The sequence below is a fragment of the Bombina bombina genome, chromosome 2 (assembly GCF_027579735.1).
Source record: "Bombina bombina isolate aBomBom1 chromosome 2, aBomBom1.pri, whole genome shotgun sequence".
NCBI lineage: Eukaryota > Metazoa > Chordata > Amphibia > Anura > Bombinatoridae > Bombina > Bombina bombina.
This window is the reverse complement of record NC_069500.1, coordinates 1,255,577,052-1,255,721,230: the sequence shown is the minus strand read 5'-3', so window position 1 is coordinate 1,255,721,230 and position 144,179 is coordinate 1,255,577,052.

The following is a 144,179-nucleotide window of genomic DNA, read 5'->3' as shown; positions in this document are numbered from 1 at the left end:
AGAATACAACCAGAAAACACAGGATATTTTATGCAGTATTAAAAAACAGACACAAATCTGAAAAAAAACTTGCTTTTATAGGCTAAAGTTGCAAGTATTTAGTGTGACCTCCCCTTACACTTGAGCAATAGCAGGAACATGGCTCTCTTAAACCTAAATTGAAGCCTAATTAATGTCATTGCTAACACCTGTATTTATATTTCATGTCAAAATGACTGGTGTGAAAAAGTCTATTACACCAGATATATGTGAACATTACATACACATGTAGCATGATTTAAATTCATTGGAAGCTTGCTAATAAGACCAACTTTCAATCACAACATTCCATTCAAAATGTCAAAGTTCACAGAATTTAAAAGACATAAAATCATACTTTTTGCATCAGCAAGGCCACTCTCAAAGGGAAAACAGCAAACAAACTGGATTCTCAAGATGTGGTATACAAGCTGTTATAAAGAAATTTGAATAATCAGGAGAGGTCATGGACAAAAAAAAGGACAGGAAGGCCAAGAAAACTTTCCAGATCTGATGAAAAGTTTCTCAGATATTCTTCTTTGAGAGACTGGAAGAAGTCCAGCAAGGACCTGGCTCAGCATCTGGCAGCTTCATCGGGATGCCAACTTGACCCTTCTACAGTCCGAAGAAGCTAAAGTTTACAAAAACAAGATTTTTTGGGGGGTCCAATCATCAACAATATGTGAGAAGAAGAGTTGGAGAGAGATGGAAGAATGAGTGCTTGCAGCCTTCAGTGAAACATGGTGGAGGGTCTGTCCTCATTTGGGGCTGCATTTCTGCCAGTGGTGTTAGCAATATTGTCCAAATAGATGGGATCATGAATGCTGAAAAGTACAAACAGGTTTTAATTGCTTATGCCATTCCTTCTGGAAAGCAGCTTGTCAGTATATGACTAGGTTACAAAATGATTATTTATTATTATCTTAACAGTAACCTTCAATAAAATGTTGTATATATTATCTCAGCAGTTGCCAACCAATAAAATGTATATACGTTTCAATATATTTATTAAAATCAATATTTATTACTTAATTCTAGATTACTTACCTTTATAGACACCTTGCATTATATTTATGTAGAAATTAGATTATGAACCAATTATATGTCTTTGCTGTTACAATATTCTTTACAAAGCAAACCAAAATATATCTCTAAAATTAACCTTACTCACAATGAATTGCATTAAAATAACCCAAATGATAATACCAGAATAGTTTATAATTAGCCAATAACTCTAATGCTGAACTTATAACCATCAGAGAAATTGTATATTATTAGCACAATAACCAATTTATATGCAATTTCTAAGAGATTTCACAATAAGCAAGATTGACTTATAAATATAAAAGTATGAATTATTTTCAAGCAAATAAAATTATTTAGCATTAATATGACTAGTTCTAAACTACACCAAGCTATGGAATATATATTTAAAATACAAAGTACCTCTTTAAAGTGTCGGCTTCAATTAAACTATAGCTTTAGAATACCTTGATTTAAATATTAAAAATATAGAGCAACCATATACATTACCAAATAACTAGATGAGTGTTCAGCTTCCAGAGTTTATTGTGGGTCATATAAAAGAATTAAGTCCACTATTGCAAAGATACAGGCCTTAAATTGTTATCTTTCTTATTCCAAGAAAGTGTCCCAAAAATTGCAGAGAAGATATTTAGCACAAATCTGTGTGTTTCTCTCTCAGTCCAAGTGATTCTCCCTGTTTGAGTCTGTCCTTGTCTAGTGTGTGTGGCAAAATGTATCCAATCATAAACCACTCCTTCTTTTCTTTAATCATTCCCACAAGAATGGGATAGGCCCTTACCGAAGCTGTTTTTCCATTGGCCCTCGAAGCTGAAAATTTCATTGGCTTACTGGGAATGTATGGGTTTTAACAGTCAAGCCGTTTGGCTGTAATTCTGGCATACACCATTAGAGGGCAGCAGACAACCAGAAATGCAGTCTCACCACCAATACTGCTAACAGTTTAATATCTAACTTTTTAAGTGTTTATTAAATACACTTTAATTTCCAGTATCATCCAACAATGTGTCCAATATGTATGGGATTATTTTATACTATTTAATCTGATTATTTTCATACTAAACATGAGTATTTGAAGAAACTGCATTTAAAAATCAAATTTTCATGAATGGACTAGTAGTATGAATCAATAAAATATATATGTTTATCTGACTTATTTTTTATATCAGTTCATTTGATATACTGGTACATATTTCATTTCCTAGTTACTATCTCATTTCATATATAGATGAGCATTATAGTTAGTTATTAATACATGTCTCAACAGTGTTTAAGACATGGACTCAAAATATATGATGCATTTATATGTTAACTAATGGTATGTTATTTAGAAACCTCATCTTCACATCAGGTTCCTCCCTGTAAGGCTTATTAGATTTCTGGAAAACAACGAAAATGTATTTATTTTGAAATAATTTAGAACATTCCAAATTCACCATAGATACTTACTCATATCCATTTATTTATACATATTATTTGGACAGTCTGAGGCACATATTGAATATTTGAAAACCACGTAATTCATTTTATATGAAGTTCTAAATTCCCCTTTAGAAATCAAGATTTAGATTTCCAGTTTGTCTAGGGGAAGTTGTGTACTGTAGGTAAGATTAAAGGAATGATTAGCATTCAAGTGTAATGTTTACCTTCCCTGTAGAGCTTTGGGCTTCAAAGGTTGGTCTCAGACTGGGCGGCTGTTGTTCTTGCATGGGATCATTATCTATTTGGACATTTATTAGGGCAATACTTTAAATCATAGATTTTGATCTGAGCAAAGGTATTGAAAATAGACTCTTTGCAGTTTGGGACAAAATGTTTTTTTCTTTAGAAGTCCTGTTTAATGTGCAGTTAAACTTATAGTAATAACTTGATACCATTAGCTTCATATATGATATCTATTTCAATAAATATATATATATATATATATATATATATATATATATATATTTGTGCACATAGCTTCCAATGATATCTCACCTTTTGCATGACATAATTCCCCCTTTCAATTTTCAATATATGTAGAATACATGTATTGGAAATTGACTAAAAACCCATGTAATTGGTGAGGGTATTATGAAGAGAGTCCGTCATTCCCCCTCTATGGCTTGTAGTTGGGATTTAGGATGGCACGCTCACAATTGGTTAATATTGACTCATTTATCCATAAAGGTATCATTTTTAAAGATCCTAATTTTATAGGCAACTGGAGATATTTTGTCAGTAATGACAAAAGGACCCTTCCACGATGGAAGAAATTTATTTTCCTTAAAGGGACAGTCAACCATAGAATTGTTATTGTTTTAAAAGATAGATAATCCCTTTATTACTCATTCCCCAGTTTTGCATAACCAACACAGTTATATTAATGTACTTTTTACCTTTGTGATTACCTTGTATCTAGGAACCTTCTTCCAGCCCCCTGATCACATGACTGTGACTGTTTATTATCTATTGTCTTAAATTTAGCATTGTATTGTGCTAGATTTTAAATAACTTTCTGTGCCTGAACACAGTGTTATCTATATAGCCCACGTGTACTTTCTGTCTCTTTGTGTTGAAAAGAGATTTAAAAAGCATGTGATAAGAGGCAGCCCTCAAAGGCTTAGAAATTAGCATATGAGCCTACCTATGTTTAGTTCAAACTAAGAATACCAAGAGAAAATGTCAGCCGTTTAGGAATCAGTCCGGGGTGCAACCCAACTGCTAGCGTGAATAGTAAAACACACGCTAGCACACTGAGAAATAACCAGGACATGACCCACTCAGGAAACAGACAAGATTGGTTTACAAAAATAAAAATTGTTCCAATACGCTGGAAAGCCACAAAAGTGAAAACGTCCCTTTAAGCAGGTTTGTAATATATAAAGATAATGCTCTTATTTGCAGCTTGTAAAAGTAAATGTCCCTTGAAGCAGACTTGTATTAAACAAAAAGACAAAGTTCTCTTTTGCAGTTTGTGAAAGTAAATGTCCCTTTAAGCAGGCTTGTAACAAACAAAAAGACAAAGTTCTCTTTTGCAGCTTGTAAAAGTAAATGTCCCTTTAAGCAGGCTTGTAACAAACAAAAATACAAAGTTCTCTTTTGCAGCTTGTAAAAGTAAATGTCCCTTTAAGCAGGCTTGTAACAAACAAAAAGACAAAGTTCTCTTTTGCAGCTTGTAAAAGTAAATGTCCCTTTAAGCAGGCTTGTAACAAACAAAAAGACAAAGTTCTCTTTTGCAGCTTGTAAAAGTAAATGTCCCTTTAAGCAGGCTTGTAACAAACAAAAAGACAAAGTTCTTTTTTGCAGCTTGTAAAAGTAAATGTCCCTTTAAGCAGGCAGTAAATAGGAAATTATATCCAAGAGTTAGATTGAAGGATAAGGCATAAGCTAGGTCAGGCAGGCAGTAGTCGGTATCCAGAAATCAGTAGCAAGGATAAGGCAAAAGCTAGGTCAGGCAGGCAGAAGTCGGTATCCAGAAATCTGTAGCAGGGATAAGGCAAAAGCTAGGTCAGGCAGGCAGAAGTCGGTACACAAGTCTAGATACAGGGAAAGTACTAACAAACGCCAGGAAAATCAAACGGGCCCCGAGTAAGATCTCCCGCCGTGGTTTAAAGGCAGGAGCGGCGACGTCATCAGAGGGGTGTGTCAGAGGATGCGTCACGTTGCTAAGCAACGTGACGTCATTCACACTGAGAAGATCCGGGAGCCGCGGTGACACGGAGATGAATGGAAAAATCATGACAGCACCCCCCTCCTCAAGGACCCCTCCGGGGGACAGGACCAGGCCTAGCAGGATGAGACTTGTGGAAGGCCTTTATTAAAGTAGGAGCATTTACTTGATGAGCCGGCTCCCAGGATCGTTCCGTGACTGGATAACCTTTCCAATGAATGAGATAATACAATTTCTTGCCACGGAGTTTGGAATCCAGAATATGGCTGATCTCAAACTCAGGATGTCCATGGACAAAAAGAGGTGGAGGTTTAGAAATAGGCTTAGAATACCTGTTAGACAGCATAGGTTTTAGAAGAGAAACGTGGAATACCGGATGGACTTTGAGAGTCTTGGGTAAAGCTACCCGGTAAGCAGTGGAACACACTTGACCCAGTATTCGGAAAGGACCCACGTATCGTGGTCCCAGTTTGGTAGAAGGTTGTTTCAGGCGAAGAAAACGAGAGGAAATCCAAACTTTATCACCAGGACGATACTTGGGAGCCTTCTTCCGTCGAAGATCTGAAAAGAACTTGTAACGTTTAGAAGCTACAGAAAGGATACGATGTATTCTCCGCCAATGTCGAGTTAATCTTCGGGCAGAAAGATCAGAGGCAGGATTCTCTGTGGAAGAAGTATGCAAAGGAAATGTTCTGGGCTGATATCCGTAAGCCGCATGAAAAGGAGAGGTCTGAAGGGAGGAATTATACCGGGCATTATGAGCCAATTCAGCTAATGGAAGGTAAGAAGTCCAGTTAGAGTGAAAATGATCCACATAATGTCTAAGATATGTTTCAAGACACTGGTTTACCCTTTCAGTCTGGCCGTTAGATTGTGGATGATGAGAAGTAGACAGAGATATTGTAGTTCCAAAGTGTTTACAAAGTGATCTCCAAAATCGGGAAACAAACTGTACCCCTCTATCTGAAACAATATCCAGAGGAAATCCATGGATTCTTACAATATGCAAAATAAAAAGTTCAGAAAGTCTTTTGGCAGACGGTAATCCAGGTAAGGGAACAAAATGAGCAGTCTTAGTGAACCTGTCGACCACCACCCAAATAGTGTTGTTTCCAGCTGACAAAGGAAGATCGGTAATAAATTCCATGGATACATGAGTCCAAGGCTGATGAGGTATGGGCAACGGTTGGAGCAGCCCTGAAGGAAGTTGGCGAGGAGTCTTGTTTATGGCACATTGTGTGCATACTGAGACGTAATCTTTAACATCTTGAGAGAGAGTAGGCCACCAGACATGCTGTTTGAGATTTCGAGCGGTGATACTGATGCCAGGATGTCCAGAAAGGGGACTATCATGAGCCCAAAATAGAATTTTGGTACGAAGGCGTTCAGGAACAAAGAGTAAACCATCAGGAGGTTTACAGGACAAAGGAAGATTCCTTTGAGCAGACTGTAAATCTTGTAACCAGGAAGTTGTTAGCTGGGCTATGACTTCATGAGGTTGGAGAATGGTACCAGACTCAGGAATTGGGGTATCTTGAAATTGTCTGGAAAGGGCGTCTGCTTTAATATTTTTTGAACCAGGTATATAAGACAAATTATAGTGAAACCGGGAGAAGAATAACGACCAGCGTGCTTGCCTGGAATTCAATTGTTTGGCCGTTTGGAGATAAAGAAGGTTTTTATGATCAGTGAGTATGGTAAACGGCAAAGAAGTACCCTCCAGCCAATGCCTCCATTCGTCCAAGGCCATTTTAATGGCAAGCAACTCTTTATTGCCTACGTCATAGTTAAATTCAGAAGGAGTGAATCTTTAAGAGAAAAATCAAACAGGATGAATCTTTCCAGTCTCCGGTATTCGTTGAGAAAGAACAGCTCCAGCAGCAACAGAGGAAGCATCAAGTTCTAGGATGAACTGAAAATCTGGATTTGGGTGACGGAGAATAGGTGCAGAAGAAAAAGCTTCTTTGAGAGACTCAAAAGCCTCAATAGCCTCAGGAGGCCATTTTTTACAATTTTGCCCCTTTCTAGTGAGAGAAGTAAGGGGAGAAGTAATAGTAGCAAAATCCTTGATGAACTTCCTGTAATAGTTGGCGAAGCCCAGAAAACGTTGCAAAGCCTTCAGAGAATCAGGTCTAGGCCAATCCAAGATGGCAGAAAGTTTAGTAGGATCCATTTCAAATCCAGATGCCGATATTACATAACCCAGAAAGGGTATGGATTTTTGATGGAAAGAACATTTCTCCAGTTTAGCAAACAGATGGTAATCTCTTAAACGTTGAAGTACTTTCCTGACGTGGTGCACATGATCTTGGTGGTTTTGAGAAAAAATCAAGATATCATCAAGGTATATGATGACAAAGATATTCAAAAAATCACGAAAGATCTCGTTTACAAAATGTTGAAAAACCGCCGGAGCATTGCATAGCCCAAAAGGCATGACCAGATATTCGTAATGCCCAAATCGAGTGTTAAAAGCAGTCTTCCATTCATCTCCTTTGCGTATACGAATAAGATTGTATGCACCACGTAGATCAAGTTTAGTAAATATGGTGACTCCCTGAAGATAAGTAAAAAGTTCAGGAATAAGGGGTAGAGGATAACTGTTCTTGATGGTAATCTGATTTAGTCCTCTGTAATCAATACAGGGTCGTAATGCGCCATCCTTCTTTCCTACAAAAAAGAAACCAGCCCCTACAGGGGAAGAGGAGGGTCGGATAAATCCTCTAGCCAGATTGTCTTTAATATATTCTTCCAAAGCCACGTTTTCAGGTTTAGAAAGTGGATATGTCTTGCCTCGAGGATAGGTAGCCCCAGGAAGGAGATCAATGGGGCAATCGAAAGGACGGTGAGGAGGAAGACGTTCAGCTTCCTTTTTGGAGAAGACATCCACAAAGTCATGATAAGGCATAGGTAGAGAGTCCGGAGTTTCGATTGTGAGAGCAATAGTGAGTGGTAACTTGGTGATCTTTTGAAGACATTTAGTCTGGCATGTAGATCCCCAGGAGGTGAGTTCGCCAAAAGTCCAAGAAAAAGTAGGATTATGTACTTGGAGCCAGGGTAGTCCCAAGACAATGGGAAATTGAGGAGTGGGAATGACATCAAAACAAATTGTCTCAGAATGAAGTATTCCAACAGTGAGAAGTAAAGGTTTAGTAGCAAACTGAATGTATCCGGAACCCAAAGGATCTCCACTGACCGTAGAGACTGAAATTGAATACTCTTTCTTTAGTAAGGGTATAGAGTGAGTAGAAACGAATATGGAGTCAATGAACACTCCTCCAGCACCAGAGTCGATAAGAGCTTGGGTATGAATCTTACTATGTCCAATTTGAAGGGTTACTGGAACAAAGAGTTTCTTGTATAGGGAATGACTACTTTTTTGGCTTAACTCAGTTCCCTGGACTAGAGTTAAGCCCTGGCTTTTACTGGCCTGGTAGGACACTCCCTTAATAAATGCCCTTTAAGGCCACAGTACAAACACAAGCCAAGAGAACGTCTTCTCAAGCGTTCAGTCTCTGTTAATTTTATACTTCCCACTTCCATGGGTTCAGCCTGATCAGGAGTAGGAGAGGCAGGAGTAACTGGATTAGAAAAACGAGGAGCCAAACGAAAAGGAGTTCGAGTTGATGACCTCTGTGTTCTATCCCTTTCTTGTTGGCGTTCACGAAATCTGGCGTCGAGACTGATACAAAGATTTATTAAGGCTTCCAAGGATTCTGGAAGTTCCCGATACACCAATTCATCCTTGAGACGCTCAGAAAGTCCTTTACGAAAAGCGGCTCTAAGTGCTCCCTGATTCCAAGTAGTTTCAGAGGCAAGGGTGCGGAACTCAATAGCGTATTGAGAAACTGGTTGACTACCTTGTCGTAAATCCAAGAGAGTAGCTTCAGCAGCGGATGACCTTCCAGGTTTATCAAATACATTTGAAAACACAGAGAGAAATGTATCTACATCCAAAAGTATAGGGTCATTCTTTTCAAGCAAAGGTGATACCCAAGCCAAAGCTTTTCCTTTCATTAAGGAAATAAGAAATGTGATTCTAGAAGAGGGAGTAGCAAAAAGAGTAGGGCTATTTCGGAAATGGAGACGGCACTGATTCAGAAAACCCCTACATTCTTCAGGATTCCCATCATATTTATCCGGAAGAGGTATCCTGGGACTCAGTTGTACTTGAGACTGGTTGTTTGGAATCGAAGGAGGTAATGCCTCATTAGGATTAGGATTGGGATTGGGATTGGGAGGTGTAGTAGCAACCACATTTTGTAATAAAGCAGTTATTTGATCAAGTTTAGTGTCCAGGGATTGCAAGTGGGTGGCATGAGATCCCAGTAGTTGTCCCTGGTGAGCCACGGCCATGGATAATTCAGTGGGGTCCATTTAGGGCCCGTTTGTAATGTGAATAGTAAAACACACGCTAGCACACTGAGAAATAACCAGGATGTGACCCACTCAGGAAACAGACAAGATTGGTTTACAAAAATAAAAATTGTTCCAATACGCTGGAAAGCCACAAAAGTGAAAACGTCCCTTTAAGCAGGTTTGTAATATATAAAGATAATGCTCTTATTTGCAGCTTGTAAAAGTAAATGTCCCTTGAAGCAGACTTGTATTAAACAAAAAGACAAAGTTCTCTTTTGCAGTTTGTGAAAGTAAATGTCCCTTTAAGCAGGATTGTAACAAACAAAAATACAAAGTTCTCTTTTGCAGCTTGTAAAAGTAAATGTCCCTTTAAGCAGGCTTGTAACAAACAAAAAGACAAAGTTCTCTTTTGCAGCTTGTAAAAGTAAATGTCCCTTTAAGCAGGCTTGTAACAAACAAAAAGACAAAGTTCTCTTTTGCAGCTTGTAAAAGTAAATGTCCCTTTAAGCAGGCTTGTAACAAACAAAAAGACAAAGTTCTCTTTTGCAGCTTGTAAAAGTAAATGTCCCTTTAAGCAGGCTTGTAACAAACAAAAAGACAAAGTTCTTTTTTGCAGCTTGTAAAAGTAAATGTCCCTTTAAGCAGGCAGTAAATAGGAAATTATATCCAAGAGTTAGATTGAAGGATAAGGCATAAGCTAGGTTAGGCAGGCAGTAGTCGGTATCCAGAAATCAGTAGCAAGGATAAGGCAAAAGCTAGGTCAGGCAGGCAGAAGTCGGTATCCAGAAATCAGTAGCAGGGATAAGGCAAAAGCTAGGTCAGGCAGGCAGAAGTCGGTACACAAGTCTAGATACAGGGAAAGTACTCACAAACGCCAGGAAAATCAAACAAACGGGCCCCGAGTAAGATCTCCTGCCGTGGTTTAAAGGCAGGAGCGGCGACGTCATCAGAGGGGTGTGTCAGAGGATGCGTCACGTTGCTAAGCAACGTGACGTCATTCACACTGAGAAGATCCGGGAGCCGCGGTGACACGGCGATGAACGGAAAAATCATGACAGAAAAAAGCAAATTTGATGATAAAAGTAAATTGGAAAGTCAATTAAAATTAAAAGTCCTATCTGAATAATGAAAGTTTAATTTATACTTGACTGTCCCTTTAACCCGATTTCTTCCAAAAATATAAAGATAAACTTTATCATTAATTTCATATTCCTTTTTGGAAGTTTTGAGATCATAATAGGTTTTAGCAGCAGTTGCGGGTTTGTTTGTGTTCCTTTGAGCAAATGCAAAGGCATATTGCAGATGCTTCCTTAAGTTCTCCACATATTGATGTGTAGTAGTGGCATTTATTACGTTTTTGTTCTGATGTATGGTACAATAGATGTTGAGGTAGAACCATTCTTCTACCAGTCATCAATTTGAAAGGTGACATCTTAGTAGCACTACTTGGAGTGGCTCTTAATGCCATTAGGAAGTAGTTTTACATCCCAGTCTTTACCTGTTTCACTCAAAAACTTTTTGAGGATTTTCACAATGGACTGGTTGTAATGCTCTACACCACCACTAGAGGCAGCTCTATAAGCAATATGGAGCTTTCTTTTAACCCCTAGTGTTTTCTGCATCTTGGTCATCACTTGGCTAGTGAAGTGGGTCCCCTGATTGGATTCGATTCTCTGGGGTAAACTAAATCTGGAAAACAGCTGGTTGATAAGCAATGCTGTGCATGTTTCAGCATTATTAGGTGCACTGATGCACTCTACCTACTTAGTGAACAAGCATGTTACTGTTAACATGTATCTGTTACATTTGATGACCCATTTACTGGACCAATAAAATCAATTTGGATATCTGACCATGGCATCACCATCCCCCTTTTCTGCAATGGCGCTCTATTCGTTGGTGCAGTGGGTTGGAACTATTGACAGATTAAACACCCTTTACAGTAGGTTTGATAATCTTTCAACATGTGCGGCCAAAAGGTGTAGTCACGCAATATTTCATACATTTATTTGGCATCACGATGTCCTGATGTGGGAGCATCATGGGTATGTTGAAGCATGAGACCTCTGAAATTTGTAGGTACCACCCATTGTTGGATTCCAGTTTTGAAGGTTCTAATTAACAAACCATCCTGCAACTTGAATTGGGATTTGGATTTCATTAAGATGAATCTGCAAGATCATTGCCTTCCTTATCCGGACCTAGAATCCTGGAATGACCCTTGGTTTTTTTCCAGTGTATGGTTAAACCATTGGACACCATTAATTCATCAATCTTGCAGAGCAACTTGCCATGTTTGACTGGTTTGTTGTTAGTTTTCTGCATGCCATTTCTTTTCCAAGTTGGCAGGTATTCAACAAAACTGTCACGCACATAATTTGAGTGAGTAATGACCACAAATTTATGAATACCTTGTTCAATAGCATCTCAATGGTTTTTAGAACAACAGCTAGTTCTGTAACTTTACTGGATCTTGGTCCAATGTTGAAACCTACAGAAATATTTGGGAATTCATTCACCCAAACTATACCAATGCCAGCGACTAATCTGCACTCATTTTCAATAGTGGCATCAACATATACTCAAGGTAATGTTTAACAATGGTCCTCATTGTTTATTTTATATGGGGAAAGCAATTGATCCTCCAGGAAATCATCTTCTAATAACTTTTCCCCATGATCCTTATCAGTACAATCACGGAGCTCAGCAAGCCCTTGTGTGACTAGATTCTTTTTATTTTGCTTGTAGTGAATGTCTAAAGGCAAGCCTTGTAAGGAAAGAGTCCAAGCTGTTATGCGGCTATTGGACAGGTTCCCATCTCTTAATCTCTCACTTTGCAGATATAGCAAAGGCTGGTGCCGTATCTACAATAATTTTCTCGCCCTGTATGTAGCTGCGAACATTTTGTAATGTCCATACAGTAGATAAGAGGGTTTTATTTCTACTGGGGATAAAGTTTTGCTCGCATAAGCAATGACTTTGCTTAAATTATCATACTTTTGGTATAAAACAGCACTCATGTTTATATCTGTGTAACCTGTCTCTAAGTAGAAAGGTTTACCCCCTTCAGGGTATGCTAAGCAAGGTGCTTGAGTGATTTTTCTCTTCAGCTCTCTGAGGGCTGTCTCTTGAGCCTCACTCCAGTGCCATTTCACATCCTTCTTTGGAAGAAGTAGCAGTGATTTAGTTAATTCTGCATAATTATCAATAAATTTTCGAGAAAAATTTGTCATACCCAGGAATGATCTTAATTCCTTTAAGTTAGTTGGGTTCTTTTTTTAAAATTTATTATAGCTTCCACCTTTTTCTTCTGAGGATTTAAGCCTTCAGAAGTAACTTCATGTCCCAAGAAGTTTACACAAGTACGGCACCATTGGGCTTTTTGTAGGGATAATTTGACACCTGCCCTTTAATTTGGCTGAGGATGTGTTTAAGTTCTGTGATGTGTTTTTCAAAGTCTGTTCTTTTGATTAACACATCATCAACATAAGATAAGGTTCCTCTTTCCAGTGTATCAGGCATAGCCTTATGCATGAATACAGCAAATGTATGTCCTGAATTCATGTATCCAAACAGGAGCCTTCGGAATGCATACTGGACCTTTTGGAAGGAAAACACAAGCTTATACTGACCTCCTTGTGTACATTTATGGTTCAATAACCCTGTGCACAATCAATGACATTGAATATTTTGGATCCCTGCATCTGCGCTAGGCACTGGTCAATATATGGCAAAGGCCAGCCAGACATGTACACTCGTTTGTTTAGCTGTCTTAAGTCAGCACAATAATGCCATTGTCCATTGGACTTAAGAATACCTAGAATAGGATTGTTATAAGAGCTCTGCACCTGTCTGATGATACCCCTTTCTTCTAGATTCCTTATTATTTCTGCAAGTGAATCTTATGAGGCTAAATGAAGTCTGTATTGTTTAACAAAGACAGGGGGTGCATTGGGATCTGTTTGGATTCTTGCAATGTGCAGGTCTGTATTCCCAAATTAATTAGAATCCCTAGCAAAAATATACTTGTACTCCATCAGGAGTTCTCGTAGCTGTTGGCATTTATCATTACTGGAATAGCCATTAGCTAAGGAGATTTGCTCATTGACTATTTGCTGAAATCCTGGAAAGATTTCAGACTTTCCTATCTCATAGGCTTCTTCCAACCTAGAAATGAGATCCCCTTGATTATAATTTACATTGCCCCCATGATTCTGGGTATTGAGGTGAGGTATTCTTGCTCTTTGATCAGCTGATCAAATACTAGGGAGGCTTCTTCAATTTTACAGATGCCTTCCTCTGAGCTGAAGCGATAAATAGACTGAATTGTAAACAATCCTTCTGGCATAGATGCAAAGGATTGTTCTATTAATTGTTCTTCAGTTAAGTATCCTTCAGGTACTAGCCCAATTATATTATTGTGGAATATGAAAGTATAATGACTGGATTCTAGAGCATATCTTAGGGTAGTTCCCTTGGACAAGGTGATATCCTGTGGGGTCATGTTATGCACAATAACATGTATTGGAATAGTTCCAATATTTACCATAGGAGTATGGATCATTGTTATACCAATATTTTGCATTCTATGGGAGATGTATATTAGTGTTTCAGAAGTTTTTAATTTCTGACCTCTTTTTACCTGTAAGGATAAGAGGAATTTATCAGCCCCAGCAGGGATTACAACATTGTTAGACACCTACATATTCACAGCATATGGCATTTTCTGGTTTGATTTCAGGGCTGCATTTTCATCCTGAAATATTTCAGGGTCCCCCTTTAACCTGCTAGAGAGGCAAAGGTTAATCAAATCTACTTGTATGGCATATCTATGTAAGAGATCATTGCCAATGTATATTTTATTATGGGGATTATTTAAAACTAAAAACAGGGGCTTCGCTGATTTATTACCTATGGAGATAGATAATTGTCACACTCTTCATGGGAGCAGGTTCAGGTGTTGGAAGCTGTTGTGCAGAGGTGTCAGGTTCTTGGGTTAAAGATGTGTTTTGTCTGTGTGAGTCTTTCTTTTTTGGCATAATTAAACAGGTACAAGGGTTTTAGGAAATTAAGTGAAGGTTTTATTGATAGGTTAATTAGCAATGCAGAGTGATGCAAACTAGATAAAAGGCAAAGTCTCTGTGTAGGCAAGAATACAAAGTAACTTGGATTAGACAGTCATAAAGCAGGCAAACATGTAAATAAACTGTAGACAAAAAACTTGGCAATAGCAAGCAGGATACGTAGATATGCTGTAGACCAAAACTTAGCAGTAACAGGCAGGATATTAAGAGATGCTGTAATCAGGTAACTTTGTAATAACAGGAAGGATACTTGCATAGGCTGTAGACTGGAACTCTGTAGTAACAGGTAGTAATGCAGATATGCTCTAGACAAGTAATTTTGTAACAGCAGACAGGTGTGAGGATAGGCTGTAGACTGGTAACTTTGTAGTAACATGCAGAAATGCAGATCTTTGTAATAACAGGCAGAATACTTGTATACGCTGTAGACTGGAACTCTGTAGTAACAGGCAGGAATGGAGATTTGCTCTGAGACAGTCCTTAGGAAATATCAGAAAATTAGCCAAGGTCAGTTGCCAGGAAATAAGTCCAGAAATGAAACACAGTGCCAATTGAAAATCCAGAAGAGTAATCTCAAAATGAAGCAGTAATCAGGCACCAGGAAATCCAACAAATCTGTATTCAAACAGGAATCAGGATCAGGGGCTCTGTTAGAGTGCAACACTCCATGTCAAGGCCCAGAACGGAAAGTAAACCTGCCTAATATAGCAGGCTGCTAATTAAATGATTTGTTAAAGCTGGTAGGCAGGTGGAGCCAGAGAGCCAAAGTTGCAGCAAATGGAAAACCAATATTCTCAGCCTGTGACCATGCCATCTTGTGGCGAAGAGGTAAGTCAGCAGGCTGGGAAAGAACAGCAGCAGAAATTGAAACAGGTCCAAGGTTCAATTCTAGGCTGGATCATGACAAAAATAAACATTTTATAGTTTTCAGACTTGGCATCTAGGTCATGGACCCAGTGGTCTTGGGGAGAGAGATATTTAATCACCTTGGGTTCAGCAATCTGCGCTAATAAGCCTTCGCTTATATAGCTAGCTTCCTGTTTTAAGTTCAATTTGGCATACTTGGTTTTTCCAAGGACATACACCTGTATAGGGATAAATAGATCATCTTTAACTTTCTCAATTTCTCTGAGGAATTGAAAGTGATCTCCCCCTTTAGGGAACTTAGGGTCCTCCTTGTGGAGAGATTTGGTTAATACATTGCCATCTAGGGAAATATTGGCTATCTTTCCAGGCAAAATTTTAATGATATTACCATCATAACCACTTAAGGGAGTTTGATCATCTATTTGAAGGACCGTTATCTCAGGTGCAGAGCTATTTCCAAAATGAATCTCCACAGCATCTGGCTTCTCTTCCATCACGTGACAGTTATGTCTGGTGTGAGTTATGCTGGACCGCTCATATTTAATAGGCCTTTTTACGTGACCAAATTGCATTATTTATGCAATCAATTATGATGCTTAATTGCTTCAGTAGATCAATACCAATGATTAAACGATCAGTTGGCAGATCCACTATAATGACGGGGTGCATTATTAACCTGTTACCCAACTTTAGCTTTAATCATGCAGTACCATAGAATTTGAGTGAGTCACCCCCAACACCTTTTAGTGAACCATCAAATTGCCTGAGTTTAGGCTTGTGGGGCGTTAGCTCATTTAGCTGTGTGCAGTACCTGTGGGATAAAATAGTTGCCTGAGATCCAGTAACAATTTCTCCCATGATAGGGTTAATGACTGAGTCCTGGAGTTCAGCTAATACATAATAGCTCCCTGCGGTTTCTACCATTTTACCCATAAAATTAGCATGATTACACATCTGTGGGCTTTTCCACGAGTTATCTGAATCCGCCACGTTACCTGATGCAGAAGCATTTTCACTCTCACCATTCATTTCATCTATAATAGGGCTGATTGGGTTCCTGTGTACTGCATCTTTGGGAATAAGGTTAGGGGACAACTGCAAAAGAAGAGGTTTGCTTGAGCTTCCAGTCTGAGGCTGCCCGTCATCACCGCTAAATCATCTGTTTCTGGCCTGTAGGGAGAGAACATGATTAGTACCATTATTAAGATTTATCATTTCATTTTTTATATCTCTCCCCTCTCTCTCAGGTAATACTGGAGTATTTATGATTGTGCCTGTGGCCCATTGCTGACCACTGGCTGTACCCCTAAAAAAAAGGATTATTAGGGTGCTGAGCCGTCAAAGCTTGACTCATATTAGTAAATAGTGTACATAATTGTTTTAACTGCATACTGAGTTGTCCCACTTGATTATACAAGCTATTTCTACCCCATGGTCTATCTTTTGAGGCCTCAGAATAGTAATTCCTGGACCGCCTGAAACCCTCAGAATCATAGATATCATTTCTATTTTGAGATGTCTTTGGGGTTCAACTTGTTCAGCATTAATATCTTGGGGAGCACTATTTACTTGGGGTGTCTGGTTACCCTGAGAGTATTTTTGCCACTTTCTGTATTTATTTTTATGGGGATACTGATCACCTTGTGGGTGTTCATCTCTTTGGGGATAACTATATATTCTCTCTGCACCTCAGGCCTTGTTGGGGGAGGGGCAGAGTTAAAACTTTGTGGGGAAGGCCTGTTTTCTTGGGCCACTTCCGCATAAGTTTTCTTTTTGGACTCTAAGTTTAGGGGGCTATGTGACACCCTAGTTTCTGTCACAATTTTGGGGCTGGGCCTTGGTTCCCTTTAAACCCCCTGTTCACCGGACTGCTGAATAAAGTATAACTATGTACTCTCTTTGATCAGCCAGTCCAATGAACAGTTCTCTTCAAAATCTGTAGCCAAATTAAGTTTGATGTGCACGGGCAATGCTTCGTAAAACAGATTTAAAAATTCTGAGCTTTCAAATATGGGGTAGTCTTCGGCCATATTGTACGCACTTTTTAGTGCAGAAATAAATTTTCTATAGGGCTTTGATTGGCACCACATTTCAACCTGTATAGGGCTATTTTAGTGGCTATTTTTGTGTGATATTGCCCTAACTCCTTTTTGCCCTGTTGCTTTGTTTCACTCCAGGAATGAATATTCATGTCCTTTAGTGAAGCAAAGAACTTGTGATGTTTACCCTCAAATACCCAGGGCAGAAATTTATTTTTTGACTACTCACTAGTAACATTCATTATGGATAAAGCATTTTCATTGGTCTCTAATTTGTCAATTATAGAATTGGTTCCCTTATTGAAAAATGTAGGTACTGCACCACTTAAGAAAGTAGTTGTTTTAGGGGTGTCATATACCTTATTAGACGTACCTTGGGTCTTCCTATGGACCTTATGTTTGGGGTTGTTCATTCCCAGGTTGAGTGCTTCTCTCTTTTTATTTATGCACCTTATGTTTGGGGTTGGAGCACCCTCTATCTGCCCTACTTTTACTATGGGGAGACCCCTTATGTACATTAGTAATATATGGGTTATCTGGGTAGTTGGCTCCACCCCCTGACTCACTATTAGAGCTGCCCTCCTCATCTGAATTATAGCAGATCCCTGAATTTAAAACATGAGGTCACTTTCTATGTGGGAAGTTTAACTCTGACCCAATAGGGGTCCTTTATTTAAATTCTTCCTTGATACTCTGCAGTTCATTTCTCATAAATTCTTTTAGAGTTTCCATAATTTCATTATTTTCATTGCTAAAAGAGGGGGTTCCATTATGGCAATATTGTCTTTTTAATTCACTTAATTCTCTCTGGCTCGGTACGAGTTGTTTTTTCAAATCTTGTATTTGGGCCACTAAATTTTGGTTATACTTTTGTAAGGTGGCCATGTACTGGGCAAGGGCATTCATTTTATCCTGGACTTGCTCCACCTCCTCTTCACCTAGTCTTAAAGAATAATTTTCACCCCTCAGTTGCTCCAATTGTGAGTTCTGTACTTTAATCTTATTGCACATTTCATTGTTCACATATAGGAGCAGACCCCAAGTTTTGAAAATTACAGTGGGGAAAAAAAGTATTTAGTCAGCCACCAAATGTGCAAGTTCTCCCACTTAAGAAGATGAGAGAGGCCTGTAATTTTCATCATAGGTATACCTCAACTATGAAAGACAAAATGTGGAAACAAATCCAGACAATCACATTGTCTGATTTGGAAAGAATGTATTTGCAAATTATGGTAGAAAATAAGTATTTGGTCAATATCAAAAGTTCATCTCAATACTTTGTTATATATCCTTTGTTGCCAATGACAGAGGTCAAACATTTTCTGTAAGTCTTCACAAGGTTGTCACACACTGTTGCTGGTATGTTGGCCCATTCCTGCATGCAGATCTCCTCTAGAGCAGTGATGTTTTGGAGCTGTCGCTGGGCAACACAGACTTTCAACTCCCTCCAAAGGTTTTCTATGGGGTTGAGATCTGGAGACTGGCTAGGCCACTCCAGGACCTTGAAATACTTCTTACGAAGCCACTCCTTCATTGCCCGGGCAGTGTGTTTGGGATCATTGTCATGCTGAAAGACCCAGCCACGTTTCATATTCAATGCCCTTGCTGATGGAAGGTTTGCACTCAAAATCTCACGATACATGGCCCCATTCATTATTTCATGTACACGGATCAGTCGTCCTGTTCCCTTTGCAGAGAAACAGCCCCAAAGCATGATGTTGCCACCGCCATGCTTCACAGTAGGTATGGTGTTCTCTCTCCTCCAAACACGACAAGTTGTGTTTCTACCAAACAGTTCTACTTTGGTTTCATCTGACCATATGACATTCTCCCAATCTGCTTCTGGATCATCCAAATGCTCTCTAGCATACTTCAGATGGGCCCGGACATGTACTGGCTTAAGCAGGGGGACACATCTGGCACTGCAGGATCTGAGTCCCTGGCGGCGTAGTGTGTTATTGATGGTAACTTTTGTTACGTTGGTCCCAACTCTCTGCAGGTCATTCACTAGGTCCCCCGTGTGGTTCTGGGATGTTTGCTCACTGTTCTTGTGAACATTTTGACCCCACGGGGTGAGATCTTGCGTGGAGCCCCAGATCGAGGGAGCTTATCAGTAGTCTTGTATGTCTTCTATTTTCTAATTATTGCTCCCACAGTTGATTTCTTCACACCAAGCCTCTTGCCTATTGCAGATTCAGTCTTCCCAGCCTGGTGCAGGTCTACAATTTTGTTTCTGGTGTCCTTTGACAGCTCTTTGGTCTTCACAATAGTGGAGTTTGGAGTGTGACAGTTTGAGGTTGTGGACAGGTGTCTTTTATACTGATAACAAGTTCAAACAGGTGCCATTAATACAGGTAATGAGTGGAGGACAGAGGAGCCTCTTAAATAAGAAGATACTTATTTTCCACCATAATTTGCAAATAAATTCTTTCCAAATCAGACAATGTGATTGTCTTGATTTGTTTCCACATTTTGTCTCTCATAGTTGAGGTATACCTATGATGAAAATTACAGGCCTCTCTCATCTTCTTAAGTGGGAGAACTTGCACAATTGGTGGCTGACTAAATACTTTTTTGCCCCACTGTATTTCATCGCACTTTCTTGGTTTCTGAGGGTGGACACATTTTAACAGCCTTTGAAATATTTCACTTTCACCACGCCATATATTATTTGCAATATTTTTGGCCTTAGTCTTAAGCATCTTAATGTAAGTGTCTAATTCTCCCTTAATCTATTTTTAAGGTGAGTAATGGCTTCTGTTTTAAGCATTTCTGCCTGACTAATGGGTGATTTTGGGGAACATATTTCAATACTATGTATCAATTCAATTAATTCACTTCTAGTAACAGACATTATTATTCTGGCTTAGTAGTTGGTTAACTTAAAATGCTAATACACTTTTGACCAATGGAAAAAAAAAATTAAAATATTAATATTCATTTTTTCTAGATAATAATTTTTTAATTTACTACAAAATATATTATTATATCAATGTGATAAAGATAATATTCTTCTGCAGTGACTCCAAATTATTTGGTAGTATATGACTAGGTTACAAAATTATTATTTATTATCTTAGCGGTAACCTCCAATAAAATGTTGTATATATTATCTCAGCAGTTGCCAACCAATAAAATGTATATGCATAACAAAATGTTTATTAAAATCAATATTTATGCCTTAATTCTAGATTAGTTACCTTTATAGAAACCTTGAATTATATTTATGTTAAAATTAGATTATGAACCAATTATATCTCTTTGCTGTTACAATATTCTTTACAAAGCAAACCAAAATATATCTCTAAAATTAACCTTACTCACAATGAATCACATTAAAATACGCCAAATGATAATACCAGAATAGTCTATAATTAGCCAATAACTTGAATGCTTAACTTAAAACCATCAGAGAAATTGTATATCATTAACACAATAACTAATTTATATGCAATTTCTAAGAGATTTCACAATAAGTAATTTTGACTTATAAATGTAAAAGTAGGAATTATTTTCTAGCAAATAAAATTATTTAACATTAATATGACTAGTTCTAAACTACACCAGGCTATGGAACATAGATTTAAAATACAAATTACCTCTTTAAAGTGCTGGCTTCAAATAAACTATAGCTTTAGAATACCTTGATTTAAATATTAAAATTATAGAGCAACCATATACATTACCACATAAACAGATGAGTGTTCAGCTTCCAGAGTTTATTGTGGGTCATATTTAGTCCACTATTGCAAATATACGGGCCTTAAATTGTTATCTTTCTTATTCCAAGAAAGTGTCCCACAAATTGCAGAGAAGATATTTAGCACAAATCTGTGTGTTTCTCTCTCAGTCCAAATGATTCTCCCTGCTTGAGTCTGTCCTTGTCTAGTGTGTATGGCAAAATGTATCCAATCATAAACCACTCATTTTCTTTAATCATTCCCACAATAATTGGATAGGCCCTTACCGAAGCTGTCTTGCCATTGGCCCTCAAAGCTGAACATTTCATTGGCTTACTGGGAATGTATGGGTTTTAACAGTCAACCCGTTTGGCTGTAATTCTGGCATAAACCACTAGAGGGCAGCAGACAACCAGAAATGCAGTCTCACCACCAATACTGCTAACAGTTTAATATCTAACTTTTAAAGTGTTTATTAAATATACTTTAATTTCCAGTATCATCAAACAATGTGTCCAATATGTATGGGATTATTTTATTCTATTTAATCTGAGTATTTTCATACTAAACATGAGGTATTTGAAGAAACTGCATTTAAAAATCACATTGTCATGAGTGGACTAGTAGTATGAATCAATAAAATATATATGTTTTTCTGACTTAATTTTTATAGCAGTTCATTTGATATACTGGTACATAATTTAATTTCCTAGTCACCATCTTATATCATATATAGATGAGCATTATAGTTATTTATTAATACATGTCTCAACAGTGTTTAAGACTCTGGCTCAAAATCTATGATGCATTTATATGTTAACTTATGGTATCTTATTTAGAAACCTCATCTTCACATCAGGTTCTTTCCTGTAAGGCTTATTAGATTTCTGGAAAAGAAAAGAAAGAATTTTGTTTTATTTATTGTGAAATAATTTAGAACATTCCAAATTCACCATAGATACTTATCCACTATAATATATTTACCAAAAGCAATCTCATATCCATTTATTTATGCATATTATTTGGACAGTCTGAGGCACATATTGAATATTTGAAAACTACACAATTCATTTTATATGAATTTTTAATTTCCCATTTAGAAATCAAGATTTACATTTCCAGTTTGTCTGGGGGAAGTTGTGTACTGTATGTAACATTCAAGGAATGATTAGCATTCAAGTGTAATGTTTAACTTCCCTGTAGAGCTTTGAGCTTCAAAGGTTGGTCTCAGACTGGGCGGCTGTTGTTTTTGCATGGGGTCATTATCTATTTGGACTTTTATTAGGGCAATAATTTAAATAATAGATTTTGACCTGAGCAAAGGTATTGAATATATACTCTTTGTAGTTTGGGACAAATGTTTGTTCTTTAGAAGTCCTGTTTAATGAAACTCTGAACAGCAGGAGGTCTGAGTAAACATTTTTTTTTGTGCAGTGATACTTACAGTAATAACTTGATACCATTAGCTTCATATATATTTGTGCACATAGCTTCCAATGATATCTCACATTTTACATGACAAGCTGATTGTAATAGTTTTATTTTTCAGCATGATAGCAATTCTAAGCACACTGCGAATGCAATGAAATAATATTTGGAGAGAAAAACAGCTAATAAAACACTGTCAGTCATGGACTGGCTTCCACCTGACCTGAATATCAGTAAGGCAGTAAGATCACCTGGAGAGAGAAAGAAATAATAGACAACCTTAATCTAAATAAGAACTTTGGGAAGTGCTGAAAGAAGCCTTGTATAATATAATAGAAGATTACTTCATAAAACATCAGGACAATCTTCCCAAAAGAGTTTAAGGTGTACTTAGTGCCAAGGGAGGTCACACTAAATATTGACTTGTGTTCTATTAATGTTTTGTGTACATACTTCCTGTATTTTCTTTTTGTATCTTAATAAAGAACCCGAAAAATAAATATGGATGGTCATTATAACATTAAAACTTTACTAAAAAAAGAAATCTAATGGCGGCTAAGACTTTTGAACAGTACTGTATTTTTTTTTCTTTCTGTAGTGTAGTGATCCCCACACTTCCTCCCTCCGGCGATCATTAGTTAGGGCCCCCCATGCTTATTCCACCTTTTGATCTGTAGTATAGCTCTCCATCCCTCCCTCTCACTTCATCTTTTTTTCCGTCAGTGTAGATCCCACCCTACTTCCTCCTCCTCCATCTTCACTCCCCTCTCTACTTCTGGGCAGCCAAGAAGCTTCCCACTTTCCTTCCCACACCTACAGCCAGCACCAGCAGATGATCATTACAGAGCATCTGCCTTCATATGGAACTGGAGCACCAATCGGGCTAAGGTTCTATATGCAGACAGATGACTGGAGTTCAGGAACTCCAGCTGCCGGCTGTAACTTTACAGCCGAGGCTGCTGGTGATTCCTGCAGCTCAGACTTATATATACGTTATGCGGTATGAGGAGCTTTGCACCACATGACATATATATATATATACATCAGATTGGGTCAAGCTATAGGAGCTGTTGGGATGTGGGTATATAATATAAATTTATACAATGTTTTATTTATATGTATTTTATTGTATTTAGCTATAATATACATTTAAAGTATTGTGGTGATTTTAATAATTGTGTTTCATGCTTTTGGCTTGTTTTCTTTTCTTAGGATATTAATACTTCACAGAAAACCACACATTTATTTTGATCATAAAAGTCCCCTAAGATATAAGGCCTTAAAACTCTCTGACACTGGGGTGCATACCAATACATTAATAGAACCTGAAAACATTAATTCTGTTTGAAATTAAGTTTAAAGTAATACTATAGTATTGATACTACAGTATTGTACTTCCTACAAATTAACACTGATAGGGACAAGTGTCACTACTTTACTGTTGGAGAAGGACAAACTTGTGCAAGTTTGACATGAAATTGTTAGTTTATTAATAGTGGGAACTTGAGTTTATCAAATAATTACATTTGTGATTCACAAAATGTTAATTATAAATATAAATTAAAGGGACAGTCAAGTCCAAAATAAACTTTCATTATTCAAATAGGGCATGCCATTTTAAACAACTTTCCAATGTACTTTTATCACCAATTTTGCTTTCTCTTTGTTCTCTTAGTATTATTAGTTAAAGGCTAAACCTAGGTAGGCTCATATGCTTATTTCTTAGACCTTGAAAGCAGCCTGTTATGTGCATTTTGACAGTTTTTTGCCACTAGGGGGGGGTTAGTTCATGTGTTTCATATAGATAACATTGAGCTCACGCAAGTGAAGTTACCTAGGAGTAAGCACTAATTGGCTAAAATGCAAGTCTGTCAAAAAACTGGAATAAGGGGGCAGTTTGAAGAGGCTTAGATATAAGATAATCACAGAGGTAAAATGTATATTATTATAACTGTGTTGGTTATGCAAAACTGAGGAATGGGTAATAAAGGGATTATCTATCTTTTTAAACAACAAAAATTCTGTTGTTGACTGTCCCTTTAAATAGTGGAAAATTATACAAAACTATTACTTGCATACATTTTATATTGTTATTATTAATTAAGTTAAAAACAACAACTTTACTTACTCAAACAATTAACCACCATGCTTTATTGTTGCATTGACCTTGCATGGGAATAAATAAAACACTAGCACCCTTTTCACTCTCTGCTCTATATAAAAACCTGGGAAATGAATGTTTCTTAGCTACTTGCTATAAGCAATTTGCTAGTACATGTGTATTGTAAAAATGTTTCTATTCAAAACTAAAATGAACTAAAATGAACATTGTGAACCCAGATCACTTCCTTGTTCTAGGGGCGTATCTGAAGCCTCTGATTGGTTCATCTGCATGTAAGCTTTTCTGGCAGCAGGAGAGAGAAAAGTTCATTTTTTTACTTTGTATGTTCCTTAAAGGGACATAAAACCCAAATGTTTTCTTTTATGATTCAGATAGAACATACAGTTTTAAAGGGACATGAAACCTAAAATATTTCTTTCACGATTCAGATAGAGAATACAAATGTAAACATCATTCCAAATTACTTCTATTATCTAATTTGCTTCATTTTTTAGATATCATTTGTTGAAGAAATAGGAATGCAAATGGGTGTGCCAATTACATTAGGCATCTATGCGCAGCCACCAATCAGCAGCTAGAAAGTTTGGGTTTCATGTCTCTTTTAACAGCTTTCCAATTTACTTCTATTATCATTTTTTTTTCTTGTTATACTTTGTTGAAAAGCATGGACATAGGCTCAGGACTGTGTACGTGTCTGCAGCACTATACAGCAGCAGTTTTGCAACAATGTTATACATTAGCAAGAACACTAGCAGCAAAACTTCCTCTTATGAAGTGTTTTATGCATGTGCACGCTGCCTACCTAGGTATCTCTTCAACAAAGAATAGCATGAGAATTAAGCAAATTTGATAATAGAAGTAAATTGGAAACTTTTTTTAAATTGTGTCTTCCACCTGAATAATGAAATACATATTTTGGATTTCTTTTCCTTTAATTTTAAATTAAAGTGTGATTTAAGCCTTTTTGTGTTGCAGAAAAAATAAAGCACTTCTGGATCTTAAAAGATCATTAGCTTCAATCCCATCCAGAATCAATTCAAAGGATAGTTTTTAAAATTGTAAAATTGTACATGCTCCTAAAAAGCAAGTCTGGTTACCAGTCAGTTGTCCCTGCATATAATATACATTATATCATGATTTCTAAAAAAAAGAATAGATCAGTTAATTTGCGAGAAATATAGCTAGGATATTTTTACTAGTAACACATGATTTGTCCTCTTAATATTACATTTAGTAATGTAGTTTTGTGCTATGTCCTATTCATATTTTAAGTATTTGACTTGAATTATATATAATAATATAGTTCAGAGATGACATGTGGCCTCTAAAGCTCGGAGCACAAATTAGCTGAATTAGATGCACTTCTGCTTGTACGTTTCATAGAGCCTAGAGCATGCACTGTGTTCTCACCGCATTGCTTATCTGTGCATGCAGCTGCAAACATAACATTAATATCCTCTGCCTCACAGACATTTATCATGCAGGTTATAGAAAATATATGCACAAGACCTCTAATATATATAAATGAAAAATATTTTCTATCAGACATGATGTGCAAATACATACATCTATATACTGCATTTTAAATATAAACATACATATAGATACTGTGTTTTAAAATAGTCATTTTCTATATACTTTATTATAAAGTAGTCAATTACAATATTTTTTTATTTACTGGTTTGCATTTATTTTAAATCTACAACTATCTATGGCTTGCATTATTATAATTCGAATTAAAAACTATAAATATATCACTGAGCCATAAATGTATTGCTTTCCATTTAAAATCAACATTTGCTCCACGTGTATTGTTTCATAAAGTAAAAATAACAAATTAAGTTCAAATTCATATTGTATATTACTATTTGGAAGTTGTTTGTTATATGCTGTGATATATTGCACACAGTGTTCATGGTAAACATTTTTTCCTATATAAAAAATTTTACAATCACATCTATAAAACCTGTTCCCAACCGCTACAAATGCTTCCTCGGTCTTGTTAAAACTTTAAATGCCTAAATGCCATTAAGTAGAATAGGTCAGTCAAGACTCAATGGAACTTTACAGAAACATTAATCATTTCCATCCATCAAGTATTTATAACATTCCTCATTTTAAAAGCACAGCATACTCAGGCAAGTTTCTGTCAAGTCCATTGTATTCAAAGCACCTGCAGGGACACCTTTTTAAATGGGGTATACGTGTCATCTCTAGTCTGTAGGATCCTTTAAACTGCAATATTTGTGGTTTTCCTTTGTTGAGCAAATGAGAGTCATCTGTAATCTGCATCTGTAACTTGGTTTTGATTTCTGAAATGGATAATTATGACACAATAAAAAACTTAGCAATATATTTATTTTGCCCTTTTTGTGTAATTTAATGAAAAATATGTTTTTATACTTACTACATGCTGGAGGCTTAACCGCATATTTCAGAAGCATGACCATACATTATACACTGTGATTGCTTTAGCGTTGAAGTAGATTATTTATGGCTGTTCCTAGTTCACCACAATAGAAGATTAACAGGAGATAAACATGATCTGGATGGAGGTCAGCTGTTATTTTCTAATACGTATCTGCATCATGCTTATAAAGTCAAATTGAATTGTAATCAACATTTTTAAATTATATTTTAAGTTGATTGCATAAAATGGTGGCCATTATAGGACTCTTTACTCTGTTCTCCAAACACCATCCTTTCTTCTCCTTCCCGTTAAGCCATTCTTCCCTATACATCAGAAGTCAGATAATAGGCATCAGACATTGGGTGTCAGGAACTAGGCATCCAAAGAGAAAAGGCTAGAACGGCTCATTGTACACCACTTTATTCACGTAATTAAAGTAATAACCAACATGGGCTGTACAGCATACAAAAAATCAATTAAAAACAAGAAAAATGGAGAGCGACACACATCCCAGCAAAGGACGTGTTTCGGGATTGCCCACAAGTAACTGGGAGAGGACGCTCACTTCCTATTTATTAGCAAAAACAGCACACCTCATTTTAGATCAATAGCACCTGAGACCTATGAGGAACAAAATTAAAGCACAATACTCATTATCAACGCTTAGCAACATAATCTCTTGGTATATTAATCTATTGACAGATCGATAAATATCAATACAGCTATAGATGGTTAATAGAACTGATACTTAATATCATATGTCAAAATAGCTGTATATCTATACATGAGAGAAATGTATCTTTTGACAGCATTTACAAAATAGTAGAAGCATCGCATATTAGTTAAGGAAAATCATACTGACAAGTATATAAGCAAAACTGTCATATTCAAAATGTTAAAAGAATGAATACAGGCTTGAATAAGTAAATACATATATATAAAAAAAGACATTATACATAATATCTACGCTATACCTACTCCTACATATTTATACTTATTAACACTTAAACAGATAGTGAGGATACTTTACTATCAGGAATTACGCATCAGGTGTCAGGAATTAGGCAAAAGATGTCAGGGATTAGGCATCAGGTGTCAGGGATTAGGCATCAAGTGTCAGGAACTAGTCACCAAGTATCAGAAATTAGGCACAATGTGTTAGTTAAAAGTAATTAGGCATCAGAAATAAGGAGTAAGGAATTAGGCTCCACGAAGTCAGACATAACCAAGTACTCATCACAAAACCAAACCAGACGGTAGGCATCACAAGTCATGATTTAACACTTTTAAATAAAATTCTAAAAACAACTTTATACCCAGGTAATAGATCTGTTACACTTGTATTGATACAGTAATGAAAATTATATAAAAGAAATAGGGGTCATTGTTTTTTTTCCATTGAGTAAAGCAAATTTGGGGTTTTTATGTACCTTGAAGTATTTAACCCCTTGAGGACTGATGATGGTCCTGAACCATCATGACTTAAAACGAGCAGCGGGAGCGATTAGAGATCGCTTCCGCCGAAATACCGCTGTTACTATCTGCCAGGCATGTGAGGCAAATAGTAACAGCCAATTATTATGTTTGTGACAGTGTTACAATGTTTCTATTGATACATTTTAAAAATATATATTTTGAAACAGCAATGTCCTACTTGTACTTATAGCCATATAACTTGCAAAAAAAGCATGTAAACACTGGGTGTTTTTAAACTCAGGACAAAATTTTGAATCTATTTAGCAGTTTTTTTTCATTAGCTTTTGTAGATGAATAAAAGATTTTTCAAGTAAAAGTAAAAAAACATGTTTTTTTAATTTTTCCCCATATTTTATTATTTTTTTTAAAGTAAATTATATGACATGATACAAATAATGGTATGTAAAGAAAGCCCTTTTTGTCCTGAAAAATATATATATATAATTTGTATGGGAACAGTAAATAAGAGAGAGGAAAATTACACACAATTTTTTTTTTAACAAAAAAGTGTTAAAACAACCCTGGTCCTTAAGGGGTTAATAACTTTCAATATACTAATTGTATTTACAAGTATATTATATGTTTGAATTTTACTTTTAGATGTTTATCCTTGTTCCCACAATCTGATCATTTGTCTTTATGCCAGTTGATTTCTTATTTCATAGACATAAATATTCAGTTTTACTATGCACTGTACATTTGTACAGTCAATTCTATTTTTGATAATTATCTATCAGTATATAAATATTGCACAAAGATGGCCACATATTGGACTGTGATCCCAGCATTATTTGGCATATATGGATGTATTGTTTTTCAAAAGCTTCATGTATTTCTTTAAAATAATCATATTTGTAGAGTATACAGCATTCCTACATTGTAAAGAACAATCACTGCTGCAAGGACTACTGTTCAACCAATTTTAGAATCAATTGGGTTAAATCTCTTCTGATTATCCTGTTTTTGTTCCAGGTATTAATGAGATTCACACCTGTTGTGCCTGGGGAGAGACAATTATATGCATGTGCACTGAAAAAAAGTGGACAACACTGAAATGCTTTGAAAAAATATCAGTTTATTGTAAAATTATACTAAACAAAATAATGATTAGATGTGCATCAATCATTTGCTTCAATCAGTAGAATACAATGGTTTTCTGGTAGATTCCACAAAAACAATAACAAACTGAAGTTGGCAGACACTTTGCGGAAAAGCTCCACAGTAACTAACACGCAAAACTTCTGTCCACAAAACTCCAGAAATGTCTCTCTTGATGTCCCCCAAAGAATTCTCCTTACAACTTTAGCAGGCTGTCCCTTCCTTCACTTTGTAATAAATAGGTCATTATTTTTGTTAGAACAAAATATTATTTATCATAAACCATCATTCTATTTAGATGCGCTTCATTGGAGGCTACTACACTACTACACTACACTACACTACTACACTACAGATACCGCAGAAGGGTGACGCTCTGAGTCCTTTGTTGTGGATTCATACTACTATTCTTTGACTGCTTGTCCTTTTACACAGGATTATATTGGGACATACACCCCTATTTTTGTTCTCTAAGATATACCGTCAGAGAACTTAGGGGTCAATTTGTGAACACTTTGCTATTTGTGTATTTTAATTATATGTTTTCAAAGACAAACTCTCAGTGCCCAGAACAAGGAATAGATGAATTAAACATTTCTACTGGAAACAAGAAAACAAGCATTATTATGTATTTATGATTTAACTGTTGGGAATTACTAATCTGTTTGTGGAATCATAAATTTGATATGCCTTAAAACATCACCAAACAAAAGTCTTGAGTTTTGGGGATTTTATTTTACTTCTGCCTATTTAATATTTAAGTAAGACTTTCTTTTAAATATGACTACTAGCCACTTTTCCAAATAAAGGGCTATTGGAACTTTAAAACCTATTTTCAAAGAAGCTCAATTTGTTGTTTAATAAAGTATAATGTGCTGTGGAAGCAATTGCTATTCTCCAGAAAGCCTATTGAGGAAAATGTTGTGCCAAGATTCACTTTGTTGAAGCTTACTATTTCTTCTGTTTTTTTTTTTTTTTATGCATTTCATTATTTGAATAATTTGTTGTTTTTTTTTGTTTTGGTTTATTTTTGTTTGTAATTTTGACAGTTATTATTTGAAACTCTTGGATGCCAATCACTTTTCTTCTCTGAGGAGGACTTGTTTGGGAACACGAGACATGCAGAGGAAATTTGTGGATAGCAAATGCACTCTTCTTGTGTTTACATCACTCAATAAAGGACAACAAATGCATGCAGCAAGATTTCATTGTAATCTGAATATTCTGTGATATCTAGGAAGGTACAGGTTGGTAACAAAGGACTTGAGAGGAACATCTTGTAGATGAGGTCATTTTGTTATTGTGCTGATTTCAGCTGGAAAACTATTTTTTTTAAATATTTCCAATGTTAGATTTCCTACCATTGACACATATCAAGTTGAATGTGGATCACTATATTTCTTGCCTTCCTTTTGTTTTTAGTCCTCTTTATCAAATGGTCAAATACTTGACATTTTAGAATTTGTAATATATGTGTACAGCTAACTTTTTTGTAGTTTCTGATGGAGAAGAACATGCAGGTTTATCAAGATATGTGGGTTTACATCAACAATAATTACCCTATAAGTTTAAGGGCACACACAAAACTGTCCAGGAACCCATTAATTAAAATACTTCCTTTTGCTTTATAATTTGCATTTTTTTGCATTCTCTGTTATGTTTTACCACTCATTACAGTAGAACCATTCACCTATCCCTTTATGTTATGTCTGCTTTTGAAGTACTTGTATCCCAATAATAGCTCAGGGACCAAGGATAATCCTATATTGCTTATTTAGTGTGTGTCCCCTTCTTCCTTGTCAGCAGTCTGTACTCATAGTATGACTGATGAATGTTTCTACAGTCATTTTTCTATTATTTATCCAAATATTTTACCAGCCTTTATTGTTGCTTTATTGCAAGTTTTTAATACCTTGAAACGTATATGTGTCATGTTCCTCTGATACCAAATATCTACATCATTTTTACATATTTTGTATTGTGACCAAAAACACAATTTCCTTTTATTTTTTAAAACATCAAAAACTTAGCTCAAATATTTGTTAATTTCTACAATTATGGATTTGAGTTTCAAGCAGCAAACGTTGCAAAATAGCTTCACACATATAATTATGAAAATGTAGGTGCCGGTCTAATATGTACTGATTCCTTGGAAGTAGACATTTTGGGCTAGATTACAAGTGGAATGCTATTTATTGCTCCCACTCGCGCACTAAATGTGCACGACCAGCTTTTTGCGTGCGTCATATGCAAGCATATTACAAGTTGAAAATAAAATGTTTTCACTCATGAACTAACTCGATATGTGCAAAAATCTGAACCTACAATATCTCGACTGCGTTAAAATATTCTCCCATAGACTTCAATGGAATAAGAATAGTGGAAAAAACAAAAAATTGCGTAAACCCGATAGCATTTAGCCAAAGTGTGCTAACCTGATATAAAATATGAATATTTTACATTCAAATGTTCTTCACATAGCAGAATATGTTCTATTTATTCATAAATACTTATTTATATACTGTATACACTATATATATATATATATATATATATATATATATATATATATATATATATATATATGATGGCTTTTGGTAATATATTTATAGGAATATCTATTTAAAAATACTTAGAACATATTACCTTATGTTAAGAGCACTGGAATGGGAAATATTTACAGTAAATATACTGTATAACACTTTATTAAATATGAATATCCTATAAATATTATTTTTCATGTTTTCAGCTATGTGACTGCAAAGGGTTACAATACACTTACAGTATATATTGTTTATATGTGTATTTAGGTCTGTAAGTACATATATACACATAACAATACCTATATATATATATATATATATATATATATATACATGATTAAATATAGGTATAGATGTATACAGATAAATATAGGAATATCTATTTATAAATACAAAGAACATATTCTGCTATGTGTAGAACATTGGAATGTGAAATATTTACAGTAAATACATACGTAAAACTTTTAATAAAAATAAATATTGCATTAATATGTTTTTGCATGTTTTCATCTACTTCACAGCAAGGGTTCCAATGCGTTTATATAAAGATTCCTATATGTGTGCACATACCGTATGTATTTATACTTGTAAATATATTTTTAATAAGTTTTATTAGATGGTATTATTGTGAGTTTAACTGTACTTTGTAATGTATTTTTGATGTATTTTGTGACATTTTTTAGCTTTGCTGTTATTGCTGTAATCATTCTAGAATAAATTGCGATTGCGCTCAAGCGATTGTGTTTACTTTCAACTTGTAATATCTGCAGTAAGCCCAATGAGAGCAAATCACCGCAATAAATTCCTTATCTCTCACGCGCAAACGTTTGCGCTCCACTCAAAATATGGCCCTTAATAGGATAACACCATTTTTGTTTACTGCATTACAAATATTTGCCATTCATCACATTTGACACATCACACTATATAAATAGTTATTAATAAATATTTGCATGTTTATTTATGTCTACTTGTGACACTCTCATATCAGCTTTAATGCTGATATAATTAATGATTGATTACCCTTTTATGTATATAAACACATCCTCTATATGTAAAACACATATCAATTGCATGTTTTGTTTAATCGTTTTTTACATTGACTATGACTAACAGACTCACAGTAAGATCTAATATAAAGTGCTAAAATACTTTAATTGAATTACTAAAGTGTTTAAAACAAATTTAGATAGATATACAGATCAGGTATATTGTGTATAGTTTCCAAATAATAAAATGTATGAGACAATTTCCAGATAAAATAATTTAAATTAATATTTCACCACTGTTAATGGAATTGGCTTTTAGAAACATCTTGCTTTACCTGCTCATGTCACTTGGAATTAGGATTATAGTTGAAAGCTAAAATGTATTTTGTTATTAATATAGGGCAGTTGCATAGTTGCAAGATTATAACCATGTTTGTTTTTAGTATATTCAAGGATGAGAGAATAGCACAAACTAAAACACTGTGATGGAATGCAAATTAAACATATGAATTAACAATTGTAAATTGTGAAATATAAACTATGAGAGGCCATATGAGCTCTGACAAACTATAAAATATTTCTACTTACAATAAGAGCCTTGTATAAAAGGGTTGAGCTAAAAAAATGTTACTGTAAATAAATATATACAGTGTATGTATATATATATATATATATATATATATATATATATATATACATACATATATAAAACTGTACAATATCAGTTATATATAGAAATTTATATTTGATAATAGAAATTTTAATTTTCTATGTGAAGAATATTGGAATGTAAAATTCTTCTGGTTTCACAATGAAGGTCTAACACAGTGTTGGGTTAACACACATGAAGAATTTGTTATCTTAACCCCTTAGTGACCAGAGCACTTTTCCATTTGTTGACCGTTTGGGACCAAGGCTATTTTTACATTTCTGCGGTGTTTGTGTTTAGCTGTAATTTCCCTCTTACTCATTTACTGTACCCACACATATTATATACTGTTTTTCTCGCCATTAAATGGACTTTCTAAAGATACCATTATTTTCATCATATCTTATAATTTACTATTAAAAAAATTATAAAATATGAGGAAAAAATGGAAAAAAAAACAATTTTTTCAAACTTTGACCCCCAAAATCTGTTGCACATCTACAACCACCAAAAAACACCCATGCTAAATAGTTTCTAAATTTTGTCCTGAGTTTAGAAATACCCAATGTTTACACGTTCTTTGCTTTTTTTGCAAGTTATAGGGCACTAAATAAAAGTAGCACTTTGCTATTTCCAAACCACTTTTTTTCAAAATTAGCGCTAGTTACATTGGAACACTGATATCTGTCAGGAATCCCTGAATATCCATTGACATGTATATATTTTTAGTAGACATCCCAAAGTATTGATCTAGGCCCATTTTGGTATATTTCATGCCACCATTTCACCGCCAAATGCGATCAAATAAAAAAAATTGTTCACTTTTTCACAATTTGTTTCACAAACTTTAGGTTTCTCACTGAAATTATTTACAAACAGCTTGTGCAATTATTGCACAAATGGTTTTAAATGCTTCTCTGGGATCCCCTTTGTTCAGAAATAGCAGACATATATGGCTTTTACGTTGCTTTTTGGTAATTAGAAGGCCGCTAAATGCCACTGCGCACCACACGTGTATTATGAGCAGCAGTGAAGGGGTTAATTAGGGAGCATGTAGGGAGCTTGTAGGGTTAATTTTAGCTTTAGTGTAGTGTAGTAAACAACCCCAAGTATTGATCTAGGCCCATTTTGGTATATTTCATGCCACCATTTCACCACCAAATGCGATCAAATTAAAAAAACCTTTAAATATTTCACAATTTTAGGTTTCTCACTGAAATTATTTACAAACAGCTTGTGCAATTATGGCACAAATTGTTGTAAATACTTCTCTGGGATCCCCTTTGTTCAGAAATAGCAGACATATATGGCTTTGGCGTTGCTTTTTGGTAGTTAGAAGGTCGCTAAATGCCGCTGCGCATCACACGTATATTATGTCTAGCAGTGGAGTTAATTAGGTAGATTGTAGGGAGCTTGCAGGGTTCATTTTAGCTTTAGAGTAGAGATCAGCCTCCCACCTGACACATCCCACCCCCTGATACCTCCCAAACAGCTCCCTTCCCTCCCCACCCCACAATTGTCCCCGCCATCTTAAGTACTGGCAGAAAGTCTGCCAGTACTAAAATAAAAGTTTTTGGGGGGGGTTTTAGTTTTTTTTTGTTTTTTTTTAAATAATTCTTCTGCTGTGTAGGACCCCCCTTAGCCCCCAACCTCCCTGATCCCCCCCCAAACAGCTATTTAACCCCCCCCCCCCCCTGCCTTTATTGTGCACCATATTGGGTACTGGCAGCTGTCTGCCAGTACCCAGTTTGAAAAATAATAATGTATTTTAATTTTTTAATTTTATTAAATATTTTCTTTATTTCTGTAGTGTAGCTGCCCCCCCCTCAACATCCAACCCTCCACCCTCTCCCAGATGCCTTCATTTTAAAATCCCACCCTCCCCAGTCCTCTCTCCCACCCTCCAGATCTACAGCATATTGATGCTGTTTTCATAGATCACGCACCCACACAAGATCCCTCCCCCCTCCTCCACCAATGACTGCCCACCCGCCTCCCTGGATGAGCTCCCACCCACCAACGATAATGGCCATTGATAGCCGATGCAGAGAGGGCCACAGAGTGGCTCTCTCTGCATCGGATGGCTAAAAACAGTTATTGCAGGATGCCTCAATATTGAGGCATCACTGCAATAACATGAAAGCAGCTGGAAGCGATCAGGATCGCTTCCACTGCTTTCAAAGACCAACGACGTATGGGGTACGTCCTTGGTCGTTAACTGCATTTTTTTGCAGGACGTACCCCATACGTTGTTGGTCGTTAAGGGGTTAAGGTGCATTCTATGGAATGTTTAGAGTTATATAGTAGAACTATAATAACTCTTTATATTATTTATTAATAGTCTTCAATATTTTAGATTTAATAAATACATAACGCACCTTAAAGGGACAGTCAAGTCCAAAAAAAACTTTCATGATTTAAATAGGGAATGCAATTTTAAACAACTTCCCAATTTACTTTTATCACCAATTTTGCTTTGTTCTCTTGGTATTCTTAGTTGAAAGCTAAACCTAGGAGGTTCATATGCTAATTTCTTAGACCTTGAAGACTGCCTCAAATCTGAATACATTTTGTCCACTAGAGGACATTAGTTCACATGTTTCATATAGATAACATTGCGCTCATGCACGTAAAGTGACCTAGGAGTGAGCACTGATTGGCTAAACTGTATGTCTGTCAAAAGAACTGAAATAAGGGGGCAGTCAGCAGAGGCTTAGATACAAGATAATTACAGAGGTAAAACGTGTATTTTTATAACTGTGTTGGATATGCAAAACTGGGGAATGGGTAATAAAGGGATTATCTTTCTTTTTAAACAACAAATATTCTGGTGTTGACAGTCCCTTTAAGATACCTCATTTCAGGTTAGTGTACATGAAGAATAAATGTTGTCCTATAAGGTTATAAATAGCGCACCACTTTTAATCTAGCCCAAAACAGGTATATGTATACATTGGCTGAATGAACTACTGCTGATGTGAATCCGAACTGAAGTGTAGATTTAATTATTTGATCAGAACTGAGGTATGAATACCAGTGGTCATTTCTCATAATATAAAGCTTCCTATTTATAGGCTTTTATGCATGCAAGTAACATTACAATTATACTATACTGAAGCTAATTAACTGTTAGCAGGATCATGTTCAAGCTATTAACAAAATTGAATCTAGAATTGAGTTTGTTTGTTAAAGGTGGGTCTGTTGATAAACAAAGGACTAAATTTCAAGTGGAGCCTTAATCTATTGCGTGCCCGCAAATGAGCAAATTTTCCCGTTTGCGGGTGCGCTATAAATTACCAGCCATTACAAGTGGCTGGTTATTGCTACCGCAAGCTTGTGGCAGCAATTAGCACTTATAAATTAGCCAGAGATCAGATCTCTGGTTAATTTTATAAATGGTCACCAAATTTCCCCAAAATACAGTGTAATATATTTTATTAAAAATAAAGATTGTAGCATCTTTATTTTATAATAAAATAACTGCAAAAAGTCACATGGGGTTAAAAGGGGCAGGTGTGGGGTGTTAAAAAAAAATGGCACTGAAAAGTGCCTTTACATAGCGGTCAATTGCTCAACTTGTAAAACCAGTGCACATTAGCGTGCACTGGTATTGCTCAGTGGAGTGCTAATATCACTTTTGCAATAGCAATATTTAGTGCTCCACTTGTAATCTGGCCCAAAATGTATAATGCCTCACTATCTGGGCTCAAGACTGGAGATAGTTTTCCGATGTATTAGATAGTGCCATTCAAATACAGTTCTTCTAATTGCACTTGGTCAAAAATAAAAAAATAGACACCTGAGTTGAAAGGCTTAAACAATTAAATTAAATTAAACAGACTCAGAATACATTTTCTTAGACTTGAGGTTCTTTTATTTCTTTTATTCTCTGAGTCACCCTAGACATAACTATGTCACTTTATATAACACCTCTGATTTATTTGTCATAATGCTAAGACACTCCAAGGACACCATTACATAGCAATGAAGTATCTGAACTAAGAAATATTTATGTGCAATATTTCACAGTATGTGTCACTAAAAACAGCTCAACATTAGATTTTATGATTAAAGAATTACATCATGTTGGAATCTTGTGATTTTCGACGCACTTCTGTAAGTTACTTTCTGCTGAGAGGTCTGACGCCCTGGTAGAGAATTACAGGTTTAAACTGAAGCACAATCACAAAATACAGTTTTTCCCTTGAACAAAATATTTCACAATTAGATAAAAATGACAAGTATATCTAATTCCAAGTTCCTCTTAGCATAAAATATTGAACAATATTAGTATGATTGAATTACAGTACTTTAAATTGAGAATTTTCTAAATAGAACTCAGGTTTAATTTTTCAAATTTATTACATTATGTCTGTGTCATTAGAAGCAGGTCATTCCTAGCTTGTACCCTTTTATCAATCTTTGTCAGAACTTGAAATGGCATATTAATTTAGTTGTAATAATAAGCATGCAAATGTTTAGGTACAACAATCTAAAGGATTGCACTTACATCACACACACGCACATATATATATATTTATATGTGTGTGTGTATATACAGTATGTGTACATGTGTGTGTATATATATATATATATATATATATATATATATATATAAATATGTGGGATGTATGTGAGTGTGTGTGTATAATGAATTCAGAAAGTATTCAGACCCCTTATTTTTTACATTTTATTATGTTGCAGCCTTATGCTAAAATGGTTTGAAAACATTTTTTGCACTTCAAACTACACTCTATACCCAATAATGACAAAGCAAAAACCAGATTTTTTTTATATCTTCAAATGTATTACGAAGAAAAAAAATGAAATATCCCATTAACATAAGTATTCAGACCCTAAGGAAAAAGGAAAGATGTGCCACATTGTTTGTGAGCACTGTGTCCTGTGTATGGACCAGGCAAATGAATGCAAAGCATCAAAATAGGTTCCTATGGCAGAATGACAATATGCACCAATATCAAAAAGAATAAGAAATGAAGATTTGAGGCTCTGCAAAATGATAATGTGTATGCCACCATCTAACCACATATATGCTCAGGCTTGAAGCATTCTGGGAATTGTAGTTGCTATGTGCACCCTAGAGGAGGTGCAGTAGGCTGCAGAGTGACTGCCAGACAATAAATGGACTGCAGGCATTTGAGTTTCTGAGTTTCTAAAGTCCTGCTGTAATCCATTAGCATTATTTCCATTGCTCTGATATGAGTACATTTATGTTGCTGAAAACCCATCTACAATTAGTAAAATGCATTAAAAAAAAACTATTATAGTTCTGAAATAAATATATATTGTATTATAATGATAGACAATAGTAAATCTAAAGTTTAAAAGGTCATGAAAGCATCATTAAAAGTACTCTGATACCCCTTACCACCATAGACTACCTCCATCAGGTCGACCAGGATGCCGGGAATAAGTATCAGGGTGAAGATATAGCATTACTCACCGTGGATGCGGAAAAGGCTTTTGACTCAATTATTTAGGATCATCTAATAAACTCGCTGAGAAAGTTTGGTTTTTCCGGCGCCCTGGTCGACCTGATCGGGTTAGTATATAATAAACCTAGATCCCAACTTTTTATTAATGGGGAGTTATCACAGAATATTATTCTGGGCAAAGGAACACGTCAGGGGTGCCCCCTATCACCATTACTCTTTGATATTGCACTGGAACCATTAGCTATATATCTAAGAAGGACCCTTCCACCGGTCTTGCTGGGGAAACAGAAGGTATCTATATCATTATATGCAGATGATCTACTAATATTTTTACAACATACGAGACAGAGTATACCATGTTTTATGAAGATATTAAGTACATTCAGTTCATTTTCTGGGTACAAAATTAATATTAGCAAATCAGAAATTTTATGGATCATAAAAAACAGAAATAGTTATTCTGATATGTTCAAAGAAGTGCAAAGTATTAATTACTTAGGAATTAAGATCAGCAAGAATCCGGCACATTGGTATCAGCTCAACTTTAAAGAGTTATTTCAGAATCTACATCATGATCTAGCAAAATGGAATTTATATTATCTATCTATCTCGGCTCGTATAAACGTTATAAAAACCATTATATTCCCAAAATTTTTATTCTTACTACAGAATCTACCCTTGTTATTGCAAGTAAGATATCAATAGTTATAATAAGGCATGTGCTTTTTTATTTGGGGGAAAAGGACTTCACGTATTGCATTTAGTAAGCTGGCTCAGGAAAAGCAGTTTGGGGGTTTCTCGTGTCCCAACATAAAATATTACAACATAGTCTCCTTGGTCAAATTTGGGGTAGACTGGCTCAGTAGAACAGATTATGTTACATATTATGATCATGAAACGGAATTAATCAGACCATCCAATCTGCAGGCTGTGCTCCACCATCCATATAAACAATTACCAAGTAATATAAGTAGACTAATTACAATCGCAAACATAGTGTTTGCGTGGCAGAAATTTTGTAAATTACTGGGGACAGAATACCAGATTTCCAGATTGCTTCCGATCTGCAGTAGCCCAGCTTTTTTACCAGGATATAGCAATAAGTTATTTTATGTATGGAAAAGCAAAGGGCTGATATATGTATCACAACTGAAAGAATCACAAACAGGGCCAATCAGATAGTTTGCAAATTTGGCAAGCGATTATAATTTGCCATCCCAACATTTCTACGCATATTTGCAGGTTCGCCATCTTATAAATGATTATGAAAAAAGGTTTGGTGAGAACTGGGCACAAACAAACATTGAGGCAGGTATCACTCTATATAAAGCAGGTATCCGATCAATATCAATTTGGTATCAGTACATTATGACTCAGGAAGGAGAATTACATATTAATCAGATTAAACAGAAATATGCAATTCACTTTCCACAAGTGCAAGATAATGACATAACGGATAGCTTAAAAAGAACACTGGAGGCAACGGATATAATTAATTTAAGAGAGTCCCAATATAAGGTAATGAACAATTTCTATCTAACCCCAGCCAGAATTGCTAAATGGTCTCAACTTCAGGTGGTCTGTCCTAAATGTCATAAGGTGAATGCGGATCTGTTGCACTACTTTTGGATTTGCCCAAAGATTGCGCAATTTTGGAGTAAAATCCAATATTGGATAAATAGAAAAGTAGGAGACACGATAGAACTGGAGGCAGAACATATATTTTTTCTGTATCCAACGCAAAATATAGGAGACAGATTATTTATAAACATAGCGATTTTGATCGCAAGAAACCATATATGTAAAATGTGGAAGCATAGAAATTCCCCCTCTATAACTGAATTTGTAAACCACATGAGAAGTCAGATCATGGTAGAGATAATAGGACTGGATAAAGGGGTAGATAAACAGGTTATTACTTTTTTCAAGAAGTGGAAAAAGTATATCTACGGAGAACCTATAACAGTCCAATATCATATCCTATCCCCTTTCCAAGATTCTATACCCTTCCTAGAATTAACTTTAGACGGATCAGTACCTTCAAACTGGATACATAGCTAATAAGGTATGAATATTAATAGGAGTGATAGTAAGAAGGAACTTATTGGCGGTTTGACAGGTTTTTTTTGTTTTTTTTCCCTTCCCCCCCCCCCTGGGTAGTATTATTATTTTTAATATTTTTCGAGTTTTCTTGGGTGAATCCTGAGTATAATTAAATATATGATGGGATGGCTACAAGTAGCATCCATATAGGAATTTGAGTGGATCTAGATAAAGATAAAGCAGGAGAACTCAAGATTTTGGTTAAGGAACAGATTAAATAATTTCAGGTGTAAGAGATTGTAAATAAGTGTTCCTATAAAGAGCGTAAGAGAATAGATAAATGGCATTGGTGGGAGAAGCTAAGATATTCTAGCAAATTTGATTTGTAATACTTGGAAAGATATGTAAAGTCCAAGTAAACCAGAAATGTGTTTTTTTGTTTTTTTTTCCTTTTTCTGTAGTATTTCAGTTGTAATTTCATTTCGATTGTATAAGAATCAGAGGTATTATATGTATTCTTCTGGAATGAAATGTATTTTTTTTTTCTTTCTGTAGCTTCACCCCCAATAAAAAGAATTTATAAAAAAAAAAAGTACTCTGATACCATCACATTTATGTATGTCAGCAATGTATGAGAATAGAAGAGAGATATAAAAATACACATTAAAATATGTTATTTTACTTCTGATGGAATAAATATATCCTATTATAATAGATAGCAAATAATGCAGCCACGGAAGCAACACCTGCAGTACAGATATAAGATGTATTGTATGAATGTTAAAAAAATGCAAGTAGCGTTTTAGTGTAATATTAGAATAAACTGACCTTTTATTCAGGTGAAAGGTCCCATTGCTCACTAGTTTTTTTTATTCTGAGGCTCAGGACCATGCAACCAATTGGCTGACAGGTCAGTTTTACTCTTTTGGTAAGGGCTTCCATTTGTTTTCTATATTCTTTAAGCCAAAAAATATTCTTCTAAGAATGCAGCACAAGCCCATTCTGGTCCAGATTACAAGTGGATCGTTAACTCCGCTAGAAGTATTACAAGTTAAAAAAAAAACAGTTTTCGCTCACCCGCTTACCCGATCCGCATATAAAGCCGAATAGCGTGCGTGCAATAACGTATTCCCATATTCTCAAGGGCGCTATCCCAACATATCTATACAGATATATATATATAGGAATATGTATTTAAAAATACTTAGAAAATATTCCTTTATGTGCAGAACATTGGAATGACAAATATTTACAGTGAATACACAGTTAAACACTCTATTACTTTATTACTTTTTACAGTGAATTTTCTACCGGCTTGACTGTTGTTTTAAATATGCTGTTTTACTTTCACCTATTGGATATAATAATCTCTCAGATATAGGACTAGAGGTCGCACTGAATATATGTGGGATTGTTTGTGTATATAAATCTCTGATTGCCAATTGTTAATGATCAGTCCAATGATTGTACATTATGAGGTCTGGTTCTACCTTCTGATGATGGTATGGCACAGTGAATTTGCCACTGTCTTGCCTATTATTTGTCAGATTAAGTAAGCCTTTTTATCGTCACATGTTGGATATAATAATCTCTTATATAAAAGACTATTGTCTGTACTAAATGCGTGCAAGATGGTATATGTATACATGTATGATTAGCGTTATGAATATTGACCCTAGATATGATTAAGCACATATTAGGTCCCAGCATGGTTACCTGCAAGACTGAACAATCCCTGATACATATGACCATCATCAACATTTTGTGCATATGTATAGACATTGATATTCTGTACAGATATAGTGACTAGGCGTATTTTAGAACCTATTAAGTACTCAGCCATTTTTTATTTTGAACTTTTGTGTTACTATGGGGCATGGTTAGCCCTGAGAACTACCTATATGCTATACCTTCACTATATAGGAATAATCTGCCATAGAAAAACCTTAAACATGCCACACATGCTCTGACTCCTATTTTGGGAATAGAAGATGCGGTGAGACCCTGATACACTACTTGACTGTAACTTGACACATAACTTAGAACACATACTTAAAACATATGCCTCTATCTGCAGAACATTGGAATGACAAATATTTACAGTGAATGCACAGTTAAACACTTTTTTTAAATCTGAATATTGCATAAATATACTTTTTCATGTTTTCATATACTTGACTGCAAAGGGCTCCAACTTATATATATGTCCATATGTGTGTACATATGTATTTATGTGTTTATATGTGTATATATGTGTATATATGTCTGTAAATACCTATATAAACATATAAATACACACATACATCTTTAGACTTGTATTGGTATGTATGTCAATGTTAAAGCCCTTTGAATGTCTTTTTTTCTAACACCTTTTATCTTTGAACTCTTATAAAAAAATTGTGCATTTTTAAAAAAAATATTTTTTATTAGATAGTGTTATTATGTATGTAACTGTACTTTTCAATGTATTTTTAATGTGTTTTGTGACACTTTTTTGTTTCACGAAACAGTTAACCAGAGCTCTGAGGATGTGATAATCATTCTAGCATAAATCACGTTTACTTTCAACTTGTCATACGAGCTGTAAACCCGATGAGAGTAAACACCCGCGATAAACCCCTTTTCACTCGCGCGTAACTGTTAGCCCGCCACTCGTAATCTGGTCTTCTGCGCTTTAACACATTAACAGTAGCACTACTCTATGAAGCCTTTCCCTAACAATCAGGACTTAAAGGGACAGTATACTGTAAAATAGTTTTTCCCTTAATGTGTTTACAATTGCTTTTTTTACCAACTGCAAAGTAAAAAATGTATGAAAATTAGCTTTTTAAGGTTTATTTCTGTATATTAAAGCTCTGATTTTGTGTTTTGAAGCCACAGCCTAATAAAATAGGTTGAGCTTGTAGGTATAATCAAATCTCATTACTGTATCACATTGTGCACATATACCTGCTTCTTTATCTTATATCTGTCCTTAAAACAATCACCAATACTTTGAGAGAACAATGGAAAATCAACATTTTATTACCTTATCTCTGCTATATCGCACTGGGAGTGTAATTTCTTCTGCTGGCTGTGTTTACAAAGCTTATCTATAGCTGGTACGCGCGGCCACAAACTTTCAGAATAGGTGGGGATACCACATGCTAAATTAACAATTTCAAATGCCAATATAAGGGTAAAGGAGCTACTTGTAAACAATTTAATACACTCCAGCAGGTAAAGTGGATCATTGGGAACAAATTAAAGGGGAGAAATTTTTTGAGTAAACTGTCCCTTTAATAGTATGAGAACAAAAAAGAAAAATGCTTAGGTAATATTACAGTAAACCTTCAATAAAACAATTGGTGCACGTAGGGCATCTGATTTTAATTTTAATAAAACTAGTTGATTGCTAAGGTTAATGATTATGCTGCATATAACAGAGAGAAAAACCTTACCTTAATAAAAGCTCAGCAAATTATATATATTACTTAAAGGGACAGTAAAGTACATTTTAATCAACTCTTAATTTTACGTCTATTATCTAATTTGTTATTTTTCCCTTTTTACCAATTGTTGAAAAGTATGCCTAGGTAGCCTTAAAGGGACAGTTCACCCGAAAAATGTCTCTCCTTTAAATTGTTCCCAATAATTCATTTTACCTGCTGGAGTGTTTTAAATTGTTTACATGTAGCTCCTTTATGCCTATTTTGGCATTTGAAATAACTGATTTAGCCTGTGGTATCCCAACCTATACTGAAAGTTACTATACTGGAGTGTATTATATTGAATAGCCTAAGTAAACACAGCCAGCAGAAGAAATTAAACTCACAGTAGGGTGCAGGATAGTTAAGTAATAAAATGATAATTTTCCATTGTTCTCTCTAAGTATTGAACTTTAGCTTTCTAGACAAATATAAGATAAGGGAGCAAGTCTGTTTACATAAAAGTGATAACATAATGAGATCTGATATTACCTGAAGCGCAACCCATTGTAATAGGCTGTGGTTTACAAGCACACAACCAGCTACTTCATATACACAAATAAACCTGAAAATTTAATTTCTCATAAATTTTATGCTCTGCAGCTGGTATAACAAGTCATTGAAAATACATTCATATAAAAACAATTTTACAGTGTAAAGTCCCTTTAAGGAGCACCAATGCACTGCTGCAAGCTAGCTGCTGATTGGTGGCTGTACATATGTATAAATAAAAAGAGAGAAGCGCTCAACCTGGGAACGAACAATAGCATAATAGCTTGTTCTATGGCTAGTTACCACCCTAGAAGCAGCCTCTTTTTGCTCAATATGTGCCTTTCACAGAGAACTTTCCTGTAGCATATCAGTCTGATCCTGACTTCGCAGTACAGTCCAGCCCCGAAATACCAGGCAATCCCTCTCTGAACAAGAGAAACAGCAAAACCCCAGACGTACGTTTCGGCCTATTGTGGGCCTCATCAGTGAGGTGCAGCCATATCCCTCTAGGCACACTGAGCAACGGGTCCACGTCTGGATTCCCGCATCACACTTAGGGAGACTTCCCTAAGTGTCATAATTTGCATAAATAAAAAGAGAGAAGCGCTCAACCTGGGAACGAACAATAGCATAATAGCTTGTTCTATGGCTAGTTACCACCCTAGAAGCAGCCTCTTTTTGCTCAATATGTGCCTTTCACAGAGAACTTTCCTGTAGCATATCAGTCTGATCCTGACTTCACAGTACAGTCCAGCCCCGAAATACCAGGCAATCCCTCTCTGAACAAGAGAAACAGCAAAACCCCAGACGTACGTTTTGGCCTATTGTGGGCCTCGTCAGTGAGGTGCAGCCATATCCCTCTAGGCACACTGAGCAAGGGGTCCACGTCTGGATTCCCGCATCACACTTAGGGAGACTTCCCTAAGTGTCATAATTTGCATAAATTGTATGTGCCTCTTCTTTTTGGCTTACCCAATGTGTTCATTTAGCTCCTAGCAGTGCAATGCTTCTTCAACAAAGGATACATAGAGAATGAAGTAAATTTGAAAATACAAGTACATTGGAAATATGTTAACAATTTTATATTCTATCTACATCATGAAAGAAAAAAATGACATTTCATGTCCTTTTAAGAAAAACATAGGCCTAGATTTAGAGTTTGGCGTTAGCCGTGAAAACCAGCGTTAGAGGCTCCTATCAGCCAATCGGAATTCGAGGGACGCCATCTTGGATGACGTAATTTAAAGGAACCGTCATTCGTCGTTCAGTCGTCGGCCAGGATGGATGTTCCGCGTCGGAGGTATTCAGGATCCTGCCGCTCCGCTCCGGATGGATGACCATAGAAGATCCCGCTTGGATGAAGACTTCAATCGGATGGAAGACCTCTTCTGCCCCGCTTGGATGAAGACTTCAGCCGGATCATGGACCTCTTCAGCCCCCCGCTTGGGCTTGGATCAGGACATCGGAGGAGCTCTTCTGGATCGATCGGTGAACCTGGTATGGTGAAGATAAGGTAGGAAGATCTTCAGGGGCTTAGTGTTAGGTTTATTTAAGGGGGGTTTGGGTTAGATTAAGGGTATGTGGGTGGTGGGTTGTAATGTTGGGGGGGGTATTGTATGTTTTTTTTTACAGGCAAAAGAGCTGAACTTCTTGGGGCATGCCCCGCAAAGGGCCCTGTTCAGGGCTGGTAAGGTAAAAGAGCTTTGAACTTTAGTAATTTAGAATAGGGTAGGGCATTTTTTTATTTTGGGGGGCTTTGTTATTTTATTAGGGGGCTTAGAGTAGGTGTAATTAGTTTAAAATTGTTGTAATATTTTTCTTATGTTTGTAAATATTTTTTTATTTTTTGTAACTTAGTTCTTTTTTATTTTTTGTACTTTAGATAGTTTATTTCATTGTAGTTATTTGTAGGTATTGTATTTAATTTATTTATTGATAGTGTAGTGTTAGGTTTAATTGTAGATAATTATAGGTATTTTATTTAATTAATTTATTGATAGTGTAGTGTTAGGTTTAATTGTAACTTAGGTTAGGATTTATTTTACAGGTAATTTTGTAATTATTTTAACTATTTTAGCTATTAAATAGTTCTTGACTATTTAATAGCTATTGTACCTGGTTAAAATAAATACAAGGTTACCTGTAAAATAAATATTAATCCTAAAATAGCTATAATATAATTATAATTTATATTGTAGCTATATTAGGATTTATTTTACAGGTAAGTATTTAGATTTAAATAGGAATAATTTATTTAATAAGAGTTAATTAATTTCGTTAGATTAAAATTATATTAAACTTAGGGGGGTGTTAGTGTTAGGGTTAGACTTAGCTTTAGGGGTTAATACATTTATTAGAATATCGGTGAGCTCCAGTCGGCAGATTAGGGGTTAATAATTGAAGTTAAGTGTCGGCGATGTTAGGGAGGGCAGATTAGGGTTAATACTATTTATTATAGGGTTAGTGAGGCGGATTAGGGGTTAATAACTTTATTATAGTAGCGCTCAGGTCCGCTCGGCAGATTAGGGGTTAATAAGTGTAGGCAGGTGGAGGCGACGTTGTGGGGGGCAGATTAGGGGTTAATACATATAATATAGGGTTCGGCGATGTTAGGGCAGCAGATTAGGGGTACATAGGGATAATGTAAGTAGCGGCGGTTTACTGAGCGGCAGATTAGGGGTTAATAATAATATGCAGGGGTCAGCGATAGCGGGGGCGGCAGATTAGAGGTTAATAAGTGTAAGGTTAGGGGTGTTTAGACTCGGGGTACATGTTAGAGTGTTAGGTGCAGACGTAGGAAGTGTTTTCGCATAGCAAACAATGGGGCTGCGTTAGGAGCTGAACGCGGCTTTTTTGCAGGTGTTAGTTTTTTTTTCAGCTCAAACAGCCCCATTGTTTTCTATGGGGGAATCGTGCACGAGCACGTTTTTGAGGCTGGCCGCTTGTGTAAGCAACTCTGGTTTCGAGAGTTGAAGCTGCGTTAAATATGCTCTACGCTCCTTTTTTGGAGCCTAACGCAGCCTTTATGTGGACTCTCAATACCAGAGTTATTTTTATGGTGCGGCCAGAAAAAAGCCGGCGTTAGCTACGCGGGTCCTTACCGACAAAACTCTAAATCTAGCCGATAGACACTATATCAACCAGGGATAGATAATGCATAAATAAGCAATACGAACCATTATGTAAAGTTTTATTTTATAGATCATAAAATATGGTTGAAAGAATATCAGTTTGTTGTTACTGGTGTAGGAAATTATAAGTATAAATACATTTTATATCCATCGCTGGACATTTCTTTAAGCTTTTCTCAGATAAAATAAATGCTGGCTTTAGGGTTTTCATAAGTGCCATATTGCAGGAATTGAAGCTAATATCACGGTTGGAGACTCTCAAATCGAACATTATCCTTCAAAATCCCTTTTATTAGCCGAAACAAAAAAGCATCATTTAAACATATTATATAGTTTGAAACACAGTATGAGGGATGTTCTTGGGAGACTGAGCAGGAATTAGACGAGCACACGTTGGCGATTGAAAAAACGTAAAATATATCCAGCAATTCCATTCGATTCACTTTATTAACTTGTTCTTGATTGTCACTGTTTATTTCTGGTAAAGCATATTGAAGGTAAAGTTACATGGATATATACGAAACAAAGCTTATCCGGGTCAAGTATGTCTAACTGAAAACAGATATATAAAGTATAGTAATTTATTGTATTTTATGGTTGTTCTTGTGTTAATTAAAATAGACATTTTAAAGAAATAAGACGCCGGATTTTCAAAACAACTTGCCTAGAAATTATTTTGATCTTACATTTTATTGAAGCTTTTCAATCTGAAACGTAAAGAAAAACTATACTCTAATTTGTCACCCATATAAAAGCACAGAATTTAAACAAGAAGATGTTTTCATATCAAATGTAACTAATATACTGATATCAGTTATGCACTATGAATGCTAATTAGATTTTAACTACTTTCCCACTATTGCTCAGTGGGCATTAGAAGGAAGTACTTATCAACCAATAAGCAATAACATGAAGTAACTATTAGCCAATCAGCATTTAGTAGGAAGTACACACATGATATAGTTTTAGTTGTTTTAATTTTAATTCAAACTAATTTTACTTTACATTTTTCATGCAAAATTGCATTTAAGATGTACTGCAATTTTATTTGTATGACAGAATTGTTTGAGTACCGTGTCCCTTTAAATGAATTTGGAATATATATGTTTTGTGTAATTAATAAGGAAATTTAGAGCATAATAACTAATTCTAGATATTTAAACATGCTCCTAATTGGTTGTAGGGATATTTGCCCTAGAAAAATACTCTTGTTTGCTATTTTGGGGTCCTGTAATTCTGGTTGGCTGCATGCTATGGCATTATGTACCTCATTACTTAAAGGAAGATTAACCACTAAGGGCTAAATTAGAAGTGAATTTCTAAATTAATTAAATTAATTAGCCATTACAAGTGGCTGGTTATTGTTACCAATAGCTTGCGGTAGCAATTAGCGCTTATAAAATTAAACAGAAATCAGATCTCTGGTTAATTTTATAAATGTACCCCAAATGCCTTCAAAATACAGTGTAGTGTATTTTATTAAAAAATAAATATAGCAGCATCTTTATTTTTTAATAAAAGAACTGCACTAGGCAGTATTTTGGGGTTAAAGTTGGTGGGAGTGCCTTTACATTGCGGTCTATGGGAACTGTGTGTTCCCAGTAAATATATGTATATACTTATATTAATATATATATTTATGTAATTTGTGTATATACACATAATAACAGAGGCATATATATGTATATACTTATATAAATATATATATATTTATGTAATTTGTGTATATACACATAATAACACAGGCATATATATGTATATACTTATATAAATATATATATTTATGTAATTTGTGTATATACACATAATAACACAGGCATATATATGTATATACTTTTATATATATATATATTTATATATATATATATATGTGTGTGTGTGTGTAATTTGTGTATATACACATAATAACACATACATATATATGTATATAAGAATATAAATATATACATATTTATGTAGTTTGTGTATATACACATAATAACACATAAATATATATGTATATATTTATATAAATATATATATTTATGTAATGTGTGTATATACACATAATAACACATAAATATATATGTATATACTTATATAAATATATATATATATATATATATATATATATATATATATATATATGTAATGTGTGTATATACACATAGTAACACATTAATATTAGGCTTACCATACGTCCCGTTTTTACCGGGATTGTCCCTGTTTTGTGCCCCTGTCCCAGTGTCCCACCCGTTTTTACATTTTGTCCCGGCCGCCGGTGTTCTACACTCATCCAGCGTTTTGCGCATGCGCTGCCTTTTACAGCTGTCTCACTCTGCTCTCACTCAGTCTCTGCTGCCTGTCGGAATGTGCGACCGTGACGTCACCACAACAGACGGGTCGCAGAATCCGACAGATAGCTTGTGTTCCACTGCTCCGCCTCTTCTTCATCCTACGTTTTAGGCGCCAGTTCTAAAAAAGCATTGTGCGGCTGCACACTGTGACTAGACTGTCAGACTGCCTGTGTGTGCAGCGGTAGAAAAAAAAAAAGAACATTTTTGTTTTTGAATCTGATTCTTGCCGATCTTCTTGAGCCTGGTAAGTAAGGTAACATGAGGATAATAAGTTAAATAACATAAGTATATCATATGTGTCGTTTTTTACTACTTACTAAGTCTATACCAGTGGCAGTTACTAAGGCCTAGATTTGGAGTTTGGCGTTACCCGTGAAAACCAGCGTTAGAGGCTCCTAACGCTGGTTTTGGCCGCCCGCTGGTATTTGGAGTCAGTGATTAAAGGGTCTAACGCTCACTTTTCAGCCGCGACTTTTCCATACCGCAGATCCCCTTACGTCAATTGCGTATCCTATCTTTTCAATGGGATCTTCCTAACGCCGGTATTTAGAGTCGTTTCTGAAGTGAGGGTTAGAGCTCTAACGCCGGTTCATAAAGCTCTTAACTACTGTACCCTAAAGTACACTAACACCCATAAACTACCTATGTACCCCTAAACCGAGCTCCCCCCACTCGATTAAATTTTTTTAACCCCTAATCTGCCGACCGCCACCTACGTTATACTTATGTACCCCTAATCTGCTCCCCCTAACACCGCCGACCCCTGTATTACATTTATTAACCCCTAACCTGCCCCCCACAACGTCGCCGCCAGCTACTTAAAATAATTAACCCCTAAAATCTTCCGACCGCAAAGCGCCGCCACCTACGTTATCCCTATGTACCCCTAATCTGCTGCCCCTAACACCGCCGACCCCTATATTATATTTATTAACCCCTAATCTGCCCCCCTCAACGTCGCCGACACCTGCCTACACTTATTAACCCCTAATCTGCCGAGCGGACCTGAGCGCTACTATAATAAATGTATTAACCCCTAATCCGCCTCACTAACCCTATAATAAATAGTATTAACCCCTAATCTGCCCTCCCTAACATCGTCGACACCTAACTTCAATTATTAACCCCTAATCTGACGACCGGAGCTCACCGCTACTATAATAAATGGATTAACCCCTAAAGCTAAGTCTAACCCTAACTCTAACACCCCCCTAAGTTAAATATAATTTAAATCTAACGAAATAAATTAACTCTTATTAAATAAATTATTCCTATTTAAAGCTAAATACTTACCTGTAAAATACATCCTAATATAGCTACAATGTAAATTATAATTATATTATAGCTATTTAAGGATTTATATTTATTTTACAGGCAACTTGGTAATTATTTTAACCAGGTACAATAGCTATTTAATAGTTACCTAGTTAAAATAACAACAAATTTACCTGTAAAATAAATCCTAACCTAAGATATAATTAAACCTAACACTACCCTATCAATAAATTAATTAAATAAACTACCTACAATTACCTACAATTAACCTAACACTACACTATCAATAAATTAATTAAACACAATTGCTACAAATAAATACAATTACATAAACTAGCTAAAGTACAAAAAATAAAAAAGAACTAAGTTACAAAAAATAAAAAAATATTTACAAACATAAGAAAAATATTACAACAATTTTAAACTAATTACACCTACTCTAAGCCCCCTAATAAAATAACAAAGCCCCCCAAAATAAAAAATTCCCTACCCTATTCTAAATTAAAAAAGGTAAAAGCTCTTTTACCTTACCAGCCCTGAACAGGGCCCTTTGCGGGGCATGCCCCAAGAATTTCAGCTCTTTTGCCTGTAAAAAAAAACATACAATACCCCCCCCCCAACATTACAACCCACCACCCACATACCCCTAATCTAACCCAAACCCCCCTTAAATAAACCTAACACTAAGCCCCTGAAGATCTTCCTACCTTGTCTTCACCATCCAGGTTCACCGATCCGTCCTGAAGAGCTCCTCCGATGTCCTGATCCAAGCCCAAGCGGGGGGCTGAAGAGGTCCATGATCCGGTCAAAGTCTTCATCCAAGCGGGGCAGAAGAGGATCTTCCATCCGATTGAAGTCTTCATCCAAGCAGCATCCATCCGGAGCGAAGCGGCAGGATCCTGAAGACCTCCAGCGCGGAACATCCATCCGGCCCGACGACTGAACGACGAATGACTGTTCCTTTAAGGGACGTCATCCAAGATGGCGTCCCTCGAATTCCGATTGGCTGATAGGATTCTATCAGCCAATCGGAATTAAGGTAGGAATTTTCTGATTGGCTGATGGAATCAGCCAATCAGAATCAAGTTCAATCCGATTGGCTGATCCGATCAGCCAATCAGATTGAGCTCGCATTCTATTGGCTGATCGGAACAGCCAATAGAATGCGAGCTCAATCTGATTGGCTGATTGGATCCTATCAGCCAATCGGAATTCGAGGGACGCCATCTTGGATGACTTCCCTTAAAGGAACAGTCATTCGTCGTTCAGTCGTCGGGCCGGATGGATGTTCCGCGCTGGAGGTCTTCAGGATCCTGCCGCTTCGCTCCGGATGGATGCTGCTTGGATGAAGACTTCAATCGGATGGAAGATCCTCTTCTGCCCCGCTTGGATGAAGACTTTGACCGGATCATGGACCTCTTCAGCCCCCCGCTTAGGCTTGGATCAGGACATAGGAGGAGCTCTTCAGGATGGATCGGTGAACCTGGATGGTGAAGACAAGGTAGGAAGATCTTCAGGGGCTTAGTGTTAGGTTTATTTAAGGGGGGTTTGGGTTAGATTAGGGGTATGTGGGTGGTGGGTTGTAATGTTGGGGGGGGTATTGTATGTTTTTTTTTACAGGCAAAAGAGCTGAAATTCTTGGGGCATGCCCCGCAAAGGGCCCTGTTCAGGGCTGGTAAGGTAAAAGAGCTTTTACCTTTTTTAATTTAGAATAGGGTAGGGAATTTTTTATTTTGGGGGGCTTTGTTATTTTATTAGGGGGCTTAGAGTAGGTGTAATTAGTTTAAAATTGTTGTAATATTTTTCTTATGTTTGTAAATATTTTTTTATTTTTTGTAACTTAGTTCTTTTTTATTTTTTGTACTTTAGCTAGTTTATGTAATTGTATTTATTTGTAGCAATTGTGTTTAATTAATTTATTGATAGTGTAGTGTTAGGTTAATTGTAGGTAATTGTAGGTAGTTTATTTAATTAATTTATTGATAGGGTAGTGTTAGGTTTAATTATATCTTAGGTTAGGATTTATTTTACAGGTAAATTTGTTATTATTTTAACTAGGTAACTATTAAATAGCTATTGTACCTGATTAAAATAATTACCAAGTTGCCTGTAAAATAAATATAAATCCTAAAATAGCTATAATATAATTATAATTTATATTGTAGCTATATTAGGGTTTATTTTACAGGTAAGTATTTAGCTTTAAATAGGAATAATTTATTTAATAAGAGTTAATTTATTTCGTTAGATTTAAATTATATTTAACTTAGGGGGGTGTTAGTGTTAGGGTTAGACTTAGCTTTAGGGGTTAATCCATTTATTATAGTAGCGGTGAGCTCCGGTCGTCAGATTAGGGGTTAATAATTGAAGTTAGGTGTCGGCGATGTTAGGGAGGGCAGATTAGGGGTTAATACTATTTATGATAGGGTTAGTGAGGCGGATTAGGGGTTAATACATTTATTATAGTAGCGCTCAGGTCCGCTCGGCAGATTAGGGGTTAATAAGTGTAGGCAGGTGTCGGCGACGTTTTGGGGGGCAGATTAGGGGTTAATAAATATAATATAGGGGTCGGCGATGTTAGGGCAGCAGATTAGGGGTACATAGGGATAACGTAGGTTGCGACGGTTTACGGAGCGGCAGATTAGGGGTTAAAAATAATATGCAGGGGTCAGCGATAGCGGGGGCGGCAGATTAGGGGTTAATAAGTGTAAGGTTAGGGGTGTTTAGACTCGGGGTACATGTTAGAGTGTTAGGTGCAGACGTAGGAAGTGTTTCCCCATAGGAAACAATGGGGCTGCGTTAGGAGCTGAACGCTGCTTTTTTGCAGGTGTTAGGTTTTTTTTCAGCTCAAACTGCCCCATTGTTTCCTATGGGGATATCGTGCACGAGCACGTTTTTGAGGCTGGCCGCGTCCGAAAGCAACTCTGGTATCGAGAGTTGCATTTGCGGTAAAAATGCTCTACGCTCCTTTTTTGGAGCCTAACGCAGCATTTGTTTGAACTCTCGATACCAGAGTTAAATTTATGGTGCGGCCAGAAAAAAGCCCGCGGAGCGTTAACAGCCCTTCTACCGCCGAACTCCAAATCTAGGCCTAAGTTAGTAACTGCCACTGGTATAGACTTAGTTACTAACAGCTAGGCTATGTGTTGATTGTAATATGTACATTAAAGTCAAGTTATATTATTTTATTTATATATTTATATTATGATATATGATAGATATTTGCTGTGTAATTTATATAATAATTGCTGCTGGGGTCACTGATCAATCATCATTAATTATAATTTATGGTGATATTGTGCTGCTGGTCATTAATTATGTTAATATAAAATTGTGCTGCTGGGGTCATCATCATTAAATTAATGATGATGACCCCAGCAGCACAATTATATTAACATAATTAATGATGATGATTAATTAATGATGATAATAATTGCTGCTGGGGTCACTGATCAATCATCATTAATTATAATTTATGGTGATATTGTGCTGCTGGTCATTAATTATGTTAATATAAAATTGTGCTGCTGGGGTCATCATCATTAAATTAATGATGATGACCCCAGCAGCACAATGATATTAACATAATTAATGATGATGATCCCAGCAGCACAATTAAATTAACATAATTAATGATGATGATGACCCTAGCAGCACAATTAAATTAACATAATAATTAATGATGATGATGACCCCAGCAGCACAATTAAATTAACATAATTAATGATGATGACCTCAGCAACACAATTATTAATTATGTTAATATAATTGTGCTGCTGGGGTCATTAATCATCATTAATTGTGTTAATTTAATTGTGCTGTTGGGATCATCATCATTAATTGTGTTAATATAATTGTGCTGCTGGGGTCATCATCATTAATTGTGTTAATATCATTGTGCTGCTGGGGTCATCATCCTTAATTGTGTTAATTTAATTGTGCTGCTGGGGTCATCATTAATTATGTTTATATAATTGTGATGCTGGGGTCATCATCATTAATTGTGTTTATATAATTGTGCTGCTGGGGTCATCATCATTAATTATGTTGAAGGGCCAAAATAAACTTTCATGATTCGGATAGGGCATGTAATTTTAAACAATTTTCCAATTTACTTTTATCACCAATTTTGCTTTGTTCTCTTGGTATTCTTAGTTGAAAGCTTAACCTAGGAGGTTCATATGCTAATTTCTTAGACCTTGAAGGCCACCTCTTTTCAGAATGCATTTTAACAGTTTTTCACCACTAGAGGGTGTTAGTTCACGTACTTCATATAGATAACACTGTGCTCGTGCACGTGAAGTTATCTGGGAGCAGGCACTGATTGGCTAAACTGCAAGTCTGTCAAAAGAACTGAAATAAAGGGGCAGTTTGCAGAGGCTTGGATACAAGATAATCACAGAGGTTAAAAGTGTGTTAATATAACTGTGTTGGTTCTGCAAAACTGGGGAATGGGTATTAAAGGGATAATCTATCTTTTAAAACAATAAAAAGTCTGGTGTAGACTGTCCCTTTAGTATAATTGTGCTGCTGGGGCCATCATCATTAATTATGTTAATATAATTGTGCTGCTGGGGTCATCATTAATTGTTAATATAATTGTGCTGCTGGGGTCATCATTAATTGTGTTAATATAATTGTGCTGCTGGGGTCATCATTAATTGTGTCAATTGTGCTGCTGGGGTCATCATCATTAATAATGGCAATATAATTGTGCTGCTGGGGTCATCATCATTAATAATGGCAATATAATTATGCTGCTGGGGTCATCATGAATTGTGTTAATTGTGCTGCTGGGGTCATCATCATTAATTGTGTTAATTGTGCTGCTGGGGTCATCATCCATTAATTGACCCCACCAGCATAATAAGGGTGTTCTGCTATTTTCATTAAATAATAAGGGTGTGCTGCTATGTTCATTAAATAATAAGGGTGTGCTGCTGGGGTAATTAAATTAAATAAGGGTGTGCTGCTGGGATCATTAAAAAATTAATAACGGTGTGCTGCTGGGGTCAAGAAATAATTAATAAGGGTGTGCTTTTAAGGTAACCTTGATTTTGGACATGAATTTAAAGAGGTATGAAATATTTTTTCTTTCATGATTCAGATAGAGAATATCATTTTTACCAACTTTCCAATTTACATCTATAATTAAATTTCCTTAATTTTCTTTGTATCCTTTGTGAAGGAGCAGCTATCTGGTAAGTCAATGACAAGAGGCATATTGTGCAGCCACCAATCATCAGATAGCTCCTAGTTGTGTATTGCTACCTCTGAGCCTATCTAGGTATACAAGTAAAATGGAAAGGCATTGATTCCAAAGGCCAGGAAAGCAAAGTTCTGATTTAGTTGAGATGTTCACTAAATGTTTGTGCATTAATTCCTGTTTATTCTTGTTATTATTTAATTATTCTATAATTTCAAAGTGACCCCCTCAGCCACATATATTGGTATAGGAGGGAAGCACCTGGTGCTTTCCCATTTATACTTAACACCTCCCCTTCTGCTCAGCAGGTGAAGGGGTTTGTACCGAATGCTTCCTTCCAGCTATTGGTAACTAGAAGGGTTTTTGAGAGGTCAGCACTCAGACTCGCCATGTATTTGTACTGAGAGAACCTTGGTAGTAATGATTTAATGAATATATTTATATTTTCTTTTCAGAATAATTTTGACACTTTGGAGTGTAGTGTAGTGTAGTGTAGTGTTCGCCAGGAGCCACGATATTGGAGATTTACAGGTAAGACTTTAATGAAGTGGTTGCAAAGGATCTTTCATTTGAACTTTGCTCACCACTTATATTTATATATATATATATTTATATTTTCTTTTCAGAATAATTTTGACACTTTGGAGTGTAGTGTAGTGTAGTGTTCGCAGGAGCCACGATCTTGGAGATTTACAGGTAAGACTTTAATGAAGTGGTTGCAAAGGATCTTTCATTTGAACTTTGCTCACCACTTATATTTATATATATATATTTATTTATATTTTCTTTTCAGAATAATTTTGACACTTTGGAGTGTAGTGTAGTGTAGTGTTCACAGGAGCCACGATCTTGGAGCTTTACAGGTAAGACTTTAATGAAGTGGTTGCAAAGGATCTTTCATTTGAACTTTGCTCACCACTCACTAACCCTTCTTTTCTACAGGAGTGAACCAGATAGTGAGCTGCTGGTCATAGCCTCAGGCATCCCACAGCTCTACTTAATCCAAGGTGAAGCCTACCATAGAGACAAAGAAGCTAAGGTGCTGAGGGGGAACACTTAGGACTTTGCACAGTGGTCACAGCTCATGTGCAAGAGACTGTTGACATTCACAAAATTTTGAACTTTACTTTGGCAAAGATTTTGTAGATTTATTTGTAGATATTTGTAGTTTTAAATTTCTAATTTAATATGCCGAAAAGAGCATGCACATTTACCAAAGAACTAGAACAGGAATACCCTTTTTAAAAAAAGCTTTCTTTGGACAGGGTAAAATGTGATCATTGTCTTGCAGTGTTCTCGGTATCTCACGGAGGGAGGTCTGATATTAAAAACCATTTGCAAACTCAAAAACACAAGGTGAGTGTTGCCTCAGTTGCTACATCATCACGAGTAGATAGTTTTTTTAAAAGCTCAGAAACAACCGAATTGGAACTTCTCGTTGCCGCTAAAGAAGCTACCTTTGCTTTTCACACAGTTTCGCATGACTTGAGTTTCAAGACATCCGACTGTTGGTCAAAGTTGGTCTCAAAATTCTTTGAGCCAAAATTTCATCTGGCACGAACAAAATGTGAAGCAGTGATTTTGAATGTTATTGCACCAATGGCCAAATCTGAACTTACTGAAGACCTAGCAGTGGCAAATTTTGTCACAATTTCTATGGATGCTTCAAATAGAAAAGATGTAAAAATGATACCTTTCATGATTCGATACTATATACCTGGTCAAGGGGTACAAGTCAAATTTTTAGATATGCAAACTGTTCCTGGTGAGACGGCTGAGATCTTGACTGATGCCTTCTTCTCGGTTATTGACAAATACGGGTTAAACGAAAAAGTTGTTGGATTTTGTGGAGACAATTGTAACACAAATTTTGGCGGTGTAAAACGAAAAGGCAAGAACAATGTTTTTAGCCGATTAAAAGCTAAACTAGCAAGGGACCTTGTTGGCATTGGCTGTGGTGCACACATTGTGCACAACTGTCTCCAAACAGCTGTTGACGTATTACAAATTGACATTGAAGCACTTGTTGTCAAAATTTTTAAATATTTTCACATATACACAGTTCGTGTAACTCATTTAAAGGAATTTTGTGACTTTGTCGGAGTGGAATACAAAAAACTCTTACAACATGGTAATACCAGATTTTTGTCAATGCTGCCAGCAGTTGAAAGAATTCTTTACATTTTGAGGGCTTGAAATCCTACTTTTGTTCTGAAGAACACTGCCCAGAATTGATAAAACAATTCTTTGACAATGAGTGTGGTGAAATATATTTATGGTTTGTACATGGGCAACTTAGCCTTTTCAACAAAGTGATTTTGGTCATGGAGAAGAACAATGCCAGTGCAGCAGATGTCACACTATGAACGGAAACAGTGTGAATTTATACCTCAAGGAGCAAAGGCTTTGCTGAGAAAACTTGAAGAAAATGGTGGTAACATTGAAAAAGTGAAGGGAGAATTTGAAAGATTTTATGAAAGATGTCTTTCATAACTAGACCTATGGAAGGAAAGCTTTGGACAGGCAGAAGACTTTGTCTGGTTAAATTCTGGAGACATATCTTGGCCAACTGTTGAAGAGTCTGCAGTTACGATAAATAAAAAGATAGGCAAGCAAGCAATAAACATTGATCAATTATTTGATAAGGTGGTTATTGCTAAGAGCTTTTGGGCTTCTAGGGAAGAAATTTGGCCAACACAAAATTTTAATTATGAAGAAAAGTGGAAAGATTTTTTTGTTCATTGCAAAGAAAAAAACATATTGGTACAAAATCTTAATGCTTTAGAAGAATACATTCTTTGTCTTCCTAGTACTTCTACACCAGTTGAACGAGTGTTTTCCATAATTAATAATGTATGGTCAGAAGACAGGGGTCAAATGTTGGAAGCTACAGTCAGTGGTCTTTTGATGGTTAAAATAAATTTGCCTTTAAGCTGTTTAGAGTTTTATGAAAAAATTAAAAGAAACAAACAATTTCTCAGAAAAGTTGTTTCAAGTGAAAAATATGGAAGTACTAGTGATTGAATAAAATATTACCTGTCAAGAAAAATATGTTGAATCACCACATCTGGGCCTCAAATTCACCAAACAGATATATTTCACTTTGATTTTATTGTTATGGTTTTATTTTTCTGTTAACAAAAGGGAGAGTATATTGCATTGCATTTTCGATTATTAAGTCATTTTATCTATGGGATGCATAGAGGCACATCCTAAGGAGGATTTTGCAAGTTCTTATTGTTGCACTAAGTGTTTTTTTTTATTTACATTACCTCCTGACTAATAAAATGTTATTTTGAAAAAAAGAGTTTAGTTTCTTATTTTTAACTGTCAAATTTATCTTTAACTTAAAAATTAGTTCCGGTCGGCAAATGCCCCGCCCTTGGCCACACCCCTGACCACACCCCCGCTGGCACTGCGCCAGGTGGTCCCAGTTTCACCTCTAAAAATTATGGTAAGCCTAATTAATATATATGTATATAATCATATACATATATTTTTTAATTTGCTGCCACCCCTGCACTACTTACCCCCTTCACTGCCCTGAAGTTCTGATGCCGTCTCTGACAGCATCACAAAGAGACTCCCATAGGAGCCTATAGAAGCACGCTCTCATGAGTGAAATGCTTCTCAGCAATTGCTGTGAACTTGCAAAACTAGCGAACATTAGCATGCGCTGGTGTTACACAGTGGAGTGCATATATTGCTTTCATGAAAGTAATATTTAGCGCTCCACTTGTAATCTGGCCCTAAATACATTTTAAAAGCATAAAATTGAGGTTCTAGTCATGGAAGCCGCCATATTGAAATCTAGCTTTCACTGCATTTCTGTGCTGATATTTGCACTGTACATTGCCAAAGCCTATTAAAGGGACATGAAATCCAACTTTTTTCTTTCATGAATCAGATAAAGCATACAATTTCAACAACATTTCAATTGACTTTTTCTATCATTTTTTTTGCTTAATTCTCTTGCTATAATTTATTGAATATGCAACAATGCACTACTGGGAACTAGGCGAACATATCAATAAGCCAATGAAAAGAGGCATATATGTGCAGCCACCAACCAGCAGCTTGCTCTCAGCTCCTGAGCCTACCTAGGTATGCTTATCAACAAAAGATACCAAGAGAACTGAGCACATTATATACTAGAAGTAAATTGGAAAGTTGTTTAAAATTGTATGTTCTATCTCAATTATGAAAGAAATATTGTGGGTTTCATGTCTCACTTTTTTGTCTATATCTTTCATCTAACAATACACCCATAGGAAGCAATAGAGTGTCTGGATGTCTTTATAAATATAAGGCACCCAAGAGAGTCATATAAGTTGTTACATTGAACTTGGAGAGTCCGACTAATGAGGCAATCAATTATGATGATTTTTACTTAACTTCAGGACTATTTAGAAACAGTGACGTTTAGAATAAGGGCCATTCCTGACATGTTAAAATTATTGGCTAATTTGCATTTTATGCATTTTTAGCATTTTTTCAATCTGTGTCCAGGGTTGCGGTTGATATGAGTTAAACAATATTCTCCAGATGCCTGAGAACTGCTTAGATACCGTCAAGTTTATCTCCCAGAGACACAACAGGAATGGCATTTAGTAAAATTGCAATATTTCCATATTGCTGGGATCTTAGGCCATAGACTGCACACAAATTGCATTGAGACATCCCAGGGAAAGAGAGTAAGTGTTCTGCAACAGAAAACAATTCCATTCTATCAATGTCCAAATGGTATGTGACTCTCAACTACACATCGTAAGTGTTTGTACTAGTTTTTCTGAATCATGTCACAATTACTGTCTGCGACAGTCTGGACTTTACAAAAAAACTGAGAAGATTGAAATGCCAGAAGAATAGCTACTGGGTAAGCTTTCTATTTATAGTCAGAATTCAGTCTTTGGGTATGTACTATATAACGTAACGTAAAACAATAATGTTTATTTTAGCTGGTTAGTAGTAATTATAACCAGTTTACCATATACTGTATCTTTGTCGTCAAATTTGTCAGACTTAACAATACAAATGTTTTTATTTCTTTAAGGGACACAGTATATCTATGTAGAAATTGTTTGCTTTTCTGTTGGGATTAAAGGGACAGTCTAGGCCAAAATAAACTTTCATGATTCAAATAGGGCATGTAATTTTAAACAATTTTCCAATTTACTTTTATCACCAATTTTGCTTTGTTCTCTTTGTATTCTTAGTTGAAAGCTTAAACTAGGATGTTCATATGCTAATTTCTTAGACCTGAAGGCCACCTCTTTTCAGAATGCATTTTAACAGTTTTTCACCACTAGAGGGCGTTAGTTCACGTATTTCATATAGATAACACTGTGCTCGTGCACGTGAAGTTATCTGGGAGCAGGCACTGATTGGCTAAACTGCAAGTCTGTCAAAAGAACTGAAATAAAGGGGCAGTTTGCAGAGGCTTAGATACAAGATAATCACAGAGGTTAAAAGTATATTAATATAACTGCGTTGGTAATGCAAAACTGGGGAATGGGTAATAAAGGGATTATCTATCTTTTAAAACAATAAAAATTCTGGTGTAGACTGTCCCTTTAATGATGTGTATATAATGTAATATATATTTTTGTATAATAATTTAAATAAATAAAAGTAAACTATATTAAAATTGTTAATGTTAACTTCCTTTCTATTTATATAATTATTTTCTGGATAACCACACTAAGGGCTCCATGTACTAAGCCGTCAATTAATCCAATTGTAGACGCGGATAAACTTGCTGTTACTCGCAGTGGGTGAAATGGTGTCCGCTGTCACTATGTAATAATAATCCCCCAATAAATAGAGTGGTGGATTATTGATAAATTTGACGCCTCGCTCGCCGCGACTAAGCTAATGTACTTAACTGTCAGTCGAATTGTCTGGCCAATTATTAACACGTGACATGCAAGGTGTCAGAAACGTCATATATTATAGTGCTGCGGAATCTGTTGGCGCTCTACAAATAACCGATAATAATAATAATAATAATAATAATAATAGTAGTCGCGGGAAAAGAATTTTGCCCCTATAAAACTTCAACTTTTCTAAACAACTTTATTATTGTTCAAACTTTTTTGGAGAGTGATTACAGAGCGTTATTTAAAATATATTGTCTGTAATTACTTTGATCATAAACTTGATTTATTTGAAACCTTTGATAATTGAAGAGCAACAACTGTAATGTATGTATCTGTTTATCAACAGGGATTTTTAATAGCCTTAATTATTAAAAAAAAGTAGAAGACAATTTAATAAAGCAAATTGTTTTTATTGATCAACTTAAAACAGGAATTTTAATCATCAAAATATTGTTCGGAAACCATGTCCCTTGTTGCCATACCACACCTATTAGCTTGTTCTACACATATTTCTTCTGTTAATTCAGCAGCATCTATGGTATTTTCTTCTTCTAATGGGCAGCCTCTTTTGATTGTTATATTGTGCAGTATGCAGCAAACCAATATAATTTTTGCCACTTTCTCAGGTGCATACTGCATAGCGCTGCCAGAACGATCAAGACATCGAAACCGCATTTTCAAAAGACCGAAAGTGATCTCAATTATCTCCCTGGTAGATCGGTGAGCTTCATTGAAACGTACTTGATTTCTGGTGTGTGGGTTGTTATAGGGAGTCAACAGCCATTCTGTACATGAGTAGCCTCCATCTCCTAATAGGACATAAAATAAATATAAATATTAATATAAAAATAATTATAAAGATTGACAACTATACAATACAAATTTAAAATATACATATTACTCTTTAATTACAGTCGACAAATTGGGCGCAATTTATGTACATGGATATGAGAGACAAATTAGACACCCGTTATGCTTACCTAGAAGCCATCCTTCAGGCATATCTCCATCCTCGAACTTCCTGTATAAGCCAGTCTGCCTTAAGATGTAAGAATCATGACATGAGCCTGGGAAGTTTGAACGGACACTGATTATCCTCATGTTGGGGTCACAGACCATCTTAACATTCAAGGAATGGAAATGCTTTCTATTCCTATAGATCTCCTCAAGAGCTTGAAGTGGTCTTACAGCAACATGGGTACAGTCTATGGCACCTAGGACATTGAGCATCCCAGCCATCTTATAGAAATTGGACTTTATAGATTGCCATTCTTCAGGGGTAGATGGCAAACAAACATATCGAGGAAAAATAACCATCATAGCCCCTATGACTTTTGATAAGTGGTGTGAAAAAGCAGATTGACTCATTCCAATAATGACGCTAGAAACTGCCTGAAAGGAGCCTGTTGCCATAAAATGCAATGCAGCTAATAGTTTCAGTAGTCCCGGAATAGCTTGTGAACGAGCCGTCATCGGCTCCAAAGGATCTTCAATCTCTCGATACAGGTGTAATATGGATTCACAATCAAGCCGGAATCTTTGTATGATCTCTCGGTCAGAAAGGCAGTGCAAACCAACCCGTGGAAGGAATACACAGGGGACACGAACTCTCCTTCGAACCAATCGATTAGCGACATTTCCAGTATTCAGTCTTCTAGACCGCATTTGCATCACACGGAGAATAAACAAATACAGAAGTGACTCCATAGCTGCCGAAATGAACAATGACCGCCACCTAAAAGGTTGTGAGGCAAAAATAACGGGGTGGGAGCGGAAATTGTCGCGAGTGGACAAATAGATTTTTTAGTACATTCGTTTTTGGCGAGTTGTTGGTCAAATGTGTCTAATTACAGTGAAAAATGGAGAGATAGCGAGGTTTGGCGGATAAGTACGCTCGCAATTTTAAAGATGCGAGTTTGAACATAGTTGACGACTTTGTACATATCAGTTTGCGAGTTTTGACGTGAGATTTTTTGCGGGTAGCTCGCTGACTGCTTAGTACATGGAGCCCTAAGGCAAAATGTAGAGAACATTCTCAAGTACTACAAAAATATTTTGTTGTGATGTCACCAAATTTCAGTATAAAAGGCAAATTATTATAGGTTATTGTAAAAGACTAGCACAATACTAAAATAGTCAAAGCCATACGAAACCTGTTTCTGCTGTTGCTTATTTTGTAAGATGTTATACATTTTCCTGTTAATAAATGTACTACACATAAATCATTTAACTAATTTTATATTTCTTGTTCTACTGAAAGGATTTGAATACATTAAATCTAGAATAAACCAATTTTCCTTTTACCACACATTTCAGATTAATGCAGTATACTTTGCTGTAACCATGATAAAAATGCTTATCTTGCAGAATGGGTAAAGTGGTATGCTTTGCAGTTTTCTCCTGGAAAAATGTCAGGGTTGTGTTAGGCAACATAGGGGCTTACCTTTCAAGATGATGTCCAGGAAAAAGTGCCCTGTAAGCATGAAAAATATATTATATTGCAGAGACTATTGTGCTATTCTACACACTCATGGGATTCCCCATATGTGTTTAACTTTTGTTCCATAAAGGATGTTGTTTTACTTACAAATGCTGTGACTTTATCTACACTGAGTATACAGAGTGTGGGGATCTTGTTTTTTTGTGGTAGGTCACAGAAAGGGCAGGTCTATGAGGGCATCTAGAAGTGTGATCACTTTATTGATACCTTTGTCAAACCGTGCAGCAATCTCCCTATTGCCCCAATGATCAAAGTATTGCGAGGTGGCGATATATTTAAAAGGGATCAGTCGCAATGTCAAGAATGACGGCGAAATATTCAAAAGTTCTGACATATACAAAAGTGCACGTAAGGGGTGAATATTTTATTGTAGCATTACATTGATATGCAATGTTAAAATGATATGCATTGTCATGTATAATGCATATTATTTCAGTACTGTATATAATTTAACATGTAGTTATTTTTGCTTGTTCATTTTATTATTTTAAACATAAATATATATATTTTAAATGACATATTTATGTTTAAATTAATAAAACGGACAAGAAAAACTAACTACATTTTAAATTATATACAAATAGCAATGCATATAATTTTTACATTGTATATAAATGTTGTGACATAGCTCCTATAGTTATATAAAAGGGATTTGTTTTTTTTGTATACTTTATTAGTCAGGTAGATTGCAGACATTACAATCGCTGTTATTTTACGGGTCTGCTTTTTTACAATAAATCCACAGACTGTCAGACTGTGAGGCCAACATGACCAGAAAGTCAGGTCCTCGTCGGTCTGTCGATGCTTTGAATATCGGGGCCTATGTGTGAGATATGAAATGCATTATCATGAGCTTATTGTAATCCCACAAAGTATATGCTTTTATGGATCTTCTATGTCTCCTTGATATTGTTTTCTCCTCCTGCTCCATCTTGACACATAGGGGCCGATTTATCATTGTGTCGGCATTTATCATTGCATCATTTTATCATATACTTTGTATAATTGTAATGCATCCTGCCACCCCCCCCCCCTCTAATTTGCAAGTGTGTAATTCCTGGTTAACCCAACTACTTTTAATCAGCTGAACAGAATTACTCCATCACACTCATTTCTTTATATTGCAAGTCACAAGCTCATTTTTGAGCCTTGGCTCTCTGAGTCTAAAGTGGCTCTTTGATTAAAAGTGTCTGAGTTAATAACTGGAGTTAGAAACTGGAGGTTGAAACTGCAGACCAACTAACAGGTAAACTTAATAACTATACACATACACAATGCTCTCCATGCCTTTTCTGCTCTCTCTGTCTGCCCTTCTCCTAAAAATCACTGCATGTCCCTATAACAACAACCCCCACACTATCTATATCTCACCCTCCCTTCTCTCATCCCCTATGCTGTCCTCTCATGAACTACTCTGTTTCCTTAGAAACACTTCTCCCTCTAACTCTCCTGTGTCTAGTCATATGTGCTCCTACAAGTCTCACTCTCACTTTCTGTCACTCTCACTGCTACTACTGCTTGCTGCTGGTGATGTTTCTCCTAACCCTGGCCCTGCAGCAATCACCACACTTTTACACTCTTGCTCCGTCTCCCACAGCAAAAATTCAAGGACACTCAATACCAACAATCTCATCTCCATTAACCCGCAGCAGCTATCCCCTCTCTTTTCTTGTGCCCTCTGGAATGCTCGCTCTGTCTGCAACAAACTTACAACTGTTCATGACCTGTTTGTTTCCAACACTTTTAACCTTTAAGCTATTACTGAAACATGGCTATCTTCCTCTGACACTGCTTCCATTGCTGCTCTCACTCATGGTGGTCTTCACTTTAGCCATACACCTAGGCCAGGTGAGAGACATGGTGGCAGTTTTGGCATCTTACTCTCCCCCTCCTGCTCCTATCAGTACCTATCTCCATTTCCATCTCTCTCCTTTTCTTCCTTTGAAGTCCACTGCATCCGCCTGTTCTCCCCTCTCTCTCTCAGAGTGGCAGTCATCTATTGCCCCGCTGGACCAACCTCCCAATTCCTTGACAACTTTGCTGTCTGGCTTCCTCACTTTCTCTCTACAAATACACCTACCCTAATTCTGGGGGACTTCAACATCCCTATTGACAACCCATCTGCCCCTGCTGCCTCTAAACTTCTCTCACTCACTAACTCCTTCGGCCTCTCACAATCCACCCTATTCCCTACCCACCGTGATGGACACTCTATTGATCTGGTTTCCTCCTAACTCTGCTCTCTCTCTGATGTTGCCTGTCGACCATTTCCCATCTCTGACCACCATCTGCTCACCTTTAATCCCAATATAGATGCTAAACCTACTTCCCCCTCTCGCCTCCGAACCAGTAGAAATCTGCACACTGTGGACCCTCCCCAACTCTCCAATCTTATTCATATAACCCTCTCCCACACTTCCACGATATCCTGCCCTGACCTTGCTATAACCCACTATAACAATAATCTCTCCGTTGCACTTGACACTCTCTCTCCGCCTCAACTTCGCAAATCCCCACGTCATCAGCTCCAGCCCTGGCACTCCCAACAAACACGCTACCTACAAAAATGCTCACGCACTGCTGAACGTGCCTGGAGCAAATCCCGCTCTTAACCTGATTTCCTGCACTATAAGTTCACTCTTTACTCTTACACCTCTGCCCTTCGCTTAACTAAGCAAACATACTTCTCTTCTCTTATATCCACTCACTCTTCAAACCCTAAAAGACTCTTCTCCATCTTCAACTCTCTCCTCTACCCACCTGCACCACCCCCTCATCTGCATTCAGTGCTCAAGACCTTGCTGACTATTTTTCAATAAAACACTTGCCATCCGAAGAAACATCCCAACACAAACCTGCAATCTCCCAACTTCACTCCCAGTCACCCCCTCTGCCACTCTTTGCACCCTCCTCCCAACCACTGAGAGCAAAGTGGCTTCCCATTTGTCTTCCTCTCACCTCACTACCTGCCCACTTGACCCTATTCCTTCACATCTAATTCTCCCTCTTTCTCCCACCCTCACTCCGGCTCTTATTCACTTATTCAACCTATCCCTTTCTACCGGCTCATTCCCTGCCTCCTTCAAACATGCAAAGGTCACACCCATCCTCAAAAAACCCTGCCTTGACCCTAACTCCCCTGCAAACTACCGCCCCATATCACTGCTCCCGCTAGCTTCAAAATTACTTGAGAAACTAGTTTTCAATCGCCTAACCCAATTCCTGTCCTCCAACTCATTGCTTGACCCCCTGCAATCTGGCTTCCGTCCCCAACACTCAACTGAGACTGCCCTCACCCCTGTTTTTGTCTGTAAAATTTTGTCTTATCGTATTGCTTCTCCATTGTACTGTTATCCTTGTACCCATGGGCAGCGCTGCGGAATCTGTTGGCGCTTTATAAAAAAAGAATAATAATAATAATAATTGCACAAGCATTTCTCATGAAATGCTTGTGCAATGCAGCGCCCTGCACATTCGTAGCCAATCGACCACTAGTAGGGGGTGCCAATCATCCCGATCAAATCCGATCGGGATGATTGCTGTCTGCCACCTCAGAGGTGGCGGAGAAGTTAAGGAGCAGCGGTTTTAAGACCACTGCTTCTAAAATTCAGTTTCAGGGGAACCTGAAACTACAGGGGTAGATTACAGCATCCGCTGCGTGATAAATCTACCCCTTGATGTGTACTGACCTTCTTGCTCTCTAGCCTTTAACTTTTTCACTGCCTGCTCTCTGATTTTGACACTTGTTCATACTACTCCTATGATATTTTATCCATGGCTGGCTTTAAAACTTGTTTATTGCATTCTCTGTTCCTGTTTTGAAGACTTACTGGTAAATTTTTCACAAAATTGATTTGATCAATATTTCAGGGCTAAGTGAAGTAATGATATGAAACAGCACAAATTGTTGTATTTAAATGGCATTTAACATGACTATCAAGATTATTACAGCATGCACTCACGAGAGTGCTAAGAGAAAACAGCCACTTTCACAGTTCCACAATGCATCAGTAATCGCACATTCCCAATAAAGATTAAAAAAGACTTTTATTTCATCCTATTGGTCAATGCAAATACAGAATATGTTTCAAGCTATATGCTTTTGTATTACTGATTTAACATAAACATTTAAACATATTACCTTACTGTAATTATTGTTGTTTAAAAAATAGATCTAGCTTGTGTTATATTGTTATCAGCAGAGAGTATTTACCACATATAGAGCTGTATGGTTAAATACAGTTTTAAAAACTGTAAAATGTAAATAAATAAATATGTTGCCATCAAAAATATGCTTTATTAAATATTTACTTTACCTACTAAAAATATACAAAACCTGGTGGCTTAGATGTAGTCTTTAAAGTCTTGATGTGGGACTTGTAGCTCAAGAAATGGAGTCATCCTGAGGGTGGTTTCTATGCATTAGTGGGAGTGGATGGGGCATTTATGGGCAAAGCATTGTTGATGCAGTGATCCTGAGGGTGGTTTTTATGGATTAGTGAGAGGGGTGGGCATTAATGGGCAAAACATTGGTGGTGCAGTAATCTTGAGGGTGATTTCTATACATTAGTGGGAAAGGGTGGAGCATTAATGTGCAAAGCATGGGTGGTGCAGTGATCCTGAGAGTGAATAATTTGCATTAATGGGAACAGGTGAAGAATTAATGGGAAAAGCATTGGTTGTGCAGTCATCCATAGGGTGGATTATATGCATTAGTGAGAGAGGGGGAGCATTAATGTGCAAAGCACTGGTGGTCCAGTCATCCTGTAGGTTCTATGCATTAGTGGGACTGGCTGAGGCATTAATGGTCAAAGCATTGGTGGGGCAGTCATCCTGAGGGTGAATTCTATGCATTAGTGGAAGGGGGTGGAGCATTACTGGGGAAAGCATTGGTGGTGCAGTCATCCTGAGAATGGGTTTTATGCATTAGTTGGAGGGGATGGGGCATTATTGGGCAATGCATGAGAGCTGCAGTAATCTTGAGGGTGGATTCTATGCATTAGTGGGAGGAGGTGGGGCATTAATTGACAAAGCATGGGTGAAGCAGTCATCCTGAAGGTGGATTCTATTCATTAGTGATAAGGGGTTGGGGCATTACTGTACAAAGCATGGGAGATGTAGTCATCCTGAGGGTGGTTTCTATGCATTAAAGGGGCACTGTAGTCAATAACTAATTGATCATATTTCAAAAGTATACATTGAAATAAACACATTATCAATGCACATCACGTTTCAAATACTTAGCATGTTTAATATATTAGTCTATGAAATTTAAAATTTTTCCAAACCCATTATCTGCCCGTTACCAATTTCCAATCCGTGCTGTCAACTCCAGTTGGAAGATAGCGACTCTTCAACGAGATGCGCGAGATAGAGAAACATCATCAAATTCGTCACAGCATTATTTTCACTTTAGGCTGCCGGCTTCTGTCCCGCAATATGCGTATGCGATAGTAAACAAATCAAAATGCGCATGCGTAGTTTTAGGCAAGACAATTCTGATTAGATGCAAATACTCGCCATCCGATTGGTGAGTGTGTTATACCATGTACAGACCATATTTGAGGGCTGGATGAAGTGATGTCCTGCGGATGAAATAAAACTTGCTTTTATTAATAAATGGAGCTTTGTTTCAACACACTATAAGGTAGATTAGCTTTGTGTACTAATTGTTATTTAAAATATATGTTCCATTTTGCATATAAGTAACAAAAGTTAGTAATCCTTAATGGTAAGGGGGTGGGGCATTAATGCACAAAGCATGGGAGGTGCATTCATCCTGAGGGTGGTTTCTATGCATTGCGGGAGACATTTTGCTAAGTGTTTATATGGTAAAAATCATCAACATGCAATTTATAAATACAGATAGATAATACTCAATCACTAAAGTCTATGGGACACTTTACAAAAGCCACTTGATTAGGTTTTCAACTAGGTTAGAATATGCCCCATTTTAAGCCTTTTTCGCAAGAGCAAAAGAAAAACTATTCTATTATAGTAGATAAAATCGTATTTTATTGTGATTATCATTATTATAATCTGAACCTAATTAGCCAAAGCATAGCAGATAACATAAACTCTGCAGATTGTTGGATTCAGTTCTTAATTGCTGATTTATATTATGCATATATAAAATGACTTTAATGTCTCTTTAATAGCTTGAGTGAGGTTCAATTTAATTGCATGCAAGTAAATATGTTTAATATATCCATACTTTTGTAAAGGGAAATCAAATACCTTGAGATTGCAATATAAAATGTTTCATTATGTATAGTAAAAAAAAAAAACCTTTGCAATATACTTTCATTATTAATTTTCCACAACATGTTCTTGTGATTTAACTCAGAAAATTGTGAGTTTTCCAATTCTTAGAGCTGGAAGTCACAACTCCAGATTTCACAAGCCTTGTCCTGCTGCATATCTGTTCATAATTGGTCTCATCGGGAGAGTCAGATAAAGAAATGACAACCAATGGAACACTTTCTGACAAAATTACAGTGGCTCTTTCTAATGAGGCACATGGTGGGCAGTGTTTGGCCACTGAAAAACAATTGCAGCAAAGAAAGTGTTTATCTGCTATAGAAACTTTCACACTTGGCTATTATATTAAGAAAATTTAAAACAACAAAAAGTTTTATAATTGCAAGGTGTTTTATAGCCCTTTAAATGCTGACATGTTTTGTACATGCTACAGTAAATGAAATAGCTGGATCCCATCTTCTGCACACCATAAAGGGACAGTCTTGTCACAATTAAACATTCATGATTCAGATAGGTAAGGATACGTGATCTGCAGGAATCCAGAATTTAAAATCCTTGTAAGAAAAGGAAATAACAACAAATAGCGAAGTCCTGTATACACAGATGATATAAAAAAAGAAAAGTATCTACCCACACTCTTGGGAGCTATAACTTAGCTCTCAGTAAAACGACTCATGTGTTAAAGTATAGATGGATCAAGGAACATCAAACGTAAAAGCAATTTATTACTCCAGTAAAGTCACTTAGGATAAGGGAACGATTGTAAAACACAAAGCCGACTGTAGAATCACCAAACATGGCATTCACAGACAGCTGCAGAGTGTAAATTTTAAAGTCCCAACCCTCCTTGTGACATCAGAGTTGGGTTGCGAATCTGGTAACCTATCAAAGGTTCCAAAGCTGACCTGTATAGTTTTATTTTCCATCTAAATGAGAATGATAGGCATATTCAGTTGAGTTGCGATACTAGCCAACAAATGGTAACCTTTTTAGACTAAAAAAAAAAACTAAAAACTATTTTAAGCCTGTAGATATTAATAATTATATTGAATTAAATAGCTGCCATCTAAAGAATTGGCTTGGCTTATTAATATCCCAAAAGGACAAATACATCGCCTTAGACCTAACTGCAGCGAAGATAATGCTTTTCTCTAACAAGCAAATGTCTTTAAACAAAGATTCATAAGGAAAAAGGTGACATGTTCGATAAAACCATTTCATAAATAAGAAATAAAGACATACATGATGTCCTACAGTATAAGAAAAGGTAAAATAAATTTATAGACAATAAGAAAGCAGGACCTATTGTTCTTGATTATTGTGCCCAAAATAGACAATTGGTGGATATAATGAATAAACACTGGCACATTTTGAAAAAAGATGGAGGGTTAATATATATAATTTAGCACAAACCAAAGATAATATTTAAATGGGTTCCAAATATAAAAGATAAAGTGACGAGGATATTTACGCGATTAAACTAAAATTTCATGGCTTGCAGAAGGTCTAAAAGATTTTTTACAAATGTGGAAAATGTATAAGATGTAATAGCTTCACAACACAAAAAAAGAATATAAATAATTTCAAATAAAAAATAACTAATAAAGAATATGACATAAAACAAGTATTAACTTGTCAAACTAACAATGTCATATTTTATTGCCATGTTCTTGCCATTTATTTTATATTGGTAGAACAACCAAACCATTGGCTACTAGACTAAGGGAACATGTACAGTATATAACATTAAAAATGGTTACAAGAAACACTCAGTGTCAGACCACTTTGGAAAAGTCCATAATAAAAATCCAAAGGATGTAATTTTGTATTTAGGAATCCAAAAAGTTGTCCACCATTGGAGGGGTGGAAACATAACTAGCAAATAAGGGCTAATAGAGATGCAATGGATTTTTAATCTCAATACTTTAATCCCCTTTGGACTAAACAAAGATTTTGAAATACATAATTTCTTAAACTAAATCCAACATTCTCCCTATCAGAAATACTGGAATAATGAAATATATATGATTTTTTCTGCATTCCTATTGAAGGTTTTATTTAAATATAATTTACTATTGCCATTTGTAGAGAATATGGTCCACTCTGTCTATCTGTCACAATTTGAAATAAATCCTCTTAATATTTGTTGGTTGAAGGAATGAATATAATTGAAACCCATGTATGGGAAGCTGTTTAGAATATCTCTAACTATAAATATTACACAGTAGTTTATATACATATGATAAGAATTCCCATAGCGTGGTCTGTATACAATAGACAGACAAGATATTTTGCAATATAGAGTAATATTTACTTCCCTAAAACTTAAAACGATTGTGTAGGTGAGAGGTTAGCACTCTGACCTTGGGAATTTATATATTGCAAGTATAGGTTCGATTCCTAGTGGAAATATTTTATTAAGATGGATTTATAGATATTAAGTTCTTTTCTTTTCTTTTTTGTTTTTTAAAATTATATGTTGTAATATTATATGTCAAATCAAATATTGCTATCAATTATGGGTAAACACTCACTCTCACTGGAATGATATCCCAGTGTTATTAGTTTTTATATATTTGTATTTATTTAGGTACATTGTAAAATTATAAATAGACCAAAAGGATAACATAAAGATTTGAGACCTGTTTGGAAGAACGGTTAACACACCAATCTTTTAACTATTTTAATGTATTCTATGAAAATGAGTTTGATTCCAGTATGGGAAATATGAAGGAAATATATTTTAAAATATTTTTTATGGTAACAAATAAATATGTATGTTTTAATTTTATTTATGTATATAATGTATTTGTATTTTAAACATTAATTGCTTATGTGTTACTTCTTTGATGTTCCCACATTGGCACTTTTCCTAAATACATTTTAGATATAAGTACAAGAGTTTGTCTCATAAAGAGTTAACTAAATTGACAATTAAGAAGAACGAATGGGAAAGAAGCTTAGACTATAAAGTAAGCAACATGGGACACCTAGATATCCTTGAAAAAGCTGGCTACAACTGGTGAAATGTACGTCGGATCTGGTTGGACTGTTGGAACTCTGATGTCACAAGGAGGGTTGGGACTTTGAAATTTACACTCTGCAGCTGTCTGTGATTGCTGTGTTTGGTGATTTTACAGTCAGTATTGTGTTTTACAATTGTTCCCTTATCCTGAGTGATTTTACTGGAGTAATAAATAGCTTTTGCAAATTTTGATGTCCCTTGATCCATCTATACTTTAACACATGAGTCGTTTTACTGAGAGTTAAGTTATAGCTCCCAAGAGTGTGAGTAGATACTTCCACCTCTTTTTTTTATATAATCTGTGTATACAGGATTTCACTATTTGTTGTTATTTCCTTTTCTTACAAGGATTTTAACTTCTGGATTCCTGAAGATCACATATCTTTACCAGTGCTTTATCAATTTTTTTCTTTATTGGTTATATATTTGTTTTGTGATATTACAAGTTAACATTTATTTTATAATTCAGATAGGGCATTTAATTTTAAACAACTTTCCAATTATCTTTTGTCATCAAATTTGCTTTGTTCTCTTGGTATTCATAGATGCAAGCTAAACCTAGGAATGCTCATATGCTAAGTTTTAAGCCATTGAAGACTGCCTCTTATCTAAATGCATTTGACAGTTTTCCACAGCTAGAGGGCATTAGGTCATGTGTGCTATATAGATAAGATTGTGCTTATGCCCATGGGGTGATTTATGAGAGGACACTGATTGGCTTAAATGCAAGTCTGTCAAAAGAATTGAAATAAGGTGGTAGTCTGCAGAGGCTTAAATACAAGGTAATCACAGAGGTAAAAAATTTATTGAACTGGGGAAATGGATTATCTATCTTTTTAAACAATAAAAATTCTGGAGTAGACTGTCCCTTTAAACATTTGCCAGTTTTTGTGTGAAAAAAAGTTAACCACTTCAATGTGGCTATGGGCCAGATGATCTAAAATGTCTCAGCTTAGTGAGAAATATCACTCCAATACTCTTATGGACAGACCTCATGTAATGAGCTAGTAAAAGGGGCTGGACCAGGAACTCCTTGCCAGTTGCATGTTTACTGTCATAGAAAGTAAAAACGCTAACTGGAATGCAGATTCTTGCTGGGGAGAGTGAACGTGACAGGGATTGTAAAAATATTTTGAAACACATACAAATCAAATGATGCTGTTTCAGCGTAATTTGCCTTTTATTTATTTCTAATTTCAATAAAAATTGTTGCATAGGAAAATATTACATCTAGGCAAGTATCCCCGCTTGGTTTCACCCAGTAAAACTCCATATACACTGTTACCAATGGACTAGAGGATTCTAGGTAAGATATGCAAATTAGATATCCAACATCTCAGATGTTTTGCTTCATACTGTGTTAACACACAGGGATTCCATATTAGGGAAAATGCAGAAATTACAGAAATCACCACTAGACAGCCTGTTTCATTCTTGTTAGAACTCTTCAGTAGCAGATAGATTTCTGATTGCTGCTTAGGTAAAGCTCATTTCAGGGTTAAATCAAAATTCATTAAAAATATGGTGGAGATAAAAGTTTGAGATCAAAATCCTCCATGTCTCAAAAGTAAATCAATAAAAAAATGTTGCATAGGAAATTAGCACATCTAGGCAAGTATCCCCGCATGCTTTCACCCAGTAAGACTACATATACACTGTTACCAATGCAACAATTTTTATTGATTTACTTTTGAGACATGGAGGATTTTGATCTAAAACTTTTATCTCCACCATAATTTTATTTAATTTTGATTTAACCCTGAAATGAGCTTTACCTAAACAGCAATCAGAAATCTATCTGCTACTGAAGAGTTCTAACAAGAACGAAACAGGCTGTCTAGTGGTGATTTCTGTAATTGCTGCATTTTCCCTAATAGGAAAAAATAATTTCTATACAAAATAAACATTCTGTCTTGTGTCAAGACTGAAGCATGATCGTCATTTATGTCAGTGGGTTCAAAGTCCATGTCCAAGAAGGTGACATGTCTGCTGGATTTACATTTAACATATGTTGTCATAATGACCCTCTAACACAAATTTCCTTCAAACATCTCTGTGGTTACACACTCCATATGAAGATATAACAGAATTGTGTCTCTATTTACAGATTAGAGCGTTAGGAGGCAAACACTGTGGCGTCACTAGGGGGGGGCGGGGGGGGGGCGGGCTGCACCCGGGTGACACCCTCCAGGGGGTGACACCAAAAAAAAAAAAAAATAGATTTTTTTTTTTATTAGAGGGGCTGGCATTTGTGAACATTGGTGGGACTGGGGAAGATGTAGACACACAATTTTTTTGCCCCTTGAGCCAGTGCTGCAATTTCAACAAATAGTTTTCCCGGCTGCTTTTGCTTGTTTATACTTTGCTTCTCCCCTGCCCAATTTCACTATGAATGTTGTGGGCATGCCGTGGGGCTTGCAAAGTTGTGCTGCTAGCCTAAACCTGCCTGCCTATCTGTGCTCACTGCTCAGTGACATGTGGAGCAGTGGAGTCACTCACTGCTGTGCTGTCTCTCTAAACGGGAACTGGCAAATCATGAGGGGATGCCTGGCACCTGACCGCATGACTGTTTGACACTGTCTTTAAAGTGAAGGAGCCACGTATGATGCCCACCAGACCATTACGGTTACGGTACACTAAGTGCACACTGAACAGGTAGGAGGGCGGGCGGGGGTCTGGGGGTGGGCCGAGTGCAGAGGTGATTGGCCATAAGAAGCGGTAGGCACGCGGCCCGGGGCTGTGCACTGACAGGCTTGGAACAGAGTCAGAGAGCAGAATTTTCATAGTTTGCACCTAAAACTTTTCTTTAGTGATTTATTTTTAGAGTGCTCTGTTTATCTTTCATTTGATGCTCTGCTGAGCCAGGGAGCAGCTGTAGGCATGCGCTTTATAATTAATGCAGTGCAGTTTACATATTTTGTAAGTGTGTGTCTGAGTTTTTGTGTGTGTGTGTGTGTGTGTGTGTGTCTCAGTGTTTTTGTGTGTGTGTTATTGTGTGTGTGTCTGAGTGTGTTTCCGAGTGTTTGTGTGTGCATCTGAGTATGTTTTAAGTGTGTCTGAGTGTTTGTATGTGTGTTTGCCTGTGTTTTTGTGTGTGTCTGCTTTCTGGTGGGGGGGGGGGGTGACACCATAACTTACCGCACCGGGTGACACCAACCCTAGTGACGCCACTGGAACACATAGCAACAGTGTTTTGCTGAGCAGTCATATCCTATTTAAAACTTAGAATGTTGACTGTCCATAACTGTTATAACTGCCCAAATGAAAAGCAGAAGATTGGCAGAAGTCAAAGTGTGCTGGCTGTTAGACTATACAAGCTACCAGCTATACAGGCTAGCTTGTATGTTTTTGAGTAAAGCAAGACATTAATGGACTGTGTTTGACAGACTGCACCCTTATAGGAAGCTGCTCATACCATTCAGGACTTCCAATACATTATTTAGAACAATAAAATATTAAAATAACACAAAGGATCACTCATGGCTTTGTATGCAGTTAGCTCAACCAAGTTGTAAATACCACTGTGCTGTAAGTGCATAAAGCTGTCCATGGACCCAAATATAATACACTAACCAGCAGTCTCTTTTTATAACAGTACAAATTTATTATCATTTCTTTCACACATTTATGTTCTGTATACCCAGACTCATTTGGGAATTATAGATTCTATTGCTAGCAGAGCTGTTCAACCTATAGTCCAAAGGATCTTGTGAGGTAGAAAGAAGCACTGCACAGAAGAGACATCAATAATGTGTTGCCAAAAAACTATTCATTTAGTTATAAAGTATACGTACTTGTACAAATATTTATGTTAAAGGGACAGTACACCCATTTTTTTCTTCACTTTAATTTGTTCCCAAAGATCCATTTTACATGCTGGAGTGTATTAAATTGAATACAAATATCTCCCTTTACTTTATTTCATCATTTTAAATAGTTTATTTTGCCTGAGGTATATATCCCTATACAGAAAGTTTTGATGCTTAAAGGGACAGTCTAGTCAAAAATAAACTTTCATGATTCAGATAAAGAATGTCATTTTAAACAATTTTCCAATTTACTTTTAACACCAATTTTGCTTTGTTCTCTTGGTATTCTTAGTTCAAAGCTAAACCTAGGAGGTTCATATGCTAATTTCTAAGCCCTTAAAGCCGCCTCTTCTCTCAGGACATTTTGACAGTTTTTCACCACTAGAGGGTGTTAGTTCATGTGTGTCATATAGATAACACTGTTCTCATGCACGTGGAGTTCAGGTGAGCCAGCTCTGATTGGCTAAAATGGATGCCTGTCAAAAGAACTGAAATAAGTGGCAGTTTGCAGAGGTTTAGATACAAGGTAATCACAGAGGTAAAAAGTGTATTTATAGAACTGTGTTGGTTGTGCAAAACTAGGGAAAGGGTGATAAAGGGATTATCTATCTTTTTAAACAATAAAAATTCTGGTGTAGACTGTCCCTTTAATTATAGGTTAGAAAAAGCTGAGCAAACAAAGGCAGTAGAAGAAATTGCACTCCAAGTGGATGTAGAAGAGATAAGCAATAAAATGTTAATTTCCAATTGATCTCTCTAAGGCCCGATATTTAAAACATTGTTATATTAAAAAAAAGGGTATGACCACAAAATGCTGACTAGTGGTGATGTGTCTCCCCTAGGATATAATAGGGATTGTGGCTTCTGCAAAACTCTGCCGACATCGCCACTTATTTGCACTATCAGCGGAGAGGGGGTGCTGTATTTGATTTGTTCCTACACAGCACAGATAGCGCATTCACTGAAATAAAAAACTATTTCTGTGTAGGAACACATTAAATAATACATACCTAACCTAACTGTTACTAATCCTGTCTCACACTGGAAAATCTCGCCATTGAAAAGGTGACAAGAAACTTTATACCTAATCTGCAGGGCTGCCCTTAAAATATATACCACTACTGGTGAAGTATCCCAATTAAAATGAAGATTACTCCATTGGAAGTGGAATAAAAATGGTGGATAGTGTAGCACGGTTAACAAGTAGAATTTATGGATTCATGGAAGCAATAGGGTGAGTAAAAAACTTCATGCAAGTAAAAAAAAAAACAGATGCGTCAGAAGTGGGGCACCACCTTGGAGTAGCATTTGCCCACCTGGGAGCCAGATTCAAATTGGGCAATTTTTAGTTTTTTTACGATAAGCTTTTTATTTTTATTATATTTTTGTTTTTAAATGCAGAAGAGCTAAATCCCTTTAGGGCAATGCCCTACAAAAGGCCTTTCTAAGGGCAATTTTTAGTTTAAGTTTTATTGTTAGTATAGGGTTCTTTATTTTGGGGTGGGCTTTTTTAAGGGCACTTTAGTTTTAGTATATGAATAACTGTTTGCAAGTTTTTTTTTGGTAGTATTTTTTTTTGTAATGCGTTTTGTTTTGTATTGTTAGTATTTTTTATTTTGTGTAATTTAGGAAGTCTTAAGTTAGGGGTCTTGGGGAGTAGCTGTAATGGGGTTAAGTAATGTAGGGGTAGTTAGCGGTGGTGTTGTGGTAGTTTAGAAGTTAAGTAGAGTAGGAAGGTTTTTGCGTTTGCGTATTGGCTGTTAAGGGGTTAAGCAGAGTAGGGACTTTATTGTGGTGGGGTATTGACGGTGTAGGAGTTAAGAAGGTTAGGGGAATAATGCGGTGGAGTATTGGTGGTTTAGAGGTTAAACATAGTGGGGAGTTCATTAATCTGGGGTGTTGGTGGTTTAGGGGTTCATAGTTATGTTTATTAGGTTTGGTGACCTATTTAAAAGGGATCCTTTAATTTATATCACCAATGTCGGTGCCAATGCTGCTTGGAATATTTCACCAGCTTTGCCACTTATTGTGATGTATAGTAAAACACCTCTCAATGGTGCTGCCTTTAAACAATGACATCAGCCACTTGGAGTATTTTGCCAGCTTTCTCAACATTGCGTCAGATCCCTTTTTAAAATATCACAGCACTTTTTAACATCAGTTATAGGGCTTAGGTTTAAAAACAGATATAAGATAAGGAAGCATTAGCATGTACAGAAAGTGATAAAATAAGGAGATCTGATTTCCCTGCAAGCTCAACACATTCTGATGGGTTGTGGTCTCAAAGGACAAAAGCAGCTATCAAAATACAAAAATAAATCCAAAGGAGCCATTTTTTATACATTTTATACTCTGCGGCTGCTATAACAAGCCATTGGAAACAAAAAGGTAAAAATATTTAATGGTACACTATCCCTTTAATTTTTTTTAATAGTAACTAACTTCCTATATATTTGAAACTATAAATGTGAAAACGATCTAGTTTTATTTTCAGGAGTTATCTTCAGCACAAGTGTTCGTATATCTAATATGTACATCAGCCAATCCCAATATTAATGACCCCTGTGTTATAGCTATATGTAGGTCGAATAAATGTCAATATGACCCTACCTGTTAAAAAGTCCACAATATATAGGACTTTTACTTTATAAAATGTTTTTCTTAACATTAAGGATTTTGCTTTGGTTTAATTTTTTTTATCAATCGCATAACTTTTTTTGTATAATTTAGTTATTTATTTTGTAGAACTATTTGCAACTGACTTTATAACACTTGTTTTTATTTTTATAGCTAGTAATCTCTGTAAGAATTCATGGGATGAAAAATGCATGCATCTTTCACACAAATTGTTTTATTTGTTTTAATCCTTAAACCTCATGGTATTATATTAAATTTTTTGTAAAGTTAACATACTGCACCACACAGCATGTTTCTTGATTAACAATTGTCCATATTAGTAAACATCCCCAAGAAAGTACATTTTTTCTTTCATGATTCCATACCATTGTAAACAACCTTCCAATGTGTTTATTTAATCAATTTTGTTTAATTATCTTTGCATCCTTTGTTGCTAGATTATGAGTGACATGTGAAATGTTGAGCGCAAGCGAAAAGGGGTTTATCGCAGCTCATTGGAAGTAGTGCATGTATTACAAGTTGAAAGTAAACACGTTTGCTTGAGCACAATTGAATTTAGCATGTGTCGGGATAGCACGACTTTAGAACTCTGATTAACTGTTACGCAAGACAAAAATGTTGCATAACACACATCAAAAATACATTTAAAAGTACAGTTACACTCATAATAACACTGTCTATTAAAACTTATTTAAAAAAATGTCATAAAAAAGTTATGGGGGTTCAAAGTTATGAGGTCTCAGGTCTCTGATTAACTGTTACGCAAGACAAAAATGTTGCATAACGCACATAAAAATACATTTAAAAGTACAATTACACTCATAATAACACTGTCTATTAAAACTTATTTAAAAAATTTCATAAAAAAGTTATGGGGGCTCAAAGTTATGAGGTCTCAGGTCTTAAAAAAAAGGCAAAGGGCTTTCACATTGAGATGCAAACATACACATGTCTAAATATACTGTGCAAATGTCTTAGGCCACTATTAGATTATTTGTTTTTCAATGGTAAAATGACCATATATAATTATTTCTCAGACTCTTTATTATAATAGTACAAGAAAATACAGGATATTTGTATGAAGTATTAAAAAACAGAATTATTTTTTTAATAAAAAATGCTTCTATAGGCTAAAGTGGCAAATACTTAGTGTGACCTCCCCTTACACTTAAACAATAACAGGAACTTGGTTCTCATAAACCTAAATGGAATGGAACCCTAATTAATTGCTAACACCTGTATTTGTCCTACTATTTCATGTGAAAATGACTGCTGTGAAAAAGTCTATTACACCAGGTTTGTGTTAGACATGCTTGAGCATTACATACACATGTGGTATGAGTTTAATTAATTGGAAGCTTGCTAATAAGGCCAACTTTCAATCACATCATTCCATTCAAAATGCCAAAGATCACAGAATTTGACAGACATAAAATTATACTTTTGAATCAGCAAGGCCACTCTCAAATGGTAATCAGCAAACAAACTGGATACTCAAGATGTGGTATTCAAACTGGTATAAAGAAATTTGAAGAATCAGGAGAGGTCAATGACAAAAAAAGGAGCGGAAGGCCAAGAAAACATTTAAAATCTGATGAGAAGTTTATTACAGTCCAGCAAGGACCTGGCTTAGCATCTGGCAGTTTCATCGAGATGCCAAGTTAACCCTTCTTCAGTCCGAAGAAGCTTTATCAGGAATGGTCTTTGTGGAAAGCTAGCAGCCAAGAAACAACTTTTTTCAGAAGGGGAACAGGGTGAAAAGACTAAGATATGCTAAAGCTCACAAAGATTAGAATGAAGATCAGTGGAAAAGAGTATTATGGAGTGACAAATCCAAGTTTGATATTCTTGGGTACAATGTTTAACAATATGTGATAAGAAGAGTTGGAGAGAGATGGAAGAATGAGTGCTTGAGGCCTTCAGTGAAATATGGTGCAGAGTCAGTCCTGGTTTGGGGCTGCATTTCTTCCATTGGTGTTGGTGATATTGTCTGAATTGATGGGATAATGAATGCTGAAAAGTACAGACAAGTTTTAATTCATCATCGCATTCCTTCTGGAAAACACCTAATTGAAAATGGTTTTATTTTTCAGCATGATAATGATCACAAGCATACTGTTAATGCAGTGAAATCATATTTGGAGAGATAAACAGCTTATAAACACTGACAGTCACGGACTGGCCTCCACAGAGTCCAGACCTGAATATAATAGAAGCAGTATCGGATCACCTGGACAGAAAAAGAAATAAAAGACAACCTAAATCTAAAGAAGAACTTTGGGATTACCCAATAACGCCTATCTTCTATACCTTGCCTAAGGTACACAAAGATCCAAAGAAACCTCCTGGGAGACCTATTGTCTAAGCTTGGGGGTCTGTATTACAATCCCTTTCCATTTACATGGATTCCATACTCCAGCCTATATTGAGAAACATCCCATCATTTCTACTAGATTCTATTGAAATGATCAAGATTCTTCAACAGGAGGATATGACAATCACAGACACTGATTTACTGGTGACACTAGATGTCACCAGTTTGTATACAGTTATTCCCCATGCTGGTGGTCTGGAGGCCACAAGGAGACATTTAAACAGATACCCATATGTGGGTCCACCAGTTTAGGTAATATTACGTCTCCTTGAATTCTGCCTGGAATTTAATTATTTTCGCTTTGAACGGAAATTTTACTTACAGACGATTGGCACAGCAATGGGGTTGAATATGGCCCCATCATATGCCGATATTTATATGGCAGAATTTGAGCTATTCGACACAAATTTATTTACGAGTCCTAACATTAAGATGTTTAAGAGGTACATAGACGATCTGTGCATCATATGCACAGGAACCCGACAAGAATTGGAGAACTGCTTTTCACAATTGAATGTATTGAGTGAACACCTTAAATTCAAAATGAATGCTTCTGATACTTGTATAGAGTTTGTAGATTTGTTAATCTTTAAGAATGGTAATCACCTGGAAACTACCCTATTTACCAAAGAGACAGATAGGAACTCCATCTTATGAGCATAGAGTTGCCATCCACCAGCCCTGAAGAGGGTATTGCTTATCTGCAAAATGAAGAGAGTGGTACGGAATAACAGCACAGAGAGTAAGAAGCTGGAACAACTCCAGGAAATGGAGAAGAAGTTTATCCAGAGGGGATATAAGTGTAAAGCTCTACAGGACGTTAAATCTACAATGTCCAGATTGATGCAAACAGAAGTATTGAGCAAGAAAACCAGTAATGTGACACCTGACACAATTCCAAGGATGACTTTAGCCGGATAAATGGCAAACACCTAGCAACCTACAGGAGAATTGGCATACCATCAATATGGATGAACACTTATCTTTCAAGAACATGACCCATCCAAGGGTTGGATACAAGCATCCAAGATCCTTAAGGGACTTTCTGATGCACCCAGACAATATTCAAAGTTACACCAATAAGACTTGGTTAGGGAAACCTAAACATGGCTGTTTTAAATGTACGGGGTGCACTACTTGTAATGGGTTGGTACAAACTACCCATTTTGTGCACCCATGGCACAACAAGCACTTTGCCATCAAACACAGATTCACATGCACTACCAAATTTATAGTGTACATGTTGCATTGTTGCTGTGGCTGATATTACATTGGCAAAACGAATGATGATCTACATACTCGCATGGCTAATCACAAGACATCCATACGTGCAGCCCTGGCCACTGGTGAAAGTGATCAGCCAGTGGCCAGACACATTTTTTTTTTTTTTTTTTTTTTTAAGTATTTTTATTGAGGGAATAACAACTTCCAAGACAAAAATAGTTTGCTCATACAAACACATGCCGCATAATACATAATAAGATACATATCGCATACTTAAGAAAGAGCGAAAATAAAAGATACATAACAACATATGTACAGATGTACGTATAACACCCTTAACATAATATTCGTATGGCTGTCCCAAATTGAAATGTAGTCAAATGTGTGAAGATTAAAAGGCAAACCTGATATCACCCTCATTTTACCCCACCAATACTGCTGGGGCCACTTTTGGACCCCTGTATTAAAAGTACTACTCAGAGGGGTTTTAAGTAATGCAGACTTAGATAAGGCCTGCGTTCTACAGGCTCCTTCCCATGACAGTTAGGACCACGGGTAGGTCCCTAAAACTAATAATATCATTAAGGGAAGATGTTTCAGTTAAGCATAAGAACATCAAAGATACAAATACCAAACGCTGTGTCAGAGATAATGAGCCCCATAGACAGTTTCACATGTACATATAAAAACAGATAGGTGATATACAAATGAGCTAATATCAATACTAAGATTATGGTGATGTACCGTCTATAGACATTGAACTCAGGATAATATTCATAATGAAAGATTATAGGGATAACTTCAGAAGTTAATACACATAAGAATATTCGTACTGGAACTATCAGTAATATGATCCTGCGAGCCTTCTGCCCACTACTATATGAACAAGCAAAAACTAAGGATCTACGGACAGAGCAGAGACTACTTCACTCTGCTAAAAAGGAGTGTGGGGGACATATTATTTATCCCTTGCCACACAAATGCGTGGGGGGGGGCAGATCCGAACCCGATCCAAGGGAAAATTCTCATTAAGCATCACTTATATCCGGGAGCTACAAAATGTCACTTAAGATTAGCTTTAGGGACGTTAAGTCTAATATGTGGCTGCTAGTGCATGATAATAGCTTGCTGGGATGTTAGTGAGACGGAATATAATCCACGCATGCGACAGGTCACGGGGAGAGTTAAATACACACCCCCAATAAATTTCAAAACACACCATTTTTTTTTATCTACATAACAAACATTAGCGCATACACTACTCCAATCGCTGTCCCAGTTAATACACTGATATTGTAAAACTTTCTTACATAGGATAGATAGCTTATACATATAAAGTAGTTAACATCCCATAGTAATAAATGTACCGTGCAAGGGTTATTTAGAGACTAAAATGTTATAATATCAAGGGTAATACACACAAGTGATCTGAGCGAAATTGCATGCAGGCAGTTTGAACATGTAATGCAATCCTCATTGTTCTATGCTAATCCTACTTTAGGAGCTCACCTAGGGTTACATTGTCTTGTACATAGGTTATAGCATATCCCATCATCCTTATAATAGAAACACAGTGTTATCTGACCAAGCTTAATATAAGTAGATATCTAGGGATACTATGAAAACATGAAAGCAGAGGTGTAAACCTTTGGTATCCTTGTATACTCTAGCAGTGTGTATAAATAAAGGAGGTTAGCATACAATCGTGAGAAATACCCCAATGTGAGAACTATTCTATGATCTGTGAAATAAATTGCATAGGACAATGGCTTTAATATATATGACAACCTCCAACATTATAAGTCAGTCCAGAACAAGGGTAGATAGCGGAGCAGGGCATTTGGCGGCATGTGAAGTTCCCACCTGACACCATAGATCTCAGTGTTCCAATTACCCAACTCCAGATCATTCTACTAAGGGTAAGCACATCTTTGTAGGAAGGGGGGTATCTACCAGATTCCATGGCCCAGCACAGTCCCAGCTCTGGGAGTTGATCAAAGCATAGGTGGCTGCTTCCCCAGGCACCCCCCACACAGAATTCCAGTACCTTCTTCGCCTCCCGGCGAGTACCTCCAGTGGGATAACGCCCCGACTGTGCGACAAATGCATTAGACCCTCCCACCCCGTCTCGCTCTTCCACAGCAGACCAGGATAGAGTTGTTCAACCTGAACCGCCAATGTTCCATCCTCGTGTGATGCGGGGCCTGGCTCGGCAGGTAGGGGGATGGTCGCTGGTAAGTCCATCATTCTCATTGACGTATGGGCGCTAGGCGGAGGGTCCTTCACGGCACAAGTACCAAACCTATGCAGCGTCTCGAAGGTAGCGCAGGTCTGTCCTCCTTCTGTTGGCTCTGCTATGTAAGATTCACTGCCCTCCGACTCACTGGTCTCTCTGGGAGCGTGTCCTTCACTTCCATATAGGCCGCTGTGTTGGAGCCCGGGAACAGTGACTTCAGCATTAGTTAACTCAGCCCGGTCCTCCTCTATGCCCATGATTTCCATGAGCCGGTCGAATCTACAGTGTATCTGGCACTCAAATTCAGCAAATAGTGTCTGCACTTGAATAAGGAAGCTCTTTTGAGACATCATGTCGGGCAGTAAGACACGTTCTTCCAAGATGGAGCTTCAGACTGCAGCGGTAGCTCAATAAGTCAGCCCCTAAGATCCTCTATTCCTTTTTCTCTCTGACTTTTAGAGCTATTTACTTAGGGTATGCAACCTCAGTAGCTCGTGGGCAAAATTGCCTCAAATAACAAGTCTCTAAGAAGTTAATAATTAGTTTAATTAATATTTCTCTCAGAAGCTCCTTCTAGTTGCATCCGCTCGGCACGGCAGTCGGCACCGCCCCCCCGGCCAGACACATTTTGACTGCCAAACATACTGTGGCTGATCTGAGATATGTGATCATTGATCACGTTCCACCTCTATCGAGGGGTGGTAACAGGGCCAAGTTGTTGCTACAAAAAGAGACCAGGTGCATTTACACCTTTGATACCTTGGTGCCTAGGGGTTTGAATACCCATTTTGATATGCAATGTTTCTTGTGATATGCAATGTTTCTTGTGAACCCATTTTGATATGCAATGTTCCAATCTATGTACATATATATTTTCTGCATTATTTTTTGCATAGATTCTTTGCTGCTTTTTGCAATTTTTTGCTGCACAACATTTAGTATAGCTAGTCATATAACGTTATGTATTTTTTTTATTTAGTTCTTAGTTTGATCTTGAAGGGAAGATAAACAATTATTATGTCCTTTGACATATCCCCTCATATTTAAAGCAATGTTCTTGCGGTATGTTGGTTTCTTAATTTCCCCTTCAACAAATGTATTATTATGTTTCAAGTTCATTTGATATTTTGGATATTAGTATAATTTGTATCCAATTTTGTGCCTACTGCTTAAATGTAACATCTTGTATTCCCCCTCATTTTTCAGCAAGTTTCAGTAGATTGCTGATATTGTGTGGCTATTTAGTATAATGTATTTGTATGTTGCTGTACAGCAACCCTTTTTTTTCATTTTGATTATTAGGGCCACTTTAAGGTATTTGCTCTGTATTTTTGTTTTTTATAACATTTGTAATGATATACTTACAATCATTTTCCATTTTGAACTTTGCATTTAGTTATGTGTCCTATTGGGGCCACCGTATGTTTTCTCTGAGCATGCTCAGTTGTGCTTAGAGCATGCTGCAGGTGATTCACATTCACAGTAATACTTGAGAGTATAAAAAGGGGGGTGAGTTGCACTAATTTTTATCTCTCTCTGAGGAAGGGGTTAACTACCCCGAAACATCACAGTTCAAATAAAGAAGTTTGTGTTTTCATAATGGAGAGTGCGGGACCTGTTTATTTAATTGTCTATTCTTTATACCCAGAGCACCCCAGAAGTTGGAAGTTTGCTATATATAAAAGTATGTATTTATGATTAAATATAACATATTCTTCTATGTGAAGAACATTGGAATGTGAAATATTAATATTTTCATGGTTGGTTAGTGCACTTGGTTAAACGCAATCGGGTTTGCGCTACTTTTTGGGTGTTAGGTTTTTCTCCCACTTTTTCTGCTCCATTGAAGGGAATACATTAAGTTGTAATACGCACGCAACCCTAGGAGCAAAAACCTGAAGTCTTGCAGGGTTAATGTGCGAGCGGGGTCACAAACAACTGCTCCACTCATAATCTAGCCCTTTGTGATTGATTTCCCTTTAAAAAAAACTGTTTGTAAAAAAAATATTTTGCAAACAAAACCTCACCCCAATATTGCAACTTGAATATTGTGAAGGGCTTAAAGTTTTGAATCTGTCCCTCATCACATCTGTGGGTTGAACTTGAATGTCATTCTTCATTGCAATCCACAGAGCAACAACTATCTCGCGGCTGTTCACCTCTGGGCACATAGAACAGGTTTCATTGTGTGGGATACAGACAGACATCACAAAAATGTTTCAAATGATTACAGAACAAACAAACTAATCAAGACAAACAAAACTATCCCTCTAAAAAGTGATCTACTCTAACATATGCATAAAAGATAACTCAAATAACTATTAAATACAGTAGAATCAACAAGTGTATAATTAAAAGACAAAGCCATATCAGTCACAAATTTGAAAATTCACGTCAATTTGCTGGTCCCCTGTATCATGTGACATCAATCAGCCAATGGCAGACTCATAAACGTTTATGCTGTGAATTTTTGCACATGCTCAGTAGGAGTGGGTGCCTCAAAAAGTGTGCATATAAAAAGACTGCAAACATTGATAACAGAAGTAAACTGGAAAATTTCTTAAAACTGTGTGTTCTGCCTGAATCATAAAAGTTTAACTTTGACGTTAGTGCCCTTTTAAAAAGGGACTTTGAAATTGTTGGCTTTGAAATTGTGAGATACAACCAAGACATGAGATAATTTATATGAATTCTGCATGCTTAACCGAGGTGTAAGTAAAAAAAATCCTTACCATGCCTCAATAACACCCAGAGTGCTCATGGCAAGCAAATCTAGTTTACCAAACCAAATCAGACATGTGAATGCTTTACAAATACAAACATTTAAATAAACCGTTTTGCAAGCATGTTTGCAGTTGTAAATATGTCTTTCACATAACTGGCGACTTGCTTTTGATGAGTGAGATATCATGCCTCATAAAGCTATAGATGTTAATGTCTGGAACACCCACTAAAGAAATACTGGATAATATAGGTGAAGCTTTACTAAACAAACCTCTATCATGATATTACTTTTACAATGAGGCCCCTCTGCCTGATAAAATTTCAGTTCGGACGAATTATTAGTTGGGTTTTTTTTGTGAGATATTTCATTCATTTCGGACAAATGTAATGCTAAGTTAAATAAATAAAAATACCTACAATGGGCGAGATTACATATGCAGGGTTCAGGCTTCAGCGCAACTGCTGAAACCCGTGCTGCCCGTAATTTCACCTTGCACATCGGGGAATCACATAAACCCTGCCGGCTGTTCATAAACTGCTGTAAATCGGATAAACTAGCGATGTCCAGAAATATGCCTAAATACACATTTCCTGGAGTCGCCAGTGATTTACTGCACTTTAGAAACCGCCGGTGCCTAAGAAAATAAAAAAATATGTCAAATCTTGCGTAAAAGTCTAACCCCCCTCCCAAAAATAAACCTGACACGTAAAAACCCTTATATCCGCAATCCCCCCACGTTGCAACTAATAATAAAAGTATTAATCCCTAAACCGACAACCCCCACAACACAATTAGCCTAATTTAACTATTAACCCCTAATCCGCCATTCACCCACATTGCGATCTACCTAATAAAACTATTAATCCCTAACCGCCATTCGCCTACATCATATTTAACCTAATTAAACTATTAACCCCTAATCCACCATTAACCCACATTGCAATTAACCTAATAAATCTATTAACCCCTAAACCACCATACCTTCACAACGCAAATAACTAATTAAATTATTAAGACCCCTGACCTAACACCCCCTACATTAACCCCAATTACCTAAAATTTAAAAAATACTAAGTTACAATAAAAATAAAGAACCTAACATTACTTTAAAAATAAAAAAGCTAAATTTAAATAAATCTAAAATTACAAAAAAATAAAAAAGTCTAACATTACATAACATAATAAACCAAATTATCAAAAATAAAAAAATTAAACCTAATCCCCATGAAAATAAAAAAGCCCCCCCCCCAAATAAACACCCTCTAATCTAAATTAAACTACCAATAGCCCTTGAAAGGGCCTTTTGTAGGGCATTGCCCTAAATTAAACAGCACTTTTACCTTAAAAAATACTAAGTCCCCCCTCTAACAGTAAAACCCCCCAACCACCAAACCCCCCCAAAATAGAAAAAAAAGCTAACACTAAAAAATCCTAAACTACCCATTGCCCCTAAAGGGGCATTTGTATGGGCATTGCCCTTAAAAGGGCATTCAGCTCTTTTACAATTGCCCATTAAATCACTAATCTAAAAAAAAAAAAAAAAAAAGATAAAGACTAAGTCTAACCCACAGAAAGGTACTCACAGTTCCTGAAGTCCAGAGGTGAAGTCTTCTTCACAGCCTTGAATGCCAGTTTTCCCCTTTATAAGGGTGTCTTTCCAGTTATATTATTAACTTATTATTATTATTATTATTATTAAATTATTATTACTTATTATTAAATTCAAATTTAGCTTTTTTTAATTTAAATCAGCCAGGAAAAGTGCAAATTCTATTGGATGATTGATTTTTAAAATTGATTAATAGGAAAAAATTAAATTCTATTTGCTTTAGAGTGGCCCTCCAGCACACTAGGTAAGTATAAAAATACAGATCAAATTTTAATGAGTATAAATGTTCCCCCGAATATTCCTTATTCATCTAGTTTTAAACAAAATGAATACAGAATAGTGCAGCAGACGAATATTTAAACAAAAACTAATTTTTCCAAATATTTGTTTCCAGAAGATCAATCTGAAATAAAATGTTGCTGCTGCATATGTCTGTCTATATAAAAGAAAAAAGTCCAGAGTACCAGTAAAACAATATTCTTTATTCAGCTTAATTAAGCTCTCATTAAAGCAGGAACAAAATATTAGAAAAACAATGCCCTTAGCACATCATTAAGCTTATGCGTTTCAGCAATTAAGCCATACTCATAGCTCACTGTCTCTCCTCTCCTTAAAGGGCTATTTAAAGGAAATTAAAAACATCTGATTCGCTAAGGTATGATTAACTCATTCATCACTGCATATACACAATATATTTTCCATGTAATCCATAAATTTCACATGCATTCTAATATATAAAGTACCTGTAAAAATACTCAACAAATTGTTTACTATATGTTTGCTCTAAACAGACTAACTTTGACCACTCCAAATAATTATATCCCTTCCAACCCATGTATTTAAGCATTTGTTTATTCACAAATATTCATTAGTCCTATTGATTTAAATATGCTCGTTAGCTAACTTTCAGTAATGTTGTATTATATATTTTGGTTTTCCTTATATGGTAGTTGGCCTAGTGTAAATTTAATGTAATTTACATTAGTGTGTGAATCCTGCCTGACTGTTCTAGGCATTGGTACCAAACGAATCCCTATCTGATAGAACAACAATCTGTTGCTTAATATTCTATATTGGTTAAATTTCACAATGGACTTAATCTAGTTCCAATAGTTGATTAAATCGTAAGACAAATTTAGTCCAGATGGATACCTTTTTTTAGTTGGAATATCCAAAATATTTCCCTCTTGGCTAATGCTTCCAAAATTTTTCCTATCTTTGTTATGGACCGTTTTGAAGTGTTGGACTAGGGGGGTTGTGAGAATCCCTGCCTTTATATTAGTGAGATGTTCTCTAATGCGTGAAAGTGTTTCTCTCAACGTCATCCCTACATACTGTAGGTGGCAGTCTCTACAGCTTGCCAAATAGACTGTGTACTTACTTCTACAATTCATGCATACTTTATGTGTATATGGCTTTTTAGTGACCTCACTTATGAAGCCCCTAGTACCCTACCCTCAATCAAATGTTCACAGGCCGTACAAGAAAAATTTCTACAACTGTACACACCTTTAAATCTAAGCCAAGAGCTTCCATCTTTCTGTACTAATGGCTTCAGTTGTGTGGGTGCCAAGATGTTCCCCATTGAAGTACATCGTCTAAAGGAGTATTTGCAATCATTTTCAATTGTATCTACTAGAGCATCATCAGCTGAAAGGAGCCTAAAATGTCTCTGTACGATATTACAAATTTTGTGATACTGTGTACTATAATCCGTAACGAAAAAGGTTCCTCTAGTCCTTTCCATATGTATTTCTGATTTCGTTAGCAACTTTTCTCTTTCAATCAAGTGCATCTGTTTCCTCGCCTTCACAATCTCATGTGGTTTATACCCTTTATTTCTAAGGCAGTCAGATAATAGGTTAGCATGTACCTCGTTTTGATCAGGTTTACTGCAGTTGCGTTTCAATCTTACGAATTGCCCTTCCGCAACCAATCTGAAAACCTGTTTTGGATGGCTGCTCCTGGCATGGAGAAGGGTATTGCCTGTGATTGGTTTTCTATAGACAACAGTCTCCACACCTATATTTGGAATGCCTTTTAGGGTTAAATCTAGGAAATTAATTTCGGATTTATTGAACTCAGAAGTGAATTTGAACCCAAAATCGTTGACATTTAACCAATCCACAAATTCCCTAGCCTTTTCCTCAGTCCCTCTCCACAACAGGAGCAGATCATCAATATACTGCCTGTAAAACTGTAAATTCTGTCTATAGGGGTTCCCATCTCCATAGATGCGCGGCAGCTACCACCACTCCATAAAGAAGTTGGTGAATGAGGACGGAAACTTTGCGCCCATCGCTGTCCCGCACCTCTGGAGATAGAACCCCCCCCCTCAAATGTAAAATAATTATGTGTTAGTAGAAATCTGGTTATTCTAAGTACAAACCTTACAAAACCATCAGTATAATCTGTATTTCTGGATAGAAAAAAATCTAATATCTCCAAACCTCTATCATGAGGTATTGAGGTTATAGAGGGCTTTTACATCTATGGTGAGCCACATATCATTATGATCCCAATTTAGATCAGACATCAATTTAAGTACATGTGTTGTATCTTGGAGAAAACTTGAAAGATTCCTGACTATTGGCTGCAAGATACTGTCTAACCATTGTGACAGTCTTTCTAGTAAAGATCCTATGCCACTTACGATGGGTCTACCTGTGACCCCCTCCAGTGATTTATGAACCTTCAGTAGATGGTTAAAAATGGGTGTCACTGGTTTATCAACCATTAGGAAGTCACAGGTAGGCCCATCCAAGTAGCCAAATTCTCTGCCATCATCTAGTATGCTTGCTAATTCTCTCTTGTATCTCAAGGTTGGATCATAGCTTAGCCTCAGGTAATGCCTATCATCATGTAACTGTCTTTCTGCCTCTGCGACAAATTGGAACCTTGACATTACCACCACAGACCCCCCATTGTCTGCATTCCTTATTACTAGTTCTATATTTTCTTTGAGTTTTTTCAATGCTTCCCTTTCCTTGGGATTTAAATTAGACTCTCTCAAAGAAGTGGTCTGGTGTAGCGATGTAAGGTCCCTCTCTACCCTTGCCTGGAAGGTTTCCAGTATGTTTCCTCTACATTGGATTGGGAAGAACCTGGAACTCTCTCTGAAGCATGGTGATTTGTCTGATGAAGCACTATCAGACCCCCTACCTTCATGTAATAGCTGCTACAGCATAGCTACATCACAGTCCTCACTAAAAGTGAGTCCTGTCCTGATAATTTCCCCAGTTTGCTATATGTAGGTTGTCTGTGTGATTTTCATTATTCTTGCTATGGAAATACTTTCGTAATGTGAGTTCCATGATTAATTTATTTACATCTATTAGAGTATTGAAGAGATTGAAATTCTGCGAGGGAACAAATCCCAAATCTAATTTCAAAATCCTCAACTCCAAATCAGATAACATACAGGTATATTGGGACAAATTAATTACGTTATTGTCTATTGGTATTTGCTCCTGAATCTTCTCCTTCTGGTTGGGTATCTGTTTTGATTTGGCGTGCCACCTTGACCACCGCTTCCTCTCCCCCCCCCCCTTCCGGTAGTAAATGAGGGAGGGAAAAAACCTGTTCCAAACCTATTCTATCTTCCCGATTCATAGTAGATGGGGTACTAAACCTGTTTTTTCCCCTATTTGCAATTCATCTGGGGTATATTTAGAACCCCCTTGATGTTGTTTTTTAAGAATGGGAGGCAACCCCTTATTGGACGTTTTGGGTCTTACTACCAACGCCTCCTCCACCAACGTTGTTGTACCTGGTGTAGCTGTGCCTACATGCTCCTCACCATATGAGGCTGAACTATCATCATATGACTCAGCCTCACTTTCATTAAATGTAACCTTCCTATTGGCTGGGTCATTATTTCTTGTATCCAAGTCTGTGTTGTTCCCATTATTCCTACGGCCCCTACCTCTACCCCTTCCTCTTGTCCTATTGTAGGCTCTACGGCTTTCAAACCTGTCCTTCGTATTCCACACATAGACCTTGTTGTTGTCATAATCTGACTGATCCCTTAGATATTTGTTATGTTTTATTTCTATCAATAGGGCTTTGTTTTCTACAAGGATCTTTTGCAAAATACTGTCATACTTTGGATATTCCAATACATTCTTTCTTAGATTTAATTCAACCTGTAACGACTCAATTTGTTGATTTAATACATTTAGGGCCTTAGTCTTATAATTAATTAGAAGTAGTATTAGACGGAGGGAACAATCAGATAAAATAATGTTCCACTCATTGATAAATTCTTTATCATCTGTCTGAAATGTGGGAAATTTATTCAGCCTCAATCCTCTAGGTATAATTCTTAACTCATGATACTTATTTAATGTCATGATATCCCATCTCAGTTTTTTTTCTTTAGTTAATAAAAATTAAATTTCCTCAAATAATTTACCTAGTGTGAATTTGGAACGATCAGTACAGAAAATCTCATTGAGATCCTGTACATAATTATCCCTCTCCTGTAAGGTCTTTAAAGGGAAGAATGACCCTGCCTCCCTAGCTACCTCAACTTCCATGGTATTTGGTGTTATATATCACTATGTCCCCAAGAAATTAGTATGTGCCTACTTGTGATCTAAATTAATGTTCTACAATGGTTATGAATGGGGTGTCACCGGTGGTCCATAGGATAATACTAAGTGTAATTCCACAACAACTTCTATCCATATAATTAAATACAAATGTCCTATAGTTACCTTGAAATAGGTATTAGATGATTATTTATATCCCTGCAGAGCATATGCTGTACTATAATGTATACAACACATGATCTATAATCAGGGTTCAATTATTAAACATTAAACACCAGTGGATATAAATAATAATAGATATGACTTTAGCATCACAAATTGTGTCTCAATCAACACACAAAAATGACTGTTTAGTCTACTCATTCAAATTGTTGGTCACCCGTAATGTTTATGTAGAGAAAGTCCTCTACACTACAATACATTATCTATACCACATTTTCAGTAAATTGTAATATTTCCGTAAGTAGATTGTAATGTTTTCATATGCTCGGTACCCAAACAATGTCCACCTCAACTAAATAGACATGAACCTTCAGTGAACTATACAGTCTCTATACCATAATGAAACACATAGCAATTTCTGTGTAAGAGTCACAAATGTATATTCAGAAATGTATTGTCCTTATCCTTTAGTGAATAGGTATAATAATACTCTATTAGCAAAGTAGAGTTATAAAACCCCCACTTAAATGTCTTCATTCACTCGGCCAGCAAAGGGCATTTGGTTCAATAATGAACAGCACATGATATCAAGCACAGGACATTTTTTGTCTGATGATGAACAACGCATGCTATAAAGCGCAGGGCAATTGCACAAGATGGACTGTATAACCAGGTTTTTTTTTTATACTACCAAAGGCTCTTTGCTGGCCGAGTGAATGATAAGGATTTTGAAATTAGGTTTGGGATTTGTTCCCTTGCAGAATTTCAATCTCTTCAATACTCTAATAGATGTAAATAAATTAATCAGGGAACTCACATTACGAAAATATTTCCATAACAAGAATAATGAAGATCACACAGACAACCTACGTATAGCAGAGAACACTGGGGAAATTATTAGGACAGGACTCACTTTTTAGTGAGGACTGTGATGTAGCTATGCTGGAGCAGCTATTACATGAAGGTAGGGGGTCTGATAGTGTTCATCAGACAAATAACCATGCCTCAGAGAGAGTTTCAGGTTCTACCCAATCCAATGTAGAGGAAACCTTTCTCCAAGATAAAACACATGTAATTAAATTGATGTCTGATCTAAATTGGGATCATAATGATATGTGGCTCACCGTAGACGTAAAAGCCCTCTATACCTCAATACCTCATGATAGAGGTTTGGAGGCATTAGAATTTTTTCTATCCAGAAATACAGATTATACTGATGGTTTTGTGAGGTTTGTACTTAGAATAACCAGATTTCTATTAACACATAAATATTTTACATTTGAGGGGGGTTTCTATTTCCAGAGGTGCGGGACAGCGATGGGCACAAAGTTTGCGCCCTCGTTCGCCAAACTCTTTATGGGGGGGTGGGAGCTGTCCCACATCTATGGAGATGGGAACCCCTATAGACAGAATATACAGTTTTACAGGCGGTATATTGATAATCTTCTCCTGGTGTGGAGAGGGACCGAGGAATTTGTGGATTGGTTAAATGTCAACGATTTTGGGTTAGAATTCCCTTCTGAGTTTAATAAATTTTAAATTAATTTCCTAGATTTAACCCTAAAAGCATTCCAAATATAGGTGTGGAGACTGTTGTCTATAGAAAACCAATCACAGTCAATACCCTTCTCCACACCAGGAGCAGCCATCCAAAACAGTTTTTTTTAAGATTGGTTGCGAAAGAGCAATTAGTAAGATTGAAACGCAACTGCAGTAACCCCGAGCAATACGAGGTACATGCTAACCTATTATCTGACTGCCTTAGAAATAGAGGGTATAAACCATATGAGATTGTGAAGGCGAGGAAAGAGGTGAACTTGATTGAAAGAGAAAAGTTGTTAACAAAATCAGAAATACATAAGGAAAGGACTAGAGGAACCTATTTCGTTACGGACTATAGTACACAGTATCACAAAATTTGTAATATCGTACAGAGATATTTTGGGCTACTTGAAGCTGATGATGCTCTAGTAGATACAATTCAAAAAGGTTGCAAATACTCCTTTAGGCGAGGTACTTCAATGGGGAACATCTTGGCACCCACACAACTGAAGCCATTAGTACAGAAAGATGGAAGCTCTTGGCTTAGATTTAAAGGTGTGTACAGTTGTAGCAATTTTTCTTGTATGGCCTGTAAACATTTGATTGAGGGTGGGGGCTTCATAAGTGAGGTCACTAAAAAGCCATATACACATAAAGTATGCATGTAGAAGTAAGTACACAGTCTATTTGGCAAGTTGTAGAGACTGCCATCTACAGTATGTAGGTATGACGTTGAGAGAAACACGTTCACGTATTAGAGAACATCTCACTAATATAAAGGCAGGGGTTCTCACAACCCCCCTAGTCTAACACTTCAAAACTGTCCATAACAAAGATGTGAAAAGTTTTGCATGGACCATTATTGAAATTGTTCATGCAGGTAGAAGAGGGGGGGATAGAGATAAAGCAGTGACCAAGAGGGAAATATTTTGGATATTGAAACTAAAAACCAGGTATCCATCTGGACTAAATTCGTCTTACGATTTAATCAACTATTGGAACTAGATTAAGTCCATTGTGAAATGTAACCAATATAGAATATTAAGCAACAGATTGTTTTGGGATTTGTGTAATAAAAGCAGTGAGTACAGTAGCCTCTTTCCCAACAACACTAGGAGTTTTCTCTGTTCTATCAGATAGGGAGCTTAATGATATATTCATTTGGTACCAATGCCTAGAAAAGTCAGGCAGGATTCACACACTAATGTAAATTAAATTAAATTAAATTTACACTAGACCAACTACCATATAAGGAAAAACCCAAATGTATAATACAACATTACTGAAAGTTAGCTAACGAGCATAATTAAATCAATAGGACTAATGAATATTTGTGAATAAACAAATGCTTAAATACATGGGTTGGAAGGGATATAATTATTTGGAGTGGTCATTTAGTCTGTTTAGAGCAAACATATAGTAAACAATTTGTTGAGTATTTTTACAGGTACTTTATAAATTAGAATGCATGTGAAATGTTATGGATTACATGGAAAATAAATTGTGTATACTCAGCGATGAATGAGTTAATCATACCTTAGCGAATCAGATGTTTTTAATTTCCTTTAAATAGCCCTTTAAGGAGAGGAGAGACAGTGAGCTATGAGTATGGCTTAATTGCTGAAACGCGTAAGCTTCATGATGTGCTAAGGGCATTGTGTTTCTAATATTTTTATCTTATTTTAATGAGAGCTTAATTAAGCTGAATAAAGAATATTGTTTTACTGCTACTCCAGACTTTTTTCTTTTGGATATTGCTTGGGCTGATACGGAGTTTGTAGCAGTACAATATCCCTGCAAGGTGGATTCTGACATAGTCAGCATTTGTAGTCTCCTGGGATTGACTTACCCTGCAGAGCTGATTCCGGTCTCCATAATCGCTTACCCCAAGGAAGCCGGCGACACCGGATGATGTCACAACAGGAGCGTTTGTGAGTGAAACGGCAGACAGTTGCGAGTGGGAGCGTGCAAGGCTTGTGGGAGTGGTGGACTCCGAGCCAGAGTTTTCACGGACTGCAGCTAGCCTAGGAGAGGGGTCTCCCGAATCGCCAGTGGTCAGCCAGCACTTCCAACACGAGCCGTGAAGAAGGGGTAAGTGGAGAGACATAAAGTCTGCTTCTGCACAACCATAATTCATCCTTGAGACACGGAACCTGGTTTCCAATTACACAAACGACTGGGGAAGTGTACTTTTTGGGATCGCTTCTCTCAGAGGGGCAATATTGTATTGGATATGTCTGTCTATGTATATAAGTTTTACAATTATTGTTACAAACATTGCTGTCATGTAGTGTCATATGCACCCTTCTGAGCTTACAGATGTATGCTGTCTTGTACTTGTAATGTCAGTTAATATTTCAAGTGCTTAGGATTCAAAACAAACTGGCAAGACAATGTCCTATTAGCTTTAAGACAGTTCTTCAACGTTAACATTGAAACCAAAAACTACTACTGGACTTAAAGGGACATTTCAGCCAAAATTGGAATACACATGTATACATTTCAGATTTGAATAGAAGCATTTTTGTAATATACATGTATTATCAAAAATGCTTATAAAAGCTATGGCTGTTTCAAATGTGTTTAGTGTGCACCAGCATTTTATATACAGCACTTGCTCAGAGAGCCTAAGGTGCTTGTACTATCTGGTAATGACTCAATTTGTTAATTGCTGACATGATACAAGCCCCATTGGTGCTTTGAGCAGCTGCAGCACTTAAAGGGATACTAAACTCAAATGCTTTCTTTCAAAGATCAGATAGAGCAGCAATTTTAAGCAACTTTCTAGTTTACTATTATTATTATTTTTTCTTCATTCTCTAACATAGTAACATAGTAGATGAAGTTGAAAAAAGACCGAAGTCCATCGAGTTCAACCTATACAAATCTAAAATACTTACAAAAAGCTCCAGCTTAAATAATCCCACTAAAAGGTGACCCACTTAATACTAGCAATCATATCTATGAATTTTGTTTATAGACAGAAATGTATCCAAATTTTCTTAAATATATCTAGGGTATTGGCATTCACTACCTCCTTTGGTAATGAGTTCCACAATTTTATTGCTCTTACAGTGAAAAAATGTTTCCGTTGCAGGAGATTAAATCTCCTTTCCTCCAACCTTAAATTGTGACCTCTTGTCACAAACAATTTTCTTGGAATAAACAGAGCTTCTACCATCTCTGTATATGGGCCTTAAATATATTTATATAAAGTAATCATTTTACCTCTCAAGCACTTTTTTTCTAAAGAAAACAGACCCAGTTTGGCTAGCCTCTCCTCATAGTTTAAATTCTGCAATCCTCTTATTAGCTTTGTGGCCCTTCTCTGAACTTTTTCTAGTTCTGCAATATCTTTTTTTGGGATCGGTCCCCAGTACTGCAATCCATACTCAAGGTGAGGTCTTACCAGGGCTTTATATAGTGACAGAATTATGCTTTCCTCCCTTGAATCAATACCTCTTTTAATACATGCTAGTATCTTATTAGTCTTTGAAGCCTGCTGCCCTGCATTGTGCACCCATCTTTAGCTTGCTATCTATTACTACCCCCAAATCCCTTTCCTCCTGTTTTTAGCTAAGTCTTGTCCGATTTAAATAATACGCTGCCTGCTTACTTTTACTTCCAAAATGTAGAACCTTGCATTTACCCGTATTAAATCTCATTTTCCATTTATCTGCCCATATTTCTAATTTTTGCAGGTCCTTTAGTAACGAAAGTTCATCCTGCTCTGACCTAATGACCTTACTTAATTTAGTATCATCTGCAAAAATGATGTCGCTATTTAATCCTTGTTTCAAATCATTTATAAAAATATTGAAAAGAACAGGGCCCAGTACTGATCCCTGGGGGACTCCACTGATTAACTTTGTCCAATCTGAGTATGATCCATTTACTACTACTCGTTGCTCCCTATCTTTTATCCAGTTATTTATCCATGAGCTAACATTTTCAGCTATTCCCAGTCCCTTAATTTTTTTGTGCATTAATCTCTCATGTGGCACTGTATCAAATGCCTTTGAAAAATCAAAGTATATCACATCAACTGATTCCCCTTTATCTATATTTTTACTTACTTCCTCATAGAATCTAATTAGATTAGTTTGACATGATCTATTTCTCATAAAACCATGTTGATTAGAACTCACAATCTTGTTTACACGAATATGATCAGCGATATAATCCCTTATAATCCCTTCAAATATCTTCCCCACTATTGATGTCAGACTAACTGGTCTGCTATCTTTATTTAAAAAAAGAAGGAATGTGAAGCTTAGGAGCTGGATAGTGCTTACTAATTGATGGCTGCATTTAGCAAACCAATAAACAAACATAACCCAGGTTCTGAACCAAAAATGGGCCAGCTCCTAGCCTTTGCAATCCTTCTTTTAAAATAAAGATAGCAAGAGAACAAAAAAAAATTGATAATAGGAGTAAATTAAAAAGTTGCTTAAAATGGACTTCTCTATCTAATAATTAAATAACAAATTTGGGTTTAGTAACCCTTTAAAATGCTGGTGCGCTGGGAATATCTAGTGATGCTTCACATGCATGTGCATAGAAAATGTTAACACTAAAACAGTTATAACCTTTACTAGAAGCATTTTTGACAAAACATGTATATTGGAAATATGTTTCTATTCAAATATATAATTCATCTATGAGCATTTAAATTTTCACCGGAATGTCCCTTCAATTGTAAAAATTAATTTAATATAATCTGAATTTTTTTTATAATTTGGCAATACAATGGAACGTAATAGCTTTTTGTTTGTTTCTAAAGGACTTTTTGTGCAACTGAACATATGTGAGCTAATAAATATAACTGGTTGAATGCTTCAGACAGAAATCAAACTATAGGAAATAAATTTGTTTGCAAGAAAAAAAATCATATTTGCTGAAGCGCTAAAGGCTTATTTTAATTTGAGTCCATATGACTAATAAATAATTGAATATGCAATTGTCTGTTTTTAAAAAAAAAATTCTGAATCTTTCGTAAAATATTCAGGGAAATTTGTTTCCCTGAATATTTTTTGACTGCACTATTTGGTAATCGTTGAGTTTTAAATTAAATGAATACTGAATATTCGTAGAACAATTACAATTTTTTGTTTTTGTTAAACGAACGTAAATGTTCCTAAACTATAGGTGAAAAGGTTCACATGTAGATTATACTTACCTTTAGGGGCCGATTTACGAATGTCTGGCAGACATGATACGCTGTAGCGTATCATGTCTGACAGACAACGCTGAATGCCGACAGCATACTCTGTCGGCATTAATCATTGCACAAGCAGTTCTGATGAACTGCTTCTGCAATGCTGCCCCCTGATTGACACCTGCTAGCAGAGGGTGTCAATCAACCCGATCGTATAGGATCAGGCGGATTGATGTCCGCAGGAGCAGTGGTCATAAGCTTGAAGGCTCATGCAGAAACAGGAGCATCATGGGCCATTTTATCCTTAATAAATTGGCCCCTTAGTGTGGAGATCCACTCTAACCCGCTCTTCTTCTTCACAGAGCCCCGGCTGCGCTAATAGGAGGCTTAGCGTGGTGGCTCCAAGGGCCTAAAATAAAGGACCTTCTACTTTATTGCAGGCCCTGGAATCTGCCGTGCTAAAGGCTGTGTGAAAATGAGGAGCAGGTTAGCTAAGCACTCCAGTGCACTAAAGGTAAGTATTTAACTACTTAAAGGAACAGTCTAGTCAAAATTAAACGTGCATGATTCAGATAGGGCACGCAATTTTAAACAATTTTCCAATTTACTTTTAACATCAAATTTGCGTTGCTCTCTTGCTATTCTTTATTGAAAGCTAAACCTAGGTAGGTTCATATGCTAATTTCTAAGCTGTTGAACTGCCTCTTATTTCAGTTCATTTTGACAGTTTTTCACAGTTAGACACTGCTAGTTCACGTGTGTCATAGAAAACATTATTTATGAGTCTGCACTGATTGGCTAAAATGCAAGTCTGTGAAAAGAATTGAGAAAAGAGGGCAGTCTGCAGAGGCTTAGAAACAATGTAATCACAGAGGTAAAAAGTGTATTACTGTAACAATGTTGGTTATGTAAAACTGGAGAATGGGTAATAAAGGGTTTATCTATCTTTTTAAACAATAACAATTCTGGTGTAGACTGTCCTTTAAAGGTAATTTAAAGAAAACAAATGAATACTGACAAATTTTATCAGTATTTTTTTGTTTTCTTTAAATTTCGTTGTGCATTCATTCAGATATTCATTTTGTGAAAACAAAACAAATATCCCATTTTAATTACGAATTTGCATTCATAACAAAATGAATGCACATTTCAAATAAATATAGCAAAACAAGCCAAAATTAATGAATATAGTGTGACATCTTTCCATGTTCATTTAATAGACATTTTATGATCATACTCTTAGAGAGAGGTTTTAGGACTGAGTTGGTCAAACTAACTGAGGGATCCAATGCAGCCTCCAGAGCATTTTTCTAGGCCCCCACTATGTAATTCTACTCATCCCCAATTTAAAACTTCAAAATTACTTCATTAATTTATCTGCAACTAGTTTATTCCAGTCTTCTCTGAGTGTCTTCAAATTATTGATAACATATACAGTATCTCACAAAAGTGAGTACACCCCTCACATTTTTGTGAATATTTTATTATATATTTTCATATGACAACACTGAAGAAATTACACTTTGCTACAATTTAAAGTAGTGAGTGTACAGCCTGTATAAAAGTGTAAATTTGCTGTCCCCTCAAAATAACACAGCCATTAATGTCTAAACCGTTGGCAACAAAAGTGAGTACACCCCTAAGTGGAAATTTCCAAATTGGGCCCAAAGTGTCAACATTTTGTGTGGCCACCATTATTTTCCAGCACTACTTTAACCCTCTTGGGCATGGAGTTCACTAGAGCTTTAAAGGTTGCCATTGGAGTCCTCTTCCACTGGATGTTAAAGACTTTGTGCTCCCCCACCTTCTATTTGAGGATGCCCCATAGATGCTCAATAGGGTTTAGGTCTGGATACATGCTTGGTCAGTCCATCACCCTTACCCTCAGCTTCTTCAGCAAGGCAGTGGTTGTCTTGGAGGTGTGTTTGGGGTTGTAATCATGTTGGAATACTGCCCTGCGAACAGTCTCCGAAGGGAGGGGATCGTGCTCTGTTCAGTATTTTACAGTACATGTTGGCATTTATGGTTCCCTCAATTAACTGTAGCTCCCCAGTGCTGGCAGCACTCATGCAGGCCCAGACCATGACACTCCTACCGCCATGCTTGACTGTAGGCAACACACACTTGTCTTTGTACTTCTCACTTGGTTGCTGTCATACCCGCTTGACACCATCTCAACCAAATAAGTTTATTTTGGTCTCATTGGACCACAGGATATGGCTCCAGTAATCCATGTCCTTAGTCTGATTGTCTTCAGCAAACTGTTTGAGGGCTTTCTTGTGCATCATCTTTAGAAGAGGCTTCCTTCTGGGATGACAGCCATGCAGACCAATTTGATGCAGTGTGTGGCGTATGGTCTGAGCACTGACAGGCTGACCACCCACCCTTCAACCTCTGCAGCAATTTTTATGTAGAGCAACAATTCTTTTTTTTCAGATCCTCAGAGAGTTCTTTGCCATGAGGTGCCATGTTGAACTTCCAGTGACCAGTATGAGAGAGTGTGAGAGCGATAACACCAAATTTAACACACCTGCTCCCCATTCACACCTGAGACCTTGTAACACTAATGAGTCACATGACACTCGGGAGGGAAAATGGATAATTGGGCCCAATTTAGACATTTCCACTTAGGGGTGTACTCACTTTTGTTGCCAACGGTTTAGACATTAATGGCTGTGTTGAGTTATTTTGAGGGGACAGCAAATTTACACTGTTATACAGGCTGTACTCTCACTACTTTACATTGTAGCAAAGTGTCATTTCTTCAGTGTTGTCACATGAAAAGTTATAATAAAATATTTACAAAAATATGAGGGGTGTACTCACTTTTGTGAGATATTGTAGGCATATAATTTAGTTTCAATAAATAGAGATTTTACAATGTGTTAACCAGCCCTTCATTAAAAAAATGCAATGAACCATAAGCAAATCTTTACAAAATATTCATAAAAGATTGCAGGTACAAATACATGAAATTAAAGAACCTGAATTATACATTTGTCTGTAGAGAGGCTTTCTCTCTGAGGAAGTGCATGTGTGCATGTGCGAAACGCGTCAATTATCTTGGGAGCAATCCTACCAATTGAATGTCCCACAGCAAATAAACCGGGTACTGACATTTGTTAAACTCTAAACAAACACATAGAGTCCTGGAGCTGCAGTAAAACACTTTTCTATTTATTAATCCGTTAAAAGCATACATGTAGACATCCAAAACAAAATAATTACCAGGGAAGAAAAAGGTAGTTAAAGCAACAAATATCAACAGTTGTTGTAATGATACTAGTATAGCCAAGTAAAACAGAGTATAATAACTCCACTTCAGAAGTCAGTAGCTGATAATGAGTTAATATGATAGTTCATCAGTCACTTTAAAGTCAAAATATTAGTAGACTTCAGCTCCAAAATCGTGTGAATCAGTTCAGAGTCACCAATAATGTATTGGAAGTGTATACTTAGCTGTCCCTGCTTGAACACAACAAGCCTTAGCACATCTTGTGAGGTATTCCTCCACTGAACCAGGCAGTGGGTATAGTCAGTCGATGTAGTCAACTTCCACCGGCACGTACCAACAGGCTGCTAACCCCCAGTTGCGTCGGCAGGAAATGTCCACAGACCGCTGATCTAAATTTCCTCGTGGTGGTCGGATGCTCTGACGTCAGAGCGACGGCGCTCAATTGGCGTTCAAAGATGTGTCAGGTACTTACCTGACAATTACTTACTATGAGCAACATTGCTGAATAAACTTCTTTGCACAAGTTCCATGAGTCCGGAGTTCCTGTTTCTTCCTCCTTTGGATGTTTGGAGTCATCCAAAACAAAGACATGCCCTTAGTGTCCTAAGCTTACGCGTTTCGGCTGGTGTGCCGTACTCATAGCTTTCTGACCACCTTCTCACTAATGGGCTATTTAAGAGGTGTAAAAACAATTGATTCGCTAAGGCTCATGCTTTGATTTTTAACTGTTTGATTACTGACCAGTTAAACTGACATGCAGGTAGACTTCTTCCTCCTATATTTATATTAGACTATACTTGCTGAAAGTACTTAACATGTATCCACTGTACAAAAATCACTAACATTTTTGATAAATGACATCAAAACAATTTTAACAAAAACAGAATAGATAGATATGATAACTGTCACATAGCCATTTGCATGCACATGAATTTTTGTGTTGCAAAGGTTAAAAAATATGTATATAAATATATGGACTATTGGCGGTAATATTGTGATAAAACTTTAATTTCTTTCCTCTTACCTATTGCACAATAGAGAGACATTATCATAAATCCCAATCTTTTAATATTTCATTATTTTCATTACCTGTTTAACTTATTACTGTTTACTTTTACTGCTATTCTCCCAAATGGCATATATTTAATGCCCATCAAAATACTTGGCTAAATCTCAAATTGCCTGCCGCTGTTTAATCTAAAATGTGGTAATATTGAAATTTACATTAAAGTGTGACTTCTAAGTACCCACTACCAAAATGTCTTGTTATTAGACATATAGAGTCTGAATAAATGTTCAGAGAGGGAATCCAAAAAATTAAAAAATTGAAAAATTAATTAATTAATCCTCTCTGAATGTAACCTCTAGCCTAGAGAAATTGGTAAAAGTGCTAAGGCCATATGTCTAAAAACTCCATACTGTCTCCTATAAGGTCACTCACTAATTCCAAAAGTTAATTCCAAAAGTTAATAAGATCATAGGACGAATTAAGACCCTTCGGGTATCTGGTCTGGAGATGAAAAATCCAGAACACTTCTCGTTTTGCTAGTGCCTGATCTCTATCACCCACTCTCTTTTTGGTGTTAACTATTTCAATGATAGTCCATTTAAAACTATCCACCTGTTTATTATGGACCAATTTGAAATGTTGCACCATGGGGGTGGTCAGATCACCGCTTTTTGTGTGTTAACCAGCCCTTCATTAAAAAAATGCAATGAACCATAAGCAAATCTTTACAAAATATTCATAAAAGATTGCAGGTACAAATACAGGAAATTAAAGAACACCTGAATTAATCATTTGTCTGTAGAGAGGCTTTCTCTCTGAGGAAGTGCATGTGTGCATGTGCGAAACGCGTCAATTATCTTGGGAGCAATCCTACCAATTGAATGTCCCACAGCAAATAAACCTGGTACTGACATTTGTTAAACTCTATTTGTCTCTGTTTTGAATCCAGAGGATTAATCAGTCTAAATTTCAGATAGGAATATAGGCCAACTAAATGGGCCTTCTGGTTATTATCTGTCATTAAAATGTATGCATCCATGATCAGCTTTAATATATTCCCAAAGGACACATTTAAGAATAAAGCTAAAAAATGATATACAAAAATTAGAAAATAGGTCAAATTCAAATCCCGGGAGAAGGTGCTAGTCCAGAATAACGGAAATCAGTCCCAAAGAGTCTCAAAGAAGAAATGGTAAATCCCTTTGTAGATTCCTTGTATCAAACAGGTATACCAGCTATTATCCACCTCAAAATGTCATGGTAGTCATCAATTTAATAGAAATAATAGAAAAGGAAGAAGGTACAACATACATGTAGCAAACAATATGGAAACCAGACCTAAAAAATATTGTATGTCACCAGTTACTGGGGAATAACAACTCACTGCCAAAGAAGGATTCATCAATCTACACAATTCCAATGTTTTAAAAATAACATTTATGTTGCAACTTAAAATTTTATTAATAGCACAGTCATAGTCTATGCTATAATATGGTGTAGGTTCCTTTTCCCATATATGGTGGGATTGCCATATTTACATCCCTATTGTTATTAATAGTAAGGAAAGTGCTTGAATCCTGTCTACAGATGCGCAATAGTCATCACTTTTTATTGCCAGTCAGTCAATCACAGAAGTAATTTAAATTCCCAGTATTGATTTGGATTTTCATTGTGACAATGACTATGACTGTGCTATATATTTCAGTCTTCTTAAACCATTTAATAAACCAGTAGACCTAATGTCTGGGAAATAGCTTTGTCAATCACAGGAACAGATGTGCTGCCGATAATAAAAGGATGCCTTCAAATAACATATGCCATTACAAAAGAAAGACCATCAGGGTGCTTAGAGCAAAGAAAGAAAGCATGTTGAGTTGGAAATTTAAACAAGTTGGACAATATATTTTTAAGGAACAAAATGTTTCCAGCTTTCTAGATTTACTACTTTGACCCTTATGTTATAGCCTTGTAAAACCTGTGAATATAAGAACACTTTACTCAGAAATAGAGCTTATGTGACATAATTTATTAAATATATTAACCCCAAGTTTCTTTTTATTTTTTTAGCTTTGTATACGTTGATCTAAACTCTATTTACAGTACTGTTTGGAAATTCAGAAATTAAACATTGGTTCCATTTTGAAAAAACATTTTTTTGAATATGTCATTTATGAGGTTGAAGAGATGCTGCATGCAAGGACATTTATACGACTACACACTTAGTAACAACACTTTGCAGGTTTGAAGAATCTGTCAAAAGGGCATAAAAGTGCAAAATGAAGTTGCAAAACATTTTTCCCACCACCCCCAGTGTTGGAGAGACTGTGGTGGTGTAGGTTCCTTTTCCCATATATGGTGGGATTGCTGTATGTACATCCCTATTGTCATCAGGTCAAAGAATATATGGACAGGGTAATGGGAATTACACTAGACAGAAAATTCCTTAACCTTATATTACACAGTCACATATTTGTACTATAGAAAAACTCTTTTACCTGATACTCAGCTGTGCAAAAGGGTTAATCCTGAGGAACTGGAAAAGTGCCCAGGTGCTCACTTTCTCTTAGGGTTTTAGAGAAGTAGAAAATTGTGCCAATTTATAATGATAAAATGGATCAATTTGCCGATATATAATATTATTGGGAGACTGTGAAGATCTGGTCTTCACCTTGATTTTGGCCATACGCTTACTGGCAACGCACCAAGGGTATTGCTATATATCTTATATTGTAAAACGTTTTCCAATATATAACTTCCGTTTTGTAACCTCAATTTTTCTTATTGTTTTCTGTCTCAGTTATACTGTTTCTAGATGATTACATAAAACTTGAATAAATAATTGCAATAAAAAATGCAAAATTAAAATGCTCTAATATGTTTGAACATTGTTTCATTGCACTATTGCTTTTATATAATAAAACTGTGTATAACAGTTAACCCCCTTAAATAAAATGTCTTCATTAATTGAGACAACTTCAGAGCAGTGACACAGTAGCATTATCCTACAACTTTTAACACATTTATGGATTTTATTAATGTTTTGGGGTAGGGTATTTTTAAGTATAAAACCATATCATCATTCTTTCCTTCAAAACTCATTTATTATATTTTATGGGAATTTCTACTAATAAATGAGAGATCCCAACTACTGTATACCAGTTTAGTAGCCTAAAGCTCAACTACAATTCATCCTATAGAAAATAAGAATGAGACAAAAAAGAGATCTCACAAATAGCACTTTTTGATGACAGCTGATAACTGGTATTTACCTTAGCATAGTTGGGTAAGGGAGAAAGCGAAAGATTTTATTTACCCTCTGTTGTTGTCGTGTCTACTAGGGCCTAAAAAACCCTTTTGGCAGTCAACATTGAGCAAAACCGCATACTCCCTATAATATCCGGTAAAAGGAAAAAACTCATTTAACTAGGATGTCTTCTAAGCTGTTTTTGGTGAGTCAGTTGTGGGAGCAGGCATCGGTAATAAAATCCGAAATCTCTGCGGCTAAGATTGCCGTTTTTCTACAGTTACCGACCACATAGGAGATTTTCGCTCACTCCCCTAGGACTTACCTTGGATTTACAGTGACCGATAGTATTGCTAATTCCTACCTATTCAGAGGAAGTCTACTAGCAACTAATGATTACCTACAAGCAAGATATTAGCAAAAGGAGGACTCTGTATACGGATTATTGCTTGTACATATTTACATTCAGCAACAACACTGAGAGTATACTCTGCACTCTACAGCTAAGTATATTGATCCTCTATATACTCTTATCAAGGAGTATGATAGTTTCTCTGTCTTTGCTACAGACTATATCTTTTCTTTGTTAAAACCATAAATGTAAATTGTCCAGACTGTTGACTGTGCCTTTCAGTTCACCTTTTTAGAGGTATTATTTTTATTCCATGGGGGATATTTATCAAGCCGCATTCATGCTGCATTCGCCGGCACCAATACGCTCACCCAACATCGCCTAACATTGAGGCCGAGGATCTGAATATGCTCTCCTTATTTATTAAAAAAGCTGTCAAAAAGCCACGCACCAAGTACCGGGCGATAAGCAGCGGACTGTTGTTAACTAACAGCCATCGATCTCGCTGCTATTCGGCTTTTTCCCAACTTTATTTATACCCTGTCACTAAACACCGCCACTATACTAAAATGTTTAACCCCTATACCGCCGCTCCCGGAGCCCACAGCAACTCTAATAAAGTTATTAACCCCTATCCCGCCACTCCCGGAGCCCACCGCAACTCTAATAAAGTTATTAACCCCTATCCCGCTGCTCCAGGGGGCCAACGCAACTCTATTAAAGTTATTAACCCCTATCCCTCTGCTCCCGGAGCCCACCGCAATTCTAATAAAGTTATTAACCTCTATCCCTCCGCTCCCGGAGCCCAGCGCAACTAACTAAATGTATTAACCCTTATCCCTTCGCTCCCGGAGCGCACCGCAACTAACTAAATGTATTAACCCCTATCCCTCCGCTCCCGGAGCCCACTGCAACTAAATAAATGTATTAACCCCTAAACCCCTGGCCTCCCACATCACTACCACTTACTAAACCTATTAACCCCTAAACCGCCAGCCCCCCACATAGCCATAAACTAAATTAAGCTATTAACCACCAAAACTTACAACCGGCTAACTTTGCATTAAATATTAACTCATCGCTTTTGTAATAGGGGAGGTGAGGGAAAATTAAGTGGGTTATGTTAATCTAAACTTAAGGGATAAATCAAAATTATTTATTATATATTCGTGACCCTTAAATTCCAGACCCATTAACAGTAATATACATCAAAATGTACTAAGAGATGCAAAAAAAGAAATTTTGCAGCACAAAGAAAAAGACTGTTGGTTACTGGACTCGTTAAATACTGAGACCCACTGAGAATATCTTAACAGTGGGTCTCAGTATTTAACGAGTCCAGTAACCAACAGTCTTTTTCTTTGTGCTGCAAAATTTCTTTTTTTGCATCTCTTAGTACATTTTGATTAACTCATCCCTATCTTACAATAAATTTAAACTTACCTTTAGAATTAAAATAAACTATATTAAACTATTAATTAACCTACCCTAACTATTATACTACAATTACATTAAACTATTAATTAACCTACCTTAACTATTATACTAAATTACATTAAACTATATTAAACTATTAATTAACCTACCCTAACTATTATACTACAATTACATTAAACTACATATTAAATTAACTATCGGCTAGATTACGAGTTTTGCGGTATGAGTGAAAAAGCAGCGTTAAGGCTCTTTTTCACTACCGCTGGTATTGTGAGTCTTGCAGGTTTAGCTGCACCGCACACTTTTTATGGCCGGAACGCAACGTAACTACCGCAGCTTTCAAAAAGTCCTTTTTCAATGGGACTTCCATAGCGCCGGTATTATGAGTTTGCCTGGGAAGCCAAAAAGTAAGCGGTACAGCCAATACCGTCAAGATCCGTACCATAAACTGAAAGTCACTAGTTATGGGTTTTATGCTACAACGCTGTAACATAAAACTCATAACTAAAGTGCTAAAAAGTATACTAACACCCATAAACTACCTATTAAACCCTAAACCGAGGCCCTCCCGCATCGCAAAAAAACAAAATAAAATTAATCTGCCGCTCTGGACATCGCCGCCACTATAATAAACATATTAACCCCTAAACCGCCGTACTCCTGCATCACAAACACTAGTTAAATATTATTAACCCCTAATCTGCTGCCCCAATGTCATCGCTACCTACACTTATTAACCCCTAATCTGCCGCCCCCAACATCGCCGCCACTATACTAAAGTTATAAACCCCTAAACCTAACCCTAAGTCTAACCCTAACACCCCCTACTTTAATATAATTAAAATAAATCTAATAAAAATTTCCTATCATTAACTAAATAATTGCTATTTAAAACTAAATACTTACCTGTAAAATAAACCCTAAGCTAGGTACAATATAACTAATAGTTACATTGTATCTATCTTAGGTTTTATTTTTATTTTACAGCTAAGTTTGTATTTATTTTAACTAGGTAGACTAGTTAGTAAATAGTTATTAACTATTTACTAGCTACCTTGCTAAAATAAATACAAATTTACTTGTAAAATAAAACCTAACCTGAGTTACACTAACACCTAACCTTACACTACAATTAAATAAATTACATTAATTAAATACAATTAACTAAATTACAAAAAAACCCCACTAAATTACACAAAATAAAAAATAAATTATCAGATATTTAAACTAATTACACCTAATCTAATAGCCCTATCAAAATAAAAAGCCCCCCAAATAAAAAAAAACACTAGCCTAAACTAAACTACCAAAAGCCCTTAAAAAGGCCTTTTGCAGGGCATTGCCCCAAATAAATCAGCTCTTTTACCTGTAAATAAAAATACAAACAACCCCCTAACAGTAAAACCCACCACCCACACAACCAACCCCCCAAATAAATCCTAACTACAAAACCTAAGCTCCCCATTGCTCTGAAAAGGGCATTTGTATGGGCATTGCCCTTACAAGGGCATTTAGCTCTTTTTCGGTGCCCAAAACCTAATCTAAAATAAAATAAAACCCACCCAATAAACCCTTAAAAAAACACTAACCCCTGAAGATCCACTTAAGGTTTTTGAAGACCCGACATCCATCCTCATCAAAGCGGCAGAAGTCCTCATCGAAGCCGGCAGATGTCTTCATCCAAGCTGGACGAAGTCTTCACCAATCCGGCACAAGTCTTCATCCAGATGGCATCTTCTATCTTCATCCATCCGGCACGGATAGGCTTCATCTTCAAGACATCCATCGCGGAGCATCCTCTTCTTTCCATGGCGACTGAAGAATAAAGATTCCCTTAAATGACGTCATCCAAGATGGCGTCCCTTGAATTCCAATTGGCTGATAGAATTCTATCAGCCAATCGGAATTAAAGGTGAAAAAATCCAATCAGCCAATAGAATGCGAGCTCAATCCTATTGGCTGATTGCATCAGCCAATAGGATTTTTAACCTTTAATTCCGATTGGCTGATAGAATTCTATCAGCCAATCGGAATTCAAGGGACACCATCTTGGATGACGTCACTTAAAGGAACCTTCATTCTTCAGTTGCTTTCATCCTATTGGCTGATGGGATCCAATAGAATGCGAGCTCAATCCTATTGGCTGATTGGATCAGCCAATAGGATGAAAGCTCAATCCTATTGGCTGATTGCAACACCTTAATTCCACCTTAATTCCTATGGCTTGGATGACATCATTTAAAGGAAACTTCATTCTTTAGCGCCGATCGTAAGAAGAGGATGCTCCGCGGCGGATGTATTGAAGATGGAGCCGCTCCGTGCCGGATGGATGAAGATAGAAGATGCCGTCTGGATGAAGGCTTCTGCCCGGTTGGATGAAGACTTTGGCCCACTTGGATGAAGACTTCTGCCAGCTTCGCTGAGGACTTCTGCCGCTAAGATGAGGATGGATGTCGGGTCTTCGAAAACTGTAAGTGGATCTTCGGGGGTTAGTGTTAGGTTATTTTAAGGGTTTATTAGGTGGGTTTTAATTTTAGGTTAGGGACTTTGGGAGGAAAAAGAGCTAAATGCCCTTTTAAGGGATATGTCCATACAAATGCCCTTTTCAGGGCAATGGGGAGCTTAGGTTTTTTAGATAGGATTTTATTTGGAAGTGTTGGCTGTGTTGGTGGTAGGTTTTACTGTTGGGGGGTGTTTGTATTTTATTTTACAGGTAAAAGAGCTGCTTTCTTTGGGGCAATGCCCCACAAAAGGCCCTTTTAAGGGCCATTGGTAGTTTATTGTAGGCTAATTTTTTTTTTTTTTATAGGGCTATTAGATTAGGTGTAATTTTAAGTTTAAATATTTGATAATTTATTTTTTATTTTGTGTAACTTAGTGTTTTTTATTTTGCGTAACTTAGTTGTTATTTTTTGTAACAGTAATTTTTAATAGTAGCTTTAAATAACTTGAGTAGGGTTAGATGTTTAAATATGTAATATAGTTAATTTAATTGTTAGTTTAATGTAATTTTAATATATTAGGGTAGATTAATTAATAGTTTAATATAGTTTAATGTCATTTTAGTATAATAGTTAGGGTAGGTTAATTAGTAGTTTAATATAGTTTAATGTCATTTTAGTATAGTAGTTAGGGTAGGTTAATTAGTAGTTTAATATAGTTTAATGTAATTGTAGAATAATAGTTAGAGTAGGTTAATTAATACTTTAATATAGTTTATTTTAATTCTAAAGGTAAGTTTAAATTTATTTTAAGATAGGGATGAGTTAATATTTAATGTAAAGTTAGCGGATTGTTAGGTTTAATGGTTAATAGCTTAATTTAGTTTATGGTGATGTGGGGGGCTGGCGGTTTAGGGGTTAATAGGTTTAGTAAGTGGTAGTGATGTGGGAGGCCAGAGTTTAGGGGTTAATACATTTATTTAGTTGCGGTGGGCTCCGGGAGTGGCGGGATAGGGGTTAATAACTTTATTTAGTTGCGGCAACGTCAGGGCGGCAGATTAGGGGTGTTTAGACTCGGGGTATATGTTAGGGTGTTAGGTGTAAACGTTACTTGTTTTCTACCATAGGAATAAATGGGATATCTGGAATCATCGAACATAAGCTTTCGCTGCTTTCAGACTCCCATTGATTCCTATGGCATCCGCGGCCTCCAGGGTGGCGGATTGAAAAGCAGGTACGCTGGGCCGGAATAGTGGTGAGCGTACCTGTTAGAAGTTTGATAAATAACAAAAGTTGTCAGATAGTGCCGAATTTATATTCGGAACATCTGTAATGACATAAGCATCAATCTGTGTTGGATTGAGACCGGTGGATCGTATGTTACGTCACAAATTTCAACTTTTGCCGGTCTATAGGCTTTGATAAATAGGGTGAATCAGGCTTGCCACAATTACGCTGCAGAATTCCAGCGTATTTGCTGTTGACTGCTTAATAAATTGGCCTCCAGATCTCAGCACCGGTAAAGATTTTTACATTTTGTCCTAACCTACCTATTATCCTGAGCTGAAGTTACTCTATAAATATACAATTCATCTTCTCCCTCCCATGACAAACTCATCCTGCCCTTACTCTGTTCATGTACCCCTGAATCTCCACAATACGCCACACCGACTGCATGACCCAGACGCCTGGTTCAAAATACTAGCTGGGAGTAGAGTAGGGAAAATTATGAGATAACCTTTTCAGATATCACCTACCCTCATAGTGACAACATCAACTCATTACATATTGAAAGTATATAAAAAAAACTTTATATGTGCTTCAATGTTTATTAAAAATACTTTTAACCTTCGAGAAAATGACAAATACAATTACACAATATCATTTTATATAATCTCTACCATTATATTGGAACTATATAAGGTCCTGGGTAAAGTCAGTGCTTTGATTTAAAGAAATGATAGATAAACTGTTCTTGAAAGCAATTTATCTGCAGGTGCCATGTCTTTTATAAATAATTTTTGTTACAGTTATATTATATTGTGGAGCTGCCACATTTTCTGCATCTTATATTCTGGTTTTATAACAGGTCAGACAAAAGCACAATACAGTAATGAGCATATTAATTCAAGCTCAGTTAATTCTATCACAGACAGATGGGTGACCATGCATGATACACATTGTATACATTGGACATATCTATTTTCGTAATTTTTTTTTTTTGCATTTTTTTAATATTATTATTTTTTTATGTTACTTTAGAATATGAAAGAGAAAGTGGATGAAATGTCAAGTTAGAAAGGCATTAAACTGCTGGGTGCAACTACAGTAGCATTATTACTTCTCACAATGCTTATTGTTTTTCAATCTTTTTCTGACGTGCTCTTCAGTGCAGTTATTACTTATTTTAGCCCCTTGAAGGTGGAAATTGGTGTAGCTTCTGTTGAAGGGTGCCAGAATACTTATGTTTAAAGATCTCTGTGCCTAGTATAAAGATGTGTAGCATTGCTTACCTGCACCTGTAAGAGAACGGCTTTAAAGAAAGCTGCAGGCACAGCAGGAAAAACAATAGTATAGTGAGTACAAACCGTCATCACTGGGAGAATCCGGGGATGCTGGTGCTGTCACAATGCCAATGGAAGTTCTAGGATGCTGTACATGGCCTAAGGGAGCTGGATGTAATGTCAAGTACTCTATTAAAAACCCTTCAAGCTCAGCCTAAACCATTACCAGTGGTGTATTTAGGTTTTAGCTGTCCTAGGCACTCAATATTCTGCTGCCCCTCCCCCACGCTTCCAGTGTGTATATGGTGATTGTCTGTGTGTTTATGTTGTGTGTGTAGTGAGTGTGTGTAGTGCAGTGTTTCTTTGTGTGTGCGGTGAGTGTGTGTAGCGCAGTGTGAGTGTGTAGTGCAGTGTGTGTATGTGTGTGTGTGTACTCAGTGTGTGTAGAGCAGTGTGTGTATATGTGTATGTAGTGAGACTCATAAAGTTCTGCCCCTCCCCCAAAATCTGCCGCCCTAGGCAAGTGCCTTGTTGGTCTAGGCCAAAATATGCCACTGCCCAAGACCCATTGTTTTGAAGACAATTATCTGCTCTTAAAACACATTTAAAAAAAGAAATGTAAATAAAAAACACACCCATTTTGTAGGAAAGGATTCTCTTTGATCCTGTAATAGTCCCCAAAGTCCCCTAGATTGCAATGCTCAGAAGCCACTTCTTTAAAAGCATTCCCCTATATGGCTTTTAATAGTTGAAATTATGCGAGTAAAAGCTCATAACTAAAAACAAATTGTGTTGCAAGACAGTGTGGCCATGAGACTGTATTAATAATTAAGAAGAAGGAAATAGCTCAGTTGGATAAATATCAGGGAGTACAGATTATTATAGTCCCCTGTCAAATATTTCCTGATTCGAAAATATTTTTTTATTGTTACAAAATCTTAATTGTGTCTATTTGGCTTTTGGATATTATAAACCAGATTCTTTAATTTAATAATTCCATTATTTAGTGTTTGTCTTAAAGCATATACAACATTAACGATTAAACTACAGCAAAATAAATATAACACATAATCATTTATCATACTGAAATCAATTTTGTGTTTAATCTGCTTACCTGAAATTCTTTATGGCTTGTAATTTAACACAATTTTAATGCTGTGGTTGATCCTGTTATAATAAACAAAATAGATTGCTTGATAGCTTAAACTTTGTTAAACAAAAATAGTATTACTGGTCTGTTGTGTGTGAGAATATTTAAAAGTTAAATGGTTAGTCCCTAACTGTAAATTTTAATGTTTAATCAACATGTATTGTGGACTTAAAAACTTCATGCACAGAAATGTTATTTAGATTAGACTAATATGATTTGTACATATTACAGAAATAACTATACATTACCTTACTATGTATTACTGTACAAATATTAATAATGTACCAGGAATGTCATTGTTTAACAAAAGAAAAAATCAATAACATACAATTTAATATACAGGGTATTGGCATTAGAAAAACGGATATGATTTCAATCCAGCTACACTACGAAACAGTAATGCTAGAATGTGTAACTTCTAAGCTGCTGAAAAGGTTAAATAACTGGAAGGTATCTGTACCCTTTTTTCTGTAGTAAAGTCTATTAATATCTTTGAGAATCTCTACAGTAATTAAACAATGTATTAAAACCCTGTCACTACACTCATGGCTGCAGTAAAGCTGTTAGAATAATTTTCTGTAAAACTAAGTCTAACCAGCACACAAGTTAAATTCTGCTCGTATTACAAATTGAAAGTAAATGCGAATGCGCGAGCACAATTGCAATTTATGCTAGAATTATTACCACAACCTCAGAGGTCTGTTACACGAGTCAAAAAAGTGTCACAAAACACATCACAAATATGTTTAAAAGTACAGTTACCCTTATAATAACACTATATTTTTTTTTTATAAACATTGCAGAAAAAAGGTATAAGGGCTCAAAGATATGAGGTCTCATGTTAGAAACAAAAAAGGTAAGCAAAGGGCTTTAACATAGAAAGACATACGTATTTACGTCTAAATATTTGTATATATGGATATACTGTATTTGTCTATATGTGTGTACATTTGTATTTATGTCTAAATATGTGTATATATGGAAATACTGTATATGTCTATATGTGTGTACATTTGTATTTATGTCTAAATATGTGTATATATGGATATACTGTATATGTCTATATGTGTGTACATTTGTATTTATGTCTAAATATGTGTATATATGGATATACTGTATATGTCTATATGTGTGTACATTTGTATTTATGTCTAAATATGTGTATATATGGATATACTGTATATGTCTATATGTGTGTATATTTGTATTTATGTCTAAATATGTGTATATATGGATATACTGTATATGTCTATATGTGTGTACATTTGTATTTATGTCTAAATATGTGTATATATGGATATACTGTATATGTCTATAAGTGAGTACATTTGTATTTATGTCTAAATATGCGTATATATGTACATACTGTATATGTCTATAAGTGAGTACATTTGTATTTATGTCTAAATATGTGTATATATGGATATACTGTATATGTCTATATGTGTGTATATTTGTATTTATGTCTAAATATGTGTATATATGGATATACTGTATATGTCTATATGTGTGTATATTTGTATTTATGTCTAAATATGTATATGTATGGATATACTGTATATGTCTATAAGTGTGTACATTTGTATTTATGTCTAAATATGTGTATATATGGATATACTGTATTTGTCTATATGTGTGTACATTTGTATTTATGTCTAAATATGTGTATATATGGATATACTGTATATGTCTATATGTGTGTACATTTGTATTTATGTCTAAATATGTGTATATATGGATATACTGTATATGTCTATAAGTGAGTACATTTGTATTTATGTCTAAATATGTGTATATATGGATATACTGTATATGTCTATATGTGTATTTATGTCTAAATATGTGTATATATGGATATACTGTATATGTCTATAAGTGTGTACATTTGTATTTATGTCTAAATATGTGTATATATGGATATACTGTATATATCTATAAGTGTGTACATTTGTATTTATGTCTAAATATGTGTATATATAGATAAACTGTATATGTCTATATGTGTGTATATTTGTATTAATGTCTAAATATGTGTATATATGGATATACTGTATTTGTCTATATGTGTGTACATTTGTATTTATGTCTAAATATGTGTATATATGGATATACTGTATATGTCTATATGTGTGTACATTTGTATTTATGTCTAAATATGTGTATATATGGATATACTGTATATGTCTATATGTGTGTACATTTGTATGTATGTCTAAATATGTGTATATATGGATATACTGTATATGTCTATATGTGTGTACATTTGTATTTATGTCTAAATATGTGTATATATGGATATACTGTATATGTCTATAAGTGAGTACATTTGTATTTATGTCTAAATATGTCTATATATGGATATACTGTATATGTCTATAAGTGAGTACATTTGTATTTATGTCTAAATATGTGTATATATGGATATACTGTATATGTCTATAAGTGAGTACTTTTGTATTTATGTCTAAATATGTGTATATATGGATATACTGTATATGTCTATAAGTGAGTACATTTGTATTTATGTGTAAATATTTGTATATATGGATATACTGTATATGTCTATAAGTGAGTACATTTGTATTTATGTCTAAATATGTGTATATATGGATATACTGTATATGTCTATAAGTGTGTACATTTGTATTTATGTCTAAATATGTGTATATATGGATATACTGTATATGTCTATAAGTGTGTACATTTGTATTTATGTCTAAATATGTGTATATATGGATATACTGTATATGTCTATAAGTGAGTACATTTGTATTTATGTCTAAATATGTGTATATATGGATATACTGTATATGTCTATAAGTGAGTACATTTGTATTTATGTCTAAATATGTGTATATATGGATATACTGTATATGTCTATAAGTGTGTACATTTGTATTTATGTCTAAATATGTGTATATATGGATATACTGTATATGTCTATAAGTGTGTACATTTGTATTTATGTCTAAATATGTGTATATATGGATATACTGTATATGTCTACAAGTGAGTACATTTGTATTTATGTCTAAATATGTGTATATATGGATATACTGTATATGTCTATAAGTGAGTACATTTGTATTTATGTCTAAATATGTGTATATATGGATATACTGTATATGTCTATAAGTGTGTACATTTGTATTTATGTCTAAATATGTGTATATATGGATATACTGTATATGTCTATAAGTGAGTACATTTGTATTTATGTCTAAATATGTGTATATATGGATATACTGTATATGTCTATAAGTGTGTACATTTGTATTTATTTCTAAATATGTGTATATATGGATATACTGTATATGTCTATAAGAGTGTACATTTGTATTTATGTCTAAATATGTGTATATATGGATATACTGTATATGTCTATAAGTGAGTACATTTGTATTTATGTCTAAATATGTGTATATATGGATATACTGTATATGTCTATAAGTGTGTACATTTGTATTTATGTCTAAATATGTGTATATATGGATATACTGTATATGTCTATATGTGTGTATATTTGTATTTATGTCTAAATATGTATATGTATGGATATACTGTATATGTCTATAAGTGTGTAAATTTGTATTTATGTCTAAATATGTGTATATATGGATATACTGTATATGTCTATAAGTGAGTACATTTGTATTTATGTCTAAATATGTGTATATATGGATATACTGTATATGTCTATATGTGTATTTATGTCTAAATATGTGTATATATGGATATACTGTATAGGTCTATAAGTGTGTACATTTGTATTTATGTCTAAGTATGTGTATATATGGATATACTGTATATGTCTATAAGTGAGTATATTTGTATTTATGTCTAAATATGTGTATATATGGATATACTGTATATGTCTATAAGTGTGTACATTTGTATTTATGTCTAAATATGTGTATATATGGATATACTGTATATGTCTATATGTGTGTACATTTGTATTTATGTCTAAATATGTGTATATATGGATATACTGTATATGCCTATAAGTGTGTACATTTGTATTTATGTCTAAATATGTATATATATATGGATATACTGTATATGTCTATATGTGTGTACATTTGTATTTATGTCTAAATATGTGTATATATGGATATACTGTATATGTCTATATGTGTGTATATTTGTATTTATGTCTAAATATGTGTATATATGGATATACTGTATATGTCTATATGTGTGTATATTTGTATTTATGTCTAAATATGTGTATATATGGATATACTGTATTTGTCTATATGTGTGTACATTTGTATTTATGTCTAAATATGTGTATATATGGATATGCTGTATATGTCTATATGTGTGTACATTTGTATTTATGTCTAAATATGTGTATATATGGATATACTGTATATGTCTATATGTGTGTACATTTGTATTTATGTCTAAATATGTGTATATATGGATATACTGTATATGTCTATATGTGTGTACATTTATATTTATGTCTAAATATGTGTATATATGGATATACTGTATTTGTCTATATGTGTGTACATTTGTATTTATGTCTAAATATGTGTATATATGGATATACTGTATATGTCTATATGTGTGTACATTTGTATTTATGTCTAAATATGTGTATATATGGATATACTGTATATGTCTATATGTGTGTACATTTGTATTTATGTCTAAATATGTGTATATATGGATATACTGTATATGTCTATATGTGTGAACATTTGTATTTATGTCTAAATATGTGTATATATGGATATACTGTATATGTCTATAACTGTGTATATTTGTATTTATGTCTAAATATGTGTATATATGGATATACTGTATATGTCTATAAGTGTGTATATTTGTATTTATGTCTAAATATGTGTATATATGGATATACTGTATATGTCTATATGTGTATTTATGTCTAAATATGTGTATATATGGATATACTGTATATGTCTATATGTGTATTTATGTCTAAATATGTGTATATATGGATATACTGTATATGTCTATAAGTGTGTATATGTGTATTTATGTCTAAATATGTGTATATATGGATATACTGTATTTGTCTATATGTGTGTACATTTGTATTTATACATATATGGATATACTGTATATGTCTATAAGTGAGTATATTTGTATTTATGTCTAAATATGTGTATATATGGATATACTGTATATGTCTATAAGTGAGTATATTTGTATTTAGGTCTAAATATGTGTATATATGGATATACTGTATATGTCTATAAGTGTGTATATTTGTATTTATGTCTAAATATGTGTATATATGGATATACTGTATATGTCTATAAGTGAGTATATTTGTATTTAGGTCTAAATATGTGTATATATGGATATACTGTATATGTCTATATGTGTATTTATGTCTAAATATGTGTATATATGGCTATACTGTATATGTCTATATGTGTGTACATTTGTATTTATGTTTAAATATGTGTATATATGGATATACTGTATACGTCTATATGTGTGTACATTTGTATTTATGTCTAAATATGTGTATATATGGATATACTGTACATGTCTATAAGTGTGTACATTTGTATTTATGTCTAAATATGTGTATATATGGATATACTGTATATGTCTATATGTGTGTACATTTGTATTTATGTCTAAATATGTGTATATATGTATGTACACACATATATACACATACAATACATATGTATACTTATATAGACACATATATAAGTGCATTGGAGCCCTTTACAGTCAAGTAAAGAATAATATGTACATGATAGATAGATAGATAGATAGATAGATAGATAGATAGATAGATTGATAGATAGATAGATGTATAAATATGTATTTGTTGAACATTGAAAATGTATTTAAATATCTCTTTAAGAATAAATAGAACATATTTACTATATTCAGAATGTTGGATAACGAAATATGCAATATTTTCTTCTTATGTTGTGCAGTTAAATAACTGTGGTTGTGTTTGCGTGACTTGTGATTGCTAGTTTTTTTTCAACTCCATTGAAGTCTATGGGGGAAGTCTATAGCGCAAACTTTTTACTTTCAACTTGTAATACAAGCATGAATCTCAGATAGCAAAAAACGTACGTCTAGCGGCTTTTACACTCAAACGGAAGTGCATAAACCACTCCACTCATAATTTGTCCCTCAATGTTGTAAAAAAAAAAATAAAAAAAATGCAAAGGGTATGAAAACTTCTTTCTGTAATCCACATTAGTTTTTAATTCAAATATAATTAAAAGCAATGTTGCAAAATGCTAAATGTATGATTTTGGCAAGATTGGTGTTAATCAATGTTATGCTATGCCTAAGGTAATAAATGTATATTTACCCTTATTGTCTTTATTTACTTAAGCATTGTCATATTAGCCACCATTCCAATCTGCCAGAATTCCCATATGGAGTACCTTTCACAACTTTCCACAGAGTTTCCAAATTCAAAGCTATTCCAGCCTGTTAGAAAACCAAATGGTAATTCCATTTTCAAAAGCTTTTCAAATATGTTGTGCACACTGCATGTGTAATGAACACCCTTGATTCTTGACTTTATAAAAACTAAAAAAAAAACATTACTCAATTCACACTTTTAAAACACTGGATATACTCACTACAATGCAATATATATTTATATAAAATTATTTTTTCATTGATTATTAAAATTAAGTGTTTGAATGTTAGTTAACATTTTAATGAAAACAATTTTCAAAATAATGCAATATTTTTTTTCAGGATTTTTTTTTTTTTTTAAAGTAATGTTTTTGTCCAGTATAGTAACCTTTATTGTATGTTGTTAACCAATAAGAAGAGTGAGTAGCATGGTTAGGTTACCCAATATGGTTGTTTAAAATGTATGTGCCAATTCAAAACATGAAAAGAAACACCAGGAGATGGTTATTGTAGTAAAAGGCTAAAAGCCCCAAGGTCCTCAGAAATGGTAAATATATTTATTATAGAGATAGGTATTTTTATTTTATTTTAACTTAGGGGATAGGTGTTTGTGATAGGGAAGGGGTAATGTAGGAGGGCAATTATACATTATAATAATTGTGTAGAGAGGGTTATTGGCATATTTACAATGGTGTTATATGGATGGGTATGTGACAGGGGATGTTTCAATTATTAAAAGTAGATAAAACCCCATACTTTTCGCTTATAATGCAGATAGAGCATACAATTTTAACCAACTTTCCAATTTACTTCTTTTATATCATGTGGTTTGTGGAAAAGGATACCTAGGTAAGCTCAGGAGCTGCGGGCTAGCTGCTGATTGGTGGCTGCACATATATGCCTCTTGTCATTGGTTTACTGATGTTTTCAGCAAGCTGCCAGTAGTGCATTGCTGCACCTTCATTAAAGGATACAAAGAGAATGAGGCAAATTGATTATAGAAGTATGTTGGAAGTTGTTTAAAATTGTATGCTTTATCTGAATCACGGAAGAAATATGATAGGTTTCCTTTAAATGTGGTGTCAAGGATCAGAGTCAGCCTTTAAAAGTATTATAGCGGAGTGAGATTGTTGTTAGGGTTAATTGCTTTAATAGTATTATAGTGGTGTGAGATTCTGCTTAAAGTTAATTGCTTTAATAGTATTGCAGCAGAGTTAAATTGTGGTTAGGGTTTATTGCTTTAATAGCAGTATAGTGGAGTGATATTTTGGTTAGGGTTAATTGCATTAATAGTAATATAGTGGAGTGAGATTGTGGTTAGGGTTAATTGCTTTAATAGTATTATAGCAGAGTGATATTTTGGTTAGGGTAAATTGCTTTAATAGTTATATAGCGGAGTGATATTTTGGTTAGGGTTAATTGCTTTAATAGTTATATAGCGGAGTGATATTTTGGTTAGGGTTAATTGCACTGAGGCATAAGAGTATCAATTATAGGTAGGGGAGATTGTAGTTCGGGTTAATTGGGTTAGGGCACCAGTTAAGCATGGTTAGGGTTAAGGTTTGATGGTGGAATGGGGTCTGTAATATTAGGATATTTTGCAGTGAGACACTGGCTCAGTGTGCTGGCTTATGATACAAACATATCTGCAATAGTTTTGCAAATCATCGATCTTAATAACAGGTCACATAGGATATAACCCATAATATTTTTGGTTTGAGTCATCACAATGGTGACACAAGAGATGTTTACTGTTGTGTAATATATCATCATCAGGGGTGAAAACAATGAACAATTCATAAAAATTGTGTCAGAAAATATTTTTGTATTTTAAATTTTGATGCTGTGAGATGGAGAAAGAGCTGGAAAGAATACAATATAATAAACAAACAGTATACAATTCAATATATCTATTCCAAGTGTAATTAATAAAACCTCTGCTATTTCCATTAAAAACAGACAGCTAGATTCCGAGTTTTGCGGGTATGGCTATTTACGCTGAAAAATTGGCCATTGCGCTGGAATGGACAGGAACACATATTACGAGTCGCGGCGGTACAGCTATACCGCAAGCATTTTAGCCTGTAATGAAATGACCATTCCACACTCAAAAAAATGACGTTTGAGTGCGGGATTTTCCATAGTGCCGTATTACAGGTTGTGAGGTCCGTCTAAAATGCTTGCGTTACAGCCTATACCGACACAATCCATAACGCCACCTGAGAGCAGTAGTTATGGATTTTGCAAAACCAAAATGTCTCACAAAACTCATAACTTAACTGTTACAAAGTACACTAACACCCATAAACTACCTATTAACCCCTAAACCATGTCCTCCCGCATCGCAAACACTATATTAAACTTATTAACCTCTAATATGCTGCCCACCAACATCGCGACTATTAAACCTATTAACCCCTAATCCTCCACCCATATCGTAACTACTAAACTAAACCTATTAACCCCTAAACTGCTGCCCTCACATTGCAAAACACTAAATTAAACTATTAACCCCTAAACCTAACACCCCCCTAACTTTAAATTAAAATTACAATATAACTAATTTTAAAAAAAATACCTTACCTGTCAAATAAAAAAATAACTAAGTTTAAACTATAAATTAATCTAACATAACTATTCTAATAAAAATAAAAAACTATCAAATAAAAACCTACATTAAATATTAAAAACTTAAGGCCAGTAAAAGAGCTGAATGCCCCTATAAGGGCAATGCCCATACAAATGCCCCTTTAGGGGCAATGGGTAGTTTAGGATTTTTTAGAGTTAGATTTTTTTTGGGGGGGGTTAGTTGGATGTGGGGGTTTACTTTAAGGGGGTACTTAGTAATTTTTTAAGGTAAAAGAGCTGTTTAACTTAGGGCATTGCCCTACAAAAGGCCCTTTTAAGGGCTATTGGTAGTTTATTGTAGGTTAGGTTCTTTCATTTGGGGGGGGGGGGTCTTTTTATTTTTATAGGACTATTAGATTAGGTATAATTGTTTTTATTTGTGAAAAACATTGTTTATTATTTTTGTAATCTTAGTTTTTTTTCGTAGTTAGGTTTTTTAAAATTTTTAATTTTGGTTTTTAATTGGTAGTATTTTTAATTTTATTAGAATAGTTATGTTAGGTTAATTTATAATTTAAACTTAGTTTTTTTTATTTCACAGGTAAGTTTTAATTTTTTTTTTAGTTATATTGTAATTTTGATTTAAAGTTAGGGGGTGTTAGGTTTAGGGGTTAATAGTTTAATTTAGTGTTTTGTGATGTGGGGCGCAGCGGTTTAGGGGTTAATAGGTTTAGTTTAGTAGTTACGATGTGGGGGCTGAAGGTTTAGGGGTTAATACTTTATTATATTGTTGGCAATGTGGGGGACTGGTGGTTTAAGGGTTAATAGGTTTATTTAGGTGTTGACGATGTGAATTAGGGGTTAATAACTTTTATTAGTGTCAGCGATGTCGGGGGAGCAGCGGAATAGGGGTTAATAATTTTTATTAGTGTCAGCAATGTTGGGGAGAGTCGGAATAGGGGTAAATAATTTTTATTAGTGTTGCCGATGTCGGGGAGCGGCGGAATAGGGGTTAATCATTTTTATTTGTGTCGGCAATGTCGGGGAGCGGCGAAATAGGGCTTAATAATTTTTATTAGTGTTGGCGATGTTGGGGAGCGGTGGATATTTAGACTAGGGGTTTATGTTAAGGTGTTAGGTTTAAACATAATTTTCATTTCCCCATAGACATCAATGGGGTTGTGTTACAGCGATCTCCATTCCGTGATCGCAGGTGTTAGTTTTTTTCTAGCACTCTCTCCCCATTGATGTCTATGGGGGAAAGCATGCACAAGCACCTAAACTCAGTTCTTGGCTTTTGTGCGGTATGAAGCTTAACGCCCCATAACACACAGCACAAGGAGGCTTTTTAGTAACTCGTAATGGCAGCGCTATGGAGAGTGCAATAGCGCAATTTTTTTAGCGTTAGTTTTCGTACCCTGTTTAGCGCAAAACTCATAATCTAGGTGATAGTTATGTAAATTTACTTTGTGTGATATTATTGTATCACTGCCTTTCTTGATAGTGATAGGGCTAGTGATAGGGCTAGTGATAGGGCTAGTGATAGGGCTAGTGCGTTGTATCTTATTGGACCTTCTGTTCTGATATTTTACTCTCTGTTCCTTTTTTCTCTCCATTGTCTCCAGTTGTTTTAGTAATCTGTTTCCCTGACTCTCCAGTCTGTTTCTCTTGTCTTCTTCATTCTAGCAGTTTTCTCTTTTCTATTTCCCTCAGTTTCTAATGTCAATCTGTCCCCTTCTCCCTCAGCAGACTCTTTTTTTTCTCTCCTGGTATTTCATTAAGTTCTGCTTATCTGTGTTTTTTGTTTTCCCATTTCATTTGTTGCTATTTATATCTCATGTTGATTTTCTTCTGTGTATCTCTAGCCTACTCTGTCTTTTCTGCTGTTATTATTGATCCCTGGATCATCCTCCTGTCAATATCTGCATTCTTTCTCATTGTATGGATAAACTGTGTTTATTTTCTTCAACTAAAATGTTGTAATGGCTGATAAATCTGCCAGATGACATTCAAATGATTAAACATATGTCCCTGCTATGGAGTGTATAAACTCATTCCTGTAGAAAGGGTTAATTTCTATATAGGCAAATATACCAACCTGAAAAAAGCAAAATGCTATAAGGCTTGTCAGGTCAGTGCTGAACACATCCCTACTAGAAATCAGGCAGTCAGTAGACAGCTCATTAGAAGCAGCTGAGAACAGTTAGAGACTATTCAGGGCAGCTCTTCTGCGCAGGGTTAAATTCTTTGGATGTAAGGCAGGAAAGTAAGGGGACTCTGGGGGCCTCATGATCAAAAACTTTTAGACTTGTATAGAAATCACACAGTCTTTGAGATTTCTTTAGACCCTTTATTTCAATATATAGGAGACTCTCCTTCACATACAGAACCATAAATAGTGATATAAATATCGCTCAAGTAAAATTCATTTTTCTAAAATTCTTTGAGGGACCTCACTGTACTAACGAGACCTCTTAGAAGAGAGCTTTAAATCATCCAGCCCTGGGAGGGTTATTTTGGGTAACCTGTAAATGTCTAACTCTTTATTATAGAAACTTGTAGGATTTTAAATAGTTTTTTTTTTCTAATTCATATGACTCTGTATGTGTAATTTTTTTTTAGTTTGAAATAAGATTGTTTAACCCTTGAAGTGCTTGTTTAAAGGTAGTGAACATTTGGTTTTGCATTATTTTGTTTGTGCTTAAAGCAACAGTAAAGTCAAAATAAATTATCATGATTCAGATAGGGCATGCAATTTTAAATAACTTTCCAATTTAATTTTATCATCAAGTTTGCTTTGTTTTCTTGGAATTCTTTGTTGAAGGCTAAACCTAGGTAGCCTCATATGCTGATTTCTAAGCCATTGAATGCCACCTCTTATTTCAGTGCATTTTATTAGCTTTTGGCAGCTATACTGTGCTAGTTAATGTGTGCAATGTAAATAACATTGTGCTAACTCCTGTGGCATTATTTATGAGTCAGCACTAACTAGCTGAAATACAAATTTGTAAAAAGAACTAAGATAAGGGGGCAGTCTGCAGATGCTCAAATACAAGGTAATAACAGAGGTAAAATGTGTATTAATTGTGTTGGTTATGCAAAACTGGGGAATGGATAATAAAGGGATGATCTATCTTTTTAAACAATAAAACATTGTAGACTGTACCTTTAACATTTCCTAACAAGTTCCATTCTGTTATAGTACTTATTAAAGGGACCTGAAACCCACAATTTTTATTTTATGGTTTAGATAGAGTATATAATTTTAAACTACTTTCCAATTTACTTCTATGATCTAATTTGCTTCATTCTCTTGGTATTGTTTGCTGAATAAACAGCAATGCACATTGGTGATCCAATAACATAGGTATTATTATTATTATTATTGGTTATTTGTAGAGTGACAACAGATTCCCCAGCACTATAAACATAGGCGGTATACAAGGTAGCAATTATAGGCATCAAATGGGTAGAGGGCCCTGCCTACAGTCACACTGTTGTAGTCAGCTCTTGTGAAGGTGATCTGCAAACAGTTGGGCTCTTAGACTTACATTCTAAGAGGGTTCATGGCGGATAACAATGGAAGAGAGGAACTGGTATTAGGAAAGGTTAGTGTAGATTGTATGCATCACTGAACAGAAGAGTCTTTAGGGAGTGCTTGAAGCTTTCAAAACTAGGGGAGAATCTTATGGAGTGAGGCAGAGAGTTCCACAAGATGGAAGCCAGTCTGGAGAAGGGGGCGGGAGGGAGAGTATCTGGAGAGTATCGTGAGACAAGTTCTGAGATATAGAGGTGAGCAGTGCAGTTAAGGCCTTTGTATGTCAGAGTCAGCATTTTGTGTTTAATCCTGGAGGCAAGAGGAAGCCAGTGAACTACTTGTGCAATGCCGCCCCCTGCAGATTCGCTAGCAGGGGGTGTCAATCAACCCAATCGTATTCCATTGGGTGGATTCAAGTCCGCAGTCTTGACAGCAGTGGACAAGTTAAGGGGCAGCAGTCTTAAGATGCTGCTTCTTAACTCCTGTTTCCAGTGAGCCTGAAGGCTTGCGCAAAAAAAAAATAATTAGGCACCATTCGGGGCATGTTAAATTGGCCCTTATGGATCATCAAGCATAAAGATAGGCTGATAGACAACCATTTTCTATTTGGTAAAAGAGAAAAAAAAATATATGGGAATAGTGCTCTGTAAAAACCGAGATCATTGGTATGAACTAAACTATCCCCAGCTATGGGCTAAAATGTTTGCCTACTTCGGGATTGGGCGAGACTCCTTCTGTCTCTTTCTGCAAAAATAAATTTGATTAAAATTATATTATTTCCTTTTCTTTTAAATATCTTTTTATTGATTTTTATAACACGAAAAAAATAAGATATATTGGACAATGTCAGAAAAGGAAAAAAAAAAAAAAAAGAAATAAAAATAAAACAAATACCTTGGTTATTACCATTAACATAGTGCCTAAGACAAAATTTATCGACATGTGCCATCTCGAGTACACTTGATATCCTGTACAAAATCATTTTTCTCCTTTTGTTCCTTTTTCCCCCTTTCCCTTAAATTTCACATGCTTAATATGAACATCTAAACAAGGGGCAATATACTAACAAAGAATTACCTCATATTACAAAGTCTTACCAGCAATAATTCTAACATAAATATAACTGCGAAAAGCACTTTACACTGTGTTTTAATTGTAAGACAATAACTGGCATAATCAACTGAACCAAATCATAATCGTACTTCTAAGCTTTAACGTGGTTTATTCTTACCAGACAAGGAATATGTAATAAAAAAAAAAAAAAAAAAAAAAGAGGAGACACAATGGGGAACACACTGTACCCCTCCTGTCTCCCTCTCTCCCCCACCTCAACTTGAAACCCTTTCCTCCACTTAGTCCGATTCCCTGAAATTGGATACCCATAATGGTGGAAAGAGCCCCAGATCGAGGGAGATTGAGCTCATATTTTATTGGCTGATTGGAACAGCCAATAGAATGCGAGCTCAATCCTATTGACTGATTGGATCAGCCAATAGGATTTTTCCTACCTTAATTCCGATTGGATGATAGAATTTTATCAGTCAATCGGAATTGAAGGGATGCCATCTTGGATGACATCACTTAAAGGAACCTTCATTCTTCAGTCACCATCGAAAGAAGAGGATGCTCTGCGTCGGATGTCTTGAAGATGGACCCGCTCCTCGCCGGATGGATGAAGATAGAAGATGCCATCTGGATGAAGACTTCTGCCTGTCTGGAGGACCACTTCTGCCCATCTGGAGGACCACTTCTGCCGGCTTCGTTGAGGACTTCGGCCCGGTTGGGTGAAGGCTTCTCAAGGTAGGGTGATCTTCAAGGGGTTAGTGTTAGGTTTTTTTAAGGGGGATTGGGTGGGTTTTAGAGTAGGGTTGGTTGTGTGGGTGGTGGGGTTTAATGTTGGGTGGGTTGTAATTTTTTTACAGGTAAAAGAGCTAATTACTTTGGGGCAATGCCCCGCAAAAGGCCCTTTTAAGGGCTATTTGAAATTTAGTGTAGGGTAAGGCTTTTTTATTTTGGGGGGCTTTTTTATTTTGTTAGGGGGATTAGATTAGGTGTAATTAGTTTAAAAATCTTGTAATTATTTTATTATTTTCTGTAATTTAGTGGGGGGGTTTGTACTTTAGATAATTTTTTAATTGTATTTAATTGTATTTAGTTTAGGGAATTTATTTAATTATAGTGTAGTGTTAGGTGTAATTGTAACTTAGGTTAGGTTTTATTTTACAGGCATATTTGTATTTATTTTAGCTAGGTAGTTATTAAATAGTTAATAACTATTTAATAACTATTTAATAACTATTCTACCTAGTTAAAATAAATATAAAGTTGCCTGTAAAATAAATATAAACCCTTACGGCTAGATTTGGAGTTTGGCGGTAGATGGGGTGCTAACGCTACGCGTGGTTTATGTCTAACGCACGGAATTGTTTGACTCCGGTATTTAGAGTTCAAACAAAACCTTCTAACGATACTCCTAACGTGTGTATTTCACACGCGGAATCATGCCCGCGTTAGACAGTCTCCCATAGAGATCAATTGAAAAGCAAACAAACACGCTTTTTTCACCTAACACTCGATCTTGCGAGAAATACGCACAGCTCGGTCATATGACGCATACCACATCATGCACAACAATAACACGCCGCAAATGTCACAACAACAATCACTAAACAAAGCACATAAGCATTACACATTCACAAGCGGGGGGAATTTTAATAAAATAAAATACAGGGAATACGCATATACTTTAAGATGCGGAAATACGCAAAATAACAACAAGGAAAATAAAAAAAATACATACACTAGCAAAATAATCGCATTCAATATCACTATATATTAGGACAAACATGCATATACAACACTTCACTAATACCACAGCATAACAAATTAACATTTAAACATAATACTATTGGTCAATGTTATAGAAAACGAGCACTATGACATCATCGCATTCTACACATTCCACAAATACTAACTCAAAATGAGCATGCGCAAATTCACACACCTAATACACATTGCACAAATAATCAGTAAGAATAAAGCACACCTGAACACAATTTACAAAGCAAACCAGTACATCATTAAACATTTACACAGGGTATATAAGCACCACACAAGCATGGCTTCTTTCACTGTGTTGCTGGTGGGTTTTTGGAGATTGGAGCTTAGAAATTTTGTGCATTATTGTGAGTCAGTTAGTGTTATCGTGAGTGAGTTATTGGTAGTGGGAGTTATTGAGAGTTAGTGGTAGTGTGAGTTAGAGAGTTAGTGGTAGTGTGAGTTAGAGAGGTAGTGCTAGTGTGAGTTAGAGAGGTAGTGCTAGTGTGAGTTAGAGAGTTAGTGGTAGTGTGAGTTAGAGAGTTAGTGCTAGTGTGAGTTAGAGAGTTAGTGCTAGTGTGAGTTAGAGAGTTAGTGCTAGTGTGAGTTAGAGAGTTAGTGCTAGTGTGAGTTAGAGAGTTAGTGCTAGTGTGAGTTAGTGAACGACAGTTGGTTTGGGTGAGTGTGCGAGTGCTTTTTCTGTACACTTAACACATTTACACGCAAACACATTCAATACATACATACACTTATCAATAACACTACATACACTCCATACCCCATACCCTTTCATACTACACTCCATACCCCATTCCCTGTAGTCCCATTCCCTTTCATCCCATTTACTCTTATCCCATACCCCATCCCATACCCATCCCCTAGTTACATTTAGTTTACATATCCTCCTTTTAGTCTTCTTCTTCATTTTGTTCATTTAAATACTCCTTACCCTCTTTTATTTATATCCCTTTCACACTTTCAGCACTTATTTTGGTCTTTTTAGTTCTTTATTTTGACCCCCTTTCATTTGATCACACTCACTTTTTGTTTGCTTAGTTGGGGTTTAGTTTAGGGAAGAGATGGAGGGCAGGCAGGGGAGAGGTAGAGGGGGGAGGAGAGGGAGGGGGAGAGGAACAGGGCAGGAAGGGGGGCAGGAAGCGGGGGTGGAAGCGGTGGGTGGACCCAGCCACTTGGTTCAAGATGAACAAGTGGCTGGGCCCAGTGGCGGACAGAGTAGGGCTTCACAGTCCGGGAAACAGAGGGCATCGTCACAGGGGAAGGCCAAGGCGACTAGGGAGGCAAGGTTTTCGATGGAGGAGAAGGAGGCCCTCGTAGAAGCCTATATGGCCAGGTATAGGAGGCTGCAGCATCAGAAGACCACCCCGACTGAGAAGAGGAAGCTCTGGCATGAGATAAGGAATGCAGTCAATGCAGTGGGTGGCCGGAACAGAGATATGGACTCTATTAAACATTGATACCGGGACTGCAAGATGGATTTTAAGAAAAAGTTAAGCCTGGAGGCCCGACATGCCGCAGGAACCGGTGGCGGCCCTGCACTGGAAATCGCTTACTGCCGATGGGAGGAAATGTTGCGTCCCAGCATCTCCGAGGTGGATGTAGTCGGTATCGGAGGAATTGATACCGGGAACCTGCCATAATCATCTGACGGTAAGCTCATTGAAGAATAAATTCACATACGAATGTATTTCAAGGGACACTATACGCAAACCTTTACTTTCATGATTGAGGTAGAGAATACAATTTGACAAAACATTCAAATTTACTTATATTGCCTAATTTCATTCATTCTTTAGATATACTTTAATGAAGAAATAGCCATGCACACGGTGAACCAATCACAGGAGGCAGGTATATTCAGCTACCAATCAGCATCTTCTAAGCATATTTAGATATGCTTTTCAGCAAAGAATATCCAGAGAATGAAGCTAATTAGATAAGAAAAGTACATTAGAAAGTTGATTATAATTGTATGCTTCTAAATCATGAAAGATAAAACATTGGGTTTCATGTCCCTTTAAGGATCAGATTAATGCTATAACGTTGTTTACACGCATTCACAATTACTTTGCGGTTACATCAGTTTCTAGGCTATAGGTTAGGTGTGCATTTAAACAGACTGAAAACAAACGCTAAAACATTCAGATTGACCAGAGATATCACAAACACGGTTTAGAAAATGCGGAAATCGTATTATTGTTAGTTTTCAAAGTGGATTAATGAGGCTGCATTTGTAATTGTATCGTAAGCTAAGTCATTTAAAGCTTTATTTGGAAATATGCTAATATATACATTTCTTTCTTTTTCAAATATACAGAGTCTGGGGAGGAGGCAGCACAGCAAATACAGGCTCCTCCTTTTCCCCGAGATGAGAGTGGTGGGGATGAATCTCCACCTCGGAGGGAAGAGGCCCCCCGTGACGAAGAGGCCACGGAAGCAGAGGAAGAGGCCCCGGAAGCAGAGGATGAGGCCGTGGAACCAGAGGCCCCTCAAGGACCCGCACCCCGCCGTGCACGGGCACCCCGCCATGCACGGGCACCCCGCCAAGCACAACAAGAGGAAATAGCGGAGGTGCGGGTTCTACTAGAATACATTGACCAGATGCGTAACTCCCGGATACAAAATATAGAAGGCAGGACTAGAATTCTTGAAGGACAAAACAAAATCATTGAAGGCCAAAACCAAATAATAAACATCCTTACTCGAATAGAAGAAGGCCAAAACAGAACCTTTAATCTCCAACAAGAGATGTTTAATTTCTTCCGGGAGGCGCATGCTGGTCTGCCTCCTGCTGGTCTGCCTCCTGGTCCGCCTCCTGCTGCTGGGCCTCCTGCTGCTGGGCCTCCTGCTGCCGGGCCATCTTCTCCTGCCGGGCCATATTCTCCTGCCGGGCCATCTTCTCCTGCCGGCCATCTCCTCCTGCCGGGCCATCTCCTCCTGCCGGGCCATCTCCTCCTGCCGGCCCATCTCCTCCTCCTCACCTTGGTCATCCCAGTACTCTTCCTTCCACTCTTCCCACAACATATCCAATGAGAACTCGTCAGAGTCGGCAGTTGACCCTCCCAGAGCCTCAGCCCCGTGGGAAGAGGGGAAGGAAGAGGAAGTAAGTATTTGTTTTCATGTTTAATGTTATTTTTATTTAATGTGTAATGGATAGGTATGTAATGATGTGGTTTTCATACACTTGTGGACCACACTCTGTATATAATCTACTTCTATGGGACCGGGTCCATGGAGGCAGATTGTTTGCAGAGTGTGGGTTATAAGTGTGTGAAAACCACATCACATACCTATCCTTGTTCATGATATTGATTGGTTTCTGTGATGTGATGTCCAAACTGTTTCCCGAATCGCAAACAAAATTACCATTACAATTATCCATGATGGCATATTACTGTTTGAATGCCAATAACACAGCTTAAAGGGACAGTCAGAAAATTATTGATTACAAAGAAAACACTGTATTACGCATTATCAAGTTGGAAACAACAAAACATGGAGAAATACATGTGACTTATGTGCTTACTCTTGTATCTATTGTACAAAAGTATGTGTGGCAAACAGGTCAGATGTTAACAAAACAAATATGCTCAACACAATGTGCTAAAAAACAATACTCTCCTTGTTAGAATATACAGATGACCGCTGCCCTTCCTCAGTCTCTCCCCAGGGACTGTACAGACAATAGACAAAACGAAATGGATGGCGCTGGTCTTGATGTATAGTTAATTTCTAATAATAGATAGAAATGGACTTGATGTGCTAGTTAAATCCGACAAAATAATGTGCAATATACTCACTCCTTTAGTAATGTGAGTTCAGCTTCTAAGGTGTGTCTCTCTCCAAAGGAACAACAGATGATTTTCAAGGTATTATCAGCTGGGCTGAAAAAGGATTAAAACCCCATCAGCAGTACGGTAATAACTTTTGTTGTAAATCATGTAGTAACTTACTTATAAAAAGCAGAAAGTCCGGCTTGTCACAGGAAAAAATGATTCCCAATATAAGAGATAAAAATAAACCTTTTTATCTCTTATATTGGGAATCATTTTTTCCTGTGACAAGCTGGACTTTCTGCTTTTTATAAGTAAGTTACTACATGATTTACAACAAAAGTTATTACCGTACTGCTGATGGGGTTTTAATCCTTTTTCAGCCCAGCTGATAATACCTTGAAAATCATCTGTTGTTCCTTTGGAGAGAGACACACCTTAGAAGCTAAACTCACATTACTAAAGGAGTGAGTATATTGCACATTATTTTGTCGGATTTAACTAGCACATCAAGTCCATTTCTATCTATTATTAGAAATTAACTATACATCAAGACCAGCGCCATCCATTTCGTTTTGACCCTTGTATCTATGCCTATGAAAAATGACCACTTATTTGTTGTTCTGACATAACAACATTTTAGACATCAATGATCAATACATGGTAAATATGCTGTATGAGCACATGGTTTTAGATATACAAATGCTATCCAAATGCCCTCTAGTGGTCAAATTGCATAATGATTACATGCACTCTTCAAGCTCTAAGAAATGAGCCCACGAACCTCATAGGTTTAGCTAGCAAATTAAAATAAACACAGACAAATGATTAATTGGTGAGAAACCTTTGATATCATTGATATTACAAAATTGACTTTTATAATAATGCAAAACATGATTTGTTTTCTAAACTGTCCCTTTAACAAAATTACATATGCTAACATATATTTGCAGATTGTTGGTATATCTACATGTACTTGTTCAAACAATAAATATTGAAAACAGATTTATATTGACGTGTTAAATAAAGTCTATTTTCTTAAAGAGACATTATTGTGTTAATTTATTTTTAGAAAGACATTTGTTTTAACAATGAATATGGTTTAAGTCCTTTTAGGAGTGGGGGGTGAAAATATGCTAACAATAATATATTTGGAGATTAACCAATGTGGAACTCATACATGATACAAAAATAAACATTTGCATTAAAGGGACAGTATACTATATTTTTAACAGAACTGTATGTAATAGACACTACTAGAAACAACAAGATTTACATATACTGATATCAATATTACAAAGCTTTAAACACTTTCAAAGAAAATCGGGTTAGCTCTATTGAAAATATAGATGAACCCCCATTACAACCGTAAAACAAGACAATACCCCATCATTAACATATGAAAAGACCCTTTACACAAACAGGAGAAAGCTGGAGATGGTACTCACATGAAACTTAGAGGCTTGGCGAGGAGTCTGAAAATTACTTACATTTTATTTGAACAGAAGCAAAATGAGACGTGTATTTGTTAAACAATGGACTATCTAACTAGAGACAAAATAAAATATTTTGATTTATAATGTGAGTGTCTAATGAACCTTTAATAAAATATACGACGAAATTACATTTAGAAGAAGTCGGCATCATATATTTAGCATATGATAAATATAAATGCATATTGATTACTTTATTTTAACACAATAGCGCATATTTATGAATTAGATATCTTTAACATTAAACACAACAGTCATTTTTCATAAAAAGGAACACATTGTTGACAAACATATTAAACAACATGGACTATAGAGATTTGCACTTGCCTCGAAATATCTTATGCATGAAAACATTTTGCTTTCGTTCGTTTATTCAACCAGACATCCAGCAAAAGAGAATGTGGTGGTCTTTATCAGCTATTGGTCAACAATGTAACATGATGCAAACAATCCATATTCGCCATGTTTTTAAACTTGGCTTCATTCACAAACGTGTTTAACGTGCACAAACAAATATTGCGGGACTACGTAATACAATCAGACGTTTTTTTACTTTTGCATGTGACGTCTTAATTAACATGGCGCTTCCTTGATCACGTAAGAACGCAATCCAATAAAAGGCACATTCTTGATCACGTAAGAACGCAATCCAATAAAAGGCACATTCTTGATCACGTAAGAACGCAAACCAAAAAAAGGAGCATCCTTGATCGCGTAAAAACGCCATCCAATAAAAAGTGCATCCTTGATCGCGTAAAAACGTCAGTCAATACAAGGAATCATTGGACAGCCTGGCAGGTGACGTCTTAAGCAACATGGCGCATCCGAGATCGCTGAAAAAACGCAGCCAATACAAGGACTCAGTTGACAGATTGGCATATCACTAAGAAACTTATTTATATTTTAGTAACTAGTATGTGTCTAGATTGCTATCTAGGAATGTCACAAAATCATGAATCATCTTTTCGGACTTGACTGTCCCTTTAACTATAGCTATGGTGTATATCTTTAACATTTAAAAGATACACATGAGAAATACATATGCCATTGATGTTTTAAGATATGTTTAGATTGTTTTGGAATAACAATAATGACACATGTATTGATCAAACGTGTCATTTATTCAAGTTGAAATATGGTCAGCCTACCTATAGCCATATATCAGGTTAATGAAAATTTGTGATATCACTTTAAGAAATGTGGTATAAATAGAGCTCTGAACAGGTGCATCAATTAGCAGTGACCAAGTGCATGGAGCACGAAACGTTTGCTGTTTTTTGCACCTGTTCTATAACCTGTTTTTGCACTACTGTGCTTACCTCTTTTTAATCTATCTTGTATGATTTTAACAAGTTTGGAATAAAATTGAACTTTTATATATCTGTGGGCTTGGAGCGCTTATTTTTCTCTACATTGGATGGACTGTTGCTATTTTGTGCGTGTGCAGACGCACTGGGAATATTTGCTTGCCGCCTAGGATATCATTTATATTTTTTCACATATACCCTCACTCTATTAGTGCCTATCATATTCACAGGATTTGTTTTTACATACCCCAGGGGCGCTCCATTGAGCAGGTTTCATTTGTATCATATATGGGAGGAGAAGTATTTTTTAACAATATTTGGAAAAACATATTCCTCATCTAAAATATGCGCATTACACACAGAGATTGATTTGTTTACACTTTTACAATAAGATAGAATTGAAAATGAAATACATGTGCTGTCAACATTACAATAAGATTGTTTATTAATAAGATTATATGTCCTTGTTCATGTAAAAAAGGACAAAAACGCTTTAGAAATGGAAATCCATTCATTAACAATTGTGCTCACCATCACTTAAAGGGACATGATTTTTATTTTTAAAAAGAGGATACACAGAGACAATACTATTTCAATAAAATGAACACTTTACAGGGATTATAACATTGTATCAATCCTCAGATCATTTGTTAAAGGTGCATCAATTCATGCAGAGTTTATAAATACACACATGGATGTGAAATTTGAAATATACATATATAACAATCTATATATACATATATAAAAGAATTACTATGCTAATCATAATCATGCAATGATAAAGCTTTTAGAAAAATATATAAAGACAAAAATTAAAATTACATTGGAGATGTTAATCTTAAAGTCATTTACAATTGTATTACATATATGATTCAGGAAACACCATTATTTTTAGTAGGTCCCTTTAAGGATCAACAAGATAAACTAGAGATTTCAATCAATGACATGAATAAGGAGGACAAAGAATTGTGCAATGACATGTCTTTTATTAGTATGTCAGAAAACATCAACAACGTTTATAAATAATCTGGTAAAGATCAGGAAAATTGGAGCCATATGACAAGGTAACAGAGTGCATCACAGTCCATGAAGAGACTTGCCAAGGGTGAGCATAGCCCCATTGGAGCCATATGACAAGGTAACAGAGTGCATCACAGTCCATGAAGAGACTTGCCAAGGGCCAGCATAGCCCCATTGGAGACATATGACAAGGTAACAGAGTGCATCACAGTCCATGAAGAGAGTTGCCAAGGGCCAGCATAGCCCCATTGGAGCCATATGACAAGGTAACAGAGTGCATCACAGTCCATGAAGAGAGTTGCCAAGGGCCAGCATAGCCCCATTGGAGACATATGACAAGGTAACAGAGTGCAATACAGTCCATGAAGAGAGTTGCCAAGGGTCAGCATAGCCCCATTGGAGACATATGACAAGGTAACAGAGTGCATCACAGTCCATGAAGAGAGTTGCCAAGGGCCAGCATAGCCCCATTGGAGACATATGACAAGGTAACAGAGTGCATCACAGTCCATGAAGAGAGTTGCCAAGGGCCAGCATAGCCCCATTGGAGACATATGACAAGGTAAAAGAGTGCAACAGGCACAACAATAAACAGAAAAAAAGGCCAAATGGCAACCATAAAACCAAACATTAACATGTGGACGGAGGATTCTTATCAGCGCCCTTGGAGCATCTCCAGATCCTCCACTTACTGGTCATCCCCTTCATCGTCCTGTGCCTGCCCAGCTACAGATTCAAGCATTGAGTTCCACCGCCTCATCTGACGTAGAGTCATATGCTGAACCTGTAGCTGGGCCTGCATGGTGTCGGCCATCCCTCTCAGGACAGCTGCGTTCCTCAACACGGCCTGCTCTATGCGTGCTAGACCTTCGAGCGTGAGCCATGTTGAGTCACAGCCTAAAATAAAGAAAAAAACAAATATTAATGATAATTACACAATAGCCCCATTGGAGACATATGACAAGGTAACAGAGTGCATCACAGTCCATGAAGAGAGTTGCCAAGGGCCAGCATAGCCCCATTGGAGACATATGACAAGGTAACAGAGTGCATCACAGTCCATGAAGAGAGTTGCCAAGGGCCAGCATAGCCCCATTGGAGACATATGACAAGGTAACAGAGTGCATCACAGTCCATGAAGAGAGTTGCCAAGGGCCAGCATAACCCCATTGGAGACATATGACAAGGTAAAAGAGTGCAACAGGCACAACAATAAACAGAAAAAAAGGCCAAATGGCAATCATAAAACCAAACATTAACATGTGGACGGAGGATTCTTATCAGCGCCCTTGGAGCATCTCCAGATCCTCCACTTACTGGTCATCCCCTTCATCGTCCTGTGCCTGCCCAGCTACAGATTCAAGCATTGAGTTCCACCGCCTCATCTGACGTAGAGTCATATGCTGAACCTGTAGCTGGGCCTGCATGGTGTCGGCCATCCCTCTCAGGACAGCTGCGTTCCTCAACACGGCCTGCTCTATGCGTGCTAGACCTTCGAGCGTGAGCCATGTTGAGTCACAGCCTAAAATAAAGAAAAAAACAAATATTAATGATAATTACACAACAGGTCCAGCATAGCCCCATTGGAGCCATATGACAAGGTAACAGAGTGCATCACAGTCCATGAAGAGAGTTGCCAAGGGCCAGCATAGCCCCATTGGAGACATATGACAAGGTAAAAGAGTGCAACAGGCACAACAATAAACAGAAAAAAAGGCCAAATGGCAACCATAAAACCAAACATTAACATGTGGACGGAGGATTCTTATCAGCGCCCTTGGAGCATCTCCAGATCCTCCACTTACTGGTCATCCCCTTCATCGTCCTGTGCCTGCCCAGCTACAGATTCAAGCATTGAGTTCCACCGCCTCATCTGACGTAGAGTCATATGCTGAACCTGTAGCTGGGCCTGCATGGTGTCGGCCATCCCTCTCAGGACAGCTGCGTTCCTCAACACGGCCTGCTCTATGCGTGCTAGACCTTCGAGCGTGAGCCATGTTGAGTCACAGCCTAAAATAAAGAAAAAAACAAATATTAATGATAATTACACAATAGCCCCATTGGAGACATATGACAAGGTAACAGAGTGCATCACAGTCCATGAAGAGAGTTGCCAAGGGCCAGCATAGCCCCATTGGAGACATATGACAAGGTAACAGAGTGCATCACAGTCCATGAAGAGACTTGCCAAGGGCCAGCATAGCCCCATTGGAGACATATGACAAGGTAACAGAGTGCATCACAGTCCATGAAGAGACTTGCCAAGGGCCAGCATAGCCCCATTGGAGCCATATGACAAGGTAACAGAGTGCATCACAGTCCATGAAGAGACTTGCCAAGGGCCAGCATAGCCCCATTGGAGACATATGACAAGGTAACAGAGTGCATCACAGTCCATGAAGAGACTTGCCAAGGGCCAGCATAGCCCCATTGGAGACATATGACAAGGTAACAGAGTGCATCACAGTCCATGAAGAGAGTTGCCAAGGGCCAGCATAGCCCCATTGGAGACATATGACAAGGTAACAGAGTGCATCACAGTCCATGAAGAGAGTTGCCAAGGGCCAGCATAACCCCATTGGAGACATATGACAAGGTAACAGAGTGCATCACAGTCCATGAAGAGAGTTGCCAAGGTCCAGCATAACCCCATTGGAGACATATGACAAGGTAACAGAGTGCATCACAGTCCATGAAGAGAGTTGCCAAAGGCCAGCATAGCACCATTGGAGCCATATGACAAGGTAACAGAGTGCATCACAGTCCATGAAGAGACTTGCCAAGGGCCAGCATAGCCCCATTGGAGCCATATGACAAGGTAACAGAGTGCATCACAGTCCATGAAGAGAGTTGCCAAGGTCCAGCATAGCCCCATTGGAGCCATATGACAAGGTAACAGAGTGCATCACAGTCCATGAAGAGAGTTGCCAAGGGCCAGCATAGCCCCATTGGAGACATATGACAAGGTAAAAGAGTGCAACAGGCACAACAATAAACAGAAAAAAAGGCCAAATGGCAACCATAAAACCAAACATTAACATGTGGACGGAGGATTCTTATCAGCGCCCTTGGAGCATCTCCAGATCCTCCACTTACTGGTCATCCCCTTCATCGTCCTGTGCCTGCCCAGCTACAGATTCAAGCATTGAGTTCCACCGCCTCATCTGACGTAGAGTCATATGCTGAACCTGTAGCTGGGCCTGCATGGTGTCGGCCATCCCTCTCAGGACAGCTGCGTTCCTCAACACGGCCTGCTCTATGCGTGCTAGACCTTCGAGCGTGAGCCATGTTGAGTCACAGCCTAAAATAAAGAAAAAAACAAATATTAATG